Genomic DNA, 137,399 nt, shown 5'->3' on the forward strand with positions numbered 1-137,399 from the left:
TCAGCACTCCCAACACGTCATCCAACTATCGCTAAGGAAGATAATGCCCCAGTAAATGTCTCTGTATGTTAGCAGTAATTTGCCAATAATACCTTGGAACCTGCTACCATTTCCTCCCGTAATGTCAGAGACCTTCCAGTCCCAGCCCAAATGATGCCCCCCCCCCCCGCCACCACCTCAGCCTTCAATTCCTGTCTTCATTTGTTACACACGCACACTTTCTTGTGCTTCATGAAGCCGTTCACTTCAGAGCTGGCTCTGAAACCGTGTCCTTGCAGCACTCTGAGATTCATCTTAATCTCTGGAGGGAACCAGGGAAAACAAGTCTGGGAGCCAACAAGTCTCTTGGTTTCTAGTTGCTAGGCTTTCCTAACACAATAGCTATCTTTGGGCTGATGTTCTTAATTACCTTTGGCTTGCTTGTGGGCTTAGACTGAAGATTTGCTTGTTAACTAGGCTCCAGATGAATTCTACAGAATAAATCAAGTCCCTAAGGGTTCCTTGGAACCCCCTCTTGGAATCTCCGATGGTGGGGGGAAGTTTTCAAGTCATGTGATTTTGGCAGGGGAGTGGGGTTAATCCTTTGAGTAAGATTACATTGTGTGCATGATGTTTTGTTTGTATGTATGTATACTTGCATGTTTTCCTGCGTTTGCGCAGGTTGCTGTGTCAATTTAGTTGCCAGTAGTCACTGTACTATTGCATTTGCATGCAATGGATTGTGGGGTGGGAATTTTTGTAGGAGAAAAAGCTATAGAGCCGCCTGCAAAAGCCTCCAGGTATCAAGATTTCTGGCTTTTTCACAGCTTCAAAATAAAATGAGATAATAATTAGTGTTGGGGACTGGTGGCACACTTACCCAATCATGCTATTTTTAGCCTTTTACAAAGCTGAAAAATAGCAGGCGATGACAGGGCTCCTCTCATTATTGCAGATTTTGCTCAGTCTTGCAAACCTTTTTCTTTTTAGTTTTTTGTTCTTGTCTGGAGCATCAAAACACACACCTGTAATGGGAAGAGAGCCCAGAAGGGAGTTCACCTGCGCATGCTGCTTTGTAAAGGAAGAGAGCTAGAGGAGAGCATTTCCAAGGGAGGAATATCTCTGAAAGGGTAATCCGTTATCTCCCTGCAACACGGTTCTCTCCCCCCCAAGGCCCCACAACAAGGAAAATCTCCCCTCCATCGCATGGGGAGAAGATATTGTCAGAACAGCTGACATATCACTACTTTAGTGCTTTACTTTATGTATTATGTTTTCTTCTAAGAAAATAAATGTGTGCTGCTTTGTATCGACTGCAAAGACCCTTCCTGAGTGATGATTCCACATCACATGTCTGTTTCTTATTCGCAGGGCAGTTTGATGTGGGCTGCTCCCCTGAGTCAAATAGCTGCCCTGTTCTTTGCCTCCGCCTACTAGGCAACAAGCCAAATCCATGTAGTAGAGCCGGCAGCAGCCGCAGCGGAGTTTTCACGCAGCACTGGGAGCATGCAGCTCTCACTTGCCCTGCAAGCAGCCTCAGTTGTGGGAAGATTTGGGTCTAGTGTTCAGGATTTCAGGAGCTTTCTGGATTCCCCACTGCCATGTGTTCCTTGGGGAAGGGCAAGCAAAAGACAGAAAAAGAAAGTTATTGCTGGCTTTTAACATGATCAGCCTTTCTTTGCTCTGTGGATTGTGTCTGGATTTCCGCAACTAGCCTCAGGGTCCCTGTCATCCTGAGCAAAAGAGAATCACAGGACGAATCCTTCAACTGTAAGTGTTGCTGCTGCTCTCCAGCATTTCTTCTCTTGTGTGTTGGCAGGGGCCCTTGCAGGGTGTGTGCCAAGGCCAGGTGCCAAGGAGGACAGGGCTTCATAGCTGTGTGGGCCGTTTCGGCATTTGCAGCTTGCCATTGCAGGGATTAGAAATTTTCCTCTTTGATCTGAGCATTAAAGGACCAGGAAGAAACACTGTTCTCCTTCCACGTGGCCACCTGAGAGAAACCCAAGAAACCTAATGTTGCACCATCTTTCTTTGGATGCAAAGAGGACTTTGGGTGGCTTAGTTTTACATTGGCACATGTCAGCTGACCTGATCCACCTGCTGCACTGCAGCCAGGCCACTCGCCTCTTCCTTAACCAATCCCAGAGTTCTTCATCTCAACCCTCCCCCGTTCCTATGCGACTCACACAACAGACATTGCACATCTTCTGGGACGGAATAGTGGCATTTTTGAAATTCTGTACAGCAATGCCCCTGGGCAGCTGAAGGAATAACGTAGCCAAGAGTCAAGGCATAGTCTAGCATCCACTACTGGATCTCTTTCTAGCATTCACAACCCATGCAAAGCTTCAGGACTCTGCTCCTTTACAGCTGAACTGGAGGCACAGGAGTGAATAACTTAAGGAAGTTATAGGTGTAGCAGGTTCAGCACTGTTTACTCAGGCATTAAAAGGGGTATGTCAACAGCAAGATTTACTTTTTAGCTTTCCAGAACAGAGTTCACCTATTGTGTTAACTATGGCTTAGGTAACAGCCCTTCTCATAGCAACACCATCTGAGTAACACAACAAACACAGGCCCCCTGTTAAGGGTTTGGCAATTCCAGGATTGTTCCCTTTCTCTTTCAGATCTTTGGGAGCACCTGACCCCACGCGGCCCAGTTCACAGCCTGATTCTCTGCATGTTTTTTCAGAAGTAAGTCCCACTGAGGGAAACCCGGTTGCCGTCTGCCCAGCTTCAGCAGTACAACGCAGATTTTCCCAGGGAGCGTGCGAGCTCCAAATAAACACACACTTGGACACAGAGCTTTAAAGCCCAGCCCTCACCTTTCCATAGAAATACAGCCCAAAAGGAAGTCTGGATGAGGCCTGAGTGTGGACAGAATCACAGGAGATCCCTGAGACCACTCCAAATGTGAGCCAAGACCTGTTCAGATTAATGTTGCTTGTTCTGCTGAATGAGGCATCTTCTGATGGGATCCAAATTTTTAAACAAGATTTGGGCACCCCACAAATAGAGGCATCTCCCCACTTATGTCAGGGTTACGTTCTGGGCCCCTGCACACATAAGTGAAATTGTGTAAAGTGGGGAGCACCCTCTAACGAGCCTTTAAATGTCTGTTTTCTCCTGCTCTCCAGCGCTCTCTCTCCACAACTCTTTCTTGAACTAGAGTTGAAGTTTTGGGGCTGGCTGCAGAAAAGTGGCTGCTGCTGCTGCGCTACCCTGCTCATCAACTCCAAGGCGGGGAGGCTGAGGAGCCTAAACAAAGCCCCACTGTGCCTCTGGTCTCTTTGGGACTTCCTCTGCCCTCACTGACGGAGACTCTCCAGCTCTCTCCCGCAAATTCCTGGTACGATTCTATTAATTTAATTATTTCCCGGCACCACAAATATATGCAGTCATGTGCAAGTAGAATGCACATAAGTGGGCGATTCTTGTACAAAAATAATGTCTCGGTAGTGGAGGATAAATTTGCCTGACATGTTTAATCACAACATTCAGAAATTCTATGCAAATGCTGGGCTGTTAATTGGACAGCTGGGAGATACAGATAGGTAGCCGTGTTGGTCTGCCATAGTCAAAACAAAAGAAAAAAATTCCTTCCAGTAGCACCTTAAAGACCAACTAAGTTAGTTCTTGGTATGAGCTTTCGTGTGCATGCACACTTCTTCAGATACACTGAAACAGAAGTCACCAGACCCTTCTATATAGTGAGAAGGTGGGGAGGGGTATTACTCAGAAGGGTGGTGGGATTGGGTGATTGGCAGATAGCTGTGATGAGCCTGTTGACGACTCTTAACGACTGCAATAGGTCTTACAGGAAAAAGCAAGGGGTGAGAAGGTGAAAAAACTTCTCACCTTCTCACCCCTTGCTTTTTCCTGTAAGACCTATTGCAGTCGTTAAGAGTCGTCAACAGGCTCATCACAGCTATCTGCCAATCCCACCACCCTTCTGAGTAATACCCCTCCCCACCTTCTCACTATATAGAAGGGTCTGGTGACTTCTGTTTCAGTGTATCTGAAGAAGTGTGCATGCACACGAAAGCTCATACCAAGAACTAACTTAGTTGGTCTTTAAGGTGCAGCTGGGAGATATGCAGCTATCTTGAGGGAAAGAGAATGTGGGGCTGACCTTGCTAAATCTTTTTCAGATTCTCCAGGGGTGCCCGGTAGCCTTTCTCTCTCTGGGACTAAAGACAGACATGGCAGGTGGGGAGACCTCCAGACGCTGGGAGGCCGAGAGGCAGGATGGCAAGAGGGCAGAGGCCAGGCTCATCCGCGGACTGCAGCACTTAGAAGATGCCCGTCTCTCCTATTTGAATTCAATGATGAAGGAGCAGCGGAGACTCCAGCAGGAGCTCATGAGAATGCAGAAGAGTGAGGAGCTGTTTCCTCCTTCTTTCACCCAATGCAATGACAAATAAAGCCACTTTTTGAAAGCAGGGATTCTGCAGCTGGAATTAATTTGGTGCAGAATTTGACCCCTGTCCCCAAGATTACCCTTGGAAGGCCACAGATGCCCTGATCCTGATCCAGGAAGGGAAGAAGCAGGCTTCCATGTGTGCCAATGGGGTTGCATATTTTCCCCCTGAATTGGCTGGGTCTTTTGGATGTAGAGTGGAGATGGCATCTCTGCCCATCTGAGACTGCCCATTCTATGCAAGTTGTTCCCCATGACTAGTGCTAGTTTAAGATTAGAACATCAATCAGTATGGTCCTAATGACCTAATCAGACCCTAGTCTGGTTGCAGTTCAGTGCCAGAAAATGACCCCCATCCTCCTTGGTAAAGAGCCTTTCCCCACCCTTCTTTGACTCAAATGTAGCCCAGTTGATGAAAGAATCTTCCTTTCAGGGTGAAAAGCAATTTGGGGAAGCCATTTTGAGTGGACAAACACCATGACAGGATTAAGCCGTCCCATTCTGTTCCTTTGTTGAAATTGACAGCCTCCTCCCAGCTGTTCTTCAGTTAAAACAATTACAAATCATTCACACATCTCCTGTGTAGAGCAGGGGCAGCCAATGTGGGGCACCCCACATGTTTTGAGTTACACCCGCTATTAGCCCTATCCAGCAGCCCACAGAATCTGGCTGGTACCATGTTGACAGTGCTTGATCTAGATTGACTCCAAAGTCCCTGTTTGGGGACTTTTCATGCAGGGGGATCCTGATAACCATCCTGCTCCTTTTCTCCCAAGGTCGCTCCAAGCAGAAGTTTTCAGTGGGCCCTGGACGCAGAAGCATAAAACTGGCTCTTCCGCTCCTGTCCCCTCAGGCGGGACAGGATTACAGCAGATTCCAAGATCCAGCACAGCGGTAAGGGTGTCTGTCAGGAGAACTTCACATCTGGGCTCCTAAAATGCCATGCATGTGTCTAAGGAATGGAAATCCAAGTTTTATTCTCATTTCATGGGCATTGCATCTGCCGCCCATTTTCCTCTTCTATTTCAGCTGCCTTGCTTTACCACAGAATTTCTCCCCATTTCACGGCATCATACTAGCCCTTCCTTTCCATATCTCTATCAAATGCCTGCCTCCTGACAGACAAGCTCCCTCCCAGCTTTGCTAGAGAGCAGCTTTGGCCTCCAGCCAGTTAGCCATGGTGCAAAGGTGAGAGAGAGGTCAGTCAGCGGAATGGAAAGAGGAGGCATGTTTTTGAAGGGGTGCATCAGTCAAAAACGCTTATGAAGGGTGCAAAGTAGGACTGGAGAAGGGGGTGGCTTGAGTCCCAACAGAGCGACCTGGAGGGCTGCATCTGGTCCCTGAGCCTGATATTTGCTATCCATGCACACTGAACAAACTACAATTCCCAGGATTCCCACCGGTTGCCATTTTCTGGTTTGCCTCAGGCAGGAAAATGTATTGGGCTGGTTCTCCTCCTCTCCTCCCATGTGGATCTCCACCCCTTGAATCTGTCCTAAATCTCTGGAACAGATTTGGTAACAGTGCAGGATATGTGCAGAGTGGGGGAAGTCCTGCTGTGCCAGCAATAATCCTTGTGTGAGCACAATTAGTTAACTGACTACCACCTGAACTGTCTCTGACTGTGGAGACAGAACAAAGCCTTCAAAACCTCGACTGGAAGTTTAAATGGAGGATGGAGGCAGAGTCACTGTGTAAACTTTGCCTCATGCAAAGTAGCGGCAGCCTACTCCCTACTCCACGTTGTCACAGCAAACTATGAACACTGAACAAGAAGCAGCAGCCAAATCTTGGCACTCTCGTGAGGGGACTTGCCTGATAACGTGTTCGCAAACACATTCACTCTTTCCACTTCAAAAAAGATATGAGGAAACGCTCCAATTTAGGGTTAGACCCTGCCAATTAGAGGCTGCACTTTGCCCTCAGAAGCACATGGCCTTCCAGGCCACTGAGGTGGTTGCAGTTTCTTTATACTCGGTGCAGTGGGGAACTGAAACCATCCTCCTTAGGCCAGGGCTGTGTGACTCTCCCTCTTTTCTTCTAGATCCAAGAGGAAAACACTGGCCAAGGCAGGAGGCTTTCTGGGGACAAGCCAGCCTTCCTTGTATCTACAGAAGCCTGATGGTGATGTCGCAAGAAATGAAGAGGGCAGAAAAGGGCACTTGCCCCCCTTGAATGTCACAGACCCAAACACCACTGCTGACAGGGACATCGCCACCCTACAGGACTCCATCGCCAAGCAGCTGTGCATCTCCTCAGAGGCTGGGGAGGGAGAGGAAGCAGATGGAACCCAGGGCCAAGGGGAAGGGCATGCAGAGAAAGACAGCAGAGCTGCTGCTGGAGCCAAGGGCACAAAGCTCGTGACTCTCCCAGGGCAGCGAAGGCCTTCCCTTGGGCCTGAGAGGCTGATCATGGATCCAGAGGCCTATGCAGCAGATGGACGCCTCAGGACCATATATGCCAGGCCAGATTTCCTAAAGTCTTATGCAGAAGCTAGGAAAGCCCGCTACATTCGCCACAAGAACGCTCCTGCCTGGGAAAAGGAACTGAGTCTCCAAGAGATATTTGGACACAAAAAGACCATGCAGCCTTCACCCCAGGGGCAGGCTATGATGAAACCATAGCCCTGAGTGCACGGGGAAAGGATGCCATGACCCTCCAAAATCATGGTACTGAAGATCACCATCAGCTCAAAGCAGGCTTGCACACCCCGAAATAGCACACCAAGCCAGTTGTTCCCAGGACTCTTCCATATGAAACCATGGGCTTTGGACTTGGGCAGGGTGTTCTCAGCATGCTGATGGCACTTAACTCTGTTTTTCTGCAACATATGAATCAGCTGCGCAAGTTCTTGGTCAGTTTGGTTGGGTGAAGGTGGAAAGTTTCTTGAAACTAAATTCTGATCTGTTTTGCAGGTTCATGTGCTCAGGAGGAGCCCAGCACCTTCTTTATACACCTTTAGGCGCAAGGCGAAAACATTCCTCTTCAAGCTGGCCTTTGGCTTACAACATCCTATATCCTCTTAAATATGTTTCTGGGGGTGGGGAAGGGGCTTTGTTTTGTTTTGCTCTTTTTTATTGTGTATTTTGTGTTTTTATCTTGCATTTTTATGCTGCGAACTCCCTGAGAGCTACAGATGGAGGGCAGGTTTGTAGTCTGGGAGTGTTGGAGGCCCACATGCCTGCAGTGGCTCTTTCTTTCCACTGGGACAACGTGGCCACAGAGGTGCATGCCTTGGTAACTTCCAAGACTAGACTACTGCCATGGCACTCTAGGTTGGGCTGCCCTTCAGGCCAGTTCAGAAGCTGCAGCTAGTGCAAAGTGCAGCAGGTAACTGCTTTGCAGGGTGTGACCCATCGTCAACAGGTCACTACTGTGGAAGGAACTGCACTGGATGCCTATATGCTACTGGACCAGGCTCAAGGTTTTACTTTCAGATTTTACTGAAGCTTTTTCATAATACAGTAAGATGAAAGAGTCCTGTATCAGGAAGTTTTTAATGTTTAATATTTTATTATGTTGTATATATGCTGTGAGCCACCCAGAGTGGCAAGGGGAACCTAGTCAGATGGGCAGGGTATAAATAATAAAAATACTATTTATTATTATTATTATTATTATTATTCTAAACAAAACGAAAAGAGAGAAAGAAAACAGAGAAAGAGAAAAGAAAATGCAGAGTGTCCCTCAAAGGCAGCTCTTAACCCAACAGCTTTCCTTTTTTCTCCCAGCTTCCCACCCTGGGAGATCTTCCCCTCCCGGCGTCCTTCACTCAGTGTCCATCACCTTCATGGGTGGGTCATCCTTGCAGCCCAATGACGACCCGGAGCAGAGGACACCCAAAGGAAAAGGGGGGGGAGGGAAACGGGAAATTAAAGGGGGGGGGGAGAAATAAAAATAAAAAAGGACTTCTGATTTTCTATTTGTCAGTTACAGGCAGCAACCATTTTGCATGTGGGTTCTGCCCCCTTCCGGGTCCAAAAGGACCCACACAACAGCAGTTGTGTTTCAAGTGGAAACACACAAAATGATTGCTGCCTTTACATAAAAGAAATTACTCAAAACATTCACTCTAGGATGACATCCAACTATTCTACTTCCTGTTAAGCAATATTTTCACAATCATCAGACCCAAATGTCTCAAATTTGATCATTTTCTTTTCACACAAAATCCAAAAGGGGTTCTCTAATTATTATTATTAATAATAAATGTCAGCAATGGTTTTTCTCTAATCAAACATATCAATTTTACCTCAAATAACTTCAAAAATCATTCCTCTATATTGAACGCAAGTGGAGGAAAGATCCAAATGAATGCAACTGAACACTGGTAAGGGCTCATTATGGAGCCTACCCAGTCAGTGGCAGGGAAGACAGCAAAAAAGGCCGACTTTGCTGCCTCCATGGCATCCTCATCATGTCGTCCGGCAGAACTTTTCCAGACTGGACGGGGCCTTTTACAGGCTGGCCCAGAGGAGGTGGCGGGACCAACAGTAGCTGCTGTGACTTGTTTGAAAACATTTTGATGATAAAATTGCTTGCATCCACCAAGACAATTGACTCTGCTGTTACAGGAGATGAATCCCATGGGGTGTCCAGAGCACAGTCTAGTCCTGCTGTGTTTCTTCAAGGAGGCTGCATCAGATCATGTCCTGGGATCACAAGGGCAGTTGCGCAGCTGCAACGGGGCGGGGGGGGATACTTCGCCCATGGGAAATCAAACTATTGAGTGAACCCCTTCATGCCAGGTGATGCTACTGATAGAAGGGGAATGCCCAGCGTTCATCTAAAGCATTTAAAACAGCTTCCCACTGATGTTTGAATGGCAGAGTAGTACGGTCTGCGTAGGACAGCATTTCTGTTTTCCTACTCCCATGCATCCATCTTTCACTCTGCTTAAAATACAAACTACTTCCGAGTTCTTGGAAAGAAGCTACGGTGGGAGGGGATGTTGACCAATCTTAGGGCTCATCCAGACTTCCGCTTGTCCTGCCACTTTCCCCAGGGAAAGCCCACTCCTTAGCGCTGAATCCCAGCAAAGGTGAACTGGATTTTCCAGATTGGCATCCAAGGTGGGTCACAAGAGGAGAACTTCTACCATGCAAACACATGGAAAGGGTTAAGAAAGGGGTCCCCAAATGCATGTTTGGGTCAAAAGTGGAGACAGGGCACAAACTTTGCTCTTTAGTAGGCAATGCCACACAACCTAATGGCAGGACTACCCCTCCCCCCCCCGAATGCCCACTTCTGAAACAAGGACACAGCGACCCTTCATTTCATTTATTATTTGAGAAACATCCTGCTCTGAGGAGTACAAAGGCTTCAGGAAACACGTAACGGGGGAAAAGACAAATGCTGCAGTGATGTAAAGACACGGCAACTAAGAGGAGAGCAAAGGCATTATAAAAACCACGCTGGGGGGGGGGGGAGGGACTGAACTGTAAGACTTTTTGGTCTCTTTCAGCATTTCAGCTTCATGACAGCCAAAAGATATATCTCTAGAGAGGTTTGCATTGCAAAAGGCAAAAGCCAAGGTGGGGTGGGGGTGAGGAGCCGAGGTTCTTAACTGTCCCAAGTGGAAGAAACTCATTGCCATGAGGAATGGTGGCTAAAGACTGGTCTGGCTTTGCTATTTTTTATGCTGTGGGCTGTTGCACCTTGCAAGAAGTTGCTTCTCTAGTTCCAGGAGCTTCTCGTAAAGCTTCTCTGCGGTATCTTCACTGAGATCCATCTGAAAGACACAGCTGTGATCAGGACAGATTCCATAGAACCAGCAGTGTTTTCTTTCCTTTACCACAAGCCCCCCCCCCTGCACACCCCCAGAGGAGACCCCAGAGCCATCCCTCCCTTCCATCAGCTAAAGGAACCTAGGAACTATACACCACAGTTGCTGGCTCTGACCCAACTGCAGAGGTGCAAAGTAGGGAGGCCCAGCTGCATTCTTGGGGACATGAAGGTGGCAGGCGGCTGGCACTTCACCCTGCAAAGCCCCTGGGTTGCAAAATGGCAGGAGCCATAAAACACTCTGCACATCCATAGTCAGCCTTTGCCTGGTCATTGCAAGTGGGGAGTGTTGATGTGACCACAGCCTGCTTGCGGCCATGCAGTGGGAGACAAGGCTGGCTTGGATGGGTCTTTGATCTAGTCCAGCAAGACACATCTTTCGCAGGTAAGTAACATTTAAAAATAAATGTAAGTTTTAGCCCTTCCTATCTCCAAAGCTCCAGGCGAATAACATTCATTTCTATGAGGCTTTTTGCAGTGGAACTTTCTGGAAGATTTTGCTGCCTCTTAATGGAACTCAGAATCCCCCCTCCAAGACAGCTGCCTTGCCTTGCCTCATGACGTAGGTCCTCCGTGATTTCCCACGGCGTAGCGTGCACCAAAAGCATGAAAGCAATACAATGGTACCTCGGGTTAAGTACTTAATTCTTTCCGGAAGTCTGTTCTTAACCTGAAACTGTTCTTAACCTGAAGCACCACTTTAGCTAATGGGGCCTCCTGCTGCCACTGCACCGCTGGAGCACAATTTCTGTTCACATCCTGAAGCAAAGTTCTTAACCTGAAGCACTATTTCTGGGTTAGTGGAGTGTGTAACCTGAAGCGTATGTAACCTGAGGTACCACTGTACTCGTGGCAACACAATGCACACGAAGGGGTCTACTTACCTTGCGGATCTCAACGTAGTTCTTCCCAAAGAATGTGGTGCAGCTGTGAAATTTCACCAGAGGGTCCAGCAACTCCGGCTTCTGCTTGAACAGCCAAACCTAGAAAGGGGATGCAAACAAGTGAGCAGTTCTTTCCTTGAAAGTGCGTTTGACTCAAGACAACCGCTGCCAGTGCTGAAAACCTCTGTGGGGCTGGATTTGGATCTAAAGGGGCTCAAATGAGATAACCCCATAATGTAAGCTGCCAGGGAGCCAACAGGCACTCTCCCAATGCTCCTCTCTGGACTTGGTGCAGAAGGTAGAATTAGAACCACTGTAATACAGCGCCCCAATTCTCAGTCCAGGAGGATACCATAGTCAATGGTATCAAATGTCAACAAGAGATCAAGAAGGTAGAACAATGACGCACTCCCCCCCCCAAGCAGTCCCACTCTCTGCAGAGGTCATCCATCAGGGTGATCAAGGCCAACTCAGTTCCATGGCTAGGCCTGAACACAGATTCAAATGGATCTAAATAATCTGTGTCCTCCAAGAATGCCTGTATCTGCCCCACCACAGCCCTCTCCACCACCTTCCCCCCAAAGGAGGTACTGGCAACTGGCTGAGAGCTGTTCCAATCTGAAGGGTCCAGAGTGATCAGGGCAACTGCCTGTTTCATCTTGCTGTTCCATTGTCAGATAAGGACTCCACCAGCTTTCTCCTCTGGAAAATTCCCCAGAGCATTCAGGAACACATCGAGTTCCCTCAGTCTGCAAGGGTGAGACATCTCAATGTGTCCACCACTAGTCGTCAGTCCAAACTGAAGCAGATAATGATCTGACCATGAAAAGGGAGGGTGTGGCACTGCCCCCATCCTCATTCCGTCCTTCATATCACTTGGGGCAAAGACTACATCAAGACTTTGCTCTGCCCGGTGTGTTGGAACCGTGACCAACCGAGAAAGACCCATGGTAGTCACGAAGTCTTGAGCCAGCAGCCTCTGGGTGGATATTGAAGTCCCCTAGGGCCTGTTGTTATATAGTGAGAGACAGGCCCTGGACCACTCCCCCCACCCCCACCAAGCGGCATTCAGTCAGCCAGCCATCAAGCAACATCCCACACTATGATCAGCACAAACACACTCCTACCGGCAGGCAGGTATCAATCAGATCAAACAAACGGATGCAGCAAACGCGCATGCACACACACACACAGTTGCTGGCTGGGAGTGCAGACCAGAGTTGGCCCTCCTCACATCACAGGGTGGGTGAGGGTGGGAGCAGCCAACAGGTTCCCCAGAAGAGGAAAGAAAGTGGCTGTGAACCTCTTGGTACATCGGCTATCGCAAGGCAAACGCGGTGGATCAGACAGGCACAATGTACAACATGCCAGTGCCAAAGCATCTTACCAGGGCTTCTGCTCCATTGTACGGCGTCAGTGTATACGTGTTGGTAAAAAGGCGGAACTGGAGTTGCGGGGAGAGAAAAGCAAGAAGTCAGCTCTCTCTTCTTTCTGCTCCATGGCACGGAAGCTGGGGAAGCAGCTCCAGGAGGGCAAGGAAAACACCACCACCCTCGGCCCCCAAATAGCAGCCATATCCCTCTCTCATCCCACTAGAACTTGAAGACACCCAGCAAAGCTGAAGGTTGCAAGTTTCAGGGCAGACCCAGCACCAGATAAACGAAGGAGGCTGGCTACCAATTTGGATGGCTTTAAAAGGGGAGACCAATTCCTGGAGGAGAAGCCACAATGGCCATGTTCTGCTTCCACTGTCAGAGGAAGTCTGCTTCTGAAGGCTGGTTGCTGCCCATCCCAAGTGGGAGAGGGCTCTGGTGCTCAGGTCCCACTATGGGGCTCCCGTGGGCACTTGGTGGGCTGGAGAACATGGGCCCTGGCCTGACCTGAGAGGCTCTTCTTATGGCCTGACCCCAAACAAGAAATAGACAAAAAGGGCTTCCCCTATAGTAAAATACAGTGGTACCTCAGGTTAAGTACTTAATTCGTTCCGGAGGTCCGTTCTTAACCTGAAACTGTTCTTAACCTGAAGCACCGCTTTAGCTAATGGGGCCTCCCGCTGCCGCCACGCCACCACTGCACGATTTCTGTTCTCATCCTGAAGCAAAGTTCTTAACCCAGTACTATTTCTGGGTTAGCGGAGTCTGTAACCTGAAGCGTCTGTAACCCGAGGTACCACTGTATACTGTAAAGTCTGATCGCGCCATATGCTTGTATTTGTTCCACTGACCACTTCAGCTTTTCTCTCTGCTTACAAGGGAATCTGAATCAGCCTCTAGTTCCTAGAACTTAAGGGTTTGCTGCAGTTTCTGAAGACCATCACACTCACCAGCCACAGAATGGGGAAAAATAACTTCCACACCAAAGGAGGCAAAATCTCAAATGTCATGTTGGTCATCACAACACCTGGACACACAACGCTAGAATACAGGCCCTGTTGAGAGAGTGGGGGGAGAGAGAAAGAGATGGCTCCATGGGGCCACACTGTGACACACACAACTGCTGGCAGACACCCACACTCACACCACGTAGACAGGGCTTGTGCCAAGTTTGTAACAGAAAGAGGTGCAAGCTTTAAAAATATTCCCTCCTGGTTTTGTTAACTTACTATTCTGCCCTTTCTACATGTGAATGGCATAAACTAGCACAAGAATTACTTCTGAATGGGAGGCGGAAATCCTGCATTTGGCTGACTTCAGAGCTGTGAAACCTGAGAGGTTTCCCCTGCCCATTCATTAGAAACCACTTTCTCTGCTATTGTGGAAGGATGGAGTGGAAAGAACAGCATCCCCAAGTCACTGCTTTACATGTGATTGCATGTCAGTGTGAAGGAAGCTGGTCTCCAGAAATCCCTCACCCCCCAAAAAACATAAAGCCGCTGTGCAATTTCCAAAAGGACATAAACAGCAAAGGCACGACAAGGAGAGCAACAGGGTGGAGATGTGGACACAGCGCTTTTCTTTTTCTTCCTCCCCTCCAAAGCACCCAGTGAAACATCACCACACACATTGTGGAGGGGGGACCCCAGTCGCAAAATGCACTTCAGGGCACCCACTGTTGGGATACTGCCAAGGAGACAAAGGCCATCATGCCCCCAAGCCGTCTCCGTTGCGATCCATCGACCTCCCATAGATAACGCAGTCTCAGTCAATTAGCGACAGGAGCCCCAGAAATAGCTTGCCACATTCCAGAGCTCGTGCACGCTCTGTCAGCAGATACGTACAGCGAAAGGTGCACTCAGGAGAGCATATTTACAAGTTTATTCAGCGTTGGTCAGAACAAAGAGAAAACATGACTGCCTGCTACGATGTCTCAGGCACATAGAGAAAACGAAAGCATATACAAAAGCATAAACTTCCTGTGAACAAGCCTTTAAGCAGAGGCTTGGCAACCATATGTCAGGAGTGCTCTGATGGTGTTTCCTGCTTGGCAGGGGGTTGGACTCGATGGCCCTTGTGGTCTCTTCCAACTCTAGGATTCTATGATTCTATGATTCTATGAAATACGCAGACTCTGTGACTCACAAAGCCTGCTCCCTTTTAAGGTGGAACGGAAATATCCTAACACCCACACGCCAGTGGAACGCGATTTTATGTTGGATTTTTATGTCCTCTTAACAAATTATTCATAGATTGGGAGAATCTGAATAAAAGAGCGAAGGTGGGCCTTGTGGGCTGCCAGTTGGATGAGGTACTGTGTGGACATCACAAAACAGAAGCTTCTAGTCTATATTAAATTATGGTGTGGACTAGGCCTCTGACTCATGTGGGGAAGGAGGGCAGACAGAATGGAAAGGGCTTGGTGGGGAGGAACAGATGTGAGAAGCCACAGTGCAGCAGTCTGACCCAGAGAAGGGAGATCCGGGTTCAACTCCTGACTGGGTAGCCTTGGGCAGCCTAAGCGGCGTTCCAGGGTCATTGGGACTATTAAAATAGGACCCAGAGGAACAGCAATACACCTTGCCAAATTGCTCTCAGCTCTTAAAGGCATTTTAGAAAAAGAACTGTTTTATCATGAAATTGCTATTGGCCATGGTCAATTTTATTTCACCCCAATATGGAAAAGAACATTTTACAGGGGGTGTTGCAAACATAAATAAGACAAGATTGTGATACATCTTGCATATTTTTAAAACACTCCATGGGTGACAGTGTATAATGCTGTCCAAAACAATGGCAAAATCTGAACCAAAGTAACCAAAGTTTGTATTTATTCATTTCCTACCCTTCATCGCAATAGGAGCAGAGAGCAACATTGACATTAGCAGCAACATCACATATACAAAGATCTTGGTAAATAACAATGCTTTTACCTTGCATCTCAATGAGTCCAATGTGGGGGGAGAACCAAATGAAATTTGGGAAGGAGTTCCATAATTTGGGGGCCACCACTGAGAATGCAGTCTCATTTTGTCACCCACACAGCACAAAAAAGCTAAAATTCTATGCCCTGTATAAATTATGCAAATTAAACTAATTTGCTCAAGATCCCTTAGTCTGCATGACTTATTTTGCTTTCACTATTCACAAGAAGGGGAAATAGAAGAATAGTCAATCTGATAAAAGCCCCCCTTTCTCCACCCTCAAAATTCAGGCATATGACCAGACATTGTCTGTTAACTTGAAAGCTTGTTTCTGCAGCCATGTGGATTAGAAACCTACTTTTAAAAAAGGAAAAGACAGATTCTCAGGAATTCTGTAGCCAGTATCAAATTCTGTGGCTTGTATTGACTTTGTGCTGAACTCTCAAAACATTTGAGTGCATCTGTTCCAGGGATTAAGCAGGGGTTCAGAAAAGTCGCAATACAATGGGAGGAATGAGAGTCACACGACATTAAGTGTTCCACCACCACAAGCGTTTCCGCTTGCCAGACGGAGCGGCCCCCTCACTCTTCTCACCACATTCTGGGGATCCCCCCCAACCCACACACCTCAGAGCCAATTTGGGAGGCATGAGGTGTGTAGAGGGGGCACACTTCGTCAACTTTCTCGAAAAGAATGCCACCTTCTTTTGCTTTCGGTCGGAAGGGCCAGTGGACACAGATGGGATGAGCAGCATTTTGGAGGGACTGGGATAGGGTCCTCTCACCTGCTTGTTGAACCGGTTGTTCAGAGCCACACTTGTAAGGTCAGTAGCATATTTAGAAGAGCTGTAGGCCTCCTTGCCTTGCCTGTGTTGAAAGTCCTCAAGGCTGAAGTTAGATTTGCAGGCATTGACTGAAGAGGTCCAGACAAGCTTGCTGGGCTTTTCAATGCAGCAGAGCAGAGGCTGCAGGTTCCGGATCTGCAAAAATGAAGAAACCAGACTTTAGCAAGGCTCCAGGTTCCTTCCTCAAGAGGCATACAATCTAGAACAGAGGTTCCCAAACTGTGGCCCACAGACCACTAGTGGTCCACCAGGGTCTTTCAGGTGGTCCACAGTATGCCTGTGGATTTGTGTTTGGAGACAGGACATCCATCGCATTAAATATTTATATTGATTTTTAACTGTTTTAATTGCTTCTTGCAAGAAACACACGTGACTAGGCTCCACAAAAAAGTGCTAATAAATAAAAGATTAGGCCAAGAATTTATTTCTTCGGATCGAGTGAAGAAGAGAGGAGTGGTGATTTATGCAAAGGAGAGCCTGTCACCTAAATTTTTATTTAAAGATGAGCAAGGAAATTTTGGCAATTGAGATACAACATCAAGGAGAGAAGGTTTTGATATTAGGAATTTACGCACCAAATGAGGGGAAATCGGAATTTTATAAGAAGTTGCACAAGAGCGTCCTGGACTATCTGGACTATGACAACATCATTATGATGGGAGATATGAACGGTGTGGTATCAACCAACATGGATAAGTCACAAAATCAAAATGTGACAAAAGATGGCAGACTACCTAAGACTTTTTTTGAACTGACTGACAATATGGACTTGATTGACATTTGGAGGACAAAGAACCCCTTGGAAAGAGAAGGAACATTCTTTTCTGAAGCCCAACTGACATGGACGAGAATCGACCAAATATGGATATCTAGAGGTCTGGCCCCTAAGACCAGAAAGGTGGAAATCTGCCCAAAGACCTGCTCCGACCATAAAGCAGTAAAGATGGATATGACACTACTACCAACCGGCTCCTTTAGATGGAAGATGAATGACAATTTGTTTAGAGATCAGGAGATCACCAAGAAGGCCCAAAAAGTTTTGAAGGATTATTTTGAGATAAATTTGAACACTACGGTGGAAAAAAGAACCATCTGGGACGCAAGTAAGGCCGTGATGAGGGGGTTCTTGATACAACAGAATGCTGTAAAGAAAAGGATACAAAATGAGAAAAAAGATAAGATTCTGGAGAAAATTAAAGAATTTGAGAAGAAGTTAAGATCAAACCCGAAGTCACAGCCGATTCTGAGAGAAATTAAACTCTATCAAGCACAATATTCCAAATTGATAAACCAGGAAATAGAGTGGAAAGTTAAACTAATGAAACAAAGAACATTTGAATCGGCGAATAAATGTGGGAAACTGCTAGCATGGCAGTTGAAGAAGAGACAAAAACTAAATACAGTTACAAATTTAGAGATTGAAGGAAGAAACATCCAGAACCCTGTAGACATTAGAAAGTGCTTCCAGAAATATTTAAAAAAACTATATACTCAAGGGCCGCAAGATGAGGCTGAGATAAACAGAGTAATCCTGAACTCTAAAATAACACGACAAGAGATTGAACAAGCCATTCAGAACATGCAATTGGGCAAATCTCCAGGGCCAGATGGGCTTACCTCCAAGTATTATAAGACATTGAAAGACTATCTGATACAACCACTGATGGAGGTTAGCAATGAAATTTTGGAGGGGAAGAAGGCGCCGGAATCGTGGAAAGAAGCGTTTATCACATTGATACCAAAATTGGAAACTGAAAAGACACAACTCAAGAACTATCGCCCCATCTCTCTCCTAAATGTGGATTATAAAATATTTGCAGATATTTTAGCAAGCAGATTTAAAAAAGTTTTAAATGAAGTAATTCATAAGGACCAGGCAGGCTTTCTCCCAGGTAGACATTTGTTTGCTAATACAAGGAATATTATTGATATTTTGGAACTCTTGCAAACAAATATCAATACAAAAGCAGTGTTAATTTTCATAGATGCAGAGAAGGCCTTTGATAATATTTCTTGGAAATTTATGAAGAAAAATTTGGAAGGGATGGGAGTGGGACGGGGTTTCGAAAATGGGATAGACGCAATTTACTCAGAACAAAAGGCTAAATTGATAGTTAACAATGTGATTACAGAAGAGTTCAAAATTGAAAAAGGAACACGACAAGGCTGTCCTATTTCCCCATTGCTATTTATTTCGGTCCTGGAGGTGCTCTTGAACATGATTAGAGGGGACCGGTTGGTTGAAGGAATTCAGGTCGGAGCGAAACAATATAAACTTAAAGCGTTTGCAGATGACCTAGTTTTGACTTTACAGGAGCCAGAATCTAGTACGAAAAAAGTATTACAACTGATTCAAGAGTTTGGTCGGGTGGCGGGATTTAAATTAAACAAGCAGAAAACTAAGGTACCGGGGGAAAATTTGACAGTTACAGAGGCAGAACAGTTTCAGAAAGAGACAGAGTTAAATGTGGTTAAAAAAGTAAAATACCTAGGGGTAAACATAACAGCAAAAAATCTGAGTCTATTTAAGGATAATTATGAGAAATGCTGGTCAGAAATTAAGAGAGACTTAGAAAGTTGGACAATAGAATTCGAATTGGAGAGTTTGGAGACAAGAACCTATAGATGGAGACTGAAAGATTACCTATTAGATGACCAAAAAGTTGTAGAGAATGCACGGAAAAAATTAAATCTATATTGGCGAGACCTCTGAAAGAGATCATGAATAACATTTTAAAGGAAGGAGAAATTCCTGAGACTTGGAAAGAGGCATATATTACGTTTATCCCCAAACAAGATGCAGATCCAACTCTAGTTAAAAATTATAGACCAATCTCACTGCTAAATATAGATTATAAGATATTTGCAGGAATTCTGGCAAGAAGGTTAAAAAATTTACTATCAGAAATAATTCACAGGGACCAGGCAGGATTCCTGCCAGGTCGGCAAATGAGAAATAATACAAGAAATATAATTAATATACTAGAGTACTTATCGGTCAGGATTGACAAACAAGCCATAATGATGTTTGTAGACGCCGAGAAGGCATTTGATAATGTGATATGGAATTTTATGCTGAAAAATCTAGAGCATATGGATGTGGGTAACAACTTCTTTAATGGGGTAAAAGCAATATATACAGAACAGAGGGCCAAATTGATTATAAATAATATGGCGACGGAGGAGATAAAGATACAGAAGGGAACAAGACAAGGTTGCCCACTCTCCCCATTGCTATTTATAACAGTCTTAGAAGTCCTCCTGAATTCAATAAGACAAAATGAGAACATAAAAGGAGTGGTATTAGGACATAACGTGTACAAGACTAAAGCATTCGCTGATGATTTAGTAATAATGACAGAAGAACCAACAACTGCAATAGAAGAAATATTAAAGGAGATAGAACAATTTGGAGAGGTAGCAGGTTTCAAACTAAATAAGACAAAAACGAAAATGATAGCTAAAAATGTGGATCCAAAGATACTAGAAATAATCCAACAACAATCGCAGATAGAGATGGTTAAAAAAGTAAAATATCTCGGCATTTGGCTGACACCCAAAAATATAGACCTATTTAAAAATAACTATGAGCCGGTGTGGAGGGAAATAAGGAAAGACTTGGAGAAATGGAGAGGGTTGAAACTGTCATTCTGGGGAAGGATCAATATAATTAAGATGAATGTTCTATCAAGGTTAATGTTTCTATTTCAGACTATACCTATAATTAAAGGGAATAGAATCTTTAAAGAATGGCAGAGGATAGTTTCGAGATTTATTTGGCAGGGCAAAAAACCCAGAATCCAGTATAAATTACTGACAGATGTTAAGGAAAGGGGGAGTTTTGCACTGCCAGATTTAAAACTATACTACGAGGCCTCATGCCTGAATTGGATAAAAGAGTGGGTAAAGTTGACGAACACGGAGTTACTTGATTTGGAGGGCTTCGATAACCGTTTTGGATGGCATGTCTATCTATGGAAGAACAAAAGGAAAGTACATAAGGGGTTCGAAAACAATATTTTTAGATGGCCGCTAATTGAAGTGTGGGAAAGATATAAAAATGTGTTAGAGCCGAAAACTCCACACTGGTTATCACCTCTTGAAATAATGAGTATAAGGACTACCAATATGAGAAGTAACTGGGCAACATACAACCAGTTACTAACTAAAGAGGATGGGAAATGGAAGCTTAAACAGTACGAACAAGTAAAGGAACATGTCTATGACTGGCTACATCATTATCAGGTGAATCAGATGTTTAGTAAAGATATCAAAGAAAGAGGCTATGCAGACAAGGATTCGAAATTTCAGACGGAGATAATAAACAATGAAGTGAAAACTATATCGAAACTGTACAGGATGTTGTTAGACTGGAACCTAAGCGATGAGGAAGTTAAATCCGTAATGATACGCTGGGCAAAAGATATAGGTCACAGTATACAATTTGAAGATTGGGAAAGATTATGGAAAGATGGCTTAAACTTTACGGCGTGTACAACGATAAAGGAAAATGTAATGAAGATGTTTTATAGGTGGTATTTGACGCCCATAAAATTATCGAGAATGTATAAGGTGGATAAAAAGTGTTGGAAATGTAGACATCATGAGGGCTCCTTCTACCACATGTGGTGGGAGTGTGGAAGGGTCAAGCAATTCTGGGAGAAAATATACAATGAACTAAAGAGGATACTAAAGTACACGTTTGTAAAGAAACCAGAAATCTTTTTATTAGGGATTTTGGGGCAAGAGATAAGAAAGGATGATTGTAAACTAGTATATTATGCGGTTACAGCAGCAAGGGTAGTACTAGCCCAGAGGTGGAAACAGCAGGAAACGCCAACGGTGGAGGAGTGGAGATGTAAGTTGCTGGACTACGCGGAGCTGGATAAATTAACAGGAAAAGTCAGATATTTGAGAGACCAAGTGTTCATCAAGGATTGGGGAAAGTATGTAGATTATCTAGAATGTATTAGTGAAGGACAAACAACGCTAAAGGGATTCAGAGACGTACTGTAAAAGAATATGAGTTATTGTTCAAAGCAAATAGAAGACGGGAGTAGACACAATGACAATACAAGTAAAGAAACGTGTAATCTTATTTATTGTTTCGAATGATTTACGGATAAGTTGAAGGAAGTCTTGATAGGGATAGCTAGGTGAAATGACTGAGGCGAAAGCAAAAATTTAGTGTATTCTTTTTTCTTTCTTTTCTGTTGAAGTGTATTTATTTCTTTCTTTACTGTGTATTTTCTTTTTATATGTGTCTGTCAATTTAATCTTTTTTGTATATATATACGGAAATGATCAATAAAAAGTATCTCGGGGGAAAAAAAAGAAAGTTGGACAAGACTGAAACTTTCCTTGTTAGGCCGAATCGCTGCTGTAAAGATGAATGTATTGCCAAAAATGCTGTTTTTGTTTCAAACATTACAGATTGTGGACAAAACAGAGTGCTTCCGGAAGTGGCAGAGAGACATTTCCAAATTTGTCTGGCAGGGCAAAAAGCCCAGAATTAAGTTTAAGATACTAACTGATGCGAAAGAAAGAGGGGGCTTTGCCCTGCCAGACTTAAGGCTGTATTATGAATCAGCAGCTTTTTGCTGGTTAAAAGACTGGCTGCTTCTCGAGGACACTGACGTATTAGATTTGGAAGGTTTTGACAATGCGTTTGGTTGGCATGCATATTTATGGTATGACAAGGTTAAGATTCATAAGGCTTTCAAGAATCATATTGTCAGAAAAGCAGTGTTTAATGTCTGGACAAAATATAAAGACTTATTGGAAAATAAAACTCCAAGGTGGCTTTCACTATTGGAAGCTAAGGCCCGGAAAAGGCTCAATATGGAGGCCAAATGGCCAAAGTATTGGGAAATATTAGAAAAAGATGGGGACAATTGGAAATTGCAGAGTCAGGAGAAAATGAAAGACAAAGTCCGAGATTGGTTACATTACGCTCAGATTAAAGAAGTTTTTAAACTTGATAAAAAGTTAGGATTCCAGGTGGAAAAATCGAAGTTAGAAACGGAATTGTTAGAGCCTAAGACTAAGGTACTTTCAAGAATGTATAACTTGCTGTTAAAATGGAACACACAAGATGAAACGGTTAAATCGGCTATGATAAAGTGGGCACAGGACATTGGGTATAATATTATGTTTGAGGACTGGGAAAGGTTGTGGACTACTGGGCTGAATTTCACTGCATGTAATGCTTTGAAAGAAAATGTAATGAAAATGATATATAGATGGTACATGACCCCAGTCAAACTTGCAAAAATATACCACTTGTCTGATAACAAATGTTAGAAATGTTACAGATAGGTAGCCGTGTTGGTCTGCCATGGTCAAAACAAAATAAAAAAATTCCTTCCAGTAGCACCTTAAAGACCAACTGAGTTAGTTCTAGGTATGAGCTTTCGTGTGCATGCACACTTCTTCAGATATGTGCATGCACACGAAAGCTCATACCTAGAACTAACTCAGTTGGTCTTTAAGGTGCTACTGGAAGAAATGTTAGAAATGTAAGGAAAATGAAGGAATGTTCTTTCACCTTTGGTGGACTTGCCCTAGAGTGAAGGCTTTCTGGGAAATGATATATAATGAGCTGAAAAAGGTATTTAAGTATACCTTCCCTAAGAAACCAGAGGCCTTCCTTTTGGGTATTGTCGGCCAAGGGGTGCTAAAGAAGGACCGAACATTTTTTATGTATGCAACAACAGCAGCAAGGATACTTGTCGCTAAGCATTGGAAAACCCAAGATCTACCCACACTGGAAGAATGGCAGATGCAACTGATAGACTACATGGAACTGGCCGAGATGACTGGCAGAATCCGAGACCTGGGAGAGGAGACGGTAGAAGAAGACTGGAAAAAATTTAAGATTTACTTGCAAAAATATTGTAAAATGTATGAATGTTAAGCAGGATGCTTGATTATAAACAACTTGGCACCATTGAAACAGATGAAGTGAACTATGAAGATAAGTCAAATTCAAGAAAAAACAATTTTTTAGATAATTATTAGGCTATTAAGGAGTGAAATAAACGTATCTAAAATTTGAGATATAACATTGGAAAATTAGATAGTAAGGATGGAGATAAGGTGATAAATTGCTGGTTTAATTTTTATAATTTGGAACGCAGGAGCGGGAGATGTGAGGAAGTCCAAAGGAGATAAGAAAATATGTTATGATATGTAATATTTTTGCTTGCCTTTTTATATTGTAATCAAAAAACCCTTAATAAATATTTTTTTAAAAAATAATTGCTTCTTTTATTTCTTATATTGTATTTAAATTTTGGATTTGAAGAAATTTAAATTGTAATACTGTACAATGTGAAATAAAAGCAGCAATAAAAATACGGTTAAAATAATTATAAATATTTAATATATTTAATATCAGAATTCAAACTGTAATATAATATATAAAAACAAAAGGAGCAATAAAAATAAAATTAAAAATCATACAGCACCTAGCATAGTGCACTACAATTACTACAAAGGGCAAAAAATCATTGTCCACTAAGCCCCTCTGCATGGAGGGAAATGTTTGGTAACCCCCGATACAGATCCTTCCTCACAAGTTCTACTTGCAAGAAGTATGTTCTGCATTTTCATCTGTGAAAGAAAAAAAGATTATAAATCAGAATGAGTCTAACACAGACTCAATAGCTATCCCCCTCCTATTGGCATTTTAATTTTTTTAATCAATATTATTTTCAGAATACAGTGTTACCTCCGGTTACGAACTTAATTCGTTCCGGAGGTCCGGTCTTAAGCTGAAACTGTTCTTAACATGAGGCGTGCTTTTGCTAATGGGGCCTCCCGCTGCCGCCACGCGACTTCTGCTTGCATCCCGGGGCAAAGTTCACAACTAGGGACATCTACTTCCGGGTTAGCGGAGCTCGTTACCCGAAGCATTCTCAAGGAGGACGGTACGTAACCCGAGGTTCCACTGTATACATTCTAAAACAAAGCTGACCCATACTCAACAGAACCAACAGGATTTCCCCAAAGATCCCTAAAATACTTTCCAAATGTATTTACTTTCCTGTCCATACAACATGACTTATAACGGTATACACTGGAAAAACATATTCTTCTTAAGTGAGCCACAAGTCAACATAAACCTCTGGAACGGGTCTTTGGTTTCCGATTTCACAGCACGGGCATGAAATTGTAACACAGCACTTTGCATCTTCACTCACCCGGCAGCGTCACCACTGTCCTTGGACAAGAGGTTTTGCCCTTCTTGACAGTTAAGATTCCACCTGCTTTGCAAGTAAAACCTACACCATCCTGATTGTGTTGCCCCAACTCACCCCTGCCTCTCCTGCCACCAGGCACATACTACAATTATGCACTGCAATAGGAGCCCACAGACATAGAATCTGACACAGGTAGGACCAGTTAATGTGCTCACTACCCTGCCGATTGCAAGATGCCACAAACTTTGATTATCCATTCTGCAAAAGTTTGTGTGCAAGATGCCACAAACTTTGATTATCCATTCTGCAAAAGTAAAGAGGAGTCAAGTACATTAGCTCCATGCAGTGGACACTAAAGTAAATGACAGGATAAAATTATGGAGATAAAGCTATTATACTGGCACTCTATTGTTAATATTTTTTTGCCCTGTGTGGCCAAATTGCAGCTTACAAGATTGCCTCTAATCATTGTTTGCTGGAAGTTCACTGAAAGGACCAGCAGTGAGTTCAGTCCTGAAGTCAATGAGGCAGAAATTTTGGTCAGCTTTTCTGTCAGCTACCACCCGTTGTGAAATTGGCAGATCACATCCAGAAAGTCAAACCAGAGGCTGCTGGTGCAGAATTAAGCCCTCATGCTAAAAAAGTAACCACACCAAAACAAATCTACTGAGACTTCTTCAGTTTTTGAGAATTAGCACACTCAATTTAATATTCTGAGACCAGCAACAGCCACAAAAGATGAGAGCTAGAGATATTACACTACAGTGACTGACAAAGGACTGGCAAACTTACCTATGCAAATAGGCATCCTTATTCTTATCTGTGGAAGGCTCAGCAGATATACCAATGTATTAACTAAAGAGGTGAGAGCTTGTTCACAACCATCGTTAAGTCTGGAATGTAGGGCAACGTTCCACAATACATAGATCACCTAGAATAATGTCTTGCAATACAGGTACAAACACCAGATAACATCTGCATAACACCAGGATGTGTGACGCAAACTAGGTAAAAGCTTCCCTACCAGAACAAAATGTCCGAAGAGATTTGTTTCAAAGACCTCCTGAAGGTTGTCTGCAGTGACCCTGTCCTCTTGGCTCATCAGCCCCTCTGCCGTAGTCAGCATCTGGTATGCCCTCCTGAAAACAGGGGAAGAGGTTAGAGCATAGAAGAGAGGACTGCTGCCCTTAAGAGAAACCGCCAACCAATATTATGGTCCTTGCAACTAAATGTGAGTGTGAGTGGAGATGGCTTATGCCGGCAAAAAGGAAGCAATCTTTGGGAAATGAGAGAAACTGTAGCTGGTTTTTATTTGGAACGTTGTTAAACTGTGATCCAAGGACTACCACTAATCCCAGTCCCCATGATTACAATGAAAGGAACAGAAGAACAAGTAAAATAAAATAAGAGCCAGAATGTTATTGGATGTTTTAATTACATGCTGAAGAGACGGTTGGTTTTTTAAATGCTAAACTGAAAAGTCTTTATGTTAGTTGCCCGGTTGGCCACTGGTGGAAACAGGATGTTGGATGAGATGAACTCTTGGCCAGATCCAGCTGTGCCCTTGTGTTCTTTTCAGCACTGCAATCAGTTGCAGGAAATTTCTATGAACCCCCTAGCTGTGTGCACAGCTTTCCTCTGGATCACATCCACAAAGGACAAATATAATAGTTGTGTTTGAATTTGAGAGATTCTTTAAGCAGCCTCCCAGGTTGCGGCTGTTAAGAAGCAAACCAAAATGGCAGCCTGCAGTTCAGCCAAGAGCTGCTACTCTAGAACAAAGATTTCAGAAACAGTGGCCACATTCACATGGATTGTTGAACAAGCTATGATGAGTCTCAGAGGAAAGAAATCACAGCTTGGCTTGCTCAATTTTGTGTATTTCTCCCTCCTGTCTGTTATCCCAAAACCATCACATTGCTCCTGTAACTGGCATTGCTTCCCCATCACCAGCTTCCTTACAATTGGACAGTTGCACAATCAAAGTGAGAAATTTTCACAGATTTTCAACTGCTCTCCACATGCCCCAAGCCAAACCAGCTGCCCAGCACAGACACACACCATGCTGCCTTAAGATCAGAAATTCAGAATCCATTAAGTGACAGGGGAGACTTTTGCCCTGCAAAATCTCCTGACAACATCCCCATTAGTTTGGGTTTTGGGGGGGTTTTTAAAAGTATTTTGCTGGCTGAAGTGATATAATTTGTGCGTAAGTGTAATCATCAGGATAGCCAACTTTAAAAAGTTGTTGTGTTTTCAACACAACAGTCCTGTATAGACAGCAAAGTAGGTCAAACCTCTTTCAATTTTATTTCCATTGGCATCACAACCTGAGGCGAGAGACCTACTTCTGGAAAAGTAACACCAAGAGCTGCTTAGCCTAGGGAGTAGCTTTGTTCTCCCACGGGAATTGCCTCACACCTATCTGTGACAGGACACCCAGACAAAGGTTACAAAACCAGGATGCTGGCTCAGGCGTCATGAAAAACCAAAAAAGCCAAGAATGAGCCATGGTTTCAAATCATGCTTTGCTGTCTGGAAATAAACCATGGTTAGTGTGGGGTAGAATCAGACACTTAAAAAACAACAACCCACAGTTGGGCTAGATGAACCATGGCTTTGTGTTATGTGTGAACAAAGCCTATGAGGTGCCTGATACTTCAGGATTCTTGTGGTAGAAAGCCAGGTGTGTGTCTGGAAACAATTAGCAATGGGTCAGAGGAAAAGTGGAGTTGTCCACTTCTATAACAGGAACAAAGCTAGCAGAAAGTATATTGCAGTTGGCAGGAAACCTAAAACAGAAGGCAGATTTGATGTTATTTTTGATTGGCAGAATGCACAGCAGTGTGAGGTAGCAGGGATCCATCCTGTTGCCAGAGAGAGCCAACGGCTACAGCTACCTTAGATAAGTAACAATACCTGGTTGTTGATTCCTTGGCAGTATAACCTACCTTGGAGGCTCATCATCAGAACACACAAGATGAAGATAGCAAACAACTTTATGCAAATAAGGACTGCTACATAAAACCAAGACAGAAATGTAGTTCCCGTGTCACAAAGGAAGTAGCACATACTGGGCAAAAGAGGACTTTGCTTCATTTTGTTCCACTTGAGGATGTTCCATCACTGAAGCTAGACAGGTTTGGGGCTGGTCAGTATTTGGATGGGAGACTGCATGGGAAACCCATGTGTCTTGCTTTGAACTCCTTAGAGGAAGAGCAGGATACAAGTGTAAATAGAACAGGCAGTTGTTAGGTTACAGGTTAGATATTTTAAGCCGTTTCAGGATTCTTCTCTGGGAACACTAGCTCAATGCATTTCAGTAGTCTAACAAGGAGATCACACTCGGTTTGACAAAATGCAGATTACAGAAAATACACGTCAATGGTGTTCTCACAGTTCGAATTTGTGTGCGTCTTCCCCACTTCTAAAAAGGATGAACTCAAAAATTGGGAAAAAAGAAAAAGGAATGAGTGCAGGCACAGAAAGGAAAACAGGTAAATATTAAGACATTGCAGCTTGGATAACTGAGAAAGCACACAGGATAACTTGCCGCCCAGAGCTCCTGAGCCTTTGACAGTTGTGTATAAGGAGGAATTTTGGCAGATGCAGCTTATCGTGTCAAAGGGGTGAACAAGGGGCTGCACCTGCTGAAATGCCTTCTTCTATTCAGTAATTAAAGAGAGACTGGAACCTTCCCTTCCCTTGCATCTGAGGGCACAATCTGTGGCTCACAAGAACTTGATAGAATCCAGAAATTAGGAAACAAACAAGAAACTCTCTAGTCTACTTGGTTCAGAGATGCATTTGAAAATGTGGGGGGTCTCAGTCAAGGCGTCAAGTACCAATGCCCAAACGAAAGTATTCCCAACTCTCATATGTTTAGGTTCATACATCAAGACATTTCTCAAGGTCCAGCCCGTGTTTTTGATGCAAACGTTTTAATTTTTATTCTCACAGTCCTTTTTTGGACTTACCCTTCTAGTAAGCTCACAGACTAAAAAGATGGAGGCTGGGAAAAGAACACGATAGGAAAGAGCAGAAACACAATGGGGAAAAAGAACGAGGAGGTAAAGGTTGAAAGCAGGTAAGTCTCAGCCACTATTTCAATATATAATTCTATTTCAAAATAAAGTCAAATGAAAGTGGGAGCCTCTTGGGAGCCAGGGCCATCCAAAGGACAGAACAAGGAACAGTGTGAGGCAACAGAGATGAAGAGACAGAAGCAGCACTCTTAGGTTTGGCAGACAAGATGAGGCCAACAGAATGGTGAGAATTTGGAAGGACAAAGGTCAAAGAACAAGAGACGAGAGATGAAGGCAAGATCTTGAAAGCAAGCAGCAAGAGTTTACGGCAAATGGGACACGGAAAAGGGAGACAGCGAAAAGGAGAGAGGAAATAGGATCCTCAACTTATTCCAGATACAGATATTGTAACAGGACTGCTAGACAGTCTTCCTGTGTTTCCAACTACACTGACAAGGGCAAGTGAACTGCAAACGTCACACATGTTCCAGGGTAGGTTTGTTGCTGTATTACTGGTCTAGCCACCTGTTCAACATAAAAGCACTGTTCCTGTCACACAGAGGTAGGTAAGTATGAGTGTGTGTAGCTGGATTCAGTCAATTTGTTTCATGGGGGGGGGGACTAACAAATATTAGCACTACTACTTAGTGCAGACCCATAGATATTAATGGGACATAAGTCAGTCAGGTAACTAAAGTTTCATTGAGTTCCATGGGATGAATTCTACTACGCAGGTGCACTATGGGAGACACACAATGAATCTCACTAGTCCTCTGCCAAAAAGAGAAGGTTCTTTTTTGGGGGGGGAGCTGGAGAACCCGCAGGAAATGCTTACACTAACAGGACCACTGGAAGGGCACAATGCTGAATTCCTCCCTGTGAGTCAAAGCATGACTGGACACAGGATCCAACCCATATATTTTGCATTTAGGCAGATCCCAACTCGAGTCCCCGTCCCTCTGCAGGCTCCTCTGTGCATGTTTAAGTGGGCTCAGGCAGACTGACACCAATTGTGTCTTAATGGTGTCATTCCCCCTCCTTTTTCACATTAGTTTGTTCTCTCTCTCTCTCTCTCTCTGAACAGAATATAAAACTTCACACATCTGACTAAGTGGATGCAAATCCTTGAAAGAGAGATTGTTAGACTTTACATGTCACAAGAGTCTGTTGTTTTTGCAGCAGCAGGCTGACAAGGCAACCCTTCTGAACACACACACACATATAAGCGAACATAAATACCAGTGTGAACTCACTATGCAATTTTATTATTAAATATTAATTTACACACCACTTATATGCCAAAATGGATTCCGATACACTTGGCTTCTAATATGTTTCACATTAGGAACATTGGAAGTGGAGGCCTTGAGGTGGAGGGTGGGGTATCACCACCTTGAGAAGTAGAATCAGAGAGAATTGGGCTTTGTTTGGTTATATTCCTTGTTTACTCCTCAGTGCTGTCGCATAATCAAATGTACCTCTGCAGTAGTGAAGGGTAACAAGCAACTAAACAAACAAATACACACACTCTGAGGAAGCTTCACTTTTTCTAGCCTCTAATAAAAGCCTATTAATTTTCTTCCTGTATTATACGCAGGAAAGGAATTGCAATGCTAAGAGGGTAGCCTTGAGTCAGATTTCGCTCACTGACAAATTGCAGCATTCTGTCTCAGAAGAGAAATGTTCACATTCCATAACTTTAGGTTTGTAACATGTGGGGTGGAGGCTGGATAAAGAGTGAGGTCAAGGCTTTGTTTTCCTGGACAACCCTGCCTAAGTAACTCCGTGTCCTCCCCTCCTATCCACAAAGCCAGGCAGAAAATGAAGACAAGCGACGGAACAGTTAGATATCTAACATACCTGGAGAAGATGCCACGTATAAATGCCCATAAACTGATACGTGGATTTACCATGATCCCAGCATTCAAAAAGAGATAATCCAAACGATGAAATCTACACCAAAACAAAAAAGGTGGTTATTGAAAGGATGGGAAAGCAGCATTAAATAGCAATTAAACAGAACTGGAGTACCCCAGAATTTAAAATATATTTATTTTTTAATAGGATTCATACACCAATCATCCCAAACCTCTAAGTAGTTTATATAAAAGTTAGTAATTTCTCCCCCTAATGTCTGGTCCAACACCAAATCTTTCTGGGGAAGCACACTAGCGGTGAATTCTCATAATCAAGAAGTCAAGCTTGCCCTAAACTGTTTTAGGCTGCAGGCTGGAATGCTCTTCCATTTGGGCGAGGAGGGGCAGAAACCTCCCTACATATAGAAAGCTAGTATGCCAGGGGATTATGATGAAACATTTCCCCTGAGATACTTACTTTCTACCAGCAAGGAGTTTTTTCATAGAGTACAGTAGAACATTTCAGCATATAATGAAGACTAGATTCTGCCAGTTGTGCAAACCACTTCTCTTGGCCATCACACATCACGCAATCACATCTCAGAACAGGTCCAGTTCAAGTAAGAAAAGCAAGTCCTGGAAAGGCGATGAGTTCAGGAAGCAGCTCCCTGGAGGACAGCCACAGCACAGGCAGCCTAACCAAACCATTCCCGCTCCCCCCACATACCTTGCCTTGATCTCTTCCGCTGCGCGTAAGACAGAGTCCATCTTGCTAACATCTATTTGAACTATGCTGACATCTGCACTGGGGAAGCAGGACAACAGGTGGTTCCGGGTGGCGTTTGCCTTCTCCAGGTTCCTGCAGGCCAAACACACGTGGAGGCTGGCATCTTCCTGGAGGAGACGCTCACACAGCGCAGATCCAATTCCACTGCAACAGTAAGAGCACAGGATCAGGGCCAGCCACAGAGCATCCAGCATCACAACTCCATACAATTGAAGGCTTCTCCCAGTCTCAGGGAGCCCTTGCTTTGACGACCAAAAGAGCAACACCTCCCAGATAGGTTAAGTGCAACATGCCCAGCCTGCCATGTGGCCCAATATGATGCTACTTTCCGAGATCCAAACTGAAAACACTCCCTTCGAAACAAAACCAAGAACTGTGCAGTTTCAAGGGTCTCTCCTCTTCCTTCTGGGTATTTTGCACAGCCCCACATGAAATAACGTGCCTTCACAATTAGTGAGCAGGACATTTGAGAAGTCTCTGACGATTGCCCTTCTTGGCTTATTAAAACTAGCAGGGAGGAGAGGTCCATCTGAGTCTAGAAGGTTGCAAATCCCTCCCTGAAAGAGGGAGAGTAGGACTGTGACAATGACACGTGTCTGAACCCACATTTGAGTTCACCATTCGCAAGCACTCATACACACATTGCCAACAATTGTGACCGCATTTGCTATGAATATGTGTTAATCCTTAATTTGATGCCAACAAGCAGTTTTCACAGAGAGGGAATAAAGTTTACATGAAACGAACATGGCAGAATATATAAATTCTGCTTCAGACAGCAAAATTACAATTTAAGCAGGCAGCAAATCCTGCCCTACACAGACACCATGATCTAAAGAGTGAAAGAATGCCTAACTAGTCTCAAAAGCCTACAGAAAGTGTGACAATCTGCCACAGAAACCATGGAATGGCTATATAAACTCAGTTCATAAGTATGTAAAGCTATCTGGAGATCCGCTAGGAAGACACAAGTTTGCCCTGATGGAGCCCCAATAGGAAACACCTCAAGCAGGAACAAGGACTTGACCCCAAGACTGTGATTTCAAACCTGAGAGGAAGGCATAGGACATAGAACCAAGGACTGAAGCAGGAGGACAGTTCACTCATGCAAGGGCGAAACTAGCCTTTAAAAAAAAAATAACAACCTGGGGCAAAAATTAAAATAAAAATCCTGCTAGCACTGCACTTAAGAAGATATCAGCTAGGAATCAGTTATCTAGGTAGGTAAAGGAAACCAGGAAAGCTTTCAAATGGAGGTACACAACTACGAAAGCCATGCATTCAAAGGACACTTGGAAAGCTTTGCAGAGGCCAAAAGGGAGCCCTTGATCTTGATTATGCATCCCTCTAAGCAGGAACCCCAGGAACTCACAGTTTCACAATACACAGGTTCAGTGATCTGAAAGCAGCTGTACTGAACTTTCAGAGATGAACCATTTTGGGGGAGGTTTTCCAGGAGAAGGAAAATGTCCATAGGAATAGCATGCAAAATTTTCTCAGGGCAATATATTGGTCTAGCTGATACAAACCCAGAATTATAATAAAGTAACCGCTTGCTTCAGTGTGAAGAAAGGAAGGGAGGCAGTGGCTGAACTGAAGAGCAGAAGGCAGCAGAGCAGACTGGCCTGGAGGGGACTGCAAATCAAGGCTGCAGTAGCTTGGCTAGTGGCAAGTCAAGTGCTACACTTGGAGGACTACTTCTTACTCTAATCATTCACCACCCATACAGCTAACTGTGGCTCATCTTGAATGAGCAGCATCCTGGTGCATGCTGCTGAAGTGCACCCCCCCCCCCCTTATCCCCAGCCAGGAAGAAATAAACCAGAGCTTTGGCTTGGCATTTTGTGTTAACCAGCAGCAAACTGAGAACAACTCAGTTTCCGCTCAAGCTTTCTTTGGAGCAGTGGTTCCCAGCATTTTTTGGCCATGCACCCACCTAAGCATCTCTAAAATCCTGACACCCCCCTTTATTCTAAACTAAAAACTCCAGAACACTTTTACATATGCTCACAATGCAGGCGCTTCAGCCCCTTCACTAGCAGATGCCCCACTGAATTCAATGGGGCTTAAACTCTCAGCGAAGTGAAATTGGGACTCTAGTTTTAGGCTGCAATCCTGTACACACTTACCTGAAAGTACACCCCACTGAACTCAATGAAGCTTATTCCTTTTGAGTGGCCATGTACAGGATTGCACCCTTGGTGGTTGTTTTCCCATACCTTTGCTATCTCTACAATACCTTTTGAGGTGGGATAACCAGCACTGCACATGGCATTCCAAATATGGCCACACCATGGTTTTACAAATATTGGCTGTTGTGTTTTCAATAATGTACAGAGGTTAGATTCAAGACTTCAAGACAAAACAAAAAGTTCTCTAAGAAGCAAGATATAAAGCACATTACAATAATGTTAAAATCCAGTGATAAACTTTGATTCCAGACACTATTAGTGCCTCTCAATGTTTATCAAATCTACAAAGCAACCAGTACATTAAACATATTTGCCTACATGTTGCAAGACGGATGTAGACACTTTCCTAGAAAGCCAAGGTATGAAATCCACCCTCTTCATTGCTGTTGTCACAACTGTTCGCACACAACATTGAAAGCACATCCTTCTGGGCGCTGCTCTTTGCCCCTTGCGGAGCTATCAGTTCCCAGGGAGAGAGTGAGCTTGGAGGGGGCTTCGAAATGGGCTGCAGACCCCCGAGGAGCCTCGGCAGCTCAGTCAGGAGAGCACGAGACGCTTGGCCCCAGAGCTGCCGGTTCGAGCCCCGCGGGGGGAAGGACTAGATGGCCCTGGGGGTCCCTCCCAACTGCCTCGTGTGGCTCTGGCGCCCCGTCCCAGCCCCGGGCTCCTGCCTGCCAAGCGGGCGCTCCTTCGTTCCCCGCGCCGCCGAGTCTCCCTTCCGAGCCCGGCTCCTCCGCGCCCGGGACGCCCCTCCCTCCTTACCTGCTGGCGCCGGTGACAACGGCCACCTTCTGCATGGCGGGCGGCGGCGGAGGCTGGAGGCTGGAGGCTGGAGGCGAGCGCCGCGGGACCAGCCGCCAGAAGCCGGGCTTGGCCCCGCCCAGGCCCCGCCCCCGCCCCAAACCCCGCCCCTTCCTCAGCCCCGCCCCCGCCTCCCTGGCCCAATCAGAGGGCTCGCTCGGGGCCGAGCGGCCAAGTGGCGTGACGGTAGCCCGAGGGCGGGGCAGGCGGCAAAGGGAGGCCGGGCAGGGGCTGGGAGAGGGCGCCAGGCCTGTCGATCACCGCCACTCGGGCTCCTCATTGGTTGGCCGGGCCGTAAGGCAGCCGGGGGCTCGAGGCGGGTCAGGAAGAAGAGCAGCGTGACGGGGGGGGGGAGGGGGGAGCCCCAGTCCGTGCAAGAGAGGCGCGCAGGGAGCTGCCCGGCCAGGTGGGACTCCGGCTCCTTCCCTGCCGGGTCCTGGGAGCCAGAGACGACGGGCCCCGCGGAAAACAGGGCCGCCGTGTTTCCAAAAGTGACATGGGAACTTTTCTTCTAATTAAGCGCACCACGGCCTTTCGAGCGGTGTGTGACAGGGGATTGTTTGTGTTTGTTACCCACGGTATGCATTTTTGTGTTTTTAGATTGTAAACTGCCCTGTGGTCCTCAGATGAAGGATGGTGTATAGAAATATATAACTAATAATAAACAAAACCCATGCGTGCTTCTCTGGCGGAGAGGAAGGTAGTGGCCCCAAGAAGCAGGCCTTCTCGGTCATAAGCAGGGTATAGGCCAACTCCAAGCCTTTTTTTCTTTTTCTAAAAGACTTTGGGGAACAAGTCTTTGGCTTTTTGCTGTTTTCTATATGTATTTTAAAAAGAATGTTTTAAATACTAGTGTTCTTTTAATGGCACATATCTTTGCTTTGACAACTTACACTTTTTACTCTATGTTAAAGCATATTTACTCAGAAGTCCAATTGATCTTATTGAGATCTACTCCTTAGTAAGCATGTTTAGGATTACAGCCTTAGGTCCATACATTTGGTTGGAAAGGTAAGATACAAATAGATTTAATAATGAATGAATGAATGAATGAATAAATAGGAAAGGTTTTCAGTGATGTTTTTAATAGGGTTACTTATTCAATTATTTTTGTTTATTGTGTGCTGTGAGCCCTGCACTGTGAGAAAGGTGGGTTATAAACAAACAAACAAACAAACAAATAACAGTACACACTGAAGGTAATTTCCCCACTTTCTCTATAGTTTTTCTTTACAACATTCTGCTCCATTCCACCTGGAACTACAGTAGGCTGTATTTGCAAACTGACTATAACCACTTATTTAAGAATATTTTAAAACATTGTTGGATAATCTCAGTTAATCTACACCTGTTGCTCACTTTATGCACATTCAGCATAAAGACCGGGGGTAGTTAACCTCTTTATACCTACCGCCCACTAATGCATCTTTCTTGATGGTAAAATTTCCTTGCCGCCCCCCAGTGCTTGATGGAAGGAGGATTCAGCTTGTGCCGCAGAACCCCCTGCCGCCCACCTAGAATCCTGAAACGCCCACTAGTGGCCGGTAGGGACCAGGTGGACAACCCCTGAGATAGGTGGTTTCACGGAGATGAAAGTGAAGGAGTAAACCACCACAGCATGTTTGGTTAAGTTGTATTCACCCTCAAGCTGGATGCTCTGAACACATCATTACCGCAAAAGCTGCAGTGCACTTTAATAGAAATGATAAGTAGAAAAGTCCTATGAATAACTGTCTTCTCTCCCCTTCCAAACTCCTTTATCTCCCCCAATTAATTTTTCAAACACCATCTTCCTCCCCTTAAACAAAAGATTAGCAACTGAATGGATTGGTTGCTGGTGGGGGGCAGGGAGCTGTGTCTCTTCAACAAGCGTAAGGCCTTGGGAGTCAGCCTGGCTCCTGCTGTGGGATGGTCCCGTGTAGTGATCAGGTGGGATTGCTATGAGGAATTACCGTATTTTTCGCCCTATAGGATGCACTTTCCCCCCTCCAAAAATGAAGGGGAAATGTGTGTGCGTCCTATGGGGCGAATGCAGGCTTTCGATGAAGCCTGGAGAGCGAGAGGGTTGGTGTGCACTGACCCCTCTCGCTCTCCAGGCTTCAGGAAGCTATCCACAAGCCATGGGAGCCCAGCGGGACTTCCCGCCGGGCTCCCAAGGCTTGCGGACAGCAGCCTGCAGCCTGAAACCCGGACAGCGCTCTGCAGCGCACCCCGGGCTTTGGGCAGATGTCCGCAAGCCTGGGGAGCCCGGCGGGAGTTCCTGCGGGCTCCCTAGGCTTGCGGATAGCAGCCTGTTCTGGGGGCTGGGGTTGGGGGAAGCTCGGGAAGCTCCCCTTGCGCCTGGGGAGGAAATAAAAAGTTTTTTCTTTATTCCCCCCCCCAAAAAAAAATCAGGTGCGCCCTATGGGACGAAAAATACGGTATAACAAATACAGAGTAAGCCATCTGTGTCAGCAATGAAAGCATTGCATTGACTGGGTTTGAACTATTTTGATGCGATCGTTGATCAATCCACACCTCTGCATCCTTGTTCCATTTCTCTCTCTTGACAAGTCACGTACTGCAGGCAGGCATCCTGAGTCATCAAAGAAAGTAGGCAGCTTCTTTTGATGTAGCTTTTCTGATATGTTAATCTTAGGATGTTAATCTTAGGGGCAGGAAACTGATCTCACCTGAAGGTGAATAATGATCGCTGTCCTCCTGGCCATCCTTCTTATCATATATATTGCTTGTTTATCACCTCCCGAGGTTGCCAAATGCACTCCTTTGTTTTATTTTCCCCATGCTTAATTAGTTTTGGTAGTTTAACTTTTCCCCACGTGGGGATTGTTGAACTGCTCAGAAGAAATCTGATTGGTTCTTAGAACACTCTGTAAAAAAGTGTTTTGTGAATAAAATGACCTGGGCCAGGGGGTGGAGAGAGAGATTAGTATACGCACCCTTCCCAGAGTCTTGCTGGTTCAAGCCTCTGTGTGTGTTCTTATTAATCGGAGTTCAATCCTTCCTTTACTTTGAGAACGCCTCAGTCCCGGCCAAGTGACATGTGGCCCTCTCTCTCTCACTTGCTTGTTAGTGATGGTGGCTGAGTGGAATTCTGGGGCTGCTCTGTGCGTATGTGCTGGCCAACTGCCCAGCAGGGATGGAGGCGCAGCCGCCTGAACCCAGAAGGGGCAGCCCAGCCATGAGGCAAGGTGAGGCGACCACCTTGGGCAGCTGAATCCACAGGGGTAGCGGGTCCGAATGCAGATCTTTATTACCCCCTTGTTCCTGACATAGATGTGCACTCACCACTTCTTTCCTGCCAGGGAGGAGGGCACCATTTTGTGCCAAGTGGTCTTGGGCTGGCCCTGGAAACAAGAATTGCTCTGGTCCCATTTGAGACACTGGCTAGCATCACTTCATGAATGATGCTCTGACATGTATATGTTAGGGGCAGTGCCAGCCACTTCGTTCGCTGAACAGATTCAAAACTCGGCTCAACATAGCTGCCATCCAGCTGAGCCACATTAGTTGCAATGGCAACGAGGCAGCATTGGCGCTGGGCCCTCCTGCAATTCTGACATTTGCTCTACTAGGCTGTGGAGAAGTAGTGGTTTTTTGGGATGAGGTGCTTTTCCAGAGGTCATGGTGTCCATACAGTGTCATGACTGCTCCTTGCTCTGGCTCAGTTGTAGGGTGGCTATGTGTCTTACTTGATGGAGGACAGTTCTCCATGTGAAGGGTAGTGTTGTCAAAGAAGAGAGAGCAGGGTTCTCAAGGTTGCCCATTCAGTGGTTATTACCAGGACAGCTGACTGGCACATATGTCATGGGCACACTCTTCTGCACTGTGGTGAGATGTACTGAATTTCTATTTAAATTGCAGTAATCAGGGCTTTTTTTCAGCCAGAACTCACTGGAACTCAGTCCCGGCACCTCTCAGGTGGGCACCATTGCCATTATAAGAAAATAAAGGAGGCTTTAATGGTGAGTTCCAGCACCTCTTTTTCTAGAAAAATAGCACTGGCAGTAATTATTTCTAAATTTGCTTTTATTCATAGAAATTAGCATCTGTAAATCTGCTCTCCCTTTTTGACATTGCATTTCCTCTTTTTTGGCAGTGGCTGGTAGAACAGTGTCTTTGGCAAGCATTAGGCAGTGGATTGCAGACCACAACTGCTGCCCTTACATTCCTTGAATGTCTCCATACATTGTGTTGGTGAGACAGAAGTCGTTCTTCATTCCAGTCTTCATTCCAGCTGCTCAAATAACCTCCTTTATTAACATGAACTTTGCTGTTAGACTGTACTTCTCACCATTAATGTAGTGTCGCCCCCCCCCCCCATCATTACTGTGCTGGGGAGAAGCTAAACTGAGATCTGCAAGGCCATTAAACCATGAAGACTGATCAATGAACTCAGGACTGACCATCCTCCACTTTCACTTCAGAAGCACAAGGAATTGTTTTGTTTTAAAGAATCTTATTTACAAATGGATCATTTTACAGGAATACAGTTCAATGTGGCCTTACAGAGAATAAATAAAGAAAAAACTATACATTGGTCTTTAAGTCTCCATTTCAAAATACAGGGCTGTTTTTGAATGAGTACTATAGTCATAAACTAATATTAAGCAGCCTGACATTAATATTTACTAGAGATGAAGGGAACACAGCTACCAGCGTTCACTATAAAGCAGAGGGGCCAATTACTTGCAGTGATAGCTCAGAACATCTCAGAAAAATGTGCTCTGCATTGAGAGGAATGGAGTACAACCAAAAGACAAATACTGTACTATCGTTACAAGCAAGAAGCCTAACATACAACATATTATAAACAGACCAGGTTCCAAAGAACTGTACAACTAGTTTTGCACCCCGATCACCTTTGAATCAGAGGGAACTTTCATAAGCATAATACCACTCAGGCATACCCATTGTAACACTCTGGATCATCATTTTTGAGATTTACAAAATGACCAAAATCAATGTGTGTATGCACAACCACACATGGAAGTGCACTCTGAAGACCAGTTTTCTATTTGATACAATTGCTGTAAATGTGTGAAGACAGAGTTTAGTTTTTTGATACAGTGTGGCTATGCTTGCTATTGACATTATTTTTGGAGGAAAATGCTAAAAAGGATTAATATAATGTTTACCTTTAGTCTTACGCTAAGAAGCCAAGGAACATTTTCCCAAAGCCTTTTCCCATACAATTGTGGGGAAAGCTTCACAGTGGCTGCACTCAAATTTTGTGTTATGACATGCCCTCCATGATAGTCATTTTGTCACTGGCAATGATGGGAGGTTTATAAAATTATACACTGTGTGAAGAAGGAGACAAAGAGAAGTTTTTCTTGCTAATAATAGCAGAACTTGCACTTATCCAATGAAACTGGTTGGCAGGAGTTCCAGGACATTGCTTTTTTATATGGTACATAGTTAATGAACAAGGGACGCAGGTGGCGCTGTGGTCTAAACCACAGAGCCTAGGACTTGCCAATCAGAAGGTTGGCGGTTCGAATCCTCGCAACAGGGTGAGCTCCCGTTGTTCGGTCCCAGCTCCTGCCCAGCTAGCAGTTCAAAAGCACATCAAAGTGCAAGTAGATAAATAGGCATCGCTCCAGCGGGAAGGTAAACGGAGTTTCCGTCGCTGCTCTGGTTCACCAGAAGCGGCTTATTCATGCTGGCCACATGACCCGGAAGCTGTCTGCGGACAAACACCAGCTCCCTCGGCCTATAGAGTGAGATGAGAGCGCAACCCCAAAGTCGTCCGCAATTGGACCTAACGGTCAGGGGTACCTTTACCTTTTAGTTAACAAACAATAATAGTTAATTAGCTGTCAGATGCTGTAGTGATGGCTGCTGGCTTTAGAAGGGTATTACAGAAATTCATGCAGGGAAAATCTGTGAGTGATTATTAGCTATGGCAGCAATAGGTGACCTCTATATTCAGCAGTGGTCATGACACTTAATAGCATTTGCTGGTACTCAGAGAAAGGGCACACTTGCCTCTGTGCCTGGGGGGGCGGGGCGGTGCTTCAGGCTCACCGCACCTACTGAGCAGACCCTAACAACAACAAATTTTGGATCTGACAGTAAGGCAGCCCCTTTATCAACCCCTTTTCAGTGGCCACAGAAAGCTGAGCATCTGTTGGGGGAAAGTTGTGTGTGTGTCAGAAAACTAGGAGGGGGTTAATGGAACGGAGTATCCTGAACAAAGACGTGGGTGGTTGAGCTGGCCCACACTCCAAACAGGAGCCCTCCACCCTGAAACATCTGTTGTTCCTTGCTAGGTCCACTTCCACTTGTAGGTGACAACTTGCAATGTGATGGATGCAATACACAACCTGCTCTAAAATAAACTGTTTCTTTTTATTTTCCCAAACTTTTTAGATCATACTTACGGGACCGCCTCTCCTGGTATGTCCCACAGAGCACCCTAAGGTCCATAAATAATAATAGCTTAAAGGTCCCGGGCCCTAAGGAAGCCAGACTATTCTCCACCAGGGCCAGGGCTTTTTCAGTGACCTCTCCGACCTGGTGGAATGCTCTGTCCCACGAGACTAGGGCCCTGCAGGACTTGATCTCCTTCCGCAGGGCCTGTAAGACAGAGCTATTCTGCCTGGCCTTCAATTTGAATTAGCCTGATCCTATATTCCCTTTTCCCTGTCCTCTTCTATGAAGAAACCCTTTCTGGGACCCCACATTTAAATTCTTCCCTGGTCTCCTTGCTGGCCTTGTAGGACCAACTTGGCCAGTTAGCCCTGGTGATCATTTGATGTCTACTGACTGGGTTTTGTTCTTCCCCCCACCCAAAAAAATGACCCCTGAATTTTTGAATTTTATTGATATTGATGCTGCATTTTATGTTGTATTTTATGCTGCTTTATGCTGTTTTTAAGTTGCATTCTAATCAATGTTTTATATTTGCTGTTATATTTGTTGTTAAACCAGGCTTCTGCCAAGGTGCTTTATGATGAGTTGACCAAAGTGTGCCTATATACAATAGCATTATTTATAAAAAGAAATTGTTGTTGTTAAGACAGCATCTTCACTTGTGACATACTGCAGTTCTGTGTTATTTGATGTCTCGGTAATTCATTTGTTATGTAGTGCAAATATGACCTATATTGTGAATAATTTCATAAAATGTCTGCTTAAATACATACACCTGAGCCTTTTATAGGAGAGAAAGGCAGGGAGGGAGAGACTGGAAGGCGGGGGGGGGGGGATTACAGAACCTTCCTAACCTGGTGATCTGGAGCCTGGATGGAATGTTCAGTTCCCATAAGCAATCAGGTAGCAAGCTATTTACAAACATGAGTTATTTCACCTCCATCTAAACCACCAATGGTGGGAAGCTGTAGCATATAATGTGGTGTTACTATGGTAAAAAAATTAAAAAATCAACTTTACAGTTGGGAGAAAAAGTAGATTCTTCTCTTTATGTGAAAGGTGGGGTTTCTGGTGTTTGCTTTTCTTTGTTATATCTGCGATTTCATACTTCAAAAATCTAGTTACAAGACTCCCTTGGCGACAAAATAAAACAAGTATGTGCTTAATTGCACATACCAATTCTACCAACAAAAGTGCAATAATCCTCAAAAAACCTTAAAAAGTGAGGAGCACATTGGAAGGCAATGAGCTATGGACGCACATTTTACCTCCCCACATTTCATGGTCCAAAATTCCCTCGCCCCTAGTTTAGTTTTGTGGTATGAGTAAATGAGCAGTCACTAAGATGCAAATTAGCTGAATGCTACTGAATCAGAAGCAGCAAAGCCCATAGAAGGAAGCCAGGCTGTTTGTGCAGACATCTAAGTGAGATATTTAGATCTTAGTAATTGTAAAATGGCAATTGCAAGAATGTATCCTCTAGCAGGGAAAATAGCGTGGTGCCTTTCAGGATGCTGGACAGAGGGGTATGTGGAAAGTTTGACACCACAGGAAGAAGACTCCTCAGTTATCCTGATTATTTCACTCTGCCCAGGTCTGCCTCAGCTCACTTCTGCCAGTCTCTCCCCGCAGACTGTGACTTGCGTCAAGTCTGACAAAGTTATATTTAAATGAAGCAACCACTAAAAGTGCCTGAAAGGCTTTTGTTGCTGTTATAGATATTATTATTTTTATCTTGATTTTTAGATCTTATTATGATTAATGTGGAAATTGTTCAGATTTGTACATTTTGATGTGTTTAATCATTGTTTATAATTGTTTCAGTTGTGTTCGTAATTATGTAAATATTTTCATGTTGTAAGCTGCCTTGAGCATTGCTTTAACTAAGGAAAGGCAGCAAACAAAGAACAGGATGCTGACGATGGTGATAAATCCGAAAAGAAGAACTGGAATGCTTGAGCCTCCCAAGATACAAAGACCGAAAGGAAGCCTGGCAAGAGCTCGTTCCCCCTGTCCTTGGCTAGCGATCAAAGGGAAAGGAAGGAAGACTGACACAGCATGATTTAAGGTTCCTTGCATGATGGATCCCAAGAAAGTGAAGAGCAGTGCCAAATGAGAGAAAGAGCAAAACATACACATTTTGCAAACTATTAGTACATGTTGAAATTAGGCACCGAGCCACCCATAACTGACTGGGAGTGAAAGGATGCAATCCATCTCTCAGCCCAGTCAAAATATACCCCAAATTGGCCTTGCAGTTTCAGGGAACAATCTGTCTCTCTCTTTTCTGTTATCTGCGCTGTCCCAGAAGCCTACCTCACACCTTGAGAACTATGCTTTTAGGGCTGTGGTTTCCAGATGGTTTCCAGATCCATAGAGACAACTTTGACTTTGTTCAGAACCCACGTGTTGGTGCCAAGTCCTGCTGCAGAAGGAAGTCATCTATTCATCCCTTAATATGCTTCATCTGTTTGTTGATGGCTCCCACCCCACCCGTGTGAATTGCCACATTGGAGGCCATAGGACTGTGATTACAACTCCATGCTCCACACCCAGAAGAGCAAGAAGTCAAAGATTTTCAGATCTGAAATCACAAAGTCTCACAGGTTCACCTCACTAAGCCTTGCAAAAGGAAAGAAGAAGCATGCTTGCCATTCAGAAAAGGCTAGCCCAACGCATTTTGGCGCTTGAAGCAGGATGCCCGCCCCCTCCTGTCGATGAATATGGGACATAATCGACTGGAACATCCCATAAGGCACTGGAGGTCTTGAAGCACATTGCTTTTTTGTGCCACTTTGCTGAAAAGACCTGCAATCTGCCTGTGGCTGAGCTGACACAAACAGCCAATAGATTACTGCCTGATCCTATAAAACTTACTTATTTTGCCTGGCACTTTAGTCTGAGCAACTTGTGCAGGCCAAGGGCCAAAGCAGACATGATGGAAATAGCCGCATTTGTTCACCCATCTGCCCCTTTCATGTATAAAGGGGTGGGCGTGTGAGGGTGGGGTCTGGTTTTTTCCACAACAAAAGGTACATGCATCTGAGAGAAGCTGGCTCTCTACTCCTCAGGTTCACCTCCCTTTCCTCTGCTGCTTCAGACACTTCTCCCGGCTTTGGTCCAATGGCAAAAGTGAACTTGGCTGGGGAGATGAAACATGGGAAGATAATACAGGGGAGGAAAGACCAAGAATCCAGCTCTTTTCCTCAGACCTCCCACTTTATATGGGAAGGAGGCAGAGGTATGAAAGTACAGATGCAGCTGCCTGCTTCATGCCTAGTTTGGTTCTCAGCTGCTTTCAGACTAGCTCCCTGGTTGGTACCCAACTGCCTCCAGTTTGCTGGCCCTTAACCATTCACCTGCCCAGGCCTCACTGAAATGAGTAGCAGTCTTACAAGAGCTCCTATCCCCTCATAGTAGGCCACCTCAAGAGGTTTCATACTATCTCTGCATGTGGCACTGAATTTCATATGATAATTATCCATAGTAGGAAATAACGCTCTCTTTTGACTCTCTTGAACTGATGTGCCATAGATTTCATTGCATACTTGTGAGTCCTAGCCTTCTGAGGGATAGTGAGAAAAAAATATCATTCTCCACACTGTGAATAATTTTCTAAGCCTTTATCATGCTCTCCATTACTTGCCATTTCTAATCTAAAGTGCCTCAAATGGCCACTTTGGCCAGTTCATTTTAGTTGCCCTCTGCTGCACTTTTCCCAGCTCTATGTTAACCCTTTTGAGATGGGAGAAACCAGGACTGTACACAGTATTAAAAATCTTCATGCGCTCTAAAATAGATAAATCGAGAGATTCTCAGAAGCTTTAGATCTGGAGTGTATAGGAGGAAACATTTCTATATTTCATATAGCATACAAAAAAACCTAAATTGAGGCAGTCTGTACTCCACACTAAAAAAGAAGATTTAACCAGCACAAAGTGATCCAAATTCTAATTATTGTGTAAAATGTGCAAGCTGGGCAAATCTGCAGAATTTTTCATATCTGGTTAATTATTTTTTTGGGGGGGTGCATTAGGACTGTCTCACAAACCACTGGAAACCTACCTCAGCGATTTTTCAGCAAGCATTGTCCATACGCTTTCAAGTGTATAGACGTGGTAATAAAGACCATAAAACTTATTCCTATTTAAAATGAAAGCTGAGCTAAAGAAGCCAAATTCTACATCCAGTATCATATTCTACTCTTTTTCTACACTCAGGCAGAATTGCATCACACACACACACACACACACAGCCCCGGGCATAAAGTGCTGGCACTCTTCCTAGCTGTGTGTGTGTTTACCTATTCCCACCTCAAGTCTGTGTAGTCAGACTACATCTCAAGTTCCTCCTTCAGAGGAAAATAAGAGTCGTGTTTTCCTCTTCCCATCGCAGACTAAACCCATTCATAAACCGGAACCTATGACATTACAAGATAAATAGCATCCCTTCCCCCAGTCTTTGCCAATCCAAAGTATAGCACCTTGAATGAGGTTGTGTGGTAGACCTGGTCAGATCCCATCTTTTTCCTTTCCTTTCCTTTGGTGGCCGATAACGAAAGTCCCAACTCCGCTACTGAAAGAAATTGTGAGTCCAGGTGAAGTGGCTTCAGTTCTATGTGTAAGTTTTTGAGGGCAGATGGGCTGAGACGGTCCAGAGTATTTAGGGCATGAAGGAAAGGCATCACTACAAAGTGGTTGCTTCTTGGAGCAGGCAATGGATTTCCTGGAAGGAGGGTCGGTTTTTGGTGTCTCGTCTCCAGCAGCTGAGCATTAGCTTATATACAGGATCAGGACAGCAGGCAGGCTGCGGAAGGTAGGTCTTTAAATAGGAAAGAGAGAGAGAGAACAGATACTGAATAAAGGCAGATAAAACCCCTCTCAAAAAGACACTAGAAGCCGTAGACTTCAGATTTCATTTGTGGCATGTAACAGCAGAGCTGGAATGTAGCTGAAAGTAATCTACTTCATTTACTAATGATTACTTATTAATCAGATCTGTAGCCCCATTTCCTCCAAAGAATCCAGGATGGCTTACAAGTTGAGGCTGAGAGAAAGATTAATCAGAGGCTGACATAATTTTATGGCTCTGGGGGAATTTGAACTCAGGGCCAATCACTCTACCCAGTAGACCACATGAGAACTCTCGTTTTCCTTATTCTAAGAAGAAGATGGCATGATCTGCAAGGCAAGGAAGGTGCTGCTAGTGGGGCAATCCAGACTACTCAAGGCTTGGAGTGCTTCCAGACAGGGGTGAGAAATTGTCAACATGCCGTAGTGCAAATGGGAAATCAGGCCACCCACCACCCACCGTGCCCACTTGCCCTCCCCACCACAGCTTGCCTGCCGCCACCACCCCAACCACTGCTGGCCTGAGCGTCCGCCCCCCTGCTGCAGAGGTCCAATATTACTCTATTTCCAATCCTTGTTTTGCTGGTTTCATTTAATATTCTAATTTTCTGAGATTGTTAATTTGGGGTTTTCATTAGCTGTATGCCATGATCATCACAATTATAACAAATAAAGGCTTGACATATCTCGCTTTGCATGTCATGAGTCTATCTCATATATTAGTTTCACCTTTTAAGTTGAATTACTGAAATAAATGAACTTTTCCACAATATTCTAATTTTCTGAGTTTCACCTGTAATTTTGGGCACTGCAATATGCAAAGAGTTGCTGAGAACTGTAACTCTGTGTGGGTTAAACTACAGTGCCCAGAATTTTTTGAGGGGAGAAATGTGCTTCAGGTGTGCCTGGCTCCAATAGCCAGAGACAATGGGAGTTGAAGTCAAACATCATGTGGAAGATCACAGCTTTCCTGATTTATACTGTAACATAAAGGGACCCCTGACCATTAGGTCCAGTCGTGACCGACTCTGGGGTTGCGGCACTCATCTCACTTTATTGGCCGAGGCAGCAGGCGTACAACTTCCAGGTCATGTGGCCAGCATGACTAAGCCGCTTCTGGCGAACCAGAGCAGCGCACGGAAACGCAGTTTACCTTCCCGCCGGAGCGGGACCTATTTATCTACTTGCACTTTGACGTGCTTTTGAACTGCTAGGTTGGCAGGAGCAGGGACCGAGCAACGGGAGCTCACCCTGTTGTGGGGATTCAAACCGCCAACCTTCTGATCGGCAAGTCCTAGGCTCCATGGTTTAACCCACAGCGCCACCCGTGTCCCTGATTTATACTGTACTTGGGCTCAAAAAGTATGTTTCATTTTCATTGTGTTCATCCTCACCATAACTAGGTAAGGAAGAGCATCTTTCCCCTCCTCATTTACATATGAAGAATGGAAGCCACGTTCTTCATTCTAGCAGAAGTGTCACACTGATTTTATTCCCACCCCACCCATTTTTCTGACTCTCCATTTTTAAAGCTCCAATAATAATATTCTGCTTCATTGCATCCATTCACTCAATCCCACATTCACCCATGTTTCTATTCAACAACACAGGTTTGTAAATCTTTCCAGAATCTAATCATGGCTTATTTATTATCCTGTTTCAAACTCTCCCATTTCGCCCCCAGAACACAGCACTATAGCTGCCTTGAGTCCCTGTCAAGGAAAAAAGCACACAACAACAACAACAAAAACAACAACACCACTGTATTTATGGGATGCCAGCTGGATGAGTGCAAGTGCAAGATTTAACAATCTATAATTATTTTAAAACAGCTCACAATTCTGGTAGGAAAGGAAGCCATGGTAATTACCTTTCATTTTATGTATTAAGATTATATTATTTCTTTGTAATATTGTGCTTGTAAATATTTTTGACACTCAAATTTATTGATACATTTTGTAAACATTTTTTGCGAGGGGGATGTTTGGTACTTTGATAAGCTGGTGTTTGTGGTGAGCTGCTTTGGATAAAATTCACTGTGGGAAAGCAGCTTATAAACCAACTACAGTGGTACCTCAGGTTAAGTACTTAATTCGTTCCGGAGGTCCGTACTTAACCTGAAGCTGTTCTTAACCTGAAGCACCACTTTAGCTAATGGGGCCTCCTGCTGCCGCCGTGCCACCGGAGCACGATTTCTGTTCTCATCCTGAAGCCAAGTTCTTAACCTGAAGCACTATTTCTCGGTTAGCGGAGTCTGTAACCTAAAGCGTATGTAACCTGAAGCGTATGTAACCCAAGGTACCACTGTAAAGTACTGTTGTGCATTTGGGGGTTCAGCCTGCATGATGCCGGAGTCCCTTGTAATTATTGGGGGGTGTTTGTGAGCTGGGCTGGAAGCAGGGTCATGGAAGAAGCCATGCTTGACTTCTGTTGGAATCCAAGGATATGACCTTCTGGGGTGTTGATGCTGTAAACTTCTTCATCTTAGGCTCAGGTTGCATATATGTGTAAATAAACTATATATCAAAGATGTTGTAGCATCCACTGCCCCTAATTTCAAGGAAACAGAACCCTGGGTAAAAGTGCAGGAGTCCTGTCCTCTTTTTCACCTAAAGCACATGCAAGTGTCCCATAATGGAGCAGATGACCTGGTACATTTCATTTTTTCCTATTTCCTGTTGTTTCCATACCTGCCGTCCCTGATCCCTAAAGAATTCTCCTGTGTTCTCAATGACTTGTTCATCTGAGAGCTGGGAATATGGCTGCTCGCGGCAAAAGGTGAAAGTCTCCCAGAGTGTCACACCAAACGCCCACACGTCACTTGCTGTGGTGAACTTGCCCTGGGTGGATAAATGGGTGGGTGGGAGAGAGGGAGAGAGGGAGAAAGGGAGAAAGAAAGCACACCATTTAGGAACATGCACTTACAAACATCCAGGGATGTACATCTCCCAAGAGCCCAAAGAGACTTCCAGGAGAAAAATATGTGGCAACATCAGAAGACACTTTTCAGGCTATGGGGCAGTCTAGTTTGGTAGTCTAGTTCTCAGTCGTTCATTGGTGGAGAAGCACAGCTGGAATTGCAGGGCATGTTGAAAGAAGCTGTTATTTTCAGGCCTTTGCCAAATTTAGCTCTCCTTTCTGTGGTCACCATCAGGGAGTTTGCTATCAGAAGGAACCCTTGAAAGGTCAATTGCCTGTGTTCAATCAGAGAAATAAAAGCATGATGGGGCAAAGGAATGTTTTAAAAATAGAGTGGCGATTCTAATTTGTATTCCTGCAGGATGCTAACAAAGCCAACCATGGTATCAAACTGGATTCCACAAACTTGATTAAAAGTATAATTTTAAAAAACCTTAAGAATGTGTGCCTTCAATATTCACCTAGCCCACGACCCATTCTCCTCCTTTACCTTCCCATATATACAATTCTTTGGCTTTTTGGTACAGAAAGGATGAATCCAGGCTCCATGCAGTCACCAGCTCAAAGAGGAAGTGAAAGATGAGGCTTACCAAAAGGATGCTCTCCCAGGACATCCAGCGAATGGGGAGCACGGCCCGGCCCTGGATCCGGTAGTAGTCTCCACTGTAGAGGTTCCGGCTCATGCCAAAGTCAGCGATCTTGATTGTGTAATTCTTCCCTACCAGGCAGTTGCGTGTAGCCAGATCGCGGTGGACAAAATTCAGGGAGGACAGATACTTCATGCCAGAAGCAATCTGTGTGGCAATTAATTTCAGGTTGGCATAGCTGAAGGAAATAAGAAGCACCAGAGAAGGAATGGCTTGTGGCCAGCCTAGTGTCCAAACTGCAGAAAGCATGCTTCCTTCCTGTCTAGGCAGGGGAACAGCCACCCAGAGCTGTTTTCCAAAAGACAGAGGGTCAGACTGCACTGAGGGAGTTTTTAAATTGCAGGCTTGAGAAGGCTTGCATTTCAATCTTTCAAAGAAGCAGCCGAGGGAAGGTGATCCAGATGGGACTATGGTGCCATTTTTTAACCTTTTCACCCTTGCTACTTTCCTGTCAAACTGCTGCCACCCAAAATATGTTGTTTATTTAAATGGAAAAACACGTAAACGTAATAGGCTGTATGATAACAATTGCAAACAATTGGTATCTGAAGAAGTGTGCATGCACACGAAAGCTCATACCAAGAACTAACTTAGTTGGTCTTTAAGGTGCTACTGGAAGGAATTTTTTTATTTTGTTTTAACGATTGCAAAGTTATTTACTAGAAACCACTTCCTAAAAAATTAAATACAGTTTCTCATAGTGTCAAAATCAACATCATGACATAATACATTAAAATGTAGCTTATTCTGTTGACAACCAAGTCCAATATGTACAAAATACAAATCCTATTTTGTCAGTGCCATAATTCATTCATTTCTAATTTCTTCGTCTTCTCTTGTATTTTTCCTGGATATTCCTGGATATTCCCCTGTTTCACCCGAAGGGGCTTCATCAGCTGTGCGTAGTTCTAAATCATATAAACATAGACACTTTGCAATATAATAGGTACACAAATTAAAAATCCTTGTCTTGTCTGCCTGTGCCAGCATCTACCAGTGCCAGTTTCTTTTGTCTACCAACTTTATCATCGTTATTAGACACTTAGAAGATTATTTCATGTCCCTCTTCTAAGGAATACGTCAGACAGAAAAATACAAGAGAAGATGAAGAAATTGGAAATGAATGAATTACAGCACTGACAAAATAGGATTTGTATTTTGTACTTACTGGACTTGGTTGTCAACTAAATAAGCTACATTTTAATATATTATGTCACGATGTTGATTTTGACACTTATAAGAAGCAGTATTTAATTTTTTAGGAAGTAGTTTCTAGTAAATAACTTTGCAATTGATATCATACAGCCTATTATGTTTACGTGTTTTTTCAATTGGATTTGCGTAATATAGGCATTCTGGTGGTTTTGATTTTGAGCTTATTTAAATGGGGCAAATAGCAGCTTTGGGCCAGTGGGGGAAGTGGGGGTGGGGAATGCATGGGGCAAACTGCTAATCCAGCTGCTCTATGTTACAGCCTCTCTTGACTGAGGGCTCCCACAGCTGCTTTTTATAAAAGAAAAAGGATGTGGGCAGTCTTAAACATGCTATTTAAAAACACATTTTGAAGTCGCATGTAGCTTGACCATCAGCTGGGGCAGCAAAAGCAAAGCCCTAATTAGGTGGGTCAATCTAGAGGGAGATATAGGGCCAGTCAAGCATGGGACGGAGAGGTTTTCTGCTTCTTCCACTGTTTTCCCCAGGAAAACCCTCTATTTACCGCTGAATTGGAACAAACATCAATCTGTAGCAAAATCAATTAATGCTTGTTCCGATTCAGCCGCAAATAGAGGGTCTCCCCAGGAGAAAGGGGCAGGACAAATGGAAGTGCTGGCGAGCCCCAACATGCAGTTGTGAAGGTTACTTACCGGTAATACATGGCTGAGTTTGCTTTGGAACAAGAAAAACTAGATGATGCTTTTCTTTTACACTGATCCCTATAATTCAAAATCCCTGAGATATTACAGTATCTCTCTTCCTACCCTTAGTTTTTCCATGTCTCTGCTACACCTTTCCTGCTCTTTTCCCGATAGATCTCAGCTTCCCACTTTATCATCCTCATCTGCCTGAAGGTCTCCTGCTCTCCAGAATAACTCTGCCTAATGCACAGTATGTCCTCCCATAACATGCTGGGTGCCCCCCCCCCTTGAGCTATTGCCTTAACAACCTCAGTCTTCATCCCCAACTAGCAAATCCTATGGATCCTTCCCAGGATGCCACACTCTGAACCTGCAGGGTGCAGCAACCTTCCCAAAGCGAAGCTGGTCTGGTTCTGACCAGTGCCTGGAGAGGACACTGACTAGAAGACTCAGATATGCTGCTCTGAGTTCCATCATGGACAAAAGCCTGGACAGAAATGTGAAATGTGAAAAAGTACTTTTACCAAGCCCTTCCACTCTGCCGTTGATTTTGTTGTCTCCCCAGAGCAAAAAACAAGCTTGTAATATTATTTATACAGGAAGCATCTGGAGAGCAACCATAGTTCTGTGAACAGACAAGGCTGCAGGTTGTGGTGGGATGAAATGGGTGGGAATCAAATGCTTGCTGGGGGGCAGAAGAGGGATAATGAGGACCCCCTTTGCTCCAGTAAAGGTTCAGGGGGAAATGCCCAAGGACTGCACCTTGAGCCCTTTTGTGCAGCACAGTACAACATGCACACACACAAGCTCAGCGGCTTGTGGAGTCAGAATGTGGAACAGCTGCCACCTAAATGAGGCCTGCACACAGAGGAGGCAGTGCACAACCCAGCACTCACACAGCCTTCATTAGCTACCTGACAGAAGGGGTGGAGCACTCCGACAAGCTCTGGGGCTCCTGGCGAGACAGGAATTGGTTGAGGTCGCCATTCTCCATGTACTCAGTGATCATGCAGAGGGGGTCGTCAGTGATGCACACGGCCAGCAGCCTGATGATGTTGGGGTCCTTCAACCGGGACATAATCTTTATCTCCTTGAGGAAGTCATTCCTTTCAGAAACAAAATTATTATAATTTTGTAAAATTGTGTGCCTTTGTTTTTCAGTTTTTCAGTTTCCATGGTTTTGTATGTATTGTGGTATTTTATGCATTGTCACTTGCTGTTATTTTACTTGATTATAGTTTAGTAATCATTTATTATAATTGTTAAGAGTGAGTTTCTGATTATTATTTGCTGATAGTTTGAGAATTAATTTTATTTTGTACTGTTATATTCTAATGGATTATTGAATACAGCTTTATTTGGTAAAAGTTGTTTGTTTTAAAGTTACTATGTTTTTATTATGAATCCTTTGTATCCTATCAGATTGTTATAAGGTGTGTAACAACAACAACAACAACAACAACAACAACAACAACAACAACAACAACAACAACAACAATTTATACCTATACCCCGCCCATCTGGTTGGGCTTCCCCAGCCACTCTGGGCAGCTTCCAACAAGAGATTAAAAATACATTAAAACATCAGCATCTTTGTTGTATATTTTGTTGTCTTTCAGCTTGTAAACTGCCTTGTGTATAGTAATATAGAAAGGCGGTATACATATTAAAAGTGAAATTAAATCCAGCAAGGGGAACGGATGTGGCCTAGTGCCTGAAAGCCTTGAGCTGAAAATCAGAAAGGCCCTGATTCAAATCATGCCTCGAGTCTAGCATGAACCTTCTCGTTAGCCTTGGGCCTCACTTCCTGCACTCTCTAGAATATGCAGATACTAATACCAGCCTACCTCACAGCATTATTTTAAGGATTACGGCAATAAAATGTATCTGAAGTGTTTTGAACATGCTTTGTATTTCACTTAATGCTTTTTAACAGTAATTATAAATGGTTAAGAGCCTTTTGGTGCGTTTTACTCAAGATTCCTTTCTCAAGCAGGGCACGAAACCTGCTTGCACCCGGGCTTCCCATAGGCATCTGGTGGGGCACCATGAGGACAGAATGCTGGACCAGGTGGGCCTTTGTTCTAGTCCAGCAGGGCTCTGTTTACGTTATTCTGTTTATTTTTGGTCTCATTGCGGGTAAAGGAGCTGCTGTAACTGATCTTAGGAATGCTACAGCTGTCTTCCGCCTCCCAAGCACCTGGCATTCTTGTTGGCATCAGCTCTCAGCATCTTCACAGCCAGGAGGACAGGTTGGCTGGTGTTGCCCTCCGGAACAAAATCCTTCTCCACAAACTGCTCCATCCCTCCTTCCACTTCACACAGGTGGACCTAGAAGGAAGGCAGCAAAGCAGAAATGGTTTGGCAAATAGCTCTCACAGAGAGAAGGGCTGGACTTAAAAAAAAAGCAAGATCATGAGAATGGCCTCCCCCTCCCCACTCAACTCTCCCCCCCCCCCCACTTCCTCCTCTGCTTCTGGAGTAGAAATGAGTTCAAAGTGCTGTGCAGCCAATTTGAGAGTCAGTTTGCTTGTGAATTTCCTGTACAGACAGATGGTTGTTATCTTCTGGTTGTGTTATCACTCCACTGAAGTCCCCTTATCCATAATGGAAAGCTTCCCAGACACAACAAAGTTGCTGCCAAGGATCTTAGAGAGAGGCAACATGACCAGACTGATATCAGCCCCAGGGCTGAGTGACCCATCAGATGAGCTTCTTCATATTTTGTATGAAATAAAACAATCTGGTGTTGTGAATTTGGGTGCCTGGATGACCATAAATGGATCTATGACTAGTTTTGCTAAATTTGCTGGGGATCAGGAATTTAACAGATGAATACTGATGTTTTGCTTTATAGTTCTCTAGTATTGGCATGTAATACCCATCAGGGTTTAGATAGCCTCCGATTAGTGTGAGGAGGCAGAGAAGTTTTTACTTTGAGTTGTTTTCCAGAACTGTAATCTTGTTGGTTTGTTGTCGCTTCCCAAACCTTGTGGTACCTAAAAAACTAACATACCGTATTTATTGAACAGTATTAATCATTTTGATGAATGATTTCTTACGTTTTCTGATATTTTGAATTACTATGACTTTATTGAATTGTACTAATCATTTTTATAAATTTGTTGTTTGCTTTATTTTATAATATTTATATTATTGTATTTGATAGTACAATGAGTGCAATGCTTGTTGTTTTAATGCTATTGTGATTATTGTGAGCCACTTGGAGCTCAGCATTTGTTGTTGAAAAGCAGAATAGAAATACCGAATCGATATTATAGCAGGAGCTTTTGGTGGACCACAATCAACTTCATCAGATGAATGAATTGCAATTCTGCATTGGGAAGCACATATAGACATGGAGGGGGAAACAGAAGAATGAGTTCAGGGGAAGTGAAATGTAAGGGTTTATCCACACTTACTTTTCCTCTGCTCTTAAAAGCTCCATCTCTGAGGAGCATTATTTTTGTTCTGGATCTTTCCCTGTGAAACGTGAACTTCAAAGCTCAATCAGAGCAAAAGGCAATCAGCAGGAAACCTAAATTGGCATTTGCCCTCACTGAGTTTTAAAGAGCGGGTTTCTGTGAGGTTTGGGGGGCAAACCCCCCCCACACACTCAGACACAGAGCTTTTAAGTATGGAGCTGTGTCTTGAAAGAACGAGGCAAAAGCTAAGTGTATGAGCCCTAAGAAGGCCAGTGGCAATTACCTCAAACAGTGGTGGCCTAAAGACTGCTTTTTGTCCTTTGTCGCTTGTGCAGGAACTTGCCATAAACATACGGTAAAACAAACTTTATTCTCAAGGCCTGGGAGTCGGACAGAGCAATAACGAATTCCTAGAGCCAGGCCACACCTCTGAGGGCTCATCCAGACCTTCTTTTGTGCTGCATTTCTAGTCATAGGTCCATGCTTTAAAGCACCACATTTAAGCACACTTTTCTTTTCTCACCCTGGAGCTCTCCCCGCGAAAACCCTCTCCTTACCGCTGAATTGGAGCAAACAGCAATCTGCAGAAAACCCAAATTGCTGTTTGTTCCGATTTAGCATTAAAGAGCGCATTTCCTGACAAAAGTGTCAAGGCAGGGGGGAAAGCGCTCAGATACGGGGCTTTAAACCGCAGACCTGTGCTTAGAAAGTGCAGGGCAAAAGGTAAAAGTGCCGATGAGCCCTGAGCTGGCTCTCCAGGACTGACCTCCTGGGTCATCGCTGTTTCTCTTTAAGGGTTCACACGCCATGTTATCTCATTGATAATGCACACATTGAACTTTAACATATCCCTATGTTTCCAGTGGGGAGATAGGGACAGGGAACCACTTTTTATTGGACCAGTTTTTATAACCAGTTAAGTGGGTTAATCAAGCAATGTAACAGCACTCCAAGAAACATGCAGCAGAGATTTTCAGAAATGCAAAGAGATTTCTGAACATATATGTTGTGTCTCTCCCCTCACCCCCTACCCAAAAATATCTGCACAAGATCAAAGTTAAGGACCAACAGAGCTTGTCCAGCATGCTACGTAGCTCAGTTGGTAGAGCATGAAACTCTTAATCTCAGGATTATGGGTTCAAGCCCCACGTTGGGCAAAAGATTCCTGCATTGCAGGGGTTGGACTAGATGGCCCTTGTGATCCCTTCCAACTCTACAATTCTATGATTTTGTAGCTGGCATGACAGATAGAGGTATAATTTTATAGCATTTCAAAAAACTGCAAAATTGTTTGACCTGAGATAACACTGGAGCAAAATAAATGTTTGAACACAAAGGGCAGCAGTGGTTCTGTCATACCACTTATCTTTTAAGAGAGCTGAAAGTGATATGATAGTGGCATTTTGGAACTCGATGAACACACATATTGCTTCTGTCCCACGGTCACCTCTGCTCAAATAGGTTTGGAGACACAACAAAAATGCAAAACCAATTGTTTATCAGAAAGGATAGTGAGATGAGCCTGCACACTATAATAAACAATACCTTGCCATATGAACAATGATAGAAAAAACCCTAGAGTAACTTCATTTTTTCAGTTACAGATAGGTAGCCGTGTTGGTCTGAAGTGTGCATGCACACGAAAGCTCATACCAAGAACTGACTTAGTTGGTCTTTAAGGTGCTACTGGAAGGAATTTGTTTTGTTTTCATTTTTTCAGCTCTTTTAAAGAGTGATACTGTACTCACTTTTGTTTTATCTAATTGCTTCTATATTGTTATTCCTATGCATTGTAGTTTAAATTGGTTTATTATTATACACCCTGGTAATAAACTTTTCCTTGATAGGCAGGGTACATTTTTAAAAAAATCAGTAAATAAATAAAACCTGAACTTTCAGTAAAAATTGAAAGCCATCATTGGTGGTGATACTGTCACCGTGTCTATGCATTGTCACTGCTGTGGTGAAAAGAAGAGTTTAATTTGCACTGGTATTTATGTTCAGATCCATAAGATAAATATAAAGTGCATGTCTTCCCTCAGAGAATCCTGGGAATTCTTTGCTGGAAGCTGTGGCTATTAAAATAAAAGCTGTAATTATTATTATTATTATTATTATTATTATTAATGACAGCTTCCATGGCAGGCTACAATAAGTAAAATACAATATTAAAAGCAGTTTAAAAACTTCACAATCACAAAAATAAGGTGGGTCACATGAGCCTGTGATTTTGCATTTTATTTTATTGGGCAGTTGATCATAGTGGACACCTGACAGAGCAGCGTATGCAGTGAAGCAGTTATCAGTTTCTACTATTATGCATAATTCTCCTCCAAATTAACACCCTCCATTCATCCACAGAAGGTCAGCAGTGACAGACAAGGAGAGTGTTGCCAAAGTACAGTGGTACTTCAACAGACATTGACATAGTAGCAGAATGGAAAGTCACAGAAAAACATATCACCAAGGACAAGTGCTCCACAATCAGGAGTATAGACAAGCAGACAAATATAGGCATAGTCTTTTTCTTTACAATCACTTGTGTATTTGATAGAAGTAACATCAACTCGTAAATCAGGAACCGGATGCTGTTCCGGTAAATTCAGCATTTGTTCCCTTAATCATTGAGCTGTACAATGAAGTCTAAGCAGTAAACAAGCAATAGCTTAGAAAACTGGACAAATCTGTCCCTGTATTAATATTGCCCAATACAGAGACCAGTTCATCCGGCTGAGAAGCAGGATTAGCTTGGGTTGAAGCAACAATCTCTTCTCTGTTTACATATTCTAAGTGTTATAAGAATTCTAAGGTATAATAAATAAAATGAATATTCATAAGTGCACAAGGTAAACACACATACATAAGTACATAAACCACATCTTTATGTAGTTATGATGTTAGTGGGTGTACTAATGCCAGACACACGTGCGCATGGGGTGTGCGTGGCCCGGGGCACCCGCAGTCCCAGAGCCAAGACGGTGGGTCTGGAGTGACTTCTCCTTTACTGATGAGCAACACAGAAAGTTTCAGAGCCACATTGCATGGACAAAACAAAAATTGCTGTTATTATTAGACACCCATTATTAGCCGATTCAATGTCCAGTAGGATGATATCACCTGCCCAATGAATTAAAATCCTTACCAGGCACAGCAAGTTGGGCCCAACATTGGGGGGGGACCTGTTGTGCGGAAGGCACTCTGGCAATTGCCGTGCATGGTGGGCAGACACTCACCCATTGGGGGGGGGGCACAGAGGGTGGAAAGCGCCACCCCCAACCAGCACACCAGTGCTCACCCAGGAGCAGCGGGGGGTGGCAGCCCCCTCCCCTCAATACTGGGGGGGCTCAGCCCCCTGTTTCAAAATATTGAGGGGGTTGAAGCACCTTCTGTCCCCTATAGCTGGCACCCCTGATCAGAACATCTTGGCATTCCTGTCCCAGCCCATAGTTTATCCAACTCCTTTTTCTTTTCTGCTCATGGCCTTCTTGCCTTAGTGCTCAGTCCAGCTGAGTCTTTCTCTTACCTCCATGACCAGACCACGCCATGCTTTTATCATCCGTCTCCTGCTCCAGCAATCCTTGCTGGAAGGTACACATATTGTAAGGAGCAAGCCGTGAACTCACCTCTCCAAACTGGCCTTCTCCCAGCTTCTCCTTGAAAGTCAGCAGCTTTCGAGGAAACTCGGCCACAGCCACATCTTTGCCAGACAGCAAGTCCATGGTGACTGCAGGGACAGAGTAGGTGTTGCTGCCTGTCACCCCCTGCAGGTTCACAATGTCTGCCTCTGCATAATGAGGAACCCCTTCAGCTGCACCGGGCTGGGCTGGCTTGGCAGACGCACTGCAACCTGGGAAGGGAAGAAAATAGAGGAGAGGGTCTCAGCCAAATATACTTTGGGGTCTTTGGCTGCAATCCTCAAGGGCCACCTCTGTGCATATGACCCGAACCCTGCTATCATCACCCGAGGCCCTTCTTCATGTGCCACGCTCCAGGAGAAGTCCAGAAGGTGGCAGCACAAGAATGGGGCCTTTTCTGTGGTGGTTCCCCATTTGTGAATGGCTCTCTCCAGAGGGACTCACCTGGCGCCTTCACTACATATCTTTAGGCGCCAGGAAAAAAGATTCCTCTATAACCAGACCTTTGACTGACTAAACAATTTAATGGTCTTTTAAATGACTTTGTGGGAGGGGGTTATTGGTTTTTGTGGCTGTTAAGTATTCTGCGTTTTCACTTTGTATTTTTGTGCTGTAAACCACCCTCAGATCTTCAGTTGAAGGGCGGTATATAAAGTGCTGAATCAATAAAATGAACTTTGGACAACATTAAACTTTTTTATTATTATAGCAAGATACCAGTAATTTATGCAGTGTCTTTCTGGATATGTTTATTATGCCATAGCTCCTATGTTGGGGAAGTTTTCTTTCTTTCTTTTTCTTCTGTTTGTATTCTGTTGCTTGCTCTTTACATAAATAAAAATATTTATACATACTGTATATAAAAATGTTGAATGCTGCAACTTATGGATACTAAGAACTTTATTCTTTATTTTATATAAGTTCTTCTGTTTCTGTTATTCATACAGTAAGGAGATTTGTGCAGGCACCACAGGCTCCAGGTTGCCCCCAAAACTGAAGGGCACTGGCGCGCACATGCACCTCGCAGTGCTGTGCAGGGCAGGGCAGCCTTCCTCTAGGGAGACGCTACACAGGCCGGCGTGACCTCACGCCAGAAGCGCCAACCGAGGGAGTGAGAGAGGAAGGCGGGAAGAAGGGTGAGAAATATTGAGGGGACTGGCCCCTGCTGCAAGTTGTTGGCAGGGCTGACCCAAGACCTGGCCCTATTGTGTATTTGGAGTTTGCCAACAGGAAGACCACCTGCTGCCATCAAGTTATCTTTGGATGCCAAATTAAGGATGGGCAGATCTCAGTTTTTCTCAGTTTCTCATTTTGCCAGTCTTAAGTTCAGTTCTTCACATTTGCACATCAGTGACTATTGCACATCAGATATATCATTATATCACATTATATCACACCACATTTTACATATATATATAGTGGTGTGATATAATGTGATATAATGATATAACGTGGTATATATATATATATATATATGCAGGTTTTGGTGTCCTCGGGTGTCTTCCCGTGTAAAAGTTGGGGTGTCTAGGCGACGTTTCGACGAGGTCTCACTCGTCATCTTCAGGCTGGTGCTTTCGGCTTCTTGTTACTGGAACAGAGCAGGATCTCAGTGTTTGAGTTCCTATAAATACTGTAGAGGGGGTGTGGTGTATAGCCTCCAATGTTCTGGACAGAGAGGAAGTTCCCAGGCTAGTGTGCCTTTTCTTCTTTTGTTCCTTAATTACTTGAGAGATATCTTGAGTGATTTCTTGAGTGATATCCTGAGTACCACTTAGGTGGGTCATTAGGTGTGGATTAGTTGTTAAAGTCTTTGTGTCTTGACCTCTTGAACTTTGTGAAGAGTTTTCCTGAGAAGATGGCTGTACTGTACTTAGTTGTGCTCTGGCTTGGCTTCGTGTATAGGGGCGAGCTGTGGTTTTGTGGCTTGTGTCAGCCAGATCTGTGTAGGGATTGCAGGGGGGTGCAGCATCCGGAGGTGCCACCATGGATTGGCTACTGGATGGTGTCTGTAATTCATCTGTGGAGAGGGTCTGGGTTTGGGTCTGGTGTGGTTGATTGGTGTTGGCGTTCTGTGTGCCTCTGGATCTGGTGTCAGTTTTTGTGGGGAGGGCTAATTTCCAGATGTCTGGCAAGCGGGATGTGTCGTCACGCTTGTTCATGTTGTGAGGGTGTTTCTCTATCTCGATGGCTTCCATGATTATTCTCTTGTGGTGATGTTCCGTGTTAAAGAGCAATTATCCTCAGAAACCCCAAGGATAAAATCCAGTTGGAAAACCAAGGGATCTATGAAATACCCTGCAAAGTCTGCCCAGCCACGTACATTGGACAAACAAACAGACGAATAAATGCACGTATCGCAGAACACAAGAATGCCGTCAAAAAAGAAGAAAAAACTTCCTCTCTTTTCCAACACATGAAAGAAACAGGACACGAAATTAATTTTGCAGATTCCAAATTGCTCTTTAACACGGAACATCACCACAAGAGAATAATCATGGAAGCCATCGAGATAGAGAAACACCCTCACAACATGAACAAGCGTGACGACACATCCCGCTTGCCAGACATCTGGAAATTAGCCCTCCCCACAAAAACTGACACCAGATCCAGAGGCACACAGAACGCCAACACCAATCAACCACACCAGACCCAAACCCAGACCCTCTCCACAGATGAATTACAGACACCATCCAGTAGCCAATCCATGGTGGCACCTCCGGATGCTGCACCCCCCTGCAATCCCTACACAGATCTGGCTGACACAAGCCACAAAACCACAGCTCGCCCCTATACACGAAGCCAAGCCAGAGCACAACTAAGTACAGTACAGCCATCTTCTCAGGAAAACTCTTCACAAAGTTCAAGAGGTCAAGACACAAAGACTTTAACAACTAATCCACACCTAATGACCCACCTAAGTGGTACTCAGGATATCACTCAAGAAATCACTCAAGATATCTCTCAAGTAATTAAGGAACAAAAGAAGAAAAGGCACACTAGCCTGGGAACTTCCTCTCTGTCCAGAACATTGGAGGCTATACACCACACCCCCTCTACAGTATTTATAGGAACTCAAACACTGAGATCCTGCTCTGTTCCAGTAACAAGAAGCCGAAAGCACCAGCCTGAAGATGACGAGTGAGACCTCGTCGAAACGTCGCCTAGACACCCCAACTTTTACACGGGAAGACACCCGAGGACACCAAAACCTGCATTCCTGTACCCGTGAAAATCTACGAAAGCATATATATATATATATATATATATATATATATATATGAAATATGTGTTTTTAGACACAGTTTACCACCGTACATGTGTTTTTGTATGCATTACGTGGCAGAAGACCTACATTGCAAAATTCAGATAATTCATACAATTCATTTTAAATAAGGCTGTTGATTTATAATTTAATAACTCTTTTATCTATATATTCTATGAGATGGCTGCTATTTTATGCTTTAAAATAAATTTGTGCTTTTAGAAGCATAACAAAACTACCGTATGATGGCCCTTTTGGAACTGAAAGGCAGTACGTATAAAAGTACCTAAGTAAATAATTCAATCTCATTCCCCCCTTAGCTTTGAAAAAAATTAAGAAATGTTGAAGCTGGGACAGGGGTTTATAGTCCAGGGCAATAGAGCAAATATGGGAACAAGATCAAGAGAGTGCCCAGTTGCTCTGACCTGCCTCTTGCTCCCCCGGGGTGAATTCAGGTAACTTGCGGATGAGTCGAGAAGGCTCCTGGTAGTCTGCAGCCAGTGGGAATATGCGGTCGTAAGTGGAGTTTGATTCTCGCTCACTGGATGATGTGGAGCGGTTATGGTTGAACATGCTGGACTCACTGGGCAGAGAGAGGCTGACAGTCATTTCGTCATCCAACATCCGGCGAGAGGCCTGGAAGTAAGTCAAGGTTTCATCTTTACTGTACAACAGGCAGAAGAGGGTGAGACTGGCTTTATGAACTGATATTAACATCCCTGTTCAATCATATTCATTGGTGCAAGCGCATGCAATGTTTTAAGACGTACAGAGCTTTTCCTTGGGCCAGACTTACATGCTATTAAGTTAAGAAGCGTAGAACGAGGGAGGGAGAAAGAGATGGGGATTTTACCCCCTGTGAGTAGGAAACAGCTTAAGGGAACAAGTAGGTTTCCTCAACAGTTATGAAAGGATCTTGAATAGGTTGCTTCAAATCTTGATACTAAACTCACATTTCCTACACATTTCTGTGCTTACTTGCATGTGCCATGCTTAATCCTGAGGAAGTAACTTACTCACTTTGGCAGGTAAGTTTCTAATGCAGACATGCACTGTATCTGTCTGCAGGCTTACCTTTTCCAACATCTTCTGCCAAAACTGTCTCCAGAGGATGATTACAATGATGGCCACCAGGATGAAAATGATGGCCACTAGGCAGCCAATCAAGATGCGAGTATTACTGTCATCCACTTTGAGGGTTGGATCTGTCAGAATACAACCATAAAATGTGAGCTTTAGGTGAATTCATGAAAATTAAAAAGACTTTCATATGGCATATTGCAAGCTGCCATCTTTTGCCCTAGGTTTCATACTTCCCCACTCCATCAGAATTATTCTCTGTGTCTTTTCAAATACTGCCTCTATTCACACTGAGAACAGCAGCCTGAATAACTAAGAGTGCAGTTCTAGCCCATTCCAGAATTGAGGGAGAGGGCTCAAGACGGCACATAGGTTCCCCTCTGCTGAAGAATGCCACTGGTCTTCATTATGATGGGAGGTCCAACTGCCATCAAGAGGGTGGAAAGCTATGGCTGCCCTTTCTGGTAGAAAGGAAAAAGGCCTGAAATAAGGTATTTCAGGGAAGGCTGCCACTGGCCTTGGATCTATCCAATCTTCCATTCTTGGACAAGGTGATTGAGCAGGTGGTCGCTGAACAATTCCAGGCATATCTGGAGGATGCAGGCCATTTGGTTCCCTTCCAGTCAGAATTCAGGCCCCTTCATGAGCCTGAGCAGTTGCCTTGGTCTCGTGGTCCCTAGCTCTGGCAGGCTAGGGAGAGAGGTGAAAGCTGTTTCCTGGTTCTGCTGGATCTTGCAGCAGCTTTTGATACCATTGACCATGGTATCCTCTGGGCTGGGAAGAAGTTGGGAGCTGGGGGCACTACTATACAATGGTTCTGCTCTTCCCCCTAGGCCATGTCCAGAAAGTGGTGTTGGGAGATGAGTGTTCAGAGCCCTGGGCTCTCACTTGTGGAGCACCTCAGGGCTCTGTCCTTTCCTCTTCTCTCTGCAGGAGTAGCAAAATGAAAGTAAGGGCCTCACCCCCACCCCTCCACCACAGTGCAAACCTGCTACTCGGCATCTCCCTGGGGCCAAGTTAGCATTGTTCCACAGCTAGCTCAACCACAATATTCCAGGTAGATCACTTTATGGTCCACATTCTAGACTAGCTTCTCACATACCATATGTAGTAGGAGTCACTGAAGAATCAGGAAGGGCTCCAGAATTATTGTACATGGCTGCATCTAATAAAGAAAAGGGGGGAATCCAGACTTAAACAACAGCACCAGCAGACACAGTGGCTGTTTGAAACTTTCATTTTTAAATGTGGAAAATCAGATTATAGGTGCTTCTCAAGACACTGAGCTGGTTTCAATGATCATATCTTGGCTTAATGAAGAAAGATGTGAAAGCCCCTGATGGCCGTGCACACATCCTCTTTGCTCCTCTAGTCACACAAACAGTGATTAAAACATTAGGTTTGGTTATGGAAAAGGCGGTTTCCCTTGGCCAACCAGCTAAACTCCTGTCAGTGGCCCATCCAGACTTTTGTTTGACCTGTGATTCCTACTGATCTAGTATCACGGGTCCAATAGGGTTTTTGTCCCACCACTTTCCCCAGGAAAACCCACTGGTTACTGTTGAACTGGAGCAAATGCCAGTCTGCAGAAAACCTGAATAAAAATCTGTCCCTCTTCTGAACTAGTCCTAATATAGCTCCTGAATCAGATTTCATGTGCTTGATGTGTTGGGGAGAGTCTGCTCCCCCCCTCCTTCTTTCCCCACCTAGCCCTGCAGGGTAATTTTTCCTGTTGCCTCTTCAGATTTGAGAAGCACTTCCGGTTTTCTCAGCATGTTTTATTTATTTATTTTACTTTCCCCTGTTTACTGCTCATGTAAAACTTGTGATAAAATGATATTTATTGGAAGGGTCCCCACTTCTTTTGTATGTCAAATGACTATCCAGCTTTCTGAGCATCTGGTTCCCTGATTATCTGGTTTTCTGATTATCTGACTGCCGTAGGTAGGCAGAGTTGAAGTTGGGGAGAACACAAGAAGCAGACTATTGATTATAGGGCTAAAGAACAGGAAAGCATGGGATTTCAGGGATAAAATCTGAGGCAAGAATCACAAGTGGGAACACCCAGCCCTGGACCAAATTGAAAACAGGGCAAAAAGACATGGGAGGGAAAGTGTGAGAGGGACTAGAGGAGAGGCCTCAGAGACTAAGCAAAGTTTAGACCAGGCTCAGGGGTGCCAACTTGAATAAAATATGGGGGAGGGGGAAAGTAAGCCGTGCCCCACATAATTGATCACAATATGCGGCACCTGCACACCATTTGAATGGCAAAGCCCATCAACTTGGGGGGCAGTCCCCTCAAATGTGGGGGGTCTGAAGGGACCTCAGCCTCTAGGAGTTCACTCTGTGACCAGGCTCCTATGGGAAGAAGGTAGATACCCTGAGGTCCCAGGCTGCTTAGGGCTTTTTAAAGGTCTAAACCACAGGGGGCCCTTTTCAGCCCAGCAGCCATATTCCCTCAGTTGCATACTGGGAGCGGCATATCAGTGGCAGGCACAGCCAAAGGCAACAACATGAGCAGAGATGTGACTTTCGCTTGGCTGGAGAGGGGTGTGGGTGGGTGTAGAAACCTCCAAATTTTGTATGGCTTGAACCCAACTTACCACACAAAGGCAAGGAAGAGATTATCACAATTCAGGGACGGACACATTCTGGCCATGCAAAAACACACCAGGTGAGGTGGGACAGAGCAAGGCCAATAAAGGCTGTAGCCTAGGAAGATGCCCAAGGGACAGGCAGTGATACCTGGAGGCTCTCACACAGTTTGAACTGAGTCTAGAAACTAGCTGGCCACCCATGGTACAATCAGCTGTGTCTGCCCAGCTCCTGATAACAACCTGGCAGCAGCAGTTTCTGAACTCCAAGGGCAATCCCATGTAAAGTGAATTAAAGTAGTCCAACCTGGCAGTAACAAGAACAGGAATAAGTCTAAATTCTCCAGAAAAGGCCACTGTTTACAAGTTAGTAAAAGGAACTCCTAACTGACTTTCTGGTCCATCAACTGCATCCTTCCCTGGGAAAAATAGACCTGGGCTTAGTCACATCTATGTGCAATGAAGTGTATGCACCTATGCACACTTTAGACATTAGAGCAAATGCCTACATGGCTTATGAGGCAGGAGTGGCTAGGGCACAATCCTGTTCACTGAACCAATACAGAGCAGGTCTTCTGTGTTGTACAGGTCCACATATCTTGTATATCATTATGACAAATACAGTTCATCAGCCTATGCTGTGTCCAGACATATGAGAAAATTAAACCTACTTTCGTAGCACATCAGGCCTTCTAGTGATGGGATTCCTGGCTCCCTCCCAAAATATCTCTCACTTACTAGGATACACATAAACACACACAGTTCCATCACCCATCCCTGTGTCATACCTGACTGGAAGGTGATCTCACTGAACATCATCCAGGTGTCCGCAAAGTAGAACTGGCATTTGATGGCACTAGCCATGTGATGGAGAAGGGGCACTGTGACGAAGCGGGCACTGGGGTTCACATCATCTAGCACCAGCACTGAGGAGATGGCATTAGGCTCCCACTCATTTGCATCAGAGCGAAAGTGGCACTGCACCTCCTTGAAAATCTTCACTCCCTTGGCAAACATATTGTTGCAGTGAACCTGTGTAATGGAGACATGAGAGGGGTGAGCAGGAGGTGACATGATCCCACCCAGAGACTATGAGATGCTCCAAGTAAGGTTGCCACATTTTTTGAAAGCCCTGCTACATTAAACAGTAGAGAGAAACATAGAAAATTAACAGGAGAAGCAATCAAGTGTTATATAAATGTTGTGAAATAAATAAGTAATAATACTCTCCCACTGTAACTGCATGCAAGGCAGCCACATTAAGCTTTTGCTCCTATGAACATATATTTGGGAGTAAGCTTCACTGAACTCAGTGCAGCTTCCCTTTGAGTAATCAAGCTATAAGATGCCTCCTTCAGCAAGATCTTAGTGTATGACAAAATTTCAGAATTTTAGCCTTCCTAGGGTCTCTAGGGTCTCAATTTCAGGACTGAGGTCCAGAATCACAGTGTGTGCATGCGCACATACTATTTTCTTCTTGGCTGTTTTGCCACTTGTTCCACCCATTCTATCCATCAGGTTGCACCCTTGAGGTGCTAGGCAAAGCCAGACTCTTCTCTCCTGATTTCTCCTGCACAGGCCCCTCGGGAATGAATGGGATGAAGCTTGAAACCGTTGCTCTTAATCGACCCAAGCTCTCATCAATTTCAGTAGAATAAGGTATCAGTAGATTGTGTCCCATATCAGTTAGTGGAAGGGAAAGATAAGATTTGAATTTTCTGCATAAGGCACAAAATATAACACCTGTTTATCCTTTGCCAGTGCCACTCTTATACACATCAACTGTCCCAGAAAAAAACAGGGCATCCTGATTTTTCCCATGAGAGGACAGCAGCCTAAATGGCCACTGTGAGCTCACATTATTTCAGTACACTCTCACCGTGAAAAAGTGCTTTTTTTCAGGGCAGAAATATTGTGCAGCGCCCCAAAACACATGTTTTAGGGCACCATGCCCCCAACAAGTGCTGGGGGGGGGGGCTGAGAACTTGTACAGGTAACATGACTTGCACAGGATTGCAGCCCCAGAAGATGGCGTCTGAGTTTTGGATCCCTTTGTATCGCAGGGTCTGCACTCTTCCCTGCCAACCAAATGTGTCAGATTTCAAAATGGCTGTCATCAACACAGGTCAAATGAATACACAGACCCCTTTTTTAAGGTAAGGGATTTGGACTTTGGCACACATATTTAGAACAAAGGCCCATGTGTAATTGTTTATCATAATAGTAACTCAAGTGTGTAGGCCAAAAGTTCATTTATTTATTTAAACCATTTATATATCACTTAACTACCATAGTCTCAGAAATACAATACAGAAAAGATAAAAATAGGTTAAAACTATAAAATCAGACTTCAGCTGGAAAAACAGTTTTGGAAGGTGTTGGAAGCTCAACACCTCTGACCTCAGCTGGAAATGAGTCCCATAAAATTGGGTCCCTCAAGACCTCAGTGATTGGGGTGGGATATAAGGGATTAGGTATCCTTGAGGCATCTGGACCCAAGCAGATAAGGGCCTTGTAAATTAATATAAGAATCTTGAACTTGGTCCTGCAGCATATAGGAAGCCAGTGCAAGCTTTTGAGCATCCAAGTTGTCTGTTAGCACTGGTCTGCCCCAGTCAACAGTCAAGCTGAACCTTTTTGCACCAGCTGGAGCCTTCAGACCTGAGGTTTGAAACGTGGGGTTGGGCAGCAGGAAAGGGATCCCCACACACCTTCTATAAATTGCGCTCTGCTGCCAGTCTAAAGAAAACATGGGAGCCCGCTTTGAATTTAGCAACTAACCTTCATGGTGGTGAAGTTTCTGATCCGGTCAAATTCGAAGACAATTTCCACATAGCCGTTGGTGGTGCTCTCATTGCGCCAGCCAACATAGTCATAACCAGGCCATACATGGTATTCATGGGTTTGGCTAAAATCGTCCAGGCCTGAAACCCCGTCTGTCAGCTGGCCTAGTCCTTCCGTCATGCTAGTGAGTGGCAGGTTAAAAGGGGGGGGGGGTAGAACACAGTTAATCCCAACCTTTTCCTTCTAAACATCAGCAAGATTGTCCTGGCTCAAACAGGAGGGAAAAGGAGACAGATGGTGGCCTCCTGTACCATTTAATGGATGGATAAATTGTGGAACTGGCAGCTGGAAACTCAGTTGGAAGTCCAATTTAGCTCCGGGGATAGGCAAATTCTCACGTTAGTTTTTGATACAGTAAATTCCTCTCACGTGATGCAATGTAAAGCAGTTTTGTACATGCCCTGATGATCCCCAAATCATCATGAGAGTTTTTTGTGAGGCACAGGGGGCTTCCGGGAAGTTCCAAAAGTCCCAGGTTACACAAGGAAGGAATCTTGTAGTTCTCTAGAAATCTAGTTACAGTAGGGGTAGCCAACGTGGTGCTCTCCAGCTGTCATGGACTACTACAACTTCCATCATCCCTGGTCATGCTGGCCATCTGGGGGGCACCATGTTGGCTACCCCTGAGCTATGGTGTCTTTGCTGGATCATTTCCATGTGATAACTTGCTTTGTGGAATAGTCCCCCATACAGGAAAAAGAAAACGAAGTTACTGGAACAGTTCCTTCAGTTCTAGAAAATGCTTGTGGACTTTAATGCAGTCACTTGTGAATTTGTCCACATGGGAATCCCAAACTCATTCAGGCAAGTCACGTGAGACAAAGTGGCCTGCATGCCATGAAGGCTTTGCTGTTTACCTGTTCAAATACCATAGTAAAAGCTAGTGAAACAATTAATTTTGCAGAAAGGTCATTTGCTCCACAAAAATGTGATGGGTAGACATCGCACAAGGAATTTATCACATGAAAAATGAGCATGAATTCTGTCTCTGGTTGAACTTGGAGGATGAGGATAATTATAATTTTGTTTGTTTGTTTGTTTATACCTACCTACCTACCTACCTATATACCCTGCCCATCTGACTGGGTTGTCATGTGACCATGAGAAAGTATAAAGGTACAGAAAGAGATCTGACAACCTTCTGAGGGCTATTTGAAGGGTTGAGCACTGTGAGAAAGGGATGGTGGACTAAATGGGCCACTGGTCTGATGCAGCAGAGTTGTTCTCACGTTCTTATGTTCAAATTCCCCAAATAGCAGGAAAATAGAGCAGATTCTTGAAAAATAACCACTTTTGACTTAGTTTGTGCCACTGGTTTAGGTTGGATACAAAACTTGGGGGCAGGTTGTTGCACTGGATGCACACATGCACTTTAAACTATAAACTTCCAAGGAAGAAACTGGATGGAGAACCAAAAATTATATTAAAAAAAGAGTTACACTGTCCTTTTTTTTCATGGGGTACTCAAGGGAACACAGTACCGGAACCTCTTTTTTTGTTTGTTAAAAAATGTGACACTTATTGTAACAACTTTATGGTGAGTACTAGCACCTATTTTTCTAGAAAAAAGGCACTGGTTACTCTTCACAATTTATCTTTAAATGTGAAACTATTGTTATGTTTCTTAACTCAATGGGATTGGCTGTTCCCTTTACTCTGAAATATTAACTTGGCTGAAGGCTTTCCTCTCTTCCTTCCACCCACCATGCACCTTTCCCAGTTGCGTGATACTCAGGAACCCACCTGTACCCGTCGTAGATTGAATCGTTCAGGTAAATCACGGTGCCACCAGGTAGAGCCAGCTGCTGCCCTGCAGGAGCACTGTATGAAACCAGCCCATCTGTAAAGGGATGGAACAGGGGTTACTCTTGCACTGCTGCTGCTGCTGCTGCTAGTGAGAACATCGGTCTGGAAAGAACTCCACAAACACAGAGCTTGGAGGCTGGGAACAGATAAGCTAAATGGGAAGAAAGTCTGGCTGAGGTCTAGGCTGCTTCCAAGTGGAATCATTCGCACACCTGCAAATTTAGGTTGTGCAGGTAGTGGATTTGGCACGCTTGAGCAACAAAATTGCTTTTTTAAAAAAGCACTTACTCACCATGTAATATTTCGAAAATCTCTAAGTGGTGTAGAGATTTGTAAAAAATGAGTTTTTGTGGGAAGGAAAATGATGGGGTAATGCCCTTGAAAGTGTGGGATAACACTTTCCTGCAAACGAATCAGAATAAATGCACAATAAACTCCAGCCCTCTGAACCACGCCTTCCTGCAGTTCAGGTACTCTTGTACTCAGGTACAAAGAGGACTCCGATCTCTTTGAAGCTAAAACAAGATAATACTGCAGAGATTAATTAAAGAAAGTACTTCCTGTGATCCTAATTGCTCCTCTGTGGTGCCTTTAAGCTGCAAGAAGGGCAGAGTTTCTAACAGTATATACTAGTCTGGGAAAGGGGTTGAAAATAGGACCTCACGGCACAAAACTTGATACATACCGTATTTTTCGCTCTATAACACGCACTTGACCATAACAAGCATGTAGTTTTTAGAGGAGGGAAATCCGTAGGCATGCCACCCGTAGGCATTCCCTCCATAACATGCACAGACATTTCCCCTTACTTTTTAGGAGGAAAAAAGTGAGTATTATGGTGCAAAAAATACGGTATTTCTTTACCCCTGATAAAGTTCCTAGCTCCTTATTTGCACAAAAGTTTGAAACAGATCTCCGTCAGTAAGCCTGATCAGGAACTACAGTTAATATACCTCTGTACCTCAAAATAAGTTATAAATATCTAGTCCATATAGTATAACTGCATGATTGAAGGAGTGTCCCCTTCAAAATTCGCAATAAATCTCTGTTCCAAACCTTTGTGCAAATAAGGAACTGGGAGCTAGCAACTAAGGCCTCATCCAGACTTCCTTTTATGCTGTGCTTTCTAGGCACAGGTCCAGGCTTTAAAGCTCAATGTCTGAACAGAATTGTTTGTTTGTTGTTTTGCCCCAGCACTTTCCCTGGGAAACCCTGTGTTTTACCGCTGAATTGGAGCAAATGTCAGGGAGACTCAGAGCAATGTTCGATTTCTGTTTGAATCCAAGGCTGCAACTATGCAAGAAACAAGATCCTTTTGGTGTTTTAAATCTGTGAGCCCTTCCATCTTAGGCTCAGGTTGTTTATGTGTGTAAATAAACCATATATCCTGAAGACCCCATAGTCTCCACTGTTCCTCATTTCCAAAAGGAAACATCAACTCTGAATAAACACCTGGAACCCCTGGAATCTCTCACTGCTCAGAGATTGGGGGGGCCTGTTTCTGCGTACTATTAAGGGGTGATTGTGTATTCTCTCTCTGTAATTCCACCCACCCCCCAACATGTACAGGGGAAAATACTGACCTACCTTACAGGGTTGCTTTCAGATTGCAAAATAATGGATACCAAGCACTTCAAACGCTCAAATGAGCTTTAGAAATGCTGTACTGTATTTATCATTTTTAAGACAATTCTATCTTTGCTTTCCTATTTTTTAACTATAACACTATTAATAAGTAGTTCTATTCAAGTATTATGATACAATTAAAAAGTAGTAAATGAAATTAAGAACAAAAAATAAATACATAAAGTTACCCATTCTAGCCCTTTAAATTAAACTGAATGCTTTTTTCCTTCAAGCATTAAATCTTCAATCAGTTTGGGAACAGCAGATTTTGCTTTCTGTCACTTAAATTGTCCTCTTCCTGTGACTTATTTCTGCACTTCACTGCACACTTTTCTAAACCACTGAATTTCTATGAATTTTTAAAGTTCCAGGAAACATTATACATTTGAAAGTGATACACATAAGTAAATTAGACGTATCACTGTGCAAAGGAATATGCTGCCAGTTGAGACATTTTTCCCTGACCAGTTCCACACTTGCCCCCACTTTCCCTCTCTAGTTTCCTCTTTGCTGCTCTCATTTCAGAGTAATGCGAACAAAAATGGCCACAATCTGTGCCCAAGAACAGCCATAATCCAGCTAAATACAGCCGTGAATGAGAGTTTTTCTGCAAGTTTGCATCCCAGCAGCTCAGTTTCAAAACTATTTTTTAATCTAAGAAACTGGTTGTGGAACTAAAGGGACTTTCCCCTCCATGTCTGCTAGGAATACCCACAGGTTGCTTTATTCTGGGATGAAATTTATTAGGAGATATTAAAGATTATTAAAACACATATTCAAATTTATCCACAGTTGTTCCTACTAAATGTGTCGACAGATACCATGAAGATGTTTTGCCAAAAGGAACTTTTGACCTGGGTGGTGGCAGCTGCCAGCTTCTCTATAGCACAGCAGTGACAATCATTTAAATATGTGTCTATATCCTTATGGTAAAAATAATATCTGGAATTTAGTTATTGCATAAAAAATAAAACCTAAGTCATAGGTCTCTAATGGGCAGGAAGATACTGCTCATTTCTATTCAGTTTGGTAGGATTTTATTTCATACAGTTTTGTTTCAGATGTACAGCTGTCTCTCCCCATGCCATCGAGTGAAGTATGGTTGTTATTATTTAAACTGGGTCTTATTATTTAATGTTTTTAGATTTTGTATGCCCTGCATTGAGTTCAATATATTATTGTGTTTTTTTTGTTATTGTTCACTTGCCTCTGTGGTTCCATAATAATTTGAAAACTTTTTCTTTTCTTTTTAAGAATCTGGCAAGCCATTTGTCCATGTTGTGGATGGGACACATCTGTTGCTATGGAATCACTCCAGAACAGTTGGGTGCAGACACTAATTATGAACACATTTGTCTAGATCACTGCCATTGTATGGAGGGTTAGCCAAATATGTTATTTTTCCTTTAAAGCGCCATATTGATTTACCTGTTCATTAGTAGTTTTATTTTCAAAAATGGGGGGGGGAGGGGAATCCTTGGTGACGTAACAGAGGCTAGCCAATCAACACTATGCACAGTTAGCTTCTGCTTCAACCTCGCAGAACTACTGCCCCCGTTTCCCACAAGAGCTCAACTTTGGACAAAAAAGGTACATTTGGATGGAACACAGTGATGAAGCTTCTAGAATAGCCTCACTGCTCTACAAAAATTATATGTGCCTACAGTGTAAGTCACCCTGATAGGTCATAGTTCCAATGAATTGCTGTACTTACCTAGCCAGACACAACCATACAACTCCACCCTGAGACAGACATTCGTGGAATGGTCAGTCACAGGAATAAAGCGGATGAATCGACCAATGATGGGTGGCTCCAAGTCCTTCAGGACAATATCGTATGGATTGGTGTTTCCATCAAGCACCTGAGGGGGGAAAGGACATAAAATGAGCAAGAACAAGGCTGCTGGGCGGCAGACAGACAGGGAAGTGTTGCAGCCACAGTAATTGTACCACAGTTCTCCTTGAAATTTGCGTAGCTATTATTCTGATGGTGCCCTCTAGCAACTGAATATATAAGATTCTTCTATTTAGGTCAACTCAATTCTGCTATAAGTTTAATCAGGTGTTTAAACTGGTTGCATATTTGCTCTTTAGTAGCATGGCCTCTCCAATTCCTAGAGGAGAACATTGGCAATTTATGTATGTTCTGCATCTTCACCCAAAACATAGATTCTTGGTAACATAAAAATTCAGCTGAAATTTTGTTCAGTTCAGGGAATTCTTTGGTCCTTGACTTAGTTCTGAGGACCAAAATGTGGCGAGAAGGTAAACAGCGTTTCCATGCAATCTGGTTTCTGTCACAGTGTTCCACTGCACCAGTAGCAGTTGAGTCCTGCTGGCCCCATGACCCAGAAAGCTGTCTGTGGGCAAACACCAGCTCGCTCGACCTGAAATCAAGATGAGCGCCGCAACCCCATAGTCGCCTTTGATTGGACTTAACCGTCCAGGGGTCCTTCACCTTTACCTTTTTTTGTGTGTGGTGCACTTTGAGGCATGCATACACACATCTGTCTGTATGTGTATAATTCAACAAAGTTGCCTGCATTTTTGGAATCTTTATGGGGTCGTCTTCCTGAGCTCCTGGGCTTCAGAACTTACTACAGCATTACTGAGGGCATATCCACACTTGCCTTTCCTCTGCTCTTTCCAAGTATGATCCACACTTCAAAAGTCTGTGTCCGAACCCTTTTTTTTGCTTTTCCTGCAAAAACCCGCTCTTTAAAGCTCAGTCAGAGCAAACAGCAATATGTGGAAAGCCTGAATTGCTGTTTGCTCCAAACACAGAGGTTTGAAACAGAGACCTGGAAGAGTGGGGCAAAAGATAAGTGTGGCTAAGCCCGTGTTGTGCTGTTGGTTTTTATTTGCCACAGACTCTCTATAGTCAACAACAACTATTATTATTATTATTATTATTATTATTATTATTATTATTATTATTATTATTTTCACCCCCTCCCTACTGCTTTACCTGCTTTCCATGCCTGTTCCGCCAAGATATCCAGCGGGTGCCATCCCGGCTGTAATTAATTTTGTACATTGGTGCAAATTCATTGCCGTGACCTCCGGCATGACGGCCCTGGGTCCCGACCAGGGTGATGAAATGCAGGGCATGTAAATCAATCTCCAGGAACTCCTTGAGGTCATCTGGTTCCACGGGGATCTCAGGGCACCATGCACCATCCCCTTCTTCAGAGCCTAGCCTAGAGAAAAGCAGAAAGTGGACCTGACTGGCGTCACCCACTCATTTGTGGTCAATGCCCATCTTGGCCTTTCACTTCCCATGGTGGTTCTGCCTCATTCTTTCATTCGTCCCCTTCCTGTGACTCCCTTATCTGGCTCTGTCCCTCTCAGCCACTAGTCCAGTTTCTCCATTCCCATTCAGCTTCCTACTTTCATCACCTCAGCACCTGTGCCTTCCCTACTTGCCAGTATAGATGTGCCACGCGGGTGGCAACAGGGCAGAGCCAGGACTGGAGAAGCTGGGTTGGGCTGACCTCAGGGATGGAATGGAGGACAAGAACATGGCAGCCCTGACTGGGACAAAGGGATAGGCTGGAAGCTGGCTATGACAGATGGACAGAATTTGGATAGTGATAATGGTTTTCTCCCTCTCACATGAAAGAACTCAGGGGAGGCAAAACAAGGAACTCTTCACATCACAATCAATGATCATATGGAGTTAGCTGCTGCAAGATGTGGCAAGGCTCAGAAGGCTTGAAAGGGGCATATGTGTATTCATGGTGGTGATGTATCAGTGGTGATAAACCATAGTAACCAAATGAGGCAAGTTGAGGTGAATGCCTCAGGTGGTAGGATCCACAAAGGCAGCACATCTGGCCTCCAAGGAACATATCACATGTAGATCTTCACCTCTTCCTTTTCCCCGATGTAAAGCTTCACTCCCCACTTTATCCCTGGTGGGGCAGGTGCCATTTTGTGGCTTGCCTCAGGTGCCAAAATGTCTTGGGCCGGCCTGGCCAGCCGGGATTGTTAACATCATGGCCTCTGCTGGCACTGGACGCTGCTAGTCACTCAGTAGCTGTGCACCCACACAGTGTTGAATTAAAAGCCCTCATGCATTCTCCACCACCTCACATGCCCCATTCAGTGGTGCTCGGCAGTGGATGTTGGCAGCATCCAGCAAACCATATCATGAGCCACAGCTGGTTACATCAGTGATAAGCAAAGGACACCATGAACAATCCTGCAGGAACCTGTTCATTCTGCTCTATTACTGCTGGTAATGTTCAATGCCTGGACGTTAGCACTGGAATCAGGTTCTGGGGCTGAGCCCTGGTACAATAAAGGTGCCAGTAGTAGACCATGGGCTCTTCTGAGGATGCATGCAGAGACAGTTTCACCTTTTTGGGTGCCCTCAGACAGCTTAGCCTAGGAGGAGCCAATCACTTTTGGAGTAGGGGAAGATGCAAAAGCACAGCCAGTGAGGCATGGGAACGACTGGGGTATGTGAATGAGGATCTCAGGCTCATATGTCTTGGGTTTGTGAGAGACCCAGGGGCTCATCTCACTCTTACCTTCCATACTTAGCTGCTGTGGATTCAGACCATTGACTAGAAGCAGTAATGTCCTCATCAGGGATGTGCCCACCTGACATGCCCAATGGGTAGCGGCAGACAGCTGCAGAGAGAGAGAGAGAGAGAGAGAGAGCAGTTTGGGATGTCGGTTTGGGATGTCAGTAAAGCAGTAATGGCAGGTTTTTTTAATCCAACAAAATATTCACCAGAAAACAAAAAAAAACCCCAGAAGTATTGGAAGAATTGATTTAAAAAGAGTTGGTTAAAAAACCTGGAAAAGATTTGGTAAAACAAACAATAAAGATTACAAACACAATATTTCATGATAATAAACCAAGAAATAGAATAGAAAATAAAAAGGATGAAGCAGAAAAACATGTGCATATTTTGGACATGCCGCTGCATGGAATAATGCATGAGTCTGACCTTTGGAGTTTGTAAGTAAAGCATTTAAACTTACTAACAGTGTGGTTTGTTCTTTGTGAGAGGGACAGAGAGGAGTAGAGAGGGGAAGCTCTGTAAGTGGACTAAACAGAATATTTAAAGAGTCTAACAACCTATACTCTTCATGCTTCACTGTGCTACATGATTGTGTTTTTAAACTCTGCTGGGAGCTCTCACTTGCTGGAGAGGGAGTTTAGCTTGTGCTTTGGATCTAAGGATCAAGCCAGTTATGTCACTAATTTCCACACACTATCTATCTATTCCACCCCCCATGAGCCCACATTATTAGCACAATGACTCCAGCATAAGATAGAATACTGTTTTTTCTAATCTTTCTAATCTATTTATCATTATAATTACGAGTCCTAATTTATATAATGTGAAGTTTAGCTGGTGCATAATGCTACCTGTCAGAGCTTTTAATATTACGAAAGAACCATGGATGTTTCAGTTGAGATTCCTGCATTTCAGGGGTTTGGACTAGATGACCCTCAGGGTCCCTTCAGATCTACAATTCTATGATTCTAAGCAGCAGTGAGTTATTGGGGTGAGGAGAATGTGTGTATGATCTTAGCAGTGCATAGTTTATCTTTTGGTTCCTATTTTGTTTTATAAATAAGAAATGCTGTATTGATCAGTTAATCATATAATATGACTTTTGCTTTAATTGTGATGTTTAGCATGTTGTTTAATTGTAGCTTTGTTAATAGTGTTTTATAGATTGTAATTGTTTCACTGATGATTTGTTAATTTTCTATATGATTTATGCTGTATTTGTTATATTCTATAATGTTCTGCCATGTCACTGTTATTTATTGTTTGTAAGTGGCATGGAAATATAATAAATCATATCAAATCAGATATGTAGAAGTTAAAGTAGAACCTGCATCTTGAGTCCATTTCTGCTTATCTCTAGCCCATGAATTAAATCCTAAAGTTTTGTGGTGATGAGAAGGAATATGTTTAAAATGTGTGCACTGTTTAACTGTGAGAGTCTCAGATCCTGTAAGGGCTCACTTAATTAGGAGTTAATTACTCACTTTTGAAAAAGACATCTCTGCAAATACTGATACCATGTCCTAACTTCAATCTCAATCCTGATTTGAATCTCTTGTTTAGTTAAATTCTTGAATTTTTTTAAATCACATTTGTCATTTATACCATTTTTTAGTTTCTAAAGTGCTGACAAATTCTTTCCACTAGTTCTCACTGGGTTTCCCAGTGGTAGACTTGAGTTGACAGAATATAGAGTACTCTAAACATCATTTGAAATGCATTCCCATAAGCACTTTTAGTCAATTATTCATTCCTGAACTGCCTGCTGGAAGCACCCCTACCAATATGTTTGCAATCTAGAATTATAATATTTGGCATTTACACAGCACTTTGCAATATTCAAGTAACTTCTCATACATTATTTTCAATAGTTTTGTAATATACGCCAGTATTACCCCAAACTGTAGGTGGGAGAGGGGGATGATGAGATTGTGTTGCCTTCGTGGCAGAGGCAAGATGTGGACTAGAGAAGGTCCTGACTTGTAGACCCTACAGCAACTGAATAGTTAAACATTAAATACATTTTAATTGGTAAGATACAGAGACTGAGCTGACTGAGCACTGGAGGGACAGCTCAGTAAAGCCCTTCTGCAAGCTCACTTCCCCAACACCTTCTTCCCAGTTTGGAAATGGAAAACTACCAGTGCCTACAATGTGTGGCTGCTTTTGATTTGCAAGAGACTAGCCAAGAAGCTTCAAGCAGGCCTTGAGCTACCTGAGCCTTATTTTTCATGCTTAGCTGCCAGGAGAGCTTCTCAAAGGGCTGCTTGTTCCACAATGTTTACTGCCTGACCGCTGGCCTCAGCCCAAAGCTCTGTCCATTACCTGCCAGCAAACTACTTCGTAGCAAACTGAACTACACGGGATGAGGAAGGTGCAGCATTTTTTAATCACTTATGCAGCCAAACACATTCCGACACATTCAGTACAGCCTACACATCTTCCAACAGTGGTTTAAAAATACTGGACCAGAAATGAGGAGCCCGTGCCCCTCCAGTTGTTGTTAGACTCAAGCTCTCATGGGCCCTGGCCAGCATGGCCAATGGGTAGGGATGATGGGAGTTGTACTCCAGCTACAAATGGAGATTCGCAGGTTCCCAGTCTTCTGCGCTAGAGACCTTTGGGTTGCCCAGGAAACTGATTGGCAGTAGATTCAGGACATGGAAAAAGAAAATGCTGTTCTAGATTTAAAGGTAAAGGTAAAGGGACCCCTGACCATTAGGTCCAGTCGCAGACGACTCTAGGGTTGCGGCGCTCATCTCGCTTTACTGGCCAAGGGAGCCGGCGTACAGCTTCCAGGTCATGTGGCCAGCATGACTAAGCCACTTCTGGCGAACCAGAGCAGCGCACGGAAACGCTGTTTACCTTCCCGCTGAAGCGGTACCTATTTATCTACTTGCACTTTGATGTGCTTTCAAACTGCTAGGTTGGCAGGAGCAGGGACCGAGCAACGGAAGCTCACCCCGTCGCGGGGATTTGAACCGCCGACCTTCTGATCGGCAATTTTGATTACTGTGCAGTATTTGGGAAATGAAGGGAGAGACACTTTGTGCAGGCAATGGCTTTTCCTTGCCCCACCCTCCAGCCCCTGGAGCCTTTCCCAGACCATGACTTTGAGAAGACCAGAAGCATCTGGGAAGAGAGGAATTCAGGGGTAGTTTTTAATAATAATTTTACAAGTTGTGTGTCCTTGTTTCTCAGTTTGACCACTTTACATGGTTTTGTACGTTTTGTGGTATTTTATGCATTGTGATTTGCTGTTATTGATTATAGATTAGTAATTCTTTATTGTAATTGATAACTGTAAACTGTTTAATTATTGTTTGCTGATGTTTAATTTTACTGTTTACTATTGGAGTCCAATGGACTATTGAATATTGCTTTATTTGATATGTTGGATGTTTTAAAGTTATTGTGACTTTTTATATAGGATCTGATTGTTACTATTAATGTTTGATGTTTTATTATTATTATTATGTGTGTTGGAAGCCACCCAGAGTGGCTGGGGCAACCCAGCCAGGTGGGCAGGTTATAAATAATATTCATTTATGTATTTACAGTATTTGGAAGAATCCAAGCTGCAGAGGAATTCCTGTGGCTGAGCTAAGGTCATCAAAGAACAACAGGAAGCAATTGAGGGACATTAACAATACAAGAGAACTCCTTCTCCCTTGCCTTGAGATTTGAACAGAGACTGGGGATTTGGAAGGTTGCCAGGGTAATTGCTCTGGAAGCAAGGGTGGCTGGGAAAAAGGAGGATGAAGAAGGGCTGAAATCCTGCCCCTGGGGGGGGAGCCCCTCTTGAAAGGACTATGCTATAAGTTCTGGACTCTCTCCATGCAGACTGAAGGTGTAAATAGGTAAATAAACCATATTTCTTAAAGCCACGACAGTCTCCGCCATGTATTGTATTCTTCAAATGGGCACAGAACCTATGTGTGTGCCTGGGACCCCATGGGCTCTTGGCAGAGAGAGGGGCAGGCACCCGTCCTTTGTAACAATACTTTTTCTCTCAGTGAATAATTAACAGGGTGGAATTAGCTGCCACAAGACGTGGTGTTGGCCAGTGGCTTCAATGGGTTTAAAGAGCAATTACACAAATGCATGGTGGAAGGGCCACCAGGTTGCCTATGACAGCTAAATGGAACTTCTGTGTTCCAAGGAAGGAAGCTCACCTCCCAGTTTCAGATGCTGTTGTCCTCATGTCTTGCTTTTGGCCTTCCTAGTGTTATGAAAACCATCAACCCAGCCACAATTAGAAACAGGATGCTGGATTCAATGAGCTTTGTGCAGGGAATCTTCTTTGGATTCTTAGGGGACCCAAACTTGTTAACTTTTGTATGCCATGAGTGCTAACCTTTATGGAGGTCTGAGGGAAAGCAGCTTAATCAAGAATCATACATGGAACCTGTTAGCTGTGATAAGCCCAATTTAGTGTTACATAACATCAAAAGGTACAACTCATGACCACCAGTAACTATATTTACAATACTGCTGAGAAGTATTATATGCAATGGGACTTACTTCCAGGTAGGCTACATCTCTTAGTTTGTGGACCTGATACTGAGAAGCGGCATTTTCATCCCTTACCTGGATTGACCTGAGTTTTCACAGCACTTGGAATAGCCAGCAGGATCAGCAGAGCTATCAGTGTCTGGGGAGGAGTAAGCATCTTCCGTTTCGTACCTATGGCAGCCAGAATAAGAAATCAGGAGACACACAGAAGGCATAATTAAGACTGCAGTCATATGCTGACTTCCCTGGGAATAAAGCCCATTGAACAGTGCACAATGAGGCCTCATCCACACTTTCACTTCTCCCACCGCTTTTCCCCAGAGGAATCCGCTCTCTGCCACTGAATCTGAGCAAACGACAATTCCATTTTCTATGGATTTGTGTTTGCTCCGATTCAGTGCTAAAGAACAGGTTTTCCTGGGGAAAGCGGCCAAATAAACAGAAAACCACTCGAATTCATGCCTAGAAAGCACGTGAGAAGCAGAAGTGTAGATAAGCCCTGAGTTTTAGTTCAAAGTAAACATGCAGAGAGTTGCCCCTTAAGACTTTGATTGCGTTCAAGGCTAGCTTAGGTCGAAGAGCTAAAAGTCCAACCACACATGTATCTTACTGTATGCAGCACAGCAGAATAACACATTAAATTATACATGCTGTGTATACATTACCAGATTAAAACTCACCTAGGTCCTTTCCTTCCCCCCTCCATCAGTTCGGATTAAAGTTGGTTTTGGGGGAAACACATTAAAATGCAGTATGTTGTAAGATGCAACACCATAGATATGGGTTGTGGCTAATGTGTGTATACCACTTCCCAAACCAGCAGTGGGGGCACACAGCATGCAGAGTAAATGGAGTGTGTTCACAGCTCAAATGTTTAACAAGATGCTATTTTCCTATCCATAGCCAGAGCAGAGCCAGAATGCCTTTTCAAATGCAAATGTCTTGAGCATTGCTTTTTCCAAGGGTTATCTGACAGAGGACACTTAAGAAAGGGCGGACTTTCGGAAACTCCAGGTATAAAGGTATTTTTCAGACACAGAAAGTGGAATCAGCAGAAATGATATATAGGCTGCGAGGTGTCCTAGGCTTGCCATTTGTCCTCTTTTTCCAGGACACATCCTCTTTTTCATGAGTAGAGACATCATAGCAATCCATAGTTAAAAGCAGAAGTCATCAAATGTCTCCTTTTTTGCTTTTCAAAATATGGCAACCCTAGAAATTCTGTTCTGCACTTTACACCTTTGTAGACCATGAAGATGGTCTACAAAGGATCCCCCAGAGGACAGGATCACACTTCAAAACGACCTTGACAGATTAGAGAACGGGGCCAAAACAAACAAGATGAATTTTAACAGGGAGAAATGTAAAGTATTGCACTTGGGCAAAAAAAATGAGAGGCACAAATACAAGATGGGTGACACCTGGCTTGAGAGCAGTACATGTGAAAAGGATCTAGGAGTCTTGGTTGACCACAAACTTGACATGAGCCAACAGTGTGACGCGGCAGCTAGAAAAGCCAATGCAATTCTGGGCTGCATCAATAGGAGTATAGCATCTAGATCAAGGGAAGTAATAGTGCCACTGTATTCTGCTCTGGTCAGACCTCACCTGGAGTACTGTGTCCAGTTCTGGGCACCACAGTTCAAGAAGGACACTGACAAACTGGAACGGGTCCAGAGGAGGGCAACCAAAATGGTCCAAGGCCTGCAACGATGCCTTATGAGGAACGGCTAAGGGAGCTGGGCATGTTTAGCCTGGAGAAGAGGAGGTTAAGGGGTGATATGATAGCCATGTTCAAATATATAAAAGGATGTCACATAGAGGAGGGAGAAAGGTTGTTTTCTGCTGCTCCAGGGAAGCGGACACGGAGCAATGGTTCCAAACTACAAGAAAAAAGATTCCACCTAAACATTAGGAGGAACTTCCTGACAGTAAGAGCTGTTCGACAGTGGAATTTGCTGCCAAGGAGTGTGGTGGAGTCTCCTTCTTTGGAGGTCTTTAAGCGGAGGCTTGACGACCATATGTCAGGAGTACTCTGATGGCGTTTCCTGCTTGGCAGGGGGTTGGACTCGATGGCCCTTGTGGTCTCTTCCAACTCTATGATTCTATGATTCTATGATTCTAAGATGTTTGGCTAGACCTTTTCAGTCTCCACTCTAAGACATCCCTAAATAAAGAAAGGAACTAACTGCAACTTTCCGGTGAAAGGCCTACTTCTTGAACCATCCACCAAGTATAGCTTAGGTAGGGTTGCCATATGTCCGGTTTTTCCCTGACAGGTCCTCTTTTTCAGGGGTGAAATTTCAGTCTGGGCAGATTTCATGAATTTGCCAAAATGTCCGGGTTTTTGCAAACAGAGCCAGGAAGTGTGCGTGCGAGGATCACTCTTAACATTTTTCTATTTCTATTTTGCACGGTTGGGCTCACCGTCCAATGGCAGATCAAACGGCTGCCACCTGGACCTCTCTGAGCTGCTGGCCATGCCAGTGCCCAGTAAGCTGCCCGTGAGCAGGTGGGAAAGACTCCCTTAGGAGGGGGGTCTCTCTCTGTCTCCCCTTCTCCCCCCCCCCCGTCTAAGGACGTTTTAAAATGTTTAATGTTTTATTATGCTTTTATATATCTTGGAGTGGGGCAGATGGGTGGGGTATTATTATTATTATAGGATGTCCCTACTTTCATAAGAGAAACGTTGGGGGTATGGTGTGGCAAGGGGGCTCCGCATTCTCTTTTTTGCTCTTCAAAATATGGCAACCCTAGCTTAGGGGAATTTGGATTAGTTTATTTCTGTTTGATTTAGGGCTTAGCCACTTTTGGCCCCACTTTTTCAAGGCACAGGTCCGTGCTTTACTGCTCCATGCCCCAGAGAGTTTGCCACAAAAACTCAAATTTAGTAAACTTGTATTATTTAAAAGAAAGAATTAAGTTTGCATGACTGGATTTTTATTGATCTCTGTTATGGTAAAGGACCGCTGGACAGTTACGTCCAGTCAAATTTGACTAAGGAGTGCGGCATCTTCAAGCTGAGGGAGCTTGAAAGCAGACAGCTTTTCTGGGTCATGTGGCCAGCATGACTAAACCACTTTCTGGTGCACAGAACACTGTGATGAGTGCCAGAGCGCATGGAAATGCTGCTTACCTTGCCGCCTCAGAGGTACCTATTTATCTACTCGTGCTGGTATGCTTTCGAACTGCTCAGTTGGCAGGGGCTGGGACAGAGCAACGGGAGCTCATCCCGTCGTGGGGATTCGAACTGTTGACCTTCCAATAAGCAAGCCCAAGAGGCTTAGTGGTTTAGACCACAGCACCACCTGCATCCCGTATATCTGTTAGAATATAGCACCTACTTATTACACTGCTTTAATGTGAACTGAGAGGGAAAATAAGCCATTTCTATGTTGAAATTAGTTCAGGCCCAAGAAGAACACAGGAAGCTGCCTTATACCACCCAAGTCAGACCACGGATCTATCAAACTCAGTACTGCCTACACTGACTGGCAGTGACAGTCAAGGGTTTCAGTCTCCACTCTAAGACATCCCTTCCCCAAAGTGGGAATTTCTGGCCCATAATCACATTTGAAAATTGTCCTAGAAATCCACGGACCCTTTAAAGGGAGGGCTGAATGTACAAGGGTTTTGGATCAGACATGCCTTCTTCCCGCTTTTGCTCTTAAGGGAATTAGGAAAACCCTACTAACTAGGAAAGCAAGAGATAAAAATCCTACTAAGAATCCGACTTGAGATTTCAACCTGTCGTTGTTTTCTTATGCTGCAAGTCTTCTAGAACTACTTGAGTAGACATGCATAAACATGTGCTGCTTTTAATCACATGGGCTCTTGATTCTTTTGTCTGAATGTGTTTAGATTTTGTTGTATTATTTTATTTTTAACGGCAATCATTGGTTGAAGGGCAGTAAACAATGTTTACAGTGAAGTAACTAATAAGAAATAAATGCACCCCCAATCAAAGTTGAACTAGAGCTTTATAGTATCATAGAATCATTGAATTGTAGAGTTGGAAGGGACCCCAGGGGTCATCTAATCCAACCCCCTGCAATGCAGGAATCTCAGCTAAAGTATCCATGACAGATGGCCATCCCACCTCTGCTTATAAAAACCCCAAGGAAGGAGAGTCCGCCATCTCCCCAGGGAGTCCGTTCCACGGTCGAACTGCTCTTACCATTGAAACGTTCTTCCTGATGTTTAGCCAAAATCTCCTTTCTTGTAACTTGAAGCCATTGGTTTGGGTCCTACCCTACAGGACAGGAGAAAACATACTTGCTCCATCTTCCATTTGACAGCCGTTTATATATTTGAAGATGGCTGTCATATCCTCTCAGTCTCCTCTTATCCAGCCTAACATACTCAACTCCCTCAACCATTCCTCAAAAGGCTTGGTTTCCACACCCTTGATCATCTTGGTCACCCTCCTCTGCACACGTTCCAACTTGTCAGTATCTTTCTTAAATTGTGGTGCCCAGAACTGGACACGGTACTCCAGGTGTGGTCCAACCAAATAATAATAGAGTGGTACTATGATTTCTATCAATCTGGACACTAGACTTTGATGCAGCCTGGAATATCATTCACAGTTTTTACTTCTGAATCAGGCTGTTGACTCATGTTAAGCTTGAGGTCTACTAATACCCCTACATCCTTTTCACATGTACTACTGGCAATCCAGGTATCCCACATCTTAAATTTGTGCATCTAGTTCTTTCTGCCTAAGTGCAGAACCTTACATTTGTACCTATTGAGATTCATTTTGTTAATTTGGGCCCATTTCTTATACATGCCCTTCTTAAATCTCAGCTCATCTGTAAGAGATTTATGCAGCCACATCGGTTTCTTTAGATGCCTCCTACTGTTATTTCTTGTTAGAATTGTCTGCATTTGTGGGCTATTTGGGTTATTTGTGGGGCATAGGAATTTATCCATTTCCCCCCCCCTTCAAAATCTAGTCCGGCCCCCCACAAGGTCTGAGGGTCAGTGGACCGGCCCCCTGCTGAAAAAGTTTGCTGACCCCTGGCTTAACTTCTTGCTCTCACTGAACCAGTAACTTTTCTTGATACTTTTCTTGGCAAGAAGGCAGCCACCATCTTTCCCTAGCTGAGAAATAAGCAATAAGCCCTCGGCTGCGGCCAATTTCCCAATAACCCCTCTAACCCCTCGCAAGCACACAAACCACCCCTTTAAGCATAGCTCAGCTAATTATGCAAAACTTGCTACCAATCCCGGAGCACCCCCCCCCAGACAATTAAAGATCCAGAAGCAATGTAAACAAAGAACATAAACAAAGAAAGAGATGCAGAAAGGCAAAACAGATCTGGAAAGCAGAGCCTGTGGCAGCCGATTTCCTAAACAGATACTTTTGCTGCCTTTGCCTTCTATTTGCTTTGCCTTCTTCATTTTTCTTCCCTCATGTCCCCCCCCCCCCCTTTCTTTTCATTTTTATTTTCTGGTGGTGTTTACATTGTTGGTTTCCCCTAAACAGCATCCCTCCATATTAAAAAGGAAGGTTTTTTAAAATATTTTTTTAAAAGGAGTCCGTCTCCTTACTTGCTATCCCTCCTTCCCACCCTTTGATAAAAAGGGAGAGACTGAGGAGATGGGGGAAATGGAGGGGAAATTTATCTGACTGCCTCATGCTGAATTGGAAGGTTGGGTACTGTGAGATTGATGGGGAGTGTGTTTGTCCATAAGCAGTGCAATCAAATGTGTGTCTACTCACAAACAAGCCCCACTCAGTTCAATGGGGCTTACTCCCAAGAAAGTAGAAGTAAGTTTAGTTGAACTCAGTGGGGCTTATGCATGCATAAAATTCCACTCAGACCTCTGAGTGGGGAAGCAGATGCAACTTGACTAGGAAATCACTTAAACTACATACTCTTAAATTAGTTGAAAATATATTCAGTATATCATATGGAAGTTTATTTAATGTTTTTATTAAATCTAGTACTTCCTTAACTTTTAAATATGCCCACAGAACTGCATAGAACAATATATTCCCCAGAAATCTTTAATGGTTTAGTATCAGGGGTCAGCAAACTTTTCCAGCAGGGAGCTGGCCCACTGTCCCTCAGACCTTGTGGGGGGCCAGACTATATTTTTTGGGGTGGGGTGGGGGGAATGAACAGATTCCTATGCCCCACAAATAACCCAGAGATGCATTTTAAATAAAAGCACACATTCTACTCATGTAAAAACACACTGATTCCCAGACCGTCCGCAGGCTGGATTGAGAAGGCAATTGGGCCAGATCCGGCCCCCAGGCCTTAGTTTGCCTACCCATAGTTTAGTTGAAGCAGAGGTGCTGAGACATGGGGGGCAGATCATCGCGTGCACATGATTTCACATGTGTCAGGAGGCTGCAAGGCCCTGGGAGGCCCCCCACCACCACAGGGAGAGTTGGCATGTATTGAGGCACCTAACCATAAGCCTGCATTTTTATCAAAGCTTCTATATATTTCAATCAAGGCTTGTATTTAAAAATGAGCTTAAAAAGGATTTTCAAATGTTTCATGCCAGGCAGAGAAAACCTTGGCCATTCTCCTAAGACAAGAGGGCCCCATTGATTTATAGTAGAAAAACAATTCTCAAAGTCATAAAAAGGGGGAATTACATATGCTGCCCCAAGGCTGAAAAAACACCATTAGGAATGGGGTAAGATAATACTAATGTGCCTCTCAGTAAAATGAGCCAGATCTTCTTTCTAAGGTTCAAAGGCCAGGAGCAAATGGGGAAAAACATTTAGCTAGAAGAAAGAGAGCATTTTTGGGGAAGTCTTTTTCTAAAGCCATTCTTTCTTAAACTGAGAGAGTTAAAAAGGTTAAAATGTGTTAAATGTTGGAAAGGCAACTGGCTTGGCAGAAGAAGCAGCTTCTTCCTATTTTATTTTGAGGCTGGAAAGGGGGAGGTGTACACTGAAGAGGCTTCTTTTAAAAGCTGTGTTTTACTGAGTTTCTTCCTTTTTACTTTGAAAAGCTTTATTCTTTTAAGAGGCTACCTATGATAAATGTATGAAATATATTAGCTTAAATATATTGGCTTAAATGTAATTATGCAAAGGATTTAAGGAATGCTAGATTCTTATTTCATATGGTTGTAAGAGTTGTATTTATCCTGAAATTAAGTCAGCCACCAGCCCCCCCCCCCCCCGCCAGACAGAAGACGCCATCCAAGCAGTCTTGATATATAGTTGTCAGGCATTTGTTTAGAAACATTAAATGAAGGAAATCTTTCAATGTTGATGTGAAACTCAAGATCCTTGACATCTGTTGAACATAAAAATGTAAGATTAAACATTTGTTTTAGAAGGCAATAGGGCAAGGAGGGCAAGAGGTGAGCTGGTAATTAAGATTCCATGTAAGATATATTATTACTTATATGTCATATATATAGCTCTTTGTCTCCCTTATAAGGGCAAGGAAATGGGTGTATCTTTTGTGGGTGTATCTTTTGTGATTGGTTCTAGCAAACAGCCAATAGGAATTTCAACCAGGCTGATTGGACAGAGGCAGCCACAGGAGGAGCAAAGGGGGCTGGATTAAGGGAATATAAGTGCTGGCCAGAATGGCAGGAGGCCAGGCCAGAGCTTGGTAACCATGTACCACTGTGCCTCTTATTTATTTGTCTGACAAATAAATTACTATTTTAATTTCTCTATTGCTGCGTTGAATATTTCATTCCAGCTAAGCGTTAACCACAAGCAGGGTGCTACATTTTATGGTGCCTGTGACTCGGATAAGTGGTCTGCTGGAACGCAGCCCCTTCGCCCTACTGGGCAGGGTACAAGAGAGAGGACAACTGCTTACCCAAAGCGCGCACTGGTAAATTTTTCCAGGGGGAACGCAGAAGACTCGTCTGTCTGATACCCTGCTCACTGGCGGCGACGGACCGGGGGAAACAGGGAACCAACCAAGGGTAAGTGCACAAAGGGATTTTTGGCCCTCCAATTAATTAGGAGGAAGAGAAGTCTTGATCAAACTTCTGCGTCTCAGTAAGGGGAAACTGAGTACGCTAGGTGGTTGGGTACATCAGATGGTGGTCTGGTGGAGGAAAAGGGAAAAATTGGGAGGTAGAGTGTGGTGAAGTATCCAGCGCATTGTATGTGTGAGAAAGTACAGAGCAATCTGTAGCTGTCCTGAGTGTGGAGTGGGCAGTACTTCGGTTCCTAGTGAGGCGACTCCATCTAGGCAAGGAAACCCACAAAGCGCGTCTGTGAGTGACTGAGTGGATACTTCACAGGGCCATACAATGGGAGTTGGGGGTTCAAAGGGGGAAAATACACCTCTTGAGTGTATGTTAAATAATTTTAAGAAAGCCTTCTCAGGGGCATATGGAGTCAAAATGACGCCAGAGCACTTGAGAACGTTATGTGAACTAGAATGGCCAAAACAAATTACTGGATGGCCATCTCAGGGAACTTTTGATATAAATTTAGTAAGCAAACTTTGGACTGATATCGCCAAAGAAACTGGAGGGTGCCCAGAACAATTTCCATATATAGATTCCTGGCTGAGCACATTAAATAAAAATCCTCCATGGATAAGGGAATGCAAAGTCAAACGATGCAAATTATTGGCTGTAAAAGCCGAAGCTAGGAAAGGAATCTTGCCAAATAAACTCAAACCCATTTTTGAGGGGCCAGAGGAAGAGGTGCTTCCACCTCCACCCTATGCTCCACATCGAAGGGAGCTTAATCCAAACACTCCACCAGTTGTAACCCCAAGGCAAGAAACTGGAATGAATAATGGGAGTGGAGTCACAGAGTTTGATTCCTTGATAGATTATGATAAATATCTTCAGGAGGCATTGGAGTCCTATAATAAAGCCCAAGCAGAAGTGGTTATTCCACCTGTGACTCCTAATAGACCTCCATCTACAGTCTCCTTTAGTGGAACAACTGATTGCCCACCCCAAACCCCTGTACATCCAAGTCCCAGAGAAATATTACAGAAGTTACAGGGAGACCTTGCTCGGTCAGCAAGCAATACAGCCAGGCGTATAAAGCTGCTAAAAGAACGCCTTGCGACAGATACCATCCCCTATGATTTGAGGCCCCTAGAGCAAAGTGAAGAGAAAGGTCACGTAGTAGCCCCTCTTAGAAGAGTATTTGATGCACTTGAGGAGCCTGCGCTGGTTAATGGGCAACCCGGACCACGGCCACCTCGAACTTCGACCCTGCAATATATTCCATTCACAACTACAGATCTGATGAATTGGAAAACACACACCCCATCTTTTGCAGAAAAACCTCAGGCTATGATGGACTTGGTGACTTCAATAGTAAATACTCATAGCCCTACTTGGACAGATTGTCGCCAGCTCCTAAATACTCTGTTCACCACTGAGGAAAGGAGAGACATAATTGAAAAGGCACAGATATATTTGCGTGAGCAGGCCAGAGTGGGAAATATTTATAATATTGACCGTCATCTCCAAGATAACTTTCCCTTGGAAGATCCTAATTGGGATCCAAACAATGCAATTCACCTGGCCAGACTCACCACCTACCGCCAGACACTTGTGCAAGGTATCCGCAGGGCATGCCAGAAGCCCACTAATATGTCTAAAGTCTCAGAAGTAGAACAAAAACCAAATGAGAGTCCGGGAGACTTTTTAGAGAGGCTGCAAGAAGCCTATCGTATATGGACTCCTTTTGACCCTGAAGCCCCTGAAAACAGCAGAATGATTACTGCTACATTTGTGGCCCAGTGCGCTTCTGACATTCGTAAGAAAATTCAGAAATCAGAAGGATGGGAAGGGATGCTGATGAGCCAAATTATGGCCATTGCACGCCGAGTTTATCGGAATAGGGATGAGGCTGAGAAGCAAGAGAAGAAGAAGTGGCAGAAGGAAAAGATGGTAATGCTAGCCACAGCAGTGAAGCAAGACCACCGCCCCTTAAATGGAGGGCGAGGGCGAGGAAGGAATCCACCACTGGGAAGGAATCAATGTGCAAATTGCAAGAAGGAGGGTCATTGGAAGCGGGAGTGTCCTGAACCCCTGAGGTTGGAAGAAGTACGCCCAGGCCCAGGCCCAGGCCCAGGCCCAGGCTCCGGCCCAAGAAACCAGGGACGGGGACGGGGAATGATCCGAGATGGAAGATATCAGAGACCAGGACAGGGACGGAGTAGAGACAATTTCATTGGACTGGCAGAAGAGGATTTTACTCAAGACTAGGAACGACCGGACTCCATAAAGTTAGGCTTCCAGGAGCCCACGGTCACGATTCAATTAGGAAGCCATTTAATAGATTTTATGATTGATACTGGGGCTGAATACTCAGTACTCCCAGAACTATTGCAGAAAAAGGCATCCAAAAGTGTAATCATTAAAAGTGCCACTGGACAGTCAGCTAAGAGGTCTTTCCTCCAACCTTTGGAATGCCAGATTGGGGGACATCGTTTAACCCATCAGTTTTTGTATATACCTGAGTGTCCAATACCTCTCTTAGGCAGAGATATGCTGTCCAAATTGCAGGCCCAAATCACTTTCACTCCTCGAGGTCCAGAAATGAAACTGCCATCAAAAGCAGCAGGAATAATTACCCTCTCAGTACCTAAGGAACAATCATGGCGCCTAATGTCAGCCTTGCAAGTCCAACCCACATTGGATACAGAATTAAACAAGCTCCTCCGAACTCTACAGGTGCCACCAGGAGTATGGGCCGAAAATAGCCCACCAGGAATGGCTAAGAATATAGCTCCAATTGTAGTAACCCTAAAACCTATGGCTACCCCTGTATCTGTAAAGCAATATCCCTTACCCCGGCGAGCAGCGGAGGGCATCCAGAAACATTTGGACCGCCTATTAAAATATGGTCTGCTTAAGCCTTGCCAATCAGAATGGAACACACCCCTTTTGCCTGTTCGAAAACCTGGGACAGATGAATACAGGCCAGTGCAGGACTTGAGGCTCGTAAACCAGGCTATCGAGACCTTGCACCCAAATGTACCAAACCCATATACCTTGCTGAGTTTGATCCCACCAGAAGCAACATTTTTTACTGTATTGGACTTGAAAGATGCATTCTTCTGTTGCCGGCTGGCACCACAGAGCCAACCTATATTTGCCTTCCAGTGGGAAGACCCTTTGACAGGAACAAAAGGCCAGCTAACCTGGACAAGATTGCCCCAAGGATTCAAAAATTCCCCAACTTTATTTGGCACTGCCTTGGCGAGGGATCTAACAAGTTACCCCTCAATACCGGGAGAAAAGGTGGTTCTGCAATATGTGGATGATCTTATACTAGCTGCAAAGGATTTTGATACCTGTAAAGAAGGGACAGAGGAACTGCTCCACTTGCTCTGGGAAGCTGGCTACCGAGTTTCCCAGAAAAAGGCACAGTTATGTTTAGAAAAGGTCAAATATTTGGGCTTTGACATCTCACACCAACAACGAGCATTGAGACCAGAGAGGAAAGAAGCTATTTGCCTTATCAAGGAACCTACCACAAGAAAACAACTTAGGGGATTCCTGGGAACAGCAGGGTTTTGTAGACTATGGATACCTGATTTCAGTAGTCTGGCCAAGCCCTTACATGAAAGCACTCGAGGTGCAGAAAAGGACCCATTCGTATGGGGACCTGAGCAGAAACAAGCCTTTTTAGTTATCAAACAACGACTTATGGAGGCACCAGCCCTTGGATTGCCTAATTCGGAAAAACCCTTTCAGCTGTATGTACATGAACAGAATGGGATTGCAGCGGCAGTCCTGACCCAGAGATTAGGAAGTTGGAACCGTCCAGTAGCTTATTTGTCTAAACAATTGGACTCAGTAGCAAAAGGATGGCCTCCATGCCTAAGGGCAGTAGCGGCCACTGCGAGCCTTGTCAAAGAAGCTGATAAATTTACCTTTGGCCAGACGATGTATGTGAATGTACCTCATGCTGTTCTGACACTCATGGAATATAAGGGTAGTTATTGGCTAACGAACCCAAGGATGGCTAGATACCAAGGCCTATTGTGTGAAAATCCCAGGATTCATCTACGAGTAGTGAATATGCTCAATCCAGCGACTTTGCTGCCCCTACCAGAGGTAGATGATGAGGAATCACATGATTGTCTCCAAGTAATGGATGAAGTTTATTCCAGTAGACCTGATCTGAAAGATGAGCCATTGAAAAATCCAGATGTTGTATATTATACGGATGGTAGCAGTTACCTGCATGAAGGTGCCAGACGAGCAGGATATGCTGTGGTCACCAATGAGGAAGTTGTGGAAGCTGAAGCTTTGCCTGCTGGCACCTCAGCACAAAAGGCTGAACTTATAGGTTTAACTAGAGCTCTGCAATTGGCAGCCGGATGTAAGGCAAACATCTATACTGATTCAAAATATGCCTTCTTAACCCTGCATGCACATGGAGCTCTATGGAAAGAAAGAGGTCTAATCGGAGCCCACGGGAAGGCTTTGAAATATGGACCTGAAGTAGAAATCCTGTTAGAAGCAGTATGGGCTCCAGAACAGATTGCTGTAATGCACTGCAAAGGTCATGGACGAGGAAGGGATCCAATAACCAGAGGAAATCATGCTGCTGACAAAGCAGCCCGAGAGGCAGCCCAAAAGCCTGTGGGAGGATTTATAGCAGCCCTCATACCAGAGGTAGTTCCAGAAGATGTTAAACCTCACTATACCCCAGAAGAGAGGAAGTGGGCTGATCAGGAAGGAGCAGTTGTGAAGGACGGTTGGATGATCCTGCCGGACAATAGGATTTATGTACCTCATCATCTAGCAGGCACAATTGTAAGAAATTATCATGAATCTACTCACCTTGGCGGTACTGCAACTAGAGAGAGTCTCAGTCGGAAGTTGTATATTATTAATCTATCACAATTAGCAACTTGCATTTCACAGAAATGTGTTCTTTGTGCTAAAAACAATCCCAGGCAGGGACCGGTACAACCTCCTGGAATTCAGCATGTGGGATACGTCCCCATGGAAAGCCTAATTGTGGACTTCACAGAGCTGGTCCCTTCTAAGGGATTCAAGTATCTCCTTGTGTTTGTAGATACTCTTACCGGATGGGTTGAAGCTTTTCCCACCCGAACTGAAAAGGCACGAGAGGTAACTAAAAGACTCCTCACTGAATTGATCCCAAGGTTTGGATTACCTAGATGCATTGGAAGTGATAATGGGCCAGCGTTCATTGATCAAGTAGTACAAGATGTATGTCGAGTCCTACAAGTAAAATGGAGACTGCATACAGCATATAGGCCTCAGAGTTCAGGGAAAACTGAAAGAATGAATCGGACTCTGAAAACCCAATTGGCAAAATTAACCCAGGAAACGGGATTGGGATGGGTAGATGTGTTACCCATAACACTGTTTCGTGTTCGGTGTGCACCCACAAAAAGACTTAAGTTGTCACCTTTTGAGCTCCTGTATGGGAGACCGCCCTCCTTTGTTCAGGATATTCCAGCTGACCTTAAACAAATAGGAGATCATGTGACACAGGGACAAGTGCAATCTCTCTCCCGTGTTTTTGTTTCTCTTAACAGGTGGGCCCTCGAGCGCACGCCGTGCAGCATTGCCGAGCCGATTCATCAGTTCCAGGCTGGCGATAGCGTATGGGTGAAAGAGTGGAAACGTGATCCACTTGCACCTAAGTGGCGTGGACCTTACACCGTCTTGCTCTCTACTCCAACAGCGGTGAAGGTAGCTGAGGTGACCCCCTGGATTCATCACTCTCGTTTGAAGAAGTCCGAAGGCAGTTGGACGTGCAAAGGTGACCCCTCTAATCCTTTAAAACTAACTCTCTCCAAAAACCCCTGTATCTAGCCCTACCGGGAACGGGCTAGGTCACGGGCAACATTTGACGACCGGCCTGCTGCAGCCACAACCTGGAAGCTGGCTGACCTGCGCACGCCTGAAGCTTGAGGAGCGTCTGAACCAGCGACTGTGAACGGAAAGATTCTCTAATACAATTGATTGACTGCCCCCCTTGTGGAACAATTATCAGAGATATTACTCATTGGGGATCCTCGGGATATATGTTTTGGTCTTGGTGGTTCCCCATTTCTGTCACTGGGGGAATTATATTGGGGCTAATAATTATTTGCTATCACAATAAGGTAATCTTTTGTGGAAGGAATGCATATACTAGACATCAACATGATTTTATTATTAATCCTGATCCCTTGGGAAGGGGAAGGGTCCTTGAATCTGACCAAATTGGCTAAATATGGATTCAGCCATGACCACAATATGTGGGTAGGTTTAGCTGAAATGGTAGCTAATGTTGCAAATAGGACCAATTGCCTTGTTTGCTCTCTTGGGCCAGATGATTCAGAGGGAGGTATGCCCTTATTACCGATACCATTAGATGCTATTGGTATGGTAAGCGAAATGCCACACCAAACTGAAATACAGAATTTCCCCGGATGGAACTCAACTAAACCATTACGAGTTATACCTGTACAAGGGGAATTCTGTGTACATAAATCATCAGATGCAGCTGATTCTCCCATGATAGGCTCTTCTCCTTGTCACTATACTTGGGATTATAAGAAGAATAGTCATACCTGGGCACACGGTACTACCTATCGAACTCGGAATACCTTGCCCTGTGCACCTCCTTTTATTCACGCATGGAAAGTGGTGTGGAACATAACTGTGACAGAAAAAGGCAATCTAACATACTGCACTGTGAACTCTCTACCCCTTTTGGTATTTCGCCTTCTGTATTCCCCGTACCAAAAACCTCAGACCCGATGGTTGTGGTGGATATGTGGAGAATGGGCATACAAGAAACTCCCTTCAAAATGGAGTGGGACTTGTTTCTTGGGTTGGGTATTACCACCAATGTGGATTATGCCCACTAGTTCGGCCAGGCGAACACGAAGGAATGCTGATATTTCTCATATAGCAGGAGGAAGTACCCAAAGTTGGAGCGGTACTGATGATTGGCCACCAGAGCGCATTATAGCCTATTATGATCCTGCCTCCTGGAATCCTGGTGAGCTCATACAAGGGGCATGGGATCCTATTTATAATCTAAACAGAATAATTCGATTGCAAGCAGTAGTGGAACTTGTAACCAATGCAACGGCCCAGAGTTTGAGACTTATTGCACAACAGTTGGATGAAAGTAGAGCCGCCATTTTGCAGCTGAAAATGGGAATGGATTATGTACTTGCCAGGCAAGGAGGCCTATGTGGAGTCTTGAACTTGACAGGGAATGCCTGTTGCTTTAACATTTCTGATAATGGTGAGGCAATCCGTGTGTTGGCCACAAAGATGGAGAATATAGCACATGTCCCAGTACAAACATGGGAAGGATGGGATATGGGATGGCTCACCAATTGGTTACCTAATGTCACAGGACTCAAAGGGATACTATTGTCTTGCTTGTTTTTCTTGACAGTAGTAGTATTGGTTTTATGTATGATGCCATGTATCATTTCATGTTTTAGAAGTACAATTAGCAAGATGGTTTCAAATGAAACTCTACCTCATATCATGGCCCTATACAGAGCTTTACCTCAGGAATATGATGAAGGTCAAGCTATCAAGGACACTTGGGATGAAGGTCCTTGAGCTTGAAAGGGGGGAATGAGGCACCTAACCATAAGCCTGCATTTTTATCAAAGCTTCTATATATTTCAATCAAGGCTTGTATTTAAAAATGAGCTTAAAAAGGATTTTCAAATGTTTCATGCCAGGCAGAGAAAACCTTGGCCATTCTCCTAAGACAAGAGGGCCCCATTGATTTATAGTAGAAAAACAATTCTCAAAGTCATAAAAAGGGGGAATTACATATGCTGCCCCAAGGCTGAAAAAACACCATTAGGAATGGGGTAAGATAATACTAATGTGCCTCTCAGTAAAATGAGCCAGATCTTCTTTCTAAGGTTCAAAGGCCAGGAGCAAATGGGGAAAAACATTTAGCTAGAAGAAAGAGAGCATTTTTGGGGAAGTCTTTTTCTAAAGCCATTCTTTCTTAAACTGAGAGAGTTAAAAAGGTTAAAATGTGTTAAATGTTGGAAAGGCAACTGGCTTGGCAGAAGAAGCAGCTTCTTCCTATTTTATTTTGAGGCTGGAAAGGGGGAGGTGTACACTGAAGAGGCTTCTTTTAAAAGCTGTGTTTTACTGAGTTTCTTCCTTTTTACTTTGAAAAGCTTTATTCTTTTAAGAGGCTACCTATGATAAATGTATGAAATATATTAGCTTAAATATATTGGCTTAAATGTAATTATGCAAAGGATTTAAGGAATGCTAGATTCTTATTTCATATGGTTGTAAGAGTTGTATTTATCCTGAAATTAAGTCAGCCACCAGCCCCCCCCCTGCCAGACAGAAGACGCCATCCAAGCAGTCTTGATATATAGTTGTCAGGCATTTGTTTAGAAACATTAAATGAAGGAAATCTTTCAATGTTGATGTGAAACTCAAGATCCTTGACATCTGTTGAACATAAAAATGTAAGATTAAACATTTGTTTTAGAAGGCAATAGGGCAAGGAGGGCAAGAGGTGAGCTGGTAATTAAGATTCCATGTAAGATATATTATTACTTATATGTCATATATATAGCTCTTTGTCTCCCTTATAAGGGCAAGGAAATGGGTGTATCTTTTGTGGGTGTATCTTTTGTGATTGGTTCTAGCAAACAGCCAATAGGAATTTCAACCAGGCTGATTGGACAGAGGCAGCCACAGGAGGAGCAAAGGGGGCTGGATTAAGGGAATATAAGTGCTGGCCAGAATGGCAGGAGGCCAGGCCAGAGCTTGGTAACCATGTACCACTGTGCCTCTTATTTATTTGTCTGACAAATAAATTACTATTTTAATTTCTCTATTGCTGCGTTGAATATTTCATTCCAGCTAAGCGTTAACCACAAGCAGGGTGCTACAGTATGAGCTGAAGCATGCTATGAGACACTGTGATATCTCAAAATACTGTGCTATTTAGGTGGCGATACATCACAGTGTTGAAAACTATTGCCCAGCCCTACTCTCTTCCTTTGCACATGAGACATATTCAAATACTGATCTCCCATTTGCACAATACGATGTATCTTGCTCAACTAGCCTGTTGTACAATATGCAAAATTCAGAGGTGCCACCTCTTCTACTTCTTTTGATAGCGTAAGAAATAGAAGTGGAAGCACAACTCGGTTTTGAACCGCTCATCTCCAAAATACCCTGAAGGACTAGTTGGGCTGGAAGCACATGGGATCGATAAATATTTTTCTGCCTACTCCATTGTTTATTGCTTCTGCTTCCGGTTACTGTTAAAAGCACAGGAGTAATGCCTAAAAAAGAAGCTGGCAGCCTCATTTGCTCATATGGCTGAAACCTATTTCTGGCATATTTGATAGAGCCCCAAGAATTATTTTAAAATTCATTAGAAAGTTTACAATGTGAATACTGAAAGGCAAGAATAGAGAGAATGAAATAAAATCAGCTCCTCAACCTAGAACAATGGAACATTCCATGTGTTTATCCAAAGACACACACTTAAATAATATGACTCAGCTTAGGGTGTTGATTTTTTGGCAAATTTCCTAAAAATAGCTCAAAAACTTAATATATATATTTTTAGTTCAACAACTTGCCCCCCCTCCGTGCTATTTTTCTAGAAAAAGAGGTGCCAGAATGCACCAAGAATGAATCACCTCTGGATCCAGGTGGGCTGTTATGGGCCCTCATGCTGTTCCCTGCAAGAACCCATTCGTGTGTGTACAAAGCTGAGGGCCACAGACAATTACGTATATTTTTAATCAAAACGTTATTGGAATTTTTGGCATAAGAAGATTAAAGCCAGCAAAGTATAAAAAAGAAAATGCAACAAACCATACCATTGTAGTTGCACTGAGTAATACAGAACGTGGTAAGTACCTAGGAACAATACTAAAAGGAGGATTCAGGAAGAACCATAAATTAAGCTGCATCAAAAGAACCACATGCGAGAACTACCACACACACAGACCGCACATTATTGCCTACCACTCCTCCTAGCCTTGGGATTAAGCAAAACGATAGAAGCGCTACATTCTTTTTTACGTGGGGAAACGGGAACAGGGATTGGGCTGTCCTTCTCTTGAGGACCTCTTCCAAATATCAACCCCTCTCAGTGGAGCTTCTTTCTGCTTCCCGGGGCTCAGCCTCACGGGTCTTCTGGTTGTGGCCTTCCCCAGTCACTCAGAAGCGAAGGATTCCTCCCTGAAAGCCTGGCCTCCTATTGCGTTCCTGTGACTCTTCCTCTGGAATTTGCCACAGGAAATTACCCTCTGGTGGCACCTTGTCTGGAAATCTCAGGCGGTGTTCACTCACCGCTGGCAGCCAATGGTCCACCCAGGAACTGAGGCCCGGGAGCCCTTGCTTTGTGTGGGCCTGCGGGAAATTGCCCCCATGGCTTCCCACCCCACAACCCCTGGGCAGTGCTGCAGCTTTTTGCAGTGTTGCCAAGTTGCGTGGCTTGTGCAGGATTGCCAAACCTAGCAGTGTAGCAGACCTGCTACTCCCAGGGATGCCTATGAAAAGCGCCCAGGCCCAGCTGCCGCCTCTTTGCTGCTCCATTTTCTGGGATCCCAGTGAAGTCTCTGCCTTGTGGTGCAGGGGCTCTCAAAGGATGGCTCCCATCGCCTTGTAGGCTTATAGTCTCGGGGTGGTGCTGATAATGCCAAGGTCGCAGGTTGGATCCCAAGATGAGACAGTGCATATTCTGCATTGCACTAGACCAGTGATGGCGAACCTTTAGAGACCGAGTGCCCAAACTGCAACCCAAAACCCACTTATTTATCACAAAGTGCCAACATGGCAATTTAACCTGTATATCTCATTTTTTCTGTGTGTTTCACATTTCTTCTTTATGACTGCTGTTGTAATAAATAATCCTTCATAAAAGTTATTGCATTACATTCTTCATTAAATTATATTTCTATTGATATATAATTTTATGGTATAACTCAGTGCTTTTTTCTAAAAAAATGTTTAGGGGTACTCTCATTTTGACTCAATAAAATCACCACTGGGGGGGGGGGGGATAAATACAGTTCAAACTGGGAAAAATAAATACAGTGGTATCTCAGTTTTTGAACAGCTTAGTTCTCGAACTACTTGGAAACTGAACACTTCAAACCCAGAAATGAGTGTTCCAGTTTTGGAACTTTTTTCGGAAGCCGAGCATGCTCTGTTCTGAGTAGAACTTCCATTTTGAGTGCCACACTTCTGTTTTCCTAGTGAGGGAAGGCGGGCTGGGCAGCAAGCAAGCAGGCACCTGCCGCCCTCCAGCGCTGGGTCCCTCTGCCGCTGCCACAACAGCAACCACCCCTCCTCCAGCTCTGGCAGCCCCGGCGCTGAGTGAGGCAAGCCTGGGCCGGTGGCAAGTGGGCAGGCAAGGGATGTTGCCACCCTACCCCCCTCAGCCTGCTCCTGCTCAAGGGAGAAGTTTAAAGGAGCCCCCACCTCCGCATCAGATCCCCTGCAGCCCCGTGAAGGCAGCCAGGCTGAATAGGTGCTGGGGTTGGGGAAGGTGGAGGCAGCCCGGAAGCTGCACCTGAGAGCCCCTGCACCACCTGAAGGCAGCCAGGCGCTCCTTAGATGAGCTGCCTGATCCCGCTCCTACTTGCCTGCAAGAGGATTGGAAGTTACGGCCCTGCTGGGGCGATGGCGCGGTGCCCACAGAGAGGACTCCAAGTGCCGCTCAGTCAGTCTGACATCAATACCAGGGAAGATTCTGGAGCAGATCATTAAGCAAACAGTCTGTGAGCACCAATAGTCAGCATGGATTTCTGAAAAATAAGTCATGTCAGACTAACCTGATCTCGTTTTTTGACAGAATTACAAGCCTGGTAGATGAAGGGAACGCAGTGGATGTAGCCTACCTTGATTTCAGCAAGGCATTTGACAAGGTGCCCCATGATATTCTTGTAAAGAAGCTGGTAAAATGCTGACTTAACTATGCTACCACTCAGTGGATTTGTAACTGGCTGACTGACCGAACCCAAAGGGTGCTCATCAATGGTTCCTCTTCATCCTGGAGAAGAGTGACTAGTGGGGTGCCACAGGGTTCTGTCTTATTCAACATCTTTATCAACGACTTGGATGATGGACTCAAGGGCATCCTGATCAAATTTGCAGATGACACCAAACTGGGAGGGGTGGCTAACACCCCAGAGGACAGGATCACACTTCAAAACGATCTTGACAGATTAGAGAACTGGGCCAAAACAAACAAAATGAATTTTAACAGGGAGAAATGTAAAGTATTGCACTTGGGCAAAAAAAATGAGAGGCACAAATACAAGATGGGTGACACCTGGCTTGAGAGCAGTACATGTGAAAAGGATCTAGGAGTCTTGGTTGACCACAAACTTGACATGAGCCAACAGTGTGACGCGGCAGCTAAAAAAGCCAATGCAATTCTGGGCTGCATCAATAGGAGTATAGCATCTAGATCGAGGGAAGTAATAGTGCCACTGTATTCTGCTCTGGTCAGACCTCACCTGGAGTACTGTGTCCAGTTCTGGGCACCACAGTTCAAGAAGGACACTGACAAACTGGAACGTGTCCAGAGGAGGGCAACCAAAATGGTCAAAGGCCTGGAAACGATGCCTTATGAGGAACGGCTAAGGGAGCTGGGCATGTTTAGCCTGGAGAAGAGGAGGTTAAAGGGTGATATGATAGCCATGTTCAAATATATAAAAGGATGTCACATAGAGGAGGGAGAAAGGTTGTTTTCTGCTGCTCCAGAGAAGCGGACACGGAGCAATGGTTCCAAACTACAAGAAAGAAGATTCCACCTAAACATTAGGAAGAACTTCCTGACAGTAAGAGCTGTTCGACAGTGGAATTTGCTGCCAAGGAGTGTGGTGGAGTCTCCTTCTTTGGAGGTCTTTAAGCAGAGGCTTGACAACCATATGTCAGGAGTGCTCTGATGGTGTTTCCTGCTTGGCAGGGGGTTGGACTCGATGGCCCTTGTGGTCTCTTCCAACTCTATGATTCTATGATTCTATGCCCTCTCTGGCACTGTGCCATAGGTTTGCTACCACCGGACTAGATGGTCCTCAGAGTCCCTTCCAACTCTATGATTATGTTCAGCAGATGCACAAAATGACTCCTGCTGCAAACTCTTCTTCTTGGGCCCCCACACTCCCTCCTCAGCTGCGCCTCTGCTGGAGGGGCATCACTAGTTCTAAAGGGAAGGTATCGCTATAGACTGCTGTCTCCCAAGACGCTGCTGCTGCTGCTGCCTTCCCTTCCTGCTTTTTTTAAACACTGAAAATACACCTAATGTTCCATTCATTTGCCACACATCTTGTTTGTGCTGTAGCATGCTTAAGGTATCAAAACATATCAAAGACTTCCCTTATTTCCTAGGCTTTGTAACTGGTATAGGAGGTACTCAGAGCTCATGAATCGGTTTAAAAACTCTTAAAATGAAACAACGTTCCTGTAAAAAGCCAACTCAGATTTTCTGCACAGTTGACTCACCTCCCTTTAGCTTTCTTTGCACTTACAATTTGCCATCACCAGAACTGAGGATATTCATTCTACTTCTTCAGATGCTTGCTGCACCAGCGCAGATCTCATTCCACCTAGATACCTTCCTTCAAGTTTCTATCATTCATGGTTGTGAGTCTTCCATAAGGAAACTTATGGACAAGGTCTGCTGAACCCTCCAAAATCTGGTGGAGGCTGGCTAGTCAGACCTCTTTGTGTTCAGCAGCTTTAGGATCCTTTACAGATCCCCCTGCCATCATTGCTGCTGCCCTCACACCTTCAAACTCCAACATCTGGAGGGCACCAGGTTGGCGAAGGCTGGTCTAACATATATAAGTAAAAAAAGGGGGAATGACCTTGCCCTTGCAAGGAATACACACACACAAACCTCCAATCTAAACAATGGCCGGCCGTTTACACACACACCCTTGGTTGTCTGGCAATCCTGGAACCCATGACATTGATGTGCATTCCTCTCCACAGAGCACAGTTTATTCATTTGGAGCATTTGTACCCTACTCTTATGCCAGAAAGCTCCCAGAGTGGCAGCAGCGGAATGCATGCCCACACGGCCTGAGGCGCACCCCCGAGGGGGGCAGGGCGCAGAAGGTGACCGCCACGCACCACCGTTCAGGATAGGAGAGGGGCAGGGAAGCTTCTGCCCACTCTCCTCCTGCTCTCCATCGCTGGGTCAGGGCAGACTCAGTGGTGGAGCTGCTACAGCCAGGCCAAAGCCAAAGAGAGTGGGAGGCAGCTTTGCTGCCCACATTCCCCCTTCTCTCTGCGGCCAGGTGTGCCTTGCTGTGGCTGAGGTGGGCTGCTCTCCACCGCCAGGTCAGACGTGGCCCGGTGGCAGAGCTGCTGCGGCTGGGCGCAAGGTGTGCTGTGGCTGAGGAGGGTGTGGCAGCGCTGCCGCCCACTTCCTGTTCTCGGCCTGACTTGGGGGCGGAGCTGCGCCAGGCATGAACGCCACAGCCAAGGGGCAGCTCCTCCTTGTGCAAAGCCAGGCTCCAATGAAGGCACCTGCTGTGGGGGTGCCTGTTTCCGCCCCTCACAAAATTGTGCCCGGGGCCAAGGCCCCCACAGCCTTCCCCCATGCTATGCCTCTGCAGAGGGGCTCACGTATCATCAGTTTTTAAATGACAAGGCCTGGCTGTAGGCTTACCATCTGAAAGGCATGACTCATGAGGAAAGGGGCAGGGAGGGAAGCGAGGAAAAGCTCACTTTGGTGCCAAAACTTAGGGCTTATCCACACTTAGCTTTTGCCCTGCTTTTTCCAGGCACTGCTCCACCCTTTAAAGCTCCCCGTCCGAGTGTTTGTATTTTTGCCCCAAAGCTTTGCCTGTGAAAACTTGCTCCTTAGAACTCGATCAGAACAAACATCAATTTGAGTTTCCCATGGATAGCTGTTTGCTCTCATTAAGCTTTAAAGAACAGGAAAGCTCCGGAGCAAATAAGGTGGGAGGGGAGGGTGCTCAGACACGGAGCTTTAAAGAGTGGACCTTAATGTTGAACAGCAGTTCGTAAAATGAGAAGATGGAATGCAAACAGATCACAGGTAGGAGGCACCTGATGGAAGGAGCCCTGCTTCTCATTTCTCCCACTGAGGGAGCCTGATGGAGTGGCTGCTAACCAGATGACAGGGGAGGAAGAAGCAGTCCAATATTGCTGGCTTTTCAGAGCTCATCCATATGCCTGCTTGTTCTATACCTAGAAATCAGAGAGGTTTTCTGCTTGTCCCACCACTTTCCCTGAGAAAACACCCTCTTTACTGCTGATTTGGATCCGATTCAGCGGTAAACTGTGGCTTTCCCCAAGAGAAAGTGGCAGGGCAAATGGAAGTGTGGATATACCCACAGAAATACTAACCAAAAGAGTATTGTGGCATTTTTGGTTTTTGATACAACAGACTAACATGGCTCTTTGGATCTAAGAAGTCAATCACATGCTGACAACAACAAAAAGTTGTGTTTTTAAGCACTGGGGAAATGCAGTTGGCCTGAACAGAATTCCATCTGGATCCCCTGTAATAACGAAGTAAGACCTGCAGTGGGGGGTGGGGGGCACACACACTAAAAGCAATCCTTTGCAAAGACTTAGGGCAGATTTGTAAGCCTCCCTAATGTATCAAGCTGAATGCAGCCCCCCAGCCATCACCTGTGGTTGTAGTGAAACTGACACGGGGACAAATACAAGAAGACACCTTCACCCCGGTATGGCTCCCCTTTATCACATACACAGCCCAACAGGACAATGACAAAAATCCACCAACAGCATACAAATCAATATGGCTAACCTGATCCAAAACACCCACCCACCCCACTCACACACGAAAACAAAGACCACCACAGCCAGCCACACATGAATAACCACACCCCAGGCCAACCCCAACCTCTCTCACCACCGAAGAAACACAAGTGAACAGCAAAGAACCTGCACAAGCAATGCTGACACCAAACCCTACATATAGTAAATAAAACAGAAACATCGCCACCTGACCTCACCCCCACCCACCTCTTCCCCCCTTTTCTTCCTAATGTCTCAACAAATGAAACTGATTTGTAAAAATGTTATATGGGGGAAAATACGAGAGAGAGACATTGCATACAGTTTTGTAAATCAAGAAAATCTTTAATAAAAAAACCCAAAAATTAAAATAAAATAATAAAATAAAAAACCTGTGGGCATAGTGAACTCCTAGTGGTCATTAAGCATGACTAGGGCTTCATTTGGTGTGGGTTGTCTTATGTCTTAGTTAAGCCCTATTCAGGCATCCAGGAGACTGTGTGAGAGCACAAACTGGGGGGGAGGAGCTGGGGGGCACCCATGCTGGCCCCACTCGCAACATCCCTGTGCAGGCTGCACCCTCCTCTTCAGTTCTTCAAGCATTTCATGTGAAGGTCCGAAGGGACATCCTAAACATGTTCTGCTAAATGTGCATACAAGCTGCCTTTCGGACCTTGCATGGGGTTGGAATTGGCAACAGTGGGGATTATAGGAGCAGGAATGTTAAGGGTGAGAGACCAGTGTGTGCTCTCCTGTGCCTTCTTTGACCACCTGAACAGGGCTACATTGCAAACTCAAGTGGGGTAAACAACACCTTTCTTTCCAGATGCTATAAAAAAGAAGAAGAAATTGCTCTGGATCTTGGATCTAGCTCTGGATCTGGCAGTCCTAGAGCCATCTAGGCTACATTTGGTAAGGATGCCACACTTCCTCTTGTCAAGCCGCCTTCCCTCGGGGGAAATAGCTCTTTCATGCTCAGTTGGAGCAAACAGCAATTTGGGTTTTCCCTGGATTGCCATTCGTTCCGATCTATCACTAAAGAGCAGGATTTCCCTTGGGAAGGAGCAGGCTAAAGGTAAACAGCTCAGACCAGTTCTTTCTAAGCATGGCACAAGTGGAAATGTAGACAAGCCCTCATTATTTGTAGGAAGGACAACCTGTTTATTCATAATTCATCCTGATTTGTTTTCACAAAGGTTATGCAGGAACCTTTAATACACTTTAAATGTGCAAACAAAGTTTTGGTATGTGCTTGAAAATCCCCTAGCCCCCCAATATACTGACAGTCTAGACTCTAGAGGTACTTTGGGTTTATACAATTAAATATTTTATTAAATTTCAAGAGGGGGAGATAAGCATAAGCATAAACATTTTCAAAACAATTGGTTTCCCCCCTGCCCCGGTTTGCAAAATTAAATGGGATTAAAATGCTCTCTTGCCCTGACACAATAAATCCACTTTTATTTTTTAAGAACTGGGCCTTTTTCGGTTTAGACAGTGACAGGGAAATGCACTGAAAAGTACAGTTGTACCTTGGTTACTGAACAGCTTAGTTGCCAAACAAATCAGCTCCTGAACACTGCAAACCCAGAAGTAAATGTTTCGGTTTGTGAACGTTTTTTGGAAGCCAAACTTCTGCTGCGGCTTCCGATTGAGTTCAGGAAACTCCTGCAGCCAATTGGAAGCCGTCTCTTGGTTTTCGAACGTTTCAGGAGTCAAACTGACTCCCAGAACAGATTAAGTTCAATAACCAAGGTACGACTGTATTGGATGAACAAATGATTAATGAGAAGACGTTTAAATACCCCACAAACAAATAAGAACAAATGCTCAGTAAATGACTGCATATGATCTAGCCTCTGCATAAACTTTGTGCAAGCAAATCAGAATAAATACTCAATTAAAAAATCATACTCTAAATGAAATGTTTAGAAGGGACAGAACCCTGCTGAGGTCTAAAGCAGCAGTCAAACTCCATTAAAAAGTATTCCACATATTCTAAAACATCACTGAGAATAGAACAACATTTTACTAAAGACTGCATTGCTATACATTCAGTCACTCTGTAATTCCTGAACAATTTCTCCCTTTCCCCATTACATACTAAAAATACAGAACCTAATAAATTTCCAGAAGAAATCATCTGGCTACTGAGTGTTGAGTGTTTGGCAGCAATGTGTAAACTCAGAAAACAGAACCCTCCCCCCCCCCCTTTTTCTTTAAAGATTCAATCCTTTGTCGCACGCACAAATTACTTATCCCATATTTTAGGGCCCACATCAGCTGGGGCATTGTCCTTTTAGAAGCACATACATTAAGTAAAAGTAAGGTAAAGGACCCTGGATGCTTAAGTCCCGTTGAATTTGGCTCTGGGGTTGTGGCGCTCATCTCACTTTACTGGCCGAGGGAGCCGGCGTTGTTCACAGACAGCTTTCCGGGTCATGCGGCCAGCAGGACTCAACCGCTTCTGGACCCCGTGGCGGAAGCCAGAGCACACCTACATTGCATACATTAGCAGTTAACTGAAAATGGGGATTTTGGCTCTTAGCTCCTGGACAGAATGCTAACAGGCCCCTTAGAGGCTTGGTGGGGAAAGCATGCTGGGAATTGTAGTCTCCCTTGGTTGCACTTCCATACTAAGGATTAGGCTCTTGGCAGCAATCTGCTCCATTTTAAACAAATCTAACAGCAAGGATTTGAGTTGCTCTGAGCTCAGTTGGCAGCTTGACAAAACCCGGGGTCTCTCCAAGTCAAAACTGCAGAAAATTGACTGCAATATGATGAAAACTATGCTAAGGAAAACTTCCTTTGGCAGCATTGTTAGTGCTTCTCCTCGAGTGGAAGGGAGATGCTGCATTTGTTGATTTGCAAAGGTGAGAGTATTATTACTGCTATTATCATTATTATTTTTATTCATGGTATTTTTATCCACCCCCATCGTTCTGCCCAGACACTGAGGTCCAGCGCCAAGGGCCTTCTGGTGGTTCCCTCACTGAGAGAAGCAAAGCTACAGGGAACCAGGCAGCGGGCCTTTTCGGTAGTGGCACCCTCCCTGTGGAACGCCCTCCCACCAGATGTCAAAGAGAAAAATAACTACCAAACTTTTAGAAGACATTATTGTATTTTAGTGCTTTGCTGGAAGCCACCCAGAGTGGCTGGGGGGACCCAGCCAGATGGGCGGGGCATAAATAATTTTTTTTATTATTATTATTATTATTATTATTATTATTATTATTATTATTATTATATCAAAACACGACAATCTGCCTAATTACCAAAATTGCATTTTCTCATAATATTAATGTTTTCTAAAGCATTTCTTAAGGGTGGACCATCTGGGCAGCACGGAGCCCACGGGCACTCAAGCCACCGTGTCACTCCCAGGAGAGACGGGCGGCTCGGGCGCGCTGCAGGCCCTGCAATGAGTGCCGCCCGGCATTTTGTCACCCCGCTCAGTGGTGACACCCAGGGCAGACCACCTCCACCGCACCCCCCTTCCTCCACCCCTGTCTACACCAATGGCCATGATAACTAGAGCCATTTCTTATGGCTTTATCATGTGTTCTTCTCTGGTCTGTCCTGAAATTACCGACCACCAGTTCTACTGGGAGACAAGTTTTAGGGTCAAGTCTCAAGAGGAAGAAAGCATTCTCTATCCACTTTCTCTACACCAAGTATAACATATTATTGTCAATGTATGCTACTTTTTATGTTCCCCGGGACTTTTTCACTCGCTACACAACAGCAAACATGACTATACACTTAACAAGGAATTGGAGTCAATCCCTGATGAGAATGTAAACAAGGATGGTTTATATTTATGTGTGTAATTTGAGGCGTGTTCTTAAATCATTTGAGAGCTACACCTAAAACAAGTCACGTGTGTAGTGGCCTTTAGCATTCGGAGAGGCATGTGCCAGCGCAAATGTAAAACGAAAAATCACATTCAGATTCTGTAACTAGCAGAATTAAAGGTCTCCCTCCGCTCTCCCAACCAGGCCTTCCTGAATCACGGCTCCAGAAGAAGGGAAATAGCAACGGTTCTGTTGCAAGACCTCTGGGCCTTGGGGCTTTTCAGAGGTTGGACCAGCTGCCTTTGCTTGGATGAGCTGTCGGCGCCACCAACAAAAGGAGGAGCAGTAATGAAAAACAGGGTTGTCACGAGGCACACACACGCATCCGATTATAAAAGGGGGGGGGCAGTGTATGTTATAGCCTCTCAACGGAAGCACTTTTACACAAGTTGCAATCCTCAACTCTTGAATAACTTCTAATTTATAAGCTGCGGAAGCTAAAAGGGCCTTCCATCTCCATTTTCCTCTAGCTCCAAAGCCTCCTCTTTGAAAATGCCTCCCATTTTTCATAACCGTCAAGGGAATCTGTAATCAAGCAGTTTGGCCTGGCATGCAAACAATCTTTAAATATATATATATATATATATATATATATATATATATATATATATATATAATTTTTCGTATGAAAGGTCTGCCTGGGAAGCGTACACTTCTATCCCCTCACTTCATACTCTTATTTCCCCGCTTTACGCCATTCCAAACTGGACTAGTCTTTGTTTGAAGGAAGGAGGCGAGCTGCCTTTCTGCTTCTTCGCTCAGATGGACGAGAAGGGGGAGACCCTTCTGTTTTTCAAAAACATCATAAAGTCCATACCTGGATGCTAAGATGAACTTTTAGGGGAAGAAGACAGGAGGTTTTCAGAAGTTTAATCCACTGGGTTAAGGGGAACGGGCAGATTCCGCTTTCTCGCCCTAGATGGAGAGGCCGGGCTGGAAAGGAACTTCTTCAGGCTGATGCAAGATGCCTTTGCGAGCGATTTAGCATTCTGAGGATTCCTGGGCCCTGGCCAGAAATCCCACAATCCAACATATTTCACATTTGGTTTCAATTAGGGAACGAGAAGGGGGAAGAAAGTCACCAATTGGAGCTGGCTCTTTGGAGGCTTTTTTCTTTCACTCAAGGAAACTTGAGCTAAACTATAATTTATGGCAAAACTCATTCATTGCAAGCGGAGGGACGCTGTAGCAAACAGGCTCCAGGGATCTATGCAGTCCACTTTTTTATATTAAAAATATGCTTCGTGTTTTATTTTTTATTTGACCCAAATGAGAGGATTTGGCCTGTTTTACTGGCTTGCAAAGCGTCAATGAATAAGCTGAGAGAAAAATATCAATATGGGTGACTGATGAGCCGTAAGGTGTTTTTAACATAAATATTAGCAACATGACTTCCCCCCACCATTTTTACACGGTGGGATTGCAGATGGTGGAGTGATAATAATGGTTCAAGTAGCAAGAGACTAGGCATCAGTCAGGAACATATTGTTGCAGGCCACCCCAGTCTCTGAGCGGTGAGAGGTTCCAGGGGCTCAAAGGGTTTTCTTGGAACGAGGGTCAGCAGAGAATGTGGTGTCCTTATGATATATGGCTTCTTTACATATACCGGTATATACAACCTGATACCTAACACGGAGAAGGCTCCCAGTATTAACACCCCAAGCAGTCTTCCCCCATAGTCACAGTCTTGAATTCCCGCAGAAATCAAGTATGGCTCTCACTCGGACTTCTGCCTGCTTCTCCCCTAGCCTACTACAGAGGCCTACTTGCCTCTGGCATGGGGCATCGTCTTTTGTTATACTAATGACTGTCCTTAAAGCCATTCTCTCACAAAAAGACACACCCAGCTAGTTCAACAGTTGAGTCCTCCATCAGATTTCAACCCTTGCTGGATCCAGAACCCCAGGGATTAGAAGGGACTTGGGCATCATACAGACTGACTCCCCCCCCAAAATTCATAACAATCTAGGACAATGGTTCCCAACCTTTAGGAATAAACAGACTACATTAACTCGAGAAAATAATGAAGACAAAAAACTGTAGTGAACTCTGTAATGCTGTTAAATGAAGTCTCAAATGTACTGAAATCAGAGAAGCAGCAAAATCCATTCCCCACCCCATTGGGCCCACTAATTAACAACCCAAGCTATTAATCCTGAAAGGAATACATTTATTCAAAAATATAAATTAATTTATTTATTTCCCCAATATACCCACTGATCAACTCAATTAATCAATTCAAAAAGATATGAAAGATAAATTTATCTATAATTATGAATTCATTTAATTCCCTGTATGTAAACAAAATGTATTTATTTATTTCCAATGAACTCAGCTGAAGTACTAATCCCCAAAAGAATTAAAATTAAAACTTTAATTGTCACTAATTTTCCTTTGTGTAGACTCAGGAATATCAACCGTATACTTCAGTGAAATCATGGGAGGGGTTTTTCTAGCTGCCCCCCTCCTTGGCTCTTGGAAGCCTTTAAAGGAGCTGCTGCAGGAGAGGGGCTGTTTCTGAGTCTAAGGGGAAACTGTGAGCTCCCCTTGTTATTTCTGCTTTTGAATGCTGCATGTTGTTTAAGTAATCTTGTTATATTAATAGTATTAAATTTTGAGAGGTTTTTTTGTTGTTGCTGTATGTTATTGTGTTGTTGCACACCACCCCAGTCTCCTAGAGGTGCAAAATTCCAGGGCTCCAGACGTTTACACAATTTTTGTGTTTCCTTTGGAATGAGGGACAGTAGAGACTGGTGTCTTCAGGATATCTGGTGTATTTACACATATATACAACCTGGGCCTATGATGAAGGGGTTCACAACATTAACACCCTAAGAGGGTCTTGCTTTTCCCATAGCTACAGTCTTGGATTCCAGAAGAAATTAGGCATGGCTCTGTCTCTCAGCCTGCCAGCTTCCAGCTTCTAGCTCCCAGAACAACTCTCCACTCTGCCTTTGTCTTTCTAATTACCACCCATTTTCTGTCTGGCACAGAGTCACTTCCTTTGTTTCCGTAATGACCCACGCTTAGAGGGCCATTACCTCATCACGAAGCTATTCTGGCTATTCCAGGAATTTGAATTCTTGCTTAGACAAATCTTTTGCTAGATGCAGGAATTAGAATGGTCTCTGCACACAGCCTACCCCCTTCTTCTGAACCACAGGCCCAAAGAAGGGCTTGTGAGAGTGGTTACCAAAGATACCAAAGAAGGTTGCCAAAAACACTTGGGACGGGCACTGCAGCCAGGAGGGGCTTCTCCGCACCCAAGCAAACGTGCATTACATCCTTTGTGCACAAAGCAGCAGACATCACTTTGGCCGGGACTTCCCCTCACTATCCACCTGACCAGATGAGGGCGTAGGCGGCAAATACCCAAGTCTTACAGATAGCTCCCCTTTCTGGGCTCAGAGCCCAGCACCCCAAACCCACAGACAAGGATAGCCAGCCAATCAGTGTATATCAAAGCAAGTGACTACAAACATATATGAGCTCATTAATTGTGAGGTTATATTGACTTTCAAAATGGTGAAGCTTCTGGAACACTTCATATTTGGTTCAACACACGCCTCCAGCTCATAACAATATTTTTGTTTCGCTATGTTATTATGGAATCATTTTTGTAGTGTTTGTATGAAATGCACCTGTTTCTTTGTTGTAAGTCACTTTGAGTATGATGTCTTTTGTAAAAAAAAAAGCAACATAAAAATAAAATGAATGCAATCCCTCATCCCTTGTAAGCAAAACTATTTATGTATATAATTAATCTATTTATTATTTGCATTTGTGGTTTTTCTTCAATAAGCCAATGCGCATGAACTGCAAATGCTACTCGGAACCACAGATGGCCCCAAATGGTCTGCCCCCAAAGCCAGAACCCCCAAGGAATCAGGCAACCTCCATTCACATAATTTATTCCAACAAAGCACCAGAAGTAAACCTCAATAATGCCAAAAACTAAGAATCCTGAAGGTAACCATTAATTAGGAGGTAGAAAACCCACCAACGATCCACAGGGCAGAGCCTATGGAAATAAAAATAGGTGCAGTGTAAAAGACCACAGGCCTCCTCATGCAAAGCTGCAACGCCAAAACCCACTGCACTCCCATGCCTTGTTGTCAAGCTCTTCTAAGTACACCTCACACCAAACACCAATGGAGGTTAGTGGGGAAAGCACACGTGAAGGCTACCGGACTGTGTTCCTGCGCTTTCCAGTAGTCACAAGCTTCAGAGATCATATGGCACTCCTGGGGGTTCTGCTGTGAAGAAGGAGAGGGAAGGCAGGCGAAATCCATCAAGCTCTGGCTCACAGACCCTGTGAGATAACTTAGGGGTCCACAGCCCCACAGGCTGAGAACCACTGACCTAGGGAGAACGTTCTCATGCTGAAATATCAGCTGGATCCTGGGAACACATCATGCTGCTAAGAGAGCTCAGCTAGATATTTGCAAATGTTCGAAATGCTCCAAGATGTGAAGCTTTGCAGAATTCTGAAGTTAAAATTATGTTGCCTAAGGATTAATAACCTCAATGTTTTTAGACTTGCTGGCATCTCTTGATGGTGTGGATATCTGCAGGCATTAAGTAACAAATTTCATACACCATCCATTGTCAGATACCGAAGATGTGAACGCTCAAATCCGACATTTTCTCGTGTGCAGTTCCCAAGTGTCAGTGCTGGGCTTTGGACGGTCAAATACTGCATTTACTAAGCCATACAAAGACCTTTTCCTTTTCCAAGGTTTTAAACATTGCTAATGTCCAAAGTGTCTAATTATTTTAAGCTGTTGTTGATTGGAGATTTTCTTTTCTTTTCTGATGCTCTTATATTGTTTTATTTGGTTAGCAGTATCTATGAAAATAAATTAATAATATGTTTTAGTAATAGGATAGTAAAGAGCATGCTTTCTAACACAGTGCAATACTATACATGACTCTTCATCATCATCATCATCATAAATAATTTTATTTGTACCCTGCCCTCCGCGGCCAGAGCCGGCCTCACTGCAGCTGACATCATAAAACTAACACAGTATACAGAAGTAAATCTCCTTGCGTTAAATGGGGCTTTCTCCCAGAGGTGTGTATTGCCATAATGCTTTGAGTCAGGATATGTAGGTTGCAGGCTTTTGCTATTCTATCATGAGGGAAATGCTCTCCACATGGGCTCAGAGTGCTTCTGTGTTGTTATAATTTTTACTTATTTATTACATGGGTAGTGAAAACCTCTATCGCTGCCACTCTTGTTGAGCAAAGCAGCCCAGGCAATTCCAGTCAGAGAACGTTCCACCTGCCCCCACCTAACTATAGAAAGGAGGAAAGTCTGGTAATTACCAGAGGCTTTGTTATTGTTGTTGTTGTTGTTGTTATTTAAATTTATATTCTGCCCTTCTTCCCCAAGGAGCCGGGGGCAGCAAGCTTTTCTCTTATATTTTCTCCAGTGTAACTCATACTATTAAAAAATAGTATTTTAATAAACATTCTCTATTGAAAAATTCAGCATAATAAAACAACTATACAAACAAGGGTTTTAGGATCTAAGTCTCTTTATTTTAGTACAGGATTATATTTCAATTCAGATTATAGAAAGATTGAGGACACAGGGGACACACAACTGAAAGGAATCATACAAAAATGAGCATTGAAAATAATTACCGTATTTTTCGCTCTATAACACGCACCCGACCATAACACACACGTAGTTTTTAGAGGAGGAAAATCCGTAGGCATGCCACCCGTAGGCATTCCCTCCATAACACGCACAGACATTTCCCCTTACTTTTTAGGAGGAAAAAAGTGAGTGTTATGGTGCAAAAAATACGGTACTTTATTTTATTGATTTCCCCCAAACATGTACATATTTAAGAATGAATAAATAACATATTTCTGCCCAGTGATGAAAGCCTGGTATTTTTCAGACTGATGTATATTTTCCCCAAAAAATGAATTTTTATTTTTTTTTAGAAAGTGGCAAAAATTGTGGTAGCATAACTCTGAAAGATTTTTAGTTGCAGGGACTCCCATATATTGGATACTGTCAAATCTTAACATCAGATTAGGTGCACTTTCCTGATGTCTTTATTAAGAATAAGACAAATTTACAAGAGGCAGCCAGGTTTCATATAACTGATTTCTCTATGCACTACCTTATGGAAGCCAGTGGGCCATTCCAAGGGCAGTCTCTAGCTGGGGACCCTATGCACAAAGCTTCTCTAATATCTTACCGTATGGGATTTTTCCTTTTACATTTCGCCACATACAGTGTCTCATATTGAACATCAACAAACTGTGAAAAAGACTATGAATTGAAAGTGAAGACGCTGTATGCACTTTTCCTTGTTTATTTATTTTGTAACACAATAAAATCTTCAATAGAAACTAATTAAAAAAAACAAAACATTTTTCCACCCTTGCTATTCTCAGCTGGTTTAAGGAGTACCAACACACTTAGATTTGGGAAGCAGAATATATATCTACAGAGGGGGGAGGGAAGTAGCAAGTGTTACTGAATAAAATCCCTAGCTATAGAAGCAGCATCCTTAACGCAGGTCAGCTTTGCTGATCAACTCACACAGCACAGTCCAGTGCAGGAAGAATAAACTACTATTTTACCACATCAAAGTACCAAGAACTTAGACCTGTTTCTCAAGCAGTTCTATACTGCCACCTTTAGCCTGAATTGTGAAAATGCTTTTTTATCCCACTTACAGGTGTTGATTAACCTAGCAATATAGTTAAATGTTGTTGTGTAGTCACTGTGCTTATTTTGCACATATATGCTTAACTGCAAGTGCTGCATTTTGTATCTTTTTGCATTTCGCTTTCAAGTCACCTCTCCTCTGCCATGTGCTTATAACTGAGGGTAACTCGAGGCATCGGAAGAAGACTCTTTGCAAACACATCTAGGGTGCCACAAACCCCTGCAACAGATGGCTACTTCTCTGAATTTTTTTCCATGTAGCTATCATTTTTATAAATAAATTTGTGACTGATGTCAGTCTAACCCTTTTAAAAAGTCACCCAAGCTAAATCCCATCACTACAACATGCAGGAATGGGACTTTATATATTTTTAAATGTTGTGTGCCTTGAATATAGGTTGTTTTAGATTATGACAAGCAAAGGAGCATATTGCTAAAAAGTAGCAGTGTTCTCTCCTTGCTCCTCCAGAAAATCTTTGTTGGTTCCTTTTTCTACTCCCAAACGGTAATTTGTTAGTTCCCACTTATTATGCATACCCCCAACTCAACTCAAACCAAAAGAGCAACAGTTTCCCCCACATTCATATGTGTCAGATTCTACAGTGGGCTTTTTCTCAAACAAGGGATGCCTGCACCCATTCAAGAGTGTGGGAAATGAGTACATCAGGCCCAACTCCTACTCGCATCCAGGGGCAGAGGAAGGGGGGTGCGGTGGAGGTGGTCTGACCCGGGTGTCACCACTGAGGGGGGTGACGAAATGTCTGAGCCACACGTCTCTCCTGGGAGCGACACGGTGGCTTGGGTGCCCGCAGGCTCTGCGCTGCCCAAACAGTCCTCCTGTTGCCTCCCCCCAGCTGTAGGGCGGCTGAGTGGGAGGAGGCAGCCAGACTCCTCGGAGGCCCTGCGGAGTGTCCTGCCCTGGCTCACCCCGCCCCTGGGCGCAGGGCACGTGCGCCACCCCAGGTGTCCAACTGGCTTGCTCCGCCGGTGCTCCCATCAGCTCCAGTCAGTGTCCCCTGTGATCAGGGATGAAGGGAGTTGTCATACAACATCTGGAGAGCCAAAGGGCCATCAGGAGCCACCTTTCCTACTACACTGACAATTTACTGCCAATGAAGTTGGAACAGCTGTTGTTGTTGTCATTTTTTACACCAAAGTGTCTCAAAGCAACTTACAAAATAGATAAAAGAAACAAGGAACATTAAGCCCAAGTCAAAAACAGCAAGATAAAACCTGAGAATGTTCATCCCCCACAAAATCCACCCTACGAAAGAATAAGCACAAAAGAGGTCACAAAGAGAAGCCACAAACACAACCCTTAAGGGGTTTTTTATCTGCCAAGGGTATATAAAAAATGTTTTTGCCTGATGCCTAAATAGGCAATGATGGCACCAGGCATGCTGCCCTGGGAAAAGTATTGCTAAGTGGGGAGCCAGCAGTGAAAAGGCCAGTTCTCTTGTCCCCACGCTTGGAGGAGGCACATAGAGAGCGGCCTCAGGTAGTTCATGCAGTGTCAGAGTTGGTTCATCTGAGGCCTGGTGGTCCTTCAGATATCAGCATCAGTGTTAGAAATTCGCCAGGCGCATTGTGCAACTGATGTGGGTCCAGTTGCAACCATGTGGAGATCTCTGGATGCCAGGTCTTTACCTGGCTGGGCCCTCCAGCTTTTTTAAACAGGTAAGCAGACGAGCTTATTTAATGCATTTATATTTCATATTTTTCTGAAATATTTTCCTCAAAGCTTGAAATAGTTTTATTCTAAATTGTTTTATTTGATGTTTTAATGTGTTTGTAAACCACTTTGATTTTTTCCCCCTTTAAAATATAAAGCAGTATAGAAATAAATAATAATAATAAATTCCTTTTTTAAAAAGGCACCAAACATTCAGTTGTGGTGCCTGTAACCTAGGTTTTAGGTGCCGTTTGGTTTCTAACACTGATCAGGGTCCTAAAATGCAAAAGGCTTTATAGGTAAAAACCAGCACTTTGAATTTACCCCAGAAATGGGATTAGAAAATCTGTTGCATCTAAGAGAGCCTGGCTCTGGCCTGCAACCATGCGCTTCAGCACCATGCCCAAGAAAGGAGCAACTGGCACATGATTGCTCTGATAGTCTAGTTTCAGGGAGGGCTTATTAGGCACGGAGACATGAACCACCTCATTCATCTATTTCCTCTTGGCTAGATTTTACCAGCCATGAAGGCAAGGATGAAGAGCAGAAATGGACACCTGAAATTATCCAAGCACCTCGTCCGCATCTTCAACCTCTACTGAACTTAATGAAACATAACAGGACTCGAAAATGCTCAGAATGCCTCATGAGAATCACCTGCCGTAACGGTGGAGCCACAGCAAACAAGTCACAGGGCCTTAGACATTGGTTTACAGACCACACCTGCTGCGCTCCAGTGAGTTTCCCCCCAGGACTGAGAATGTATATTCAAATAACTTACACCACACTCTGCACCTCCTAAACTGAATGCACCTGAGAGTTCCATCTTATTCAGTCCCATTATCAAAAGCAGGGCCTGTTTTATAGTCCATCACTTTGAAATTCCCTACCCAAAGGGAAGACCAAGCCCATCCGGCTGTTAGAACACGGGAGAACTCTTTGGCTATGGATTTATGGCATAGCAAATAACTCAAAATTAAGATATACTAAAGGAGAAACAACAAAAGATTGATCTTCAACTACATAACAAAAATTATTTTATATATAAATGATGTTCAAATGCTTCCTGTGAAATATGCTATTTGGAATTCTTAGCAATTTTTCAACTTCAAGTGAGAATATAATAGGACCTTGAGGACAACATATTGATGTTTATAAACAATGCATTTTTTCCTTCTTCTATTTTCAACCCACCCACAATATCAATAATGATTATTTCCCCCAGGGATTGTTAATGCAACAACCAAAAATTATATCCTTTGGCGTGTGCAATCTTAGTTTCCATGCAATTATATTGTTCCCTCTTTATTTTATTTTGTTAATAAAGTATAGTCTTTGATTAAATAAATAAAAAGAAATATTATTAAAGCTCTATTTGTTTTAATGGATTTGGGGTAGGGTGGTAGAAAAAGTCATTCCAGTTATGAATATTTGCTTCAGTATTTTTATCTTGCATTTGTCAGACAGCATTTTCTGTTTTGTTCTGTGACTACTACTGTGTTTTTATAATGTTTATTTGGATAATTGAAAATGGCTTGTTTTTAATGCAGGCTTGCTAGTCATCATGAGGACCAGAGGGAGCTATGTCTGATTATTGCATTTTTAAAAAACAACACTGAAGAGCTTCAGAAAATTAAAAGATTTGTTAAAGTAGGAGGAGCAAGCTTGGAAAAAATGCTAACTCTGATAGATCCTCAGAGAGTCACATCCTGAACTCAAGAATCATTCAGATTCATCTGCTCTTGTCTCAAAGAATAAGCTTCTCTTCCAGTTCCATGACAGGGGTGTCAAACAGGCCAGCCATGATTTTACTATGGCTCCACCTGCTTAAGAGCAAATTCTTGCTTTCTCAGGATGAAGCCACACCACAGGTAGCTGGCTAAGCCTATAGGTAATGATAATCAGACAGCAAAGACTGCAAAACATGGGGAGAGTTGTGTCTGCCATATAGGCAAATACAACCAATTTTGTTCCAAAGTCAAAAGTTTCCCTTTCATCAAAAGCAGGAATGGTGGGAGCCCCACCCCCCCAGTCTCGAGGACCTGCTCCACAACTCCAATTTATAAAGATTATAATCCAAGTTAACGAGATCTTCTTGCAATTAGAGGTCAAGAGATATGTAAAAGTCAGTGCTTTATATGATTCAGCCACATGGTGGAGCAATACACAAAGAAGCCATGCTAGCCAGCTCTGAAAAGCTGGGATGGTTTGTGTCTTCAAAGGCATGGCAGTGTGGCTTGAAGTTAATGACTTGTAACACCTCACAGTCATCATCATCATATAATAATAATAATTTATTATTTATACCCAGCCACTCTGGGCGGCTTCCAACAAAATATTGAAAATAAACAGCAGCAAGAATACTCATCGCAAAATATTGGAAGACACAAGATCTACCCACTCTGGAAGAATGGCAGATGAAGATGATCGACTATATGGGACTGGCAGAAATGACCGGCAGAATCCAAAACCAGGGAAAAGAGTCGGCGGAAGAGGACTGGAAGAAGTTTAAAGACTATTTGCAGAAATATTGTAAAATTAAGGAATGCTAGAATGATGCTGGATAGAAACTGAAAAGTGGTTTTCAGCTGTAATGCTTAAGAGATATGGAAAATAAGGTTTTGAAATAAGTAAGAGAATTAATAATGAGGATTTGCTGAACAAACAAACAACCTGAACTGGAATATAAGAAAGGGAGGTATGAGGTAAAGAGGTAAAGAGGTTAAAGGAAAATAAGTAAATGGAAACTCTTTGTGTTTTTTAAATGTTTTTTTTTTGTATTTTTCTATTTTTGTTTTTCTGTTTTTTCTGTTTTATGATGTATTATTTCTGAAAACTTTAATAAATATCTTATTAAAAAAAATTATTGAAAATAGAATAGTCTGTCAAACATTAAAAGCTTCCCAGAACAGGGCTGCCTTCAGATGTCTTCTAAATGTCAGGTAGCTGTTTATCTCTTTGACGTCTGGTGGGAGGGCGTTCCACAGGGCAGGCACCACTACCCTGTAACTTGGCTTCTCGCAGGGAGGGAACCGCCAAAAGGCCCCCAGCGCTGGACCTCATTGTCCAGGCAGAACGATGGGGGTGGAGGCGCTCCTTCAGGTATACTGGGCCAAGGCCGTTTAGGGCTTTAAAGGTCAGCATCAACACTTTGAATTGTGCCCGGAAACATACTGGGAGCCAATGTAGGTCTCGGGGGCCACTCCCAGTCACCAGTCTGGCTGCCGCATTCTGGATTAGTTGTAGTTTCTGGGCCACCTTCAAAGGTAGCCCCACATAGAGCACATTGCAGTAGTCCAAGCAAGAGATAACTAGAGCATGCACCACTCTGGCGAGACAGTCCGCAGGCAGATAGGGTCTCAGCCTACGTACCAGATGGAGCTGGTAAACAGCTGTCCTGGACACAGAATTGACCTGCGCCTCCATGGACACCATGACCTGAAAGGTCCCGGCGTTACCCTGAGCCTCAGCCACAAGGAATGGGCAGCAGCAGAAAATGGTAACGCTGGTCTAGGTTGCATCTATGGAAGTCCAGGGTCCTGATGAAACGAAGTCAAAGTCCTACTCTCTCCTACCTTGGTCAGGCCACACCTGGAGTCCTGTGTCCAGTTCTGGGCACCATCATTTAAGAAGGGTGTTGACAAGCTGGAATGTGTGTAGAGGAGGGCAACCAAGACAATCAAGGGTCTGGAAACTAAGATTGAAGAGAAACACTTGAAGGAGCTGGGTAGGTTTGGCCTGGAAAAGAGGAAACTGAGAGGAGATCTGACAGCCATCTTCAAATATCTTAAGGGCTGTCACATGGAAGAGGGAACAAGCTTGTTTTCTCCTGCTCTAGATGGTAGGACTCAAACCCATGGATTCAAGTTACAAGAAAGGAGATTCCAACTAAACATTCATAAAAACTTTCTGACAGTAAGGGCTGTTTGGCGTTGGAACAGATTCCCACGAGAGGTGGTGGGCTCTCCTTCCTTGGAGGTTACTAAGCAGAGGTTCGATGGCCGTCTGCCAGGGATGCTTTTGCTGAGATTCCTGCATCCCAGGGGGTTGGACTAGATGACCCTTAGGGTCCCTTCCAGCTATAAGTTTCTATGATTCTATGAAACTGATCTGGATTAATGACAGCCATCCACCAGTTTCATATGCAAAACTGCATCCCACCCCACCCCCTTACTGATTAATATATATATAAAATATATTAAAGTAGACAAATAATAACTTACAAAAAGGATCAATAAACATTTCACCTTTATTATATAAACTGTTATCATAATCACATGTCAAAATTTCTTTTGTGAATGAAATAAAATGGTTTCAATCAGTTTTTAATAACCAACAATCAAATGTAGAGCTTGGGGTACATTTAAACATGGCTTAGATCAATTCCCCAGATGTTCAGTGTCCAGGGGTTCAGTGCCTGGCACCCAGAAACTCATAGCAAAGGGGGGTCTGGCACCAAGTAACTCATAACATTTCACTTCCTTGCAACCTAAGGAAAGCCGTTGATTGGCAGAAGACACTGGGCAGAAACAGAAAGAAACAGGGGGATGAGGAGGTCTAAGGGTGAAGTCCTGCTCCTGTCCATCCTAATACTGGACAGATTATTACAGGATGTTGAGAAGGGTCATTTTTTACTATTAATTGAGAAACAGCAGCCATAGTCTAGGCCAGGAGTGTTTTTCCTTGGTGACACCGCCATGTTGAAAAGTGTGTGTTTGCAAGGTGTTTCCTGTCCTGTCCAGAAATGCACCGTGCTGGGTGAAGCCAGTTCTAGATCTTTCCTAAATAAATAAAATAAAAACCAACTGGAAGATATATTTGAAAAATTAATGTTAAGGGGAACAAAAATGAGGCTTCAGTGCCCTAACCCACAGGGTCACAATTTCTCCAAAGATCCAATGTCATCTGATTCACTCCAAAGCAGCACCAAACACCCAGAGAATGCCCCCTGCAACATGGGGGCGGGTGCATTTCCCATTGTTAGAGTGGCATACAAAGGATGAACAAGTTAAATCAGTGATGATTGATTGGGGAAGACATGTAGGACATAACATAATGTTTGAGGATTGGGAAAGATTGTGGAAGAAAGGGGTCAAGTTCACTGCATGTACTGTACTAAAGGAAAACATAATGAAAATGATGTATAGATGGTATCTGACCCCTGTTAAATTAGCAAAGATTTATCATAACTGTATAACCATTGCTGGAAATGTAAAGAAAAAGAAGGTACCTTCTATCATATGTGGTGGACCTGTCCCAAGGTGAAAGACTTCTGGGAAAAGATTTATAATGAATTGAAAAAAATGTTGAAATATACATTTATAAAGAAACCAGAGGCCTTTCTTCATGGAATAACAGGTTTGGAATTTGCCCCAAAAGATGTTAAATTATTTTTGTATGCCACAACTACAGCAAGAATTCTGTTAGCTAAGAATTGGAAAACGCAAGAAGTACCAACAGTGGAAGAATGGCAGATGAAGATGATGGATTTTTTGGAGCTAGCCGATCTGACTGGAAGAGTCCCTGACCAGAAGGAGGAGGAGTATCAGGAAGAATGGATGAAATTTAATGACTATTTAGGACTTCCGGAGGCGGCGCCATCGGCAATGGCGGTTTCCCATTGCGGGAGAAGCCCCGCAGAAATTGGGTCTCACCGCTACAGCGAAGCGGGGACCCTTCCGAAAACTGCAGGCGGGTGAAGCCTGCGACCGTGGGACTCGGCAAGCACCTTTGCGCCCCCCCAAACTTGCAAAGGAGCCCTGCAAAGGGCTCCGGAGCGGGACGGGAGTGTGGCGCGGTGCTGAGAGTTGATCGCTACTTCTGCGGAGCAAAGCTGCACAGCTGTTGCCGGAGAGCGCTGTCCTCTTTCCTGTGAAACTTCGATTTGAAACAACTACCCGTGAGTAGGAAATTGGAAAAGACTGAAAGATCAAAGGAATATTTCCTTTGATTGATAATTTGAACTTGAATTTGGTACTGAAGCGGGAAGGCGCAAACAGGAAGTCCGCCTTTCCGGTCTTGTAAATAGATCTAAAGCAAAGACAATGGAACTATGAACTGTGAAAATTGACTTAGAAGGATTCAAATTTCAATGCCAGATAAAAGAACCCCCTTACCGAGTTGAGGAAAATATCTAATTTTTTCGGGGAAGAAAGGGAAAGGAAAAGACCACAGCTCTATCCTTGATATCGACCAGCCCAAAAACACTAGCAAGGTCGTTTTGGGCACGCACCGTTTATAGACATTAAAACTTTTATGTGAATTCTGTGAGCTCTGCAAGGAAAACTGAAAGGAAATTTTAAACTTGTCACTGTTTTACTGTAACAATTGGAAGTTGGGGAAGAGACTTTTGGAAACAAGTACTGCTAAGATAAATTGTTACTGTGCTCCCCTAGAGGAACTATGTGTCATAACTGGGGATTTTCCACTGCAGCTGGCTACTCTCTTGCTACAAAAACAAGTCTGAACTCTGAGAGTGACCTTGGTTCTCAGACATAAAGTAATGGATCAACTTCAACCTCAAGATAAGCCACAGGAAAAATCAACAAGGATTAAAACCAGACAGCAGCAACGGAGACCATCATTAGCAGCCCCTTCTGCCCCAGAAAAGGAAGATACTGCACAGACGGGAGTAAAAGGAACGGGGTCTGAAGAGAATGTCTCTGCAACATTAGACAAAATACTTGGGGCCCTACAAAATTTGACAGTTAAAATTGACTTAAATACTACAAGTATCAATGATTTGGGCCAGAAGGTGAATTTAAACGCTACAAGTATCAATGATTTGGGGCAAAAGGTGAATTCCAATACACAGGTTATCAACAGGTTGCTGCAGGAATCTAAAGAGACAAAAAAGATTGCTGAAGACGCGAAAGAGAAGGTGTTGGCGGTAGAAGAAAAAATACCGCCAATTAGGCACAATTGTCTATGTTTGAACTTAAGGATAAACAGACTAATCTGAGGGTCAGGGCGCTACTGGAATTAGAAGAAGGTGACCTGGGTGATTTTCTCACACAGGAATTTGAGGATTTTGGGGGCCTGGACCCGGATAAACAAGAATTTAAGATAGTGACTGCTTTCAGACTTGGGAAAAACAGAAGGAAAAACAGGGTGAGAGACTGTCTGATTACTTTTAGATCAAAAGAAGAGACAAAATACTGAGTCTCCACTACAAGAAATCACTGGAAATAGAAGATGCCAGAATAGAAATCTTCAAAGACATCCCAAAATATCTACTGGACCTAAGGGCCAACTACGGAGACCTAGTGGTCTTGTTAAGAAGAAATAGCATTATATTCAGGTGGGAATTTCCTCAGGGTCTGTCTTTCACTTTCAGAGGGAAAAAAGTGAGGATAAGATCAGAAGAAGATAAAGTGAGATTTTTGAGAGACTACGAGAAAGATCTACAAAAAGAGGCTGAAGAAAAAGAGCCGAAAGCAGGACTATTAGACCTAGGAAGGCACCTCTTGGGATTGGACGAACAAGAAAAAGCGACACTGCCGACAGAACAAGAACAGTTACTGGGAGCAGTTGGAGGAAAAGCCAAATAACTACAACATGTCTCTGCAGATATTAACTTGGAACATTAGGGGTCTAAATTCCCCCGACAAGAGGAAAAGAGTCTTTCACCTGTTGAAAAAAGAACTGGACTTGATTTGCCTGCAGGAAACTCATGTAACCAGATTACACAGGAAAGTATTAGTAAATAAAAGATTAGGCCAAGAATTCATTTCATCAGACAAAGTTAAAAAGAGAGGAGTTGTGATCTATGCAAAAGAAAGTTTATCACCAAAATTTATCTTCAAAGATGAACATGGAAGATTTGTGGCTATTGAAATACAATTTCAAGGAGAGAGACTCTTGATAGTAGGAGTATATGCGCCAAATGAGGGGAAATCTGAAATTTTTAAGAAACTGCATGAGACGTTGCTGGACTTTATGGACTGTAATATCATTTTGATGGGAGATATGAACGGTGTAGTGTCGACAAATATGGACAAGTCTGAAAGACAGATAGTGACAAAAGATGGAAGACTACCGAAAACTTTCTTTGAAATGACAGACAATATGGACTTAATTGATACCTGGAGAACTAAGAACCCCCTAGGTAGAGAGGGAACTTTCTTTTCTGAAGCCAAAATGACCTGGACAAGAATTGACCAAATCTGGATAACCAGAGGAATGACTCCTAAGATCCGGAAAGTGGAAATTTGCCCAAAAACTTGCTCCGACCATAATCCTGTGAAGATGGAAATGAAATCAACATTGACTGGCCCCTTCAGATGGAGGATGAATGACACCTTGTTTAGAGATCCAGAAATTATTAAGAAGGCCCAAAGAATTATGAAAGACTGTTTTGAAATAAATTTGAAGACCACAGTGGATAAAAGAGTAATCTGGGGCGCAAGCAAAGCTGTAATGAGAGGGTTTCTGATTCAACAAAATGCTATAAGAAGGAGAACTCAAGAGGAGAAAAAAGGAAAGATTCTGGAGAAAATAAGAGAAGGAGAGAAGAAGCTTAGAGCTAAACCAAAGTCACAGGAGATTCTGAGAGAAATTAAGTTATATCAAGTTCAATATATGAAAATGATAAATCAGGACATAGAATGGAAAATTAAACAGATGAGACAAAAGACTTTTGAATCAGCTAATAAATGTGGAAAGCTTCTAGCGTGGCAGTTGAAGAAGAGACAAAAATTAAACACTGTTACCAACCTTGAAGTGGATGGAAAGAACATACAGAACCCACAGAAAATTAGAGACTGTTTCCAGAGATATTTTAAACAATTGTATACACAAGGGCCACAGAACAAGATTAAAATTGATCAATTTTTGAACTCTAATGGATTACAAAAAAATTCTAAAGAAAGTAAATTATCACTGAACTACAAAATATCCGATCAAGAGGTAGAAGGTGCCATCCAGAATATGCAACTGGGCAAGTCTCCGGGGCCGGATGGGGTAACCTCCAAATACTATAGAACATTGAAATACTACCTAATTCAACCATTAAAGAAGGTTTGTAATGAAATTATGGAGGGGGAAAAAGCACTAGAGTCGTGGAAAGAAGCTTATATCACACTTATACCGAAAACTGAATCTGAAAAGACACAGCTTAAAAACTACCGCCCCATATCCCTGCTTAATGTGGATTACAAATTTTTTGCTGATATTTTGGCTAAAAGACTGAAAAAAGTGCTAGCAGAGGTGATACATAAAGACCAAGCTGGCTTTCTCCCTGGTAGACATCTATCGGATAATACGAGGAATATCATTAATATTCTGGAAAAGCTACAAGTGAACATCAACTCAAAAGCAGTATTGATATTTGTAGATGCAGAGAAAGCCTTTGACAACATTGCTTGGAGTTTTATGAAGAAAAATTTGCAGGGGATGGGGGTGGGAGAAAATTTAGAAAATGGTATAGGTGTGATTTATTCAGAACAAAAGGCTAAATTGATAGTTAATAATGTGGTGACAGAAGAAGTTAAAATTGAGAAAGGGACACGGCAAGGCTGCCCAATTTCCCCACTGCTTTTTATTTCGGTCCTGGAGGTCTTGCTGAACATGATTAGAAGGGACCATCAGATCCAAGGTATCCAGGTCGGAGTTAAACAATATAAACTTAAAGCTTTTGCAGATGACCTAGTATTGACACTGCAGGAGCCAGTTTCTGGTACTAAAAGGGCCCTGGAACTAATCCAAGAATTTGGTCAGGTGGCAGGCTTTAAATTGAACAAGTCAAAAACTAAGGTTTTGGAGAAAAATTTAACGCCGATTGAGAAAGAGAGGTTTCAGAAGGAGACAGACTTAACATTAGTAAAGAAAGTAAAATACCTAGGGGTGAATATGACTTCTAAGAATGTTAACTTATTTAAAGATAATTATGAGAAGTGTTGGTCAGAAGTGAAAAAGGATCTTGAAATATGGTCAAAATATGGCAAAAAGCCCAGAATAAAATTTAAGATACTTACGGATGTGAAAGAAAGAGGGGGGTTTGCCCTGCCGGACCTTAAATTATATTATGAATCAGCAGCATTTTGCTGGTTGCTTCTTGAGAACACAGACATCTTAGATCTAGAAGGTTATGATAATGCTTTTGGGTGGCATGCATATCTATGGTACGGAAAGGAAAAAGTGCATAGGGCCTTCAAAAATCATATTGTCAGAAAAGCACTGCTTAATGTTTGGATTAAATATAAAGACTTTTTGGAGAACAAAACCCCAAGGTGGCTATCACCTATGGAAGCAAAAGCTCTGAAAAAACTCAATATGGAGACTAACTGGCCAAAATATTGGGAAATTTTGGAACAGGAGGGTGATAAATTGAAATTGCAGAGTTACGAGAAACTTAAAGATAAGGTGCGGGATTGGTTACACTACTTCCAAGTAAGAGAGGCCTACAATTCGGATAGAAAAATTGGCTTCCAGGTGGAAAAATCAAAATTAGAAACAGAACTGTTAGAACCCAATGCTAAGATAATATCAAGAATGCATAACTTGCTGTTGAAATGGAATATTGAGGATGAAACGGTAAAATCTGCTATGATAAAATGGGCACAAGATGTTGGACATAATATTATGTTTGCTGACTGGGAACAGTTGTGGACCACTGGGGTTAAATTTACGGCATGTAATGCCTTAAGAGAGAATATTCTGAAAATGATGTACAGGTGGTACATGACCCCAGTCAAGCTTGCAAAAATCTATCACTTGCCCGACAATAAATGTTGGAAATGTAAAGAAACTGAAGGTATATTCTTTCACCTTTGGTGGACGTGCCCAAGGATCAAGGCTTTCTGGGAAATGATTTACAATGAAATGAAAAAGGTATTTAAATATACCTTTCTGAAGAAACCAGAGGCCTTTCTCCTGGGCATGGTCAGCCAATTGGTGTCAAAGAAGGATAGAACTTTTTTTATGTATGCTACAGCAGCTGCAAGAATACTCATCGCAAAGCATTGGAAGACACAGGACTTACCCACCTTGGAAGAATGGCAGATGCAAGTAATGGACTATATGGAAATGGCAGAAATCATAGAATAGAATCATAGAATCATAGAGTTGGAAGAGACCACAAGGGCCATCGAGTCCAACCCCCTGCCAAGCAGGAAACAAATGACGGGCAGAATACGAGATCAGGGAGAAGAGTTGTTGGAAGAAGATTGGAAGAAATTTAAAATCTATTTACAAAAACATTGTAAAATTTTTGTATGTTGATGACACTGAAATGAAATGAATGGGTTCTAGTAAAAAGGTAAAATATAAATATGAAAGAAGGGATAGATATTAGATGAAAATTAGGAACAAACAATATGAGAAGAAAGATAAATAAGGATAAAATTAATAAGAAGGAATTTGCTAATTAATTTCAAATTGGAATACAAGAAAGGGGGTGCGAGGAAGTCAAGAAAATAGGTTTATGAATGGTAAGAAATTAAAGAGAGGGATTTTCTTTTTTTTAAGTTTTTGAATTCTCTTTTAGTGTTCTAATTTTTTCTTTTCTTCTTTTCTTATGTGTTAACTGTTTGTTTTATTGTATTCTGATGTTTTTTGTATGCTTATATATTTTGTGTTTTTCTTCATGTAACCTTTTTCTTTGATAAAATTTAATAAAATATCATTAAAAAAAGAAATTTAATGACTATTTAGTTAAATATGTTAAGTTAAATTAATTGGAAAAAGCTTGCATATAGCGGATAGGCTTAGGATTTAAATATGTAATATGTGACGAATTAATATGTTTAATACTGAACTGGGAAGTAAGAAAGATGTTCAGTGATTAAGTTAATTTTACAAGTAAGTAAGTAAGTAATTTTATTTACGGCCATAGGCCCATACAGGTAAAAACGACACATAAATAACAACTTGTGCACGTGGGGAAAACAGCCGCTAAAGCACCACTATAACAATAAAATACTATAAAATAGAATGGCATACTACGCCTTAGTTAGCTTGTAGTGCTCCTTGGCGTCGCTTTTGGGTAAGGACAGCGACCAGGAACCTAGCCACATTCAGGGTCGTATGGGTATCCTTATCCTGCAAGATTTGGGCAAGGTGGAATTTTGGTGGGGTACCCTCTAGTTTCTGTATGATTGATCCCAACAAATTTGCCCGTGGCACATTGAACAGGGGGCAAGTGAACATAATGTGCTGGAGCGACTCTGGTGTCTCCTTATCACATTCGCACATGGCGGGGGCTTGGCCCTTTGAGAATCTATGTCTCAGGACGTTGGAGGGAAAAACGTTGAACCTCGCTTTGGTGAAGGCCAGTCTATGGGCAACAGTCGAAAGGGAGGAGAGGTATGATGGAACGCAGTAAGTTAATGTGATACCAATGTTCTGAGGCGAACAAACACCTCCCCCCAGCATATAATTTCGCTGTAGGTCGATGTCATCCAGTCTTTGGCAGATCAGTCTTTGAGCAGTAATTTGGTCTAGTTTTAGGGAATCTGAAGGAGAGATTCCATAACTCAGGAGTTTGGCATGAATTCTACTAGTCCAAAGGCTAGAGAATTCATCTCGCCATAAGCATTGGACAAGGTAGTGGTTTGGTAGTCTATGCCACAATGATAACCAATAATTGAAGACTTGCTTCCACAGGCAAGTTTCTAAGGATGCGATCTTCAATTCTAGTCGCATGGCTGCGTTGCTTACGCACAGAGGGAGCATTAGGAGCCGACGTAGGAATTGATTTTGCAGTGTCTCGAGAGGAGCAAGATCTGTCATCACAGCCCAAAGCGGGGCAGCATAAGCAAGCACGGCAACCACTTTTGCCTTGAACACCTTTAGGGCCGAGGGAACATGCAAAGCTCCATCCGAAAAAAAGAATCGGAGGAGCGCATATGACAGAGTTTTGGAATTTTACAAGAATATTGATTTGGAAAACCGTTAAAATGATATGCACTGAAATCCAACCAGGGGGATACGAGGAAGTCACTTAACAATGTTAATTAGATTAGTCTTAATAAAGTTATTGTCAGAGTCACCCGTGGTCCCAGCTCACAAGAGACCAAAGTCCACTCCAGCTTATGTACAAAAGCTTTAATTGAAGAACATTATTAGCTTTACATCCGAGCTCCGTGACTCTACGTCTGTTACGCTTAGACCGCTGAAGTACTCTCTGAGTCGGTCCCCCCTCTACACCAGTTTAAGAGGCTTGTACTGGTCCACCTCTTTCTCTCTTTCCTTTTCCGCAGGGTCTTTCTGCCCCCCTGTGTTCTCTCCCTTCGGGGCTCTCCAGAGGCTGAGTCCTCTGCCGCCTCCTCCCCCCTCCTTCGGGCTTTGGGACCAGGCTCCTCCCCAGGACTCTCTTCATTTCCGCGCGCCTCCCATTTTGAACTTGGCGCGCGTACGTTGCTCCTGACCTTGCCTTCGACAGTTACACTGCCCTCGATACTACTTTCCTCCCCTTCCGGCAGGACGTTTTGCCCTGATCTCCTTCCCCTCTCTGCTTCCTGTTCTGCTCCTTCTGACACACTGGTCACTCCTCCCCCCTCACTCCGTTCCAGCGGAGCAGCCGGTCTCGCTCTCCAACTCCCACTGGGGGTTCCCCCTTCGTTTCCCTGCTCCTGACTGCTTCCCCCTCTAGCTTCCCTTGGCTTGACCAGAGGGGCTCCCTTTTGGGAGTCCTCCGATTCACTGGACGGACTCATGGACAATCTTGGGTCATTGTCATCCTCTTCCTCGTCACTCTGGAATCCTTCCCCCTCACTCTCTGTCTCCTCCCTCATCTGCGCCTCTCTCCCTGAACCCCTGACATCCATCCCCCCCTCGAAGCCCCCCCTTCCCCCCTCCCGGCCCTCGGAGGCAGGTCGTGGGAGCCGCAGCTCCTCGGAGGTAGATGCAGGATACAGTTCGTTTGCTTCAATGTCCTCTGCTAGCAGCTCGGTGTATGTGTGTTCGAATGCGGGTTCTTCACCCAAGGTGTTCTCGGCTCCCTCTTCCATTGCTACTTCGTCTGGTGCTGCCTGCCAAGGCCCCGTCAGCCATTTCTTGCGCCAGTCCTCTGGTTGCTCGTCCCACCAGTAAGAGGGTTCTGTGTCCCCCGAACACGATCCCCTGGGTGGGCTTGAGTCTGGCGTTCTCTCCTCGGCGGAAGAAAAGCCCCTGAAAGTACTGTCTGAAAGTGTGGGCGTAAAGAGCCAGTCATCAAAATACTCGGCTGGCATGGGTCTATGCGGGAAAAGTGCATGGAACTCGTCTTTCAGAAGAGGTTCGTCTAAAGCGTAGTCCGGCACCCAAATATTGGCACTGGCCGGGGTACCCTCTCTGGCTAGAAGGTATTCTACTCCCTCTACCCCCCATCTCGAGTCCAGGATCTCAGTGACCTCGTTGAGCGGTTCGGCCCTGGGCGCCCCCTCCCTCTCGGGTGACTGAGTGCGTGCGTGCGGTACTGTTTCAGACTCCTGAAACCTGTGCGGGGTCTTGTAGGGAGTGAGCACCGACCTATGAAAGACCGGGTGCACTCTGGAACCTTCGGGGAGGGCCAGTCGAAAAGCTACAGGGTTGATCCTAGCCTCCACCTGGTATGGCCCTAGCTGCCTGTGTCCCAGCTTCTTCTTAGCCAACGACCTGGCTGGCATCGCTTGGGCCGCTAACCATACCCAGTCCCCCACCTGGATGTCCTCTCCCACTCTCCTGTTTTTGTCTGCCTGCACCTTATATGCTTGTTTGGTGTGCTGGACCCGGGGGAAAGGTACCTTGAGCGTAGTCTGAGTCCACACGAAGAGGGGCGAGGTCCGAGGCGGAGAGCCGGGCGGGGAACAGGAACGCTGGAACAGGAGGCCGAGCAGGGTACAGGAACACCGGATGGTCAGGAACAGGAGGCCGAGCAGGGAACAGGAGCACCGGATGGTCAGGAACAGGAGGCCAAGCAGGGATCAAGAACACAGGAAGGTCCAAAGCCAACAACGATGTTGCTCCCGCAACCTGGGACCGGGCTGACTGGGCTTTTATCCTCTTCTAAGGCCAGGGGCGGTCCCGGCCCCCAGGAGCCCCGCCTCCTCTGGCCTTAAAGCGAGCACTCCTCCTGGGAGCAACCAGTTCCCTTCGCCTCTCTGCCCTAAGCCTCTGCAGATCAGGAGAGGCCGAAGGGTTACTGGGCCCTGGAGGAGGCTCACCTGTAGCCACTGAGTCCTCAAGCCCCTCTGGGGCCTGAAGGGTTTCACCTGGGGCCAGCTCCTGGTGCTCTGCCACAGGTGCAGGCTCTTCAGCATCTAGGCCTTGCCCCAGTTCAGCCGGCCCTGGAGGCGGGGACTCCTGTGCAGGCTGGGATTCCTCTGGTTCATCCTCTGAATCGGAATCCCAGGCCATCACATTTGGCTAGCTCCAAATGTCTCCGCAGCTCCTCGTGCACCTCTTGCAGTTCTGCTGCAAACTGGTCGGCTTCTTGCGTCACCCCCTCTCCCGGTGTTACGAACCCCGGGAAGGTTCTGGGATGACGACCATTGTTCGCGAAGAACGGCGTCACCCCCGTCGACGCGTGCTTCGTGTTGTTGTAGGCAAACTCCGCCATCGGCAGGTAGTCCACCCACGCCGCCGGGCGCTGATTGGCGTAACATCTCAGGTACTGCTGCATGATCGCGTTGACTCTCTCTGCTTGGCCGTTGGTCTGCGGATGCCTTGCCGACGTTAGGTTGATCTTGACATGCAGGATACCTAGAAGCTTCCGCCAAAAAGTAGAAACAAATTGGCGCCCCCTGTCGGACAGGATGGATTGTGGCAGCCCATGCACCTTGAACACGTGATCGATGAAGAGTTTGGCGGTCTGTTCCGCCGTCGCCACCTTCGCGCAAGGAATGAAGTGCGCCATCTTGGTGAACAGGTCCACCACCACCAGCACCGCCGTCTTGCCTCTGGAGCTGGGCAGGTCAGTGACGAAGTCCAGCGCCACCCTCTCCCACGGTTGCTGTGGCGTCTCCAGCGGTTCCAGTAACCCCGCTGGCTTCTGGTGCACTGGCTTGGACCTCTGACAAGTGTCACACCTGGCGACGTAATCCGCTATCTCTCCCTGCATCTGGGGCCACCAAAAGTCCCTGGCCACCAGTTCTATTGTCTTCTCCTTGCCGAAGTGGCCCGCACTGGGGGCGTCGTGCAACTGCTGCAGAACCCTCGCGCGGGGCTCTTCGCCCGGTACGTAGAGGGCACCTTTGTGAGTCAACAGCCCGTCGCGTAATTGGAACTCATCGTCTCTCTGCGAACCCCTGCGCAGCGCCTCCATCTTGGATTGTGCAAATCGATCTACTTGCAACGCACGTCGCACCGCGTCCAGGTCGACTGCGATGGTAGCGCACGTCCACGCCTGCGGTGCGAAAATGTGCTTGGCTGCCACTGGCGCTGCTTCCTCGAGATATTGCGGTTTCCTGGAGAGCGCGTCGGCTATAACGTTGGAATCTCCCGGGATGTATTCTATCCTGAAGTCGAAATCCGCGAAGAATTCCGCCCAGCGCATGTGTCTTTGGCTCTGGAGCTTCGCCGTGCGCCAATACTCTAAGTTCTTGTGATCTGTGCGGACCTGCACTGTGTGCTTGGCACCTATGAGGAAGTGTCGCCACGCTTTGAAGGCAGCGTGGATGGCCAACAGCTCTCTGTCCCATATGGTGTAGTTTTGCTCCGCCTTGCTGAGCTTTCGGGAGTAAAAGGCACAGGGTCTCCAATTTCCTTGGGAATCTTCTTGCAGGAGTACGGCTCCCACCGCTCTGTCTGAGGCGTCGGTCTCTACTCGCATGGGTCTGCCCGGATTCACGTGCATCAGCTGCTCCTCGGAAGCGAAGAGGCTTTTAAGCTTCCTAAAAGAGCGCTCCGCCTGTTCCGTCCAAGCGAACTTCTTCTTCTTGGAACTGAGGGTGTCCGTGATTGCTGCCGTCTCCTTTGCAAAACCCCTGATGAATTTGCGGTAGAAATTGGCGAACCCGACAAATCTCTGGACCTCCTTCCGATTGCGTGGGCTCTTCCAGTCTAACACGGCGCGGACCTTGACGCTGTCCATGGCCAGCCCCTTGTCAGACAGCTTGTAGCCGAGGAAATCCACCTCCGTCACATCAAACTGGCATTTCTCCAACTTGGCGTAGAGCCTGTGTTCTCGCAGTCTCTGCAGGACCTCCTTCACGTCCCTTTCATGAGCCTCCTGCGATTCCGAAAAGATCAGGATGTCGTCGAGGAAACACACACACTTCTTGTAGAGGAGCCCCGCCAGCACGTGATGCATAAAGGCTTGGAAGACGTGAGATCCATTTTGGAAACCAAACGGCATAACTCTGTATTCATACGTGCCCAGAGGCGTGAACATGGCCGTCTTCCACTCATCGCCCTCCCGGATACGGATGAGGTTATACGCTCCACGCAGATCCAACTTGGTGAAGATTTTCCCCTTCCGCACGGTCGCTAGGAGGTCATCAATCTTGGGCATGGGGAAGGCCTTGGGCTTGGTCATGGAATTTACGGCCCTGTAATCCACAATGAGTCTTTTCTGGGGCGTGTCCTTCTTCTTTACAAAAAACACAGGACTGCCCCCCACTGCTTTGGACTCCCGGATGAATCCACGCTTCAAATTATGCTCTATGAACTCCCTGAGTTCTTGCATCTCGTCCTCAGACATGGAATACAGCTTCGCAGTCGGCAGCTGCGCCCCCGGCAACAGGTCGATCGTGCAATCGTAAGGTCTGTGGGGCGGCAGCTGGTCAGCTTCCTTCTCGCAGAAAACCTCCAGGAAACTCTCGTACTTGCGAGGAACTGCCTGCGCCATGCCAAGTTGCAGCTGCTGCTCCGCCCCCTCCTCCTGGCTGGACTGGATACAATGTTGAGCACAGTACGATGAGCAAAAGGTGATCTGCCGTTGGTACCACGCTATCGCAGGACTGTGTCTCTCCAGCCAACTCATGCCTAGTACTATAGGCGTGTCCGACAGGCGGGTGACATTGAAGCTGATGACTTCTCTATGATGTCCAATTCGCATCTCCATGGGAGGCGTCTGTTGCACAACTTGTCCTCCCAGCAATTTCCTGCCATCAACCGTGACTACGTTTAGAGGCGTTGTCGCGGGCAGAAGCGCTATGCGATGCTGCTTGACGAAATGCACCCCCACAAAGTCCGCGTTGCTCCCAGAATCGATCGTGATGGGGACTTCCAAGGTGTTTCCGTTCGGCAACTGGAGTGTTGCAGTGAGCTGCACTGTTGGCTTGGGTGGTAAAGGGTCTGTACGTTGCAAAGGCACTGGGGACTGCTCTACAGATTCGCCTGGCTGAGCCCCAGCAGCTCTGCTTCCAGCCAGGCACTGTCGTTTCCCTGAGGCTGCTCTTCTTGCATCACTTCTGCTGCCACTGTTGCTAAGGCTGCAGTGTGCTTCTGGGGCCTCTGGGGGCACTCTTTCGCCATGTGCTGTGCACTGTCACAGATGTAACATTTCCTGTTCCCTCTAGGAGGCTTCGCCTTTACTGCCCCGGATGCTGGGACTCTGGCTGTTGCTTGAGCCTTAGCACCACCAATTTCCATCGGTTCCTCCCCCTGCCGCGCCAGAGGCGAGGGATGTGCCTGGCTGAAGTCTCTGGGTAGAAAAGGAGGCGTCCTTGCTGGTGCACGCGCCTGGCGTCCCTCCTCATTGTGCCAAGGACGTTCTTCGTGCCGTACCCCTATTGCAAGAGCCCTCTGCACGACGTCCTCCAGGGTCTGAGGTCTGTCTCCCCTGGCAAGTTCATCTTTTATGGGGCCGCTGAGACCCTCCCAGAACAAATCTCTCACTGGTTTGCAGTCCTTCTCCCAGCCTAAGACAGTCAGTAAGGCGAAAAATCGCGAATGATACTGACGCACAGTGGCTCTGCCTTGCCGCAACCCGTGCATTTCCCTGCGTGCAAGATCAAGATCCACGGTTGACTGGAAACAAGCGTCCATCGCTTTAATAAATTCATCAGAATCGCGGCGGGCAGGGCCGTCTTCGCGCCACAAATTGCGCAACCAAGCTCTTGCCTCCCCATGCAAATGAGACACAATAAACCCCACTTTCTCCTCTTCATCTTTAAAGTCATTACGAAGCAAATGCAGTGCATACAAGACGTCTGCTCTGAAACTTGGGTAGTGCTTTAGGTTCCCATCGAAGTGGGTGACTAGACTGCCCCCCCGCCTTCCAAGTCCAATTCCCTCTGATCTGGACCCTGGGAACCCTTCCTTGCTTGCACGCTCCCACCTTATTTGCAGGTCCTGGCAGCGCTTCTCCGCTTCATCACTCTTCTTCTGAGATGCAATGACTGCAGCGGTGAGTTCTGTAACTGCGTTGCGCAGCGTTGCTAGTTGCTCCTCCGCACTCATGGCCGCTACCGTTCGTGAGCTTTGCAAAAAAAAATTTTGCGTTCTGAGAGAGGGTACTTACTGTCAGAGTCACCCGTGGTCCCAGCTCACAAGAGACCAAAGTCCACTCCAGCTTATGTACAAAAGCTTTAATTGAAGAACATTATTAGCTTTACATCCGAGCTCCGTGACTCTACGTCTGTTACGCTTAGACCGCTGAAGTACCCTCTGAGTCGGTCCCCCCTCTACACCAGTTTAAGAGGCTTGTACTGGTCCACCTCTTTCTCTCTTTCCTTTTCCGCAGGGTCTTTCTGCCCCCCTGTGTTCTCTCCCTTCGGGACTCTCCAGAGGCTGAGTCCTCTGCCGCCTCCTCCCCCCTCCTTCGGGCTTTGGGACCAGGCTCCTCCCCAGGACTCTCTTCATTTCCGCGCGCCTCCCATTTTGAACTTGGCGCGCGTACGTTGCTCCTGACCTTGCCTTCGACAGTTACACTGCCCTCGATACTACTTTCCTCCCCTTCCGGCAGGACGTTTTGCCCTGATCTCCTTCCCCTCTCTGCTTCCTGTTCTGCTCCTTCTGACACACTGGTCACTCCTCCCCCCTCACTCCGTTCCAGCGGAGCAGCCGGTCTCGCTCTCCAACTCCCACTGGGGGTTCCCCCTTCGTTTCCCTGCTCCTGACTGCTTCCCCCTCTAGCTTCCCTTGGCTTGACCAGAGGGGCTCCCTTTTGGGAGTCCTCCGATTCACTGGACGGACTCATGGACAATCTTGGGTCATTGTCATCCTCTTCCTCGTCACTCTGGAATCCTTCCCCCTCACTCTCTGTCTCCTCCCTCATCTGCGCCTCTCTCCCTGAACCCCTGACAGTTATGATTTATGTTTGTTTGTCTATTTGCCTGTGTGTTTAAATTTTTGTGAAAAAACCAATAATTCTTTTTGGGGAAAAAAGAAAATACTACATTTCCCAGCACCCCACAAAATGAGCCCTCAGCGCCCTAACCTGCTGGGTTAAGATATCGCCAAAAATCCAAGGTCAGCGGAATCATTACAAAGGACGCTAAGCTGCGGGGGGAAAGCCTCTGCAACGTTTGTCGAGAAAACACTATGTTAAGTCAAATGCTTGGAGAAGGCCCCATGTGACATTTGGCAGTGAAAAAACTACGTTTCATGGCGCCCCACAATATGAGCCCTTGACACCCTTACCTGCAGGGTAAAGATTTCGCCAAAAATATGACATTATCCGATTAACTCCAAAGCGGTGCCAAACTCCAGGAAGAGCCCCTCTAAAAATACGTTTCACAGCCCCCCCCCCCAATGAGCCATCAGCACACTAAACAGTAGTTTCAAGATTTCGCCAAAAATCTGGGGTTGTCCGAGTAACTCCAAAGCAGAGCCATATGCTGTAACAAGGCCCCATGCAACATTTGGCAGTGAAAACACTATGTTTTCCTGCACCTCACAAAATCAGCCCTCGGCACCCTAACCCTCAGGATCAAGATTTTGCCAAATATCACAACTGGAGAGAGCCCTGTTGCATAATGTAAAAGTGCTGTCTAAAATGTATAAGATATTATGGGAAAGGGATTCCTGCGCCGAGCACTGGCAAAATGGCCCATGCAATGTTTAGCAGGGAACACCGCACATTTCTCAGCGCCCCGCAAAATGAGCCTTTGGCGCTCTAACCGAAAACCTGATGTCATCCGATTAACTCTAAAGCAGCGCCAAACTGCGGAAGATGGCCCCCTGCAACATTTGGCAGTGAAAATAGATATATAAAAGTCAGTGCTTTCTACGGTTCAGCCATCAGGTGTAGCAATGCACAAAGATTAAAGCCACGATAGCCAGCTCTGAAAAGCTGGGGTGATTTGTGTTTTCTGAGGCATGGCCATGAGGCTTGGAGTTAATGACTTGTAACACATCACAGTCATGTTGACACCGTGAATCATGTTGACACGATTTAGCGCTTCTACGCATGCGCGAGTGGCGAAACACGGAAGTAACCCTTTCTGGTACTTCCGGGTCGCCGCAGGATCCAACCTGAAAAAAGGTAACATGAAGCAAATGTAACATGAGGTATGACTGTACTGGAAGAAGCAAAGATCACCCGTGTCGAAGCAAT

General features: G+C 44.4%; 3 protein-coding genes and 2 long non-coding RNA genes across 11 annotated transcripts; 3 read left to right on the plus strand and 2 right to left on the minus strand.

Moving 5' to 3' along the window:
• Positions 1 to 1,352: 1,352 nt before the first annotated feature.
• Positions 1,353 to 7,999, plus strand: CCDC190 (coiled-coil domain containing 190). Of its 3 annotated transcripts, XM_081867369.1 has the most exons (6): positions 1,353 to 1,749; positions 2,607 to 2,673; positions 4,131 to 4,356; positions 5,176 to 5,293; positions 6,444 to 7,068; positions 7,315 to 7,999. In XM_081867369.1, exons 3-5 carry the CDS (start codon positions 4,182 to 4,184, stop codon positions 7,021 to 7,023), a joined length of 873 nt encoding a protein of 290 aa, XP_081723495.1. In that variant the 5' UTR covers positions 1,353 to 1,749; positions 2,607 to 2,673; positions 4,131 to 4,181; the 3' UTR covers positions 7,024 to 7,068; positions 7,315 to 7,999. The 3 variants fall into 3 exon arrangements, with proteins under 3 accessions (XP_081723495.1, XP_081723494.1, XP_081723493.1); XM_081867368.1 differs by having other exon boundaries at positions 1,361 to 1,749; positions 2,607 to 2,892; positions 6,444 to 7,999; XM_081867367.1 differs by having other exon boundaries at positions 1,363 to 1,749; positions 6,444 to 7,999.
• A 1,665-nt stretch (positions 8,000 to 9,664) lies between these two features.
• On the minus strand, positions 9,665 to 34,158 carry HSD17B7 (hydroxysteroid 17-beta dehydrogenase 7). Of its 2 annotated transcripts, XM_081867361.1 has the most exons (10): positions 34,036 to 34,158; positions 31,022 to 31,225; positions 30,299 to 30,391; positions 27,488 to 27,619; positions 25,438 to 25,552; positions 16,150 to 16,344; positions 13,391 to 13,495; positions 12,455 to 12,511; positions 11,068 to 11,166; positions 9,665 to 10,130 (listed from the first exon to the last, which is right to left on the minus strand). In XM_081867361.1, exons 1-10 carry the CDS (start codon positions 34,068 to 34,070, stop codon positions 10,029 to 10,031), a joined length of 1,137 nt encoding a protein of 378 aa, XP_081723487.1. In that variant the 5' UTR covers positions 34,071 to 34,158; the 3' UTR covers positions 9,665 to 10,028. The 2 variants fall into 2 exon arrangements, with proteins under 2 accessions (XP_081723487.1, XP_081723488.1); XM_081867362.1 differs by lacking the exon at positions 27,488 to 27,619.
• Positions 27,626 to 30,460, plus strand: LOC309344753. Its single transcript, XR_014157855.1, has 2 exons — positions 27,626 to 28,500; positions 30,249 to 30,460. It is a non-coding gene; the product is annotated as an uncharacterized lncRNA (long non-coding RNA).
• A 440-nt stretch (positions 34,159 to 34,598) lies between the features above and the next one.
• LOC309344754 lies at positions 34,599 to 38,609 on the plus strand. 4 transcript variants are annotated; one of them, XR_014157856.1, is made up of 3 exons: positions 34,599 to 34,638; positions 37,946 to 38,039; positions 38,174 to 38,609. It is a non-coding gene; the product is annotated as an uncharacterized lncRNA (long non-coding RNA). The 4 variants fall into 4 exon arrangements; XR_014157857.1 differs by lacking the exon at positions 34,599 to 34,638 and adding an exon at positions 34,862 to 35,085 and having other exon boundaries at positions 37,959 to 38,039; XR_014157858.1 differs by lacking the exon at positions 34,599 to 34,638 and adding an exon at positions 36,474 to 37,265 and having other exon boundaries at positions 37,959 to 38,039.
• A 5,298-nt stretch (positions 38,610 to 43,907) lies between these two features.
• Positions 43,908 to 109,090, minus strand: DDR2 (discoidin domain receptor tyrosine kinase 2). The gene is made up of 17 exons (XM_081867313.1): positions 108,448 to 109,090; positions 80,122 to 80,217; positions 75,532 to 75,634; positions 73,965 to 74,196; positions 72,711 to 72,858; positions 69,308 to 69,404; positions 67,502 to 67,685; positions 65,509 to 65,752; positions 63,229 to 63,291; positions 62,121 to 62,251; positions 61,472 to 61,682; positions 57,773 to 57,996; positions 52,925 to 53,055; positions 51,639 to 51,830; positions 48,812 to 49,046; positions 47,993 to 48,142; positions 43,908 to 45,273 (listed from the first exon to the last, which is right to left on the minus strand). The coding sequence occupies exons 2-17, from the start codon at positions 80,201 to 80,203 to the stop codon at positions 45,139 to 45,141; spliced, it is 2,562 nt and encodes an 853-aa protein (XP_081723439.1). The 5' UTR covers positions 80,204 to 80,217; positions 108,448 to 109,090; the 3' UTR covers positions 43,908 to 45,138.
• Positions 109,091 to 137,399: the final 28,309 nt, after the last annotated feature.

This window comes from Podarcis erhardii (assembly GCF_964252035.2).
Source record: "Podarcis erhardii genome assembly, chromosome: 6".
NCBI lineage: Eukaryota > Metazoa > Chordata > Lepidosauria > Squamata > Lacertidae > Podarcis > Podarcis erhardii.

What these genes read in the sequence shown, in the direction of transcription:
- CCDC190 (XM_081867369.1), top strand. Translation starts at nt 4,182, where the DNA reads ATGGCAGGTGGGGAGACCTCCAGACGCTGGGAGGCCGAGAGGCAGGAT. An exon ending in GCTCATGAGAATGCAGAAGA is followed by an intron (nt 4,357 to 5,175) that starts GTGAGGAGCTGT and finishes TTTTCTCCCAAG; the next exon opens with GTCGCTCCAAGCAGAAGTTT. An exon ending in TTCCAAGATCCAGCACAGCG is followed by an intron (nt 5,294 to 6,443) that starts GTAAGGGTGTCT and finishes CTTTTCTTCTAG; the next exon opens with ATCCAAGAGGAAAACACTGG.
- HSD17B7 (XM_081867361.1), bottom strand. Translation starts at nt 34,070, where the DNA reads ATGCAGAAGGTGGCCGTTGTCACCGGCGCCAGCAG. An exon ending in TTTTCCCCATTCTGTGGCTG is followed by an intron (nt 12,512 to 13,390) that starts GTGAGTGTGATG and finishes CCGCAACTCCAG; the next exon opens with TTCCGCCTTTTTACCAACAC. An exon ending in ACTACGTTGAGATCCGCAAG is followed by an intron (nt 10,131 to 11,067) that starts GTAAGTAGACCC and finishes TGTGTCTTTCAG; the next exon opens with ATGGATCTCAGTGAAGATAC.
- DDR2 (XM_081867313.1), bottom strand. Translation starts at nt 80,203, where the DNA reads ATGCTTACTCCTCCCCAGACACTGATAGCTCTGCTGATCCTGCTGGCT. An exon ending in CCCGGGGGAGCAAGAGGCAG is followed by an intron (nt 57,997 to 61,471) that starts GTCAGAGCAACT and finishes TTCCCTTCCCAG; the next exon opens with GTTGCAGTGCGTCTGCCAAG. An exon ending in TGCTCCACCCCTTCTGTCAG is followed by an intron (nt 49,047 to 51,638) that starts GTAGCTAATGAA and finishes TATTTCCTTCAG; the next exon opens with CTATGCCAACCTGAAATTAA.